We start from the raw sequence: 144,179 nt of genomic DNA, 5'->3' as shown, positions 1-144,179 counted from the left end.
AATTCCTTCAGGTCGAAGCTGGGATAATTAAAAACCTGTGCTGCAAATAACATATATTGTAGCTGCTTGGTTTTCTTATTTCCGGCATACGCTGGTACGAACCTATTTTTCTATTTCACTCCAATCTAAGCAAGGCAGTAACTTTAGTATCAAAATCAGTGTTCATTTCTTTTCGGCTCAATCCACTCCTACATCAAAAATGCTTTCTTTCTACGCCTACTTTATGATCAAAATTTTGCATTGGTGGACAAACATGCCAGCATTGCAGCCTACCAGAGATAGGGAGATGAACGAAATAAAACGAAAATGATGACAATGAGTCAGAAACTCGTAGGTTTGCCTTCACGCCAGAGGTGAACGCACGCACAGGAACCGTGCCCTTATAAAAGGAATAGGAAAACCACTGCCTAATTAAAGCGTCATATAAAACTTGAACACGATTCCCTACTTAAGTAATAAACATTCAAGCAGGGACAGCTGTCTGTAGATCCCAGGCTCCGTTTAATGACACACAATGCGAATAGAAGACGACGCAAATAACGTTATGAGCAAAATTTATCTCCTCCTGAGTAGCAGAGTTTAATGCCTCTATTACAGCGCACGTCGTGCGCATATTTTTTATGGATTACGGGGTTTAACGTCCTAAAGTGATTCAAGCCATGAGGGTCGCCGTAGTCTAGGGGTCCGGATAATTTCGACCACTTGGTGTTCTATAACGTGCACAGATGTCTCACAGAACACGGCTCCATTCATTTCGCTTCCATCAAAGCGCGACCGTGCCGACCGGGATGGAACTCGCGTCTTTCGGGACCGCTGCCGAGCACAATAACCTCTCAGCCACCGCGGAGGCGGTCGTGCACATATCATTAATAGCCGATGTAAAACTAAAGAAGAATGCTTAAGATTTAAAAAAAAGCTGTTTTTGCTTCATCATCATTATAAGCCTGGCTACACCCACTGCAGGGCTAAGGCCTCTTCCATGTCTCTCCAATTAACCATGTCCGTTGCCATTAAGGATCAGCGGTTATCTTGCCTTTACATTACATGTCCTACCCAAGCCCCATTTCTTCGTCTTGATTTTGACTACGATGTCATTAACCCGCTTTTGTTCCCGAACTCACTCTGCCCGCTTTTGTTCTCTTAACGTTACACCTATCAAGTTTCTTTCCGTTGCTCGTTGCGTTGTCCCTAACTTACGCGGAACCCTTTTAGTTAGCCTCCACGTTTCTGCCCCGTAGGTGAGTACCGGTAACATTATGCTGTTGTACACTTTTCTCTTGAGGGATATTAGCAAACTGTCATTCATGATCTGAGAGAATCTACCTGATGCGCTCCACCGGATTTATATCATTCTATTTGTTTCCATCTCATTATCCGGATCAGCTATCACTACCCCTCCTGAGTAGACGCATTCCTTTAGCACTTCCACCACCTCGCTACCAGTTGTGAACTGCTGTTTCCTTGCTAGACTCTTGAACATTACTTTGATTTTCTACATGTTTCCAGCCACTGTATTGCCGCCTATGTGAAGGCCGGGTGCCCGTGGCGCAATAAAGCTGTCATAGGATAGCTTTTACTCTCGGTTCTCTGTCATCATTCACTCCATGGTGGCGAAATAAAGATTATTATTATTATTATTATTATTATTATTATTATTATTATTATTATTATTATTATTATTATTATTATTATTATTATTATTATTATTATTATTATTATTATTATTAGACCCATAGTTATCCTCTGCATGTCTGTCTCATTCATCATGATATGCAGTTCCACCTCCTGAGTGACTCAGCAAGGCAATGTCATCAGCAAATCGCAGAATATTTAGGTATCCTGGATTAACTCTTATTCCCACTTGTTCACATTTCATGCCTCGGAATACCTCCGGTGAACAGGCAGTGAATAGCTTTGGTGAGATCGTGTCTCCTTGCCAGACGCCCTTCCTTATTGGAATTTTCTTGCTGACTTCATGGAGGACTATGGTAGCTGTGCAGTTGCCATATATATCTTCCATTATTTTGAGAAAAGACACTTGTACACCCTGATTACGCAATGCCTCTATGACTGCTGAGGTTTCCACTTAGTCGAATGCTTTCTCGTAATCAATAAAGTCTATATATAGAGGTTGGTTATAATCTGCGCATTTCTCTATGACCTGATTGATAGTGTGAATATGATCTATTGTGGAATATCCTTTACGAAAGCCTGCCTGATCATTTGGCTGATTAAAGTCTAAGGTTGCCTGTACTCTATTAGCAACAACCTTAGTAAATACCTTGGAGGCAACGGATAGTAAGCTGATCGGTCTGTAATTTTCAAGTCCTTGGCGTCTGCTTTCTTATGAATTAATATAATGTTTGCATTCTTCCAAGCTTCTGGTACGGTCGAGTTCATAAGGCATTGCGTATACAGGGCGGCTAGTTTTTCTAGCATGATCTGCCCTCCGTCCTTCAACAGATCTCCTGTTACCTGATCCTCACAAGCATCTTTTCCCCTTTCCATTGCTCCTAAGGCTTTCCTCACTTCCTTTTTCGATACTGGCGGGATCAAGCATTTCTGTGCGGTAGTGACTCTCTCATTTACGTTCAGATTAATTTGGCTACTGTACAGATTTGTGTAGACCTCTTCGGCTACTTGAACTCTATTATCCATATTGGTAATAACATTGGGCTCCTTGTCTCTTAAAGGGACTATGCAACGAATAAAAAGTCACTTGTAAATGTTTTCAATGCTTATAAATGATGCTAAGAAGCATTCACATCAAGTATGGGTCTTCAGAACTGAGCCGGCAATTTATTATGAACTTTTAAAAACTGTGTTTTTCAAAATTCGCGGGCCGATTTGTGTACTCGTAGTGACCGATTTTGGAACTAAAATTATAGAGGCTAGAAGTTTTGACTAGTGTCGTGAGCAGGCGCCCTCTCCAGCCGCCGCGCCGAAGCCTGTTTCGATGCTAGCGTAGGTGGCGCTGTTCGCGGCAGGCGAGTTAGGCGAGCAGAGAAGCCGATGCCGCCGCCGCAGCTCCTCGTGTCGCTCGTCGAGTGAAAGCGCATCTTTCTGGTGCGCTTCCGCTTCGCTAATCTGTGTCTGCATTGTGACCACGATATTGTTTATTGTGTTAATCGAAGCGCATTTCCATCTTTCCAGCATTAGCCCAGGAAATCAAGTGCGAGGTTCAACATCCCGTGGACAAAACAAGGAACCTTCATTTCATTTCTGATTTTCCTAACATCGTAAAATATATAAGGAATGCATTTACTTCTAAGGGAGTCCAGATCCTAGGTGGTAATGCATACGTCGGCGTTATCAAAGAAGCGTGGAACTTGACAAAGACGCGCTTACATTGAAAGTCATGCCACATTTAACTTTATCCCATTTGCAGCCGAATGCATTTGACAAAATGCGTGTCTACCTTGCCTTCCAGCTGTTAAGTGATGAGGTTATGAAAGGACTTTTTTTTTTTACAAGGATAAGCTAGACAAAATTTTTCGTACAACTGAGCCAACAAAACGATTTCTGAAGCTCATGGAACGCTTGATATTTGTCATGACATCAAGGGTGCTCTCCAAAGGGCTTCGCCCAGAGGCAGCAAGTGCGAGAATTCTAGAATTTCTAACCTTCTTGAACGAATGGGAACGGTATGCCGCTCAGCACGGCGGTGGATTTCTCAGTGCAGGGACTGCCTTCGGACTTAGTGACGCTGAAAAGCATACTGTCACTTGTGAATTATGTGACGTCATCACTAAAATACAATTATTTCCTGACAGCCAATTTGAGCCAAGACAAACTGGAGAATTTATTTGGAATTGTAAGACAATCATTCGGCTGCAATGACCACCCCTCTCCAGAGCAGTTTTTGCTTATAGTAATAACCTTGCCTTCTACAATAATTGGCAAAGCCGCCAAAGAACGGAAATTCACCAGCTGAGGTTGTAATTTCTCTTCTGCAGCCATGTGATGCAAGGAAAGAAAAGGCGGCACAGATAGCAAGCCTAATTGATGACCTGTTGGACGAGGGAAACCTGGCACATGCTTCAGCAGTGCTGCAAGAGCAGGACAGCATGTTTGACCATAAAGGCTGCGTAGAAAAGAAAAGCAACAGCCGACTCATTTTCTATGCCATGGCTACGTTGTCAGGAAATCACTGAAAAGATTCCCATGCCCCGCATGTGCATCTGCCTTGGCTATTTAATTTGCCCCTACAGGCTGATAAAAATGAGATCTAGAATGCCTCACTGACGAGGCAGGCTGACCATGGAGGTTTGGTGTACGCTCCAAAGCGCATTGAAGTGCTAGTAACTAAACTAGAAAATGCATTCACTGCCTTTTTCAGCAGAAACGAGCTGCATGCTGGGAGCATGATGTCGTTTTTACATTTTCTACAAGGGCATGAACTCCAAGAAGTCCGCGGCAACGAGCACTCCCGCGCTCTTACAAGGGATGTGATTAAGTGTTATGTTTGACGAGGTTATATTTTTTTTACTAAGGCAATGAGCAAAGATAAGGCGTCCAATCGCGAGAAGCAAAATTAAAACTGCTCAAACTGAGGCGATGCCGATGGAACTGCATCAGTGAAATGTTCCTGTAAATAAACATTGCGTTAATATGTTCTGTTCTCTTATTTATGTGATTACATTAATGTACTCGGGCCTGTAACGACCATCCGTGAATGGTGCGTTCCACACGTGAGGCCGTAATTTCGCTCATTCGTTATATACAAGACGCGCTCAATTTCTTGGATGACGAGCCTTTCTTGTTTCTACGCATGTCGTGTTGTGCTCGTTCATTTCCCTTCGTCAGTGTCTTGTTGCGCACCTTTTCCTTGTTCCTTTTCCCGCGAAATTGTGTTAACCAAAGCATAAACAATTAAAAATATAAGCGCTCGCGGCTTCAACAGTCTATGCCCACCTGAAGCAGTAGCTTCGAAAGTGGTTTGCTGAGAATATCGCTGCTGACCGACGCCGCATGCACCGCAGAACATATGGACACTCGTATTATATTTTGTGCTTTGGCCAGACGAATATCGCAGCCGTTATAGCGAGATGCTCGCAGCGAAATGCGTTTCCCGGCATTGCTGCCGAGCGCGCGCACAACACGATGGATGGATGGATGGATACGGCTGAACCCTTTACATCGGGCGGTGGCTCAAGCCACCTAGCCATGTCTTGTGAAATTTTACTCCTGTCTTGCTTTTAGCCACCAATCAGATAACCTTCGCTTGGTTACTTCTAACCTCTTAAAATCCACTTTCCCTTCACTATCCCTAAACCCCAATGCCTTGGGTAAGTCAGCCCCGCTGCCTTCCACTGTAGGGTGAAGCCCTTTACAGAAAAGTATCAAGTGTTCAGCCGTTTCCTCCTCCTCTCCGCACGCAATGCACAAAGTGTCTGTCTCCTGGTACCTGACTCTATACTTCTTAGTCCGCAAAACTCCAGTCCTGGCCTCAAACAACAAAGAACTTCCCCTACAATTATCATAGATATTTTCTTTGACAATTTCCTGTTTAAAGGTCCGGTATGTTTCTAGTGCCGATTTCGTCAGCATCCCTGTTTTCCACAAAGCTCTCTCTGTTCCTTTAACCTTTTTCTTAACCGATAATTGCTGATTTGCCCCCTTACTGCTGTCCAGATATTTGCTTGTCAATTTTCTAGTTCGCTTTCTCCATTTCGTGTCAACATTCTTTATATACAGGTATCTGAAAACTTTCCTAGCCCACCGCTTTTCCTCCATCCTTCTCATTCGTTCCTCAAATGCTATCTTACTGCTAGCTGCAGCGCCATCTGTGAGCCGTCATTGCAAATTATTTCCTCTCCGCTGGCGCGTTCACGACACTAGTCAAACCTTCTTGCCTCTATACTAAAATCGTGGAACAAAGACGTCACTGTACCATGACGTCGCCAGGCCACCACACGCTCTCATTCGCTAGAGCCACGGCAACCACGACGTCACGGGCACACATCCGGTAGCCGTGAAAATCGTCTGCTCGTGCCGCCGCGCGACCCTCTCGCGCAAGCGCGAGCCAGGGCATTGCCTTCGCGCATATGGTTTCAATTTTCCTCTGCCGCCTCCTTCTGTCGGGAGTTCCGGAGCCACTCGCACGGCTCTTCGTGGGCACGCATAGGGCTTGATGCCCATCGCGGCCGTAAAAGCGAGCAGTCGCACCTCGAGGTCCAGGTTTATTACTGCAAATTACCACAGATGACAAGCAAAGAAACCCGACGCGCGCCGTAATCCAGGAAGGCGAAGAGACCGGAGAGATGCCGCCACGCCGCCAACGCTGCTGCTGGCGGGCTAGGAGCGACAACCGGAAGATGGAAAATAAACGTCAGTGGATGACGTATTCATGGGCGGTGCCTAGTCCCAGAGCTGTTCTCTTTATTTTTTCTGGTGCTCCTCGTGTACGAGTTGAGGTGGGGGAGGGGGGGGGGGGGGTGAGGAGGGACGTAATTTTTAATCGTCTATATCTTCGCTGTTGTTGATGCTAGCTCAAAAATTCTTGCACTGGGGTGACGAGTGATCGAATGCCTATCTCTCTTCTGTTTTACGTAATCTCAATTAATTTATTGCACATTCCCTTTAACGCACACATCTGGTTTGTACCTGTTCCTAGTTTCCTCTTCACCGCTTTAAGGCTACCTCCGTTTTTCTGAGCATGCTCGACTCTCTCCATATTAAACTTATGTCGGCAACCTTGCCCTTATATATTAACTTCTATAGCTCTGCTAGTTCTATGTTGTCTCTTAGGTTAGACGCCGTCATGCTTTGGCGCTTCTTAATAACATCTTTCGTCTTCTAAGATAGCTTGCCGGTATCCTGTCGAACCGAAATGTGAATTGGCATCTGTGTGTAGGGCGGGTGGCATATTATAGACAGGAGATAAATTGAAGCATAGGGTGAGTTTTGGGGGCTTATAATATAATATCGACTGCACACAATTTCTCCTCTGTCATCCAGTAACAGCAGGTCCTGAAATATTAGTTCTCGTTCGAGAGTTTCATTACATTGTTTTAGACGCAAATTAATGCTTATTTATTGGCGCGGCCCTCTTTCTTTATTATATGGAAATATGGAACTGTTGGGGGTGGCGCCTTGTGGACACGAGCAATATTTATTAGCATATACATATGTTGTCTGCAATGCTACTTGGATACCCCAAATATTAGCGATGAGTAACTAATAGGATTTGATTGTTAGCTTAGGCAAACCAAAGAACTGTACTTTGCTAATTATGCCTATTAAATTATTTCGGCTGTTTCGGTGTGCGACTAGAGTAGACCTAATTTACTGATATTTTCTCGTTTTCTGGCAGGTCAAAAAGAAAAGCTCTTCATCGAATTCAATGCCGTCGGAGTGTTGCCGTTCACACTCCATAAAATATTCCGCCGCCGGGCACTACCTGCTGATATGCCCTAAGCTGGGATAGTTGGAGCCGGCAGTAATTTTTGGCCAATACTCGGAGTTTCGTGATTTACAAATCAAAAGCAAGCCTGCGGGACGGCTTCCCTATGCAGCAGCATTTTGTTTGCCCAAGAAGACGCGTGTCTACAATAGTTGCTGTTAAGCATCTCAGATGGTCCTTTGTGGTCTCAGTGGTGTGACCTGGGCGCACCTTCATAACGACACTCGGTTCAAACTATGTCTGGGCATGAAATTCTTTTGGGTGCGCAATCATTCTACTGAAATGGTCTTTAGCAGAAACAACAGACTCACAATGACGGTCCATCATGCATGTTTTCCACAGGTTGTGTAATCAAATTAAAAAGAATATATCTATGTGTTCTTAAACCGATAGCAGCGCAGTAAAATATTGTGCATAATGCGGCCCGAAAGGAACTTTCTTTTGTCGGTTAGCGTTGCATGATGTCTCAGAAAAGTATTGTATCTTTACAACTGATGAAACAACGCTCATTCGTTTCAGGAGCATCTCAAAGGAAACAGTTAGCCTAAGACTTAAAAACACCCTTTTTGTCTAGCCATGTTTTTCGGTCATATCGCAGTATGTAAATTAAAAAGAAATGCTTTTGTACATGGCAAGAGGAGCAGTTTGCGTACTGTCTTGAGTAGGTCATATACCGGTAAGCCAAAATACAGAGATATATATTGGCGGCGGGAACAGTATACAGATTAAGTCCTTGCACAACCGTTTCCTTGACACCGAAAAAAAATGAACTCCTGAGAAAAACTAACAACTAGGAAACGAACAGCGAAATACAACTTACGCATAATTCCTCAGAAACGCGAAAAATCAGAATCTTTAGAGGACATAATGAGGCTCGGCAAAGCACGCAGTAACTTTGCTTGCAAGAATCCACGAACTGTTTAATGTTTGAAACTATCTGTGAGATATACAGGTGGACAAAACTAAGGCTGCCACTGCTGACAGGCCAAAAGATGTTACCGTGTCTCATTTATTCAAAAGACGAATCGCACACAGAATTTGCGAAGGCTCTATGAACGCAGAATATAGTCGTGCATTGAAAAATGTGCAGTACACAATTAATCGTTAGTGGCGTGAACGAGGATAAATGCGGCCGACCTGCTAAATGTTTTGTCGATGTCGCAAAATATTCATAGCATAGCTCTGAATAATTAGTACGCAGTCGTCCCAGAGATGAACCCGGTGGTTCAGTGCAATGACAAAGTATTTTGGTTGTGCACGTGCGCATTGTGTACCAGCATAATTGGCAGGTGTCCTAGGACGCAAAAACCATTGGCCCAACATTGGGAGTAAGTTGGCTAAGTCCGCTTCTAGTGCTAGTGCTAGGCCAGTGCTGACTTCATTCTCCTCAAATTGGCATTGTCACTATTTGTCCTATCCAACAGTGGGGCTAGTAGCCCACTGTTTGTCACATATTGGCAACGACCGTTTAGAAAATTTCTAAAAATAGCACTAAATTGCCGCTGTTATTCTTATATTGGCAAGAACACTTCAGTACACCTCCAACGATGGACTTATTGGTGCAATGTAGTCCTATATTGGCAAAGCCAATATATTACTCCTCTAATGATAACCCTACGTGTCCGCTATTGCCCCCATATCTCCAATGCCACCTCTTTACACCTTCAATGGTAGCGCTTCTGAAGCCTTTATTGGCAAACCACTCAGTATAAATACCCCTCTGGTAGCCAGAATTGGAACCGAGAAGATACACTTAATGCATACGAAACAGTGCGTTTAGCACAACTAGCCGCCGCGGTGGCTGAGTGGCTACGGCGCTCGGCTCCCGGCCCGAAAGACGCGGGTTCGATCCCGGCCACGGCGGTCGAATTTCGATGGAGGCGAAGTTCTAGAGGCCCGTGTACTGTGCGATGTCAGTGCACGTTAAAGAACCCCAGGTGGTCGAAATCTCCGGAGCCCTTCAATACGGCGTCTCTCATAGCCTGAGTTGCTTTGGGACGTTAAACCCCTATAAACCATACCAAACCTACCGTTAAGCACAACTGGCACGTGTCAACGTTCACATTCAAGATAGGCTCTTTCTTTCCCTGACAAAACTATCGAGGGCCCCTTTATACATCCGTCGTGAAGCCGTGTAATCATCAGTGCTTCGATTTCTCCCGCCAAAGCATCACGGTTTCTTTCTGTCACAGAGTAGTCCATATAGAGTAGCTCACATTGATTATCTTCAACGTCACTAATTGTTCTTGAAGTCTCTGCAGTGTTTCGCCACTTGCCCTAGGGTTTCAACACGTGAGAGGTTGTATTTGTGTTATTTTAATCTTTCATTAAGCCACCGGCCAGTCTGTCCGCTGTTCTTCCCGCAGGACACTGCCCAGGAATAAATCGCTCCTTCCTGGGAAGAGACGAAACGTTTAACCCGCCTCTTCGAGCAGTCATGAGGTTCACTGTTCGAGGAATTCACTTTCCAGACTAGACTATAAAGTCGCTTAGGCGCCGAAAAAACAACTTCCACTCCCGCACGCTTTCCAGTTCTTCTTAGGTTGTGTGAAACCTTGTGTAGATATGGCACGACAGCAACTTTTGTGTTCTTTTTCTCACTATTAGCTTTTCCATTCATTTTCTTCTACCGAAGAACACTTCACCACCGGGACAACAGATCCACACAACTACGAACGTTTTTTTGCCTGGCAACATTAGGCATGTCCTGAGCCAGAAGCCCCAGTTTTCTGTTCAGTCAAAGAGGTCTAGACCGGAACTCTAAGCCATGGTGAGGCATGTTTCTAAAGAGGCAAAAAAAACTGAGGCGGAACAGTGTATATCTGTTGGTATGATGTGCAAGAGAGGTACAGATTCTCGGGGAGGAAGCTTTCCCTTCTTAAGACTGTTAATTGGCAGGACGATAACTCGTTATCTTTGCTTCCTGTTGATAGAGATAGAGGTTTCCTTGTTTTGGAAAAGGATGCATATGTATCGAAAGGTTCAGATGCTGTTCTCGCTGTGTTTCACGAACGCAGTGACGTGTAAATGTCAAAATTCAAGAGCAAGCAGAAAAGATGGCTGATAAGCTGAATTTAAACAGTCTCTCAGGTTTGATTCACAACTGAAAGAAATGCTGTTTAGAATTTTTTTTCGCTTCACAAACCCACCAACCTGTGCGGCTGCTTCGTGTAATAGCGTCCGAAATTGGAACATGGCAAAAGCAAGTCGCCAAATTTCTCTAAAACAAAATAAATGTGTTGGCTTTTGATAACCATTTCACCGAAAAGTTCACGAGAAGTAACTGCGTTCATAAAATGCAGTTACACAGAGAAGTTTCGCGGTTTTCAATAGATGTAAAATACCTGTATCTGATAAGTCCTCAAGCAGAAATCACATCGTCCGGGAGTGATCTCATTGACAAGCATGGTGCGGTTGCATTTCAGATTGAGGGAAGAATAATCACAAGTAGCTTCCTCAAATTGCCGTCATTTTATCTAGACTCAACTTTTCCTGACTATAACGGTGATGCTTACCTTCAGATGCATGGTATCCGCATTGTACCATGATTAGCCCCAATACTTAGTGATATGTCCCTTGCCTTACGTGACAGGCATTTGAAAGAGTGTCTTAGAGGGTCCGGTGTTTGCGCAGTTTTAGCTGATTGGACCACTACTTTGTGTTTTTAGAATGTCACTTTCTTTGATTTCAAGCAGCATGTTCACCATGTCATCTCTAAGTTCTCCGAGTGCCTCAATCCGATGTTTTTTCGCACGAAGTTCATATAGGCGATTTTGTCATCTTTTTAGATCTCTCGATTGATCATTTCACTTTATCCCGTGTGTGCCTGGCTTTTGAGCCCCATGGACAAAAACCCATTCTCCCATATTCATCAGTAGATTGAAACATCGTGGAAAGAGGAATGGTTTATTATTTTTTTAACAGCGCAGTGCAAAAGACATGTGAGCACATGCTGGAGCAAAGCTTCCAAAATCTAGGCAGGCCGGTTATCCTTCGAAAGTTATGGTATCCGTTGGTGAAAAACTGAAGGAAATGTTGAGGGCAGGAATGGATTGAAAAGCTAATAATGCCAAAAGAGAAGAAAGGTTGCTGCCGTGCCATATCTGCGCCAGATTTGGCACAACCTAAGGAGAATCGGAAAGTGTGCAGGAGTGGACGTTGGTTGTTCGGCGCCTAAGCGACTGTCCAATCTAGTCCCAAAAGTGAATTCCTCGAACAGTGAACCTCAAGGCTGCTCGAAGAGGCAGGCTAACGTTTCTTCTCTTGCAGGAATGAGTGATTTATTCCTTGCCGGTGTCCCGAGGGAAAAAGTACATCGGCCAAACTGGCCGGTGTCTTAATGAAGGATTAAAAGCACACGAATCCAGCGCCTCGCGTGTTGCCACCATAGGGCACGTGGCAAATCACTGCAGAGACTGCAAGAAAAATTAGTGACGATGAAGATAATCACTTTGAGCCACTATATCAGGACTGCACTGTGATAGAAACAAACCGTGGTGCTTTGGCGACAGAAATCATCGAAGCACTGATGACGACACGACTTCACAAGGAATGCATTAGCGTGCCCTCGATAGGTGTGTCCCAAAAAGAAAGAGCCTATCTTGAATGTGAATCTTTAGCCGCGCCAGTTGTTTTTCTGCCATTTTTCGTATGCGTGAACTGTATCTTCTCGGCTCCAACTCTGGGCACCAGTGGGGTTTTTATACTGACTTATTTGCCGATAAAGGCTTCAGTTGAGACTCAGGGCTGTGTTCTGTCCTCCTTTCTTGTCAAGTATTTCGCGCTGTAACTGTGGAATATCGTCACCAACTCGCCCAACAACTTGCTTTGTCGCTTCGATACAATTCCGACGATGGCCCTTCTTGTTCGCTGGGTCAGCGGTTCTCCTTTCATTGGCAATGCCTCTCTACGACACATCCAACGATGTCCCTGCTGTTTTCAGTGGCGATTTCCGTCAAACAAGCCCTTCTTCGGATATTCCCGCTTGTTTCGTTACCCGAAATTAGTTTGCTTGTTTCATGAACAACAACGGCGTCAAACAATGGCGTGGACAGTGATCGAAAAAAATGCCTGTGGTTTAGCTCTGGTTAAACTTGGTTGAATTGCGAAAGCTTGCCTAGCTTTCGCCTTGGAATTTAACTGTTCCGAAGCAGTAGAGCAACTAGATTCAGATATAGACTCTTCGCTGGTAACTTCCATGGCGAGACAGATCAACCAACGCGTAGCGCACCGCTATATATGCCAGTGAAGCCGCCACGGAGCGAGCGCAAGGCGAGGAGGTCGTCATATCAACAGGAGACCACCTGCTAGGCGCGGCGCCGGATCGGGGGCGACGGCACACGCGACGAGCGGCTCCCTTCTAGCTGCGGCGGGGAGCAAGCTGACGTCCCGCGTCTTCACAGCAACGGAGAGAGTTGATCACCCCACCTGCCAAGCATAGCGCCGGCTCTGGCGTACGGAATAAGCGACGGGCGGTTACGCCTGGCGTAGTATTGCTTTCGCAATAAAAAGAGGAAGGTCAAGTACGTTCCCTAAAGGCGCGTTTATACTCCGACGTAACGCGCGCGCTTCACTGCGACGTCACGTCGACCAAAGCGAGACCCTCTATACTGCAACTGCGCTTGACCACCGACGCGTTCGGCGGCTTCGGCGCACTCTGACCGCACTGGCGGAGACTTGGAGCATGTCTCTATTTCGCGCCGATTGCGCCAGCCGCCGCCGGCCCGGCCAGAACGGTTCCGCCTCTCGCAAGAGCGTCGCTGCTTCGCAAGTCTTCGAGAGATGGCGCGTCAAACGCTCTGCGCATGCGCTACTCCTGACGCACCCGCTGCGCCGCGTCGGAGTAGTTGGACTGTAGGAGGGCCGAATTCGCGCCTGGCGTGGCGTCGACAGCCTGATGTGACTGACCAACGCCGGCACTCGCCCGCGCGCCGAGGTAGTCGGAGTATAAACGCGCCTTAAGGCAAAAATTCGAAAAGCACTTTGCTTTGTCAATAAAGTATGTGATGTAGAGGCAAAGAAACTTGTTGCTTTCAATCCTCATCCGATCAGGATCAGGCAACAAAAACAGAGAAAAGATCTTTTTCTTCGCCTGGAAACTACAGCACTATGTTTCGTTCTTTGTTCTTAATTTTGCAAGCTCAGTGCTTGTCATTCCTTCAGACACTGATATCAAATCACAATTAAACTTGGCAAGTATGTACAGAATGCAGCCGTAATGTTTTGTTGCAATTTATCGCTTCAAATGGGATTTAAATTTGTTACAACTTTCACCGTTCGATCCAAAACAGGCATTTTAAAAAGCAATATTTTTATTTCATGACTGTATAAAGTATACATTTCTTTCTTGCTGCATAAAGGGCATTACAATGAACAAAACCACGCGCTTTTTACCTTTTTCGTGCTGCTATTCTAATTGTAAATATAAATGTGCACAGCCCTTTTATTCAGATAAGTACCGCTAGACAAAGAGAAAAGTGAAGAACAGATTAAAAGAGCTCGAAGAGATTCCCTCATGAGTGACGCCACAGCATGCTAGACAACCATGACGCTATCACTGCACAACTGCATGCAGACTATGTGTATTAATTATTTCTGTATGCAATTTTGTCGAACATGTTTTGTTCTGGCAACATTGTGATTCAACCCCAGAACACTTCCGGTTTGAAAAGGGCGCGTTTTATGAGCAAGCAAGTATGCCAAGGAAAAAGAGCAGAATCCTAGGCTGGCGCATCACTTACAGCGGTGCCTTATCGAACACTGTACCGAATGCTTCGCTTGCCGCGCTTCCTTATCTAAACCACTTTGAACTGACACCACAACAAACCAGATCAACACCCTTGCCGGACGCCTAAGACAACACACACACACACATCGCCAAAATGGCAAAGAAAAGTTAATGTAGCCGCTATTTTACAAAGGATACGGCGTGATTGATGCGGGTATATAGTTTTACCACAAGCAAGCGGAGGCAACCAAATTCAGCACTTGATGCACATTTGTGCACGCAAGGGCGAGTGACGCTGCCTATGACACTGAGAACAGTTTAGGCGCAGAAAAGAGGACGGGTTAGATAAACAAAAACAAAAATCCTTGATCGCCGTTCTGAAGCCGCTACTCTAAGTTGGCCAGCTTTTTCTGAAAATTAGAGACTAAGGGGATTTAGCACTACTGCAGCGTAAAGAAGAGAATTAAGTTGGTGAAAACCAAAGTATGCTAACATGCGCTACATCTATATGTATAGCGGTGTTTACATGAATACCACAGTTCTCATCATATTTCTTAGTGTATCTCGCGAAGGTGACACACCACGCTTACACGTGCCACATCAATTCAAGTAGAACAGTGACCTATTGTCCAGTGCATGCTGTGGGAGGCGGCGGGGGTGGGGGGGGGGGGGGGGGGGTGCGGCACCGCTCCCATTTTGAGTGTGGTCTGGTTTGTTATCTGTCTGAGGGGGTTTTGTCAGGCGCCCAAGGAGGAGGGCCCCAGAGCTAGAGAGCCCCTATGCGACGCGGGGGTGCGGGGGGGGGGGGGGGGGGGGATGGGGGGGGGGGGAGCGCGCACATCTTTGTGCCCTACCGACACACCTGTTTCTATTTACATCAGCAGTCGGCTTTCACTTGTTGATGTGCACCCTGCCCTGCCTGAGGGATTAGTGCATTTTCCTGGCGCATTTTCTCTGTCTACGTGAGTGCGAGTCGCTAGAAAGTTGACACGATGCCCTGCTGTCTCATTCATGTAAACTCCGCTTCTCAGCCCCCCCCCCCCCTATTGCTATGGGCTTTTCTTTCAATTTTTTATTGGTTTTCTCTTACTACAGTCTAACTAGGTCACAAATATATCCTTTGCGCATTTGGATACAAGAAACAATCTGATTAATGCGAGATTTGGGCTTTTCGCTAATAAACAACAGCAGACATAAACAACTTGCAGCACATTTACTGCGTTAAGACGCAGAAGACGAGAAAGAAATTGGAGATATAGCTTAGATTAAAAAATTTGCAAAATACTCATCTTGCTCCTGAAGCTGCGAAACAAAGGTGGCTAGCTTTTTCATGTAGTAAATTTTTGTTATTTTACTGCGCTTTTGGGTATTTTCTATGAATGGTACTCGTATACGTTACTCCTTATAAACAGCGCCTTTATTTAATGAAAGATCGGAAGTTTTTACCATTCGCAATTGAACTAGTTTTGTTAGTTTTTTTCTTTGCGCGACCATTTAATACCAATGTGTCGGAATTCTCGCATTGCTGACTAGCTACCTGACACGCACGGGCGGGCCCCCATAAGTATATCTCAAGCCGACCGTTCTGCATTGTAGTGTATAAAAAGTAGAGTATTCTTCGCTCTGCCAGCTGATCATTGTAATTTATTGACGATTGCTGTAGCTTCGACGTCTGTTATGCTACTTTGTTCGCCGCATGTATCACAAATGAAGAACTCGAAGAGCACACATTGTGCATGCTAATTTAAGTTATTGTTGTCGTTTTCACTATTTTCACAGTAACACTTTTTGAATCAAAGACGCACGTGACAGAAGATAATGTTTGGAGTTGTTTTGGCGAAATCGACGATCAAGCTGCACGTTCTGGGCGCCGAACATGAGGCTCACCAGCGTTTCCTCTTGCGAGCACACAATTCTTTGACATCTTCGCGCGGTCGTTTCCTTGTCTCTTTTAGCCTTAAGTGCATATGATGGATCCTCTAAGAATTCCCGTATCCTTTCATTCGTTTCGCCCCTCCCCCTCTCCTTCACTTTTGTCCCGGACAAGCCTGTTTCTTTTAACACTGCCATTTTTCGACTCGTGTGAAATGGGTTTACCCAACGCTAACTATATTTGGATCAGCGAGGTGGATTGTCGTGTAGCGCGACTCGTTTTTCGTTGATGAAGACATTGGTTGTCTATTGTTGGTGCGTGTAATATTTGTATATCGTGTCTCTTTGTCTTGCCCACTTGCATGGACTATCAGGAGAGGGCTTTCGTGTGGTTGTCAAGTGAGAGTTCCGTCTCCCATGCTGCATGCATGCGACCGCGACATCACCAAACCGCTTACTTTTTTAAAAGAAAAGTGGTATTCAGTCTCCTACGTTAAGCGCATTTCGCAAAACTGTTCAAGCCGTGTTTGCATGGAAGATATCATTATACTCAGAAAAACTTTTTTCAAAGGTGTATTGACGTCCATAGGAAGGATATCCTACCACCTGTGCGATACCTTTTCTTGAATAAAAACGCAAGAAACAGCTCGTAATTTAGAGACGTGTTTAAAAGTAAATCTAAAAATGAATTCATTTCTATTAAACACTATATTTATCGCCATTATACTTTTAACATGTATTTCAGGACGTGACACTAGAAGTTATGATTACTAGTTAGCCGTTCTGTGGAAGGCAAATTTGACAAATTCGATTCCACATTTTGCTATTAATGGGATATTAGTTATTAAGCATCATTTAGAAATCATTCTATAAAAGTGTGTTGTATCTTCTCGCACACTGCGCGGTAAAAAGTCACTGTGTCATTTTATTTTTGTCTTTTTCCTGCGATGGTCGTACTTACACTGATGATCACATCGTGCATCTCTTTGCAGCGGTTATGTACGGTGAGGTCATCATGCAAAAACTTGGCGACGAATTAGTTTCAAGGCAGTGCAAAAGTTCTATTATGTTAGGAGTGGAACAATTCCTACCGATGTGACTCATCAATTCAGTGGCTCCAGACACACGCGATGTACTGGCACCATACATGGAATAAATTTTGTTCCTTGAATCCTTTATTCCCTTGTTTTTTTTATGTCCTCTCTATGGTTATCTGTAAAAGGTTGCATGTGCAGGCTTCAGCCGGTGGAAAACAAGCAGAATAAGTCTGCATTTTTTTTAGCCAGTTCACATGTATCAAAAGGCTTCTTGCAGCCTTGCATGAAAGCTTCGCTGTTGTGGCCAAAAACAAACAAGAATGCACAGCAAAGATGAGGAACAAAACTTGCCTCCCCCCCCCCCCCATCGCTAGACTTTCCAACTACCCTTGCAACTTGTAAGTTTCTGACTCCGTGAGACATGACATACTACTTCGTAAACTCCATAGCTGTGGCTTGCGAGGGCCCTTCTTAACATTCCTTGAGAAATCCTTGCATGGTCAAACCCAAATATTAGTGATCGGAAACAGTAAAAGCAAGGCGAGACAGTTCGCTGCTCAAGATCCTCGGGGATCAAATTTAGCCCACCTTTTATTCAAATCGTATACTAACGACCTCAGTCAGGCCTTTCTTCAAAGGCAGGTCTTTCAGTTCGCAGATTACACGTTTTAAGTATTCCATCATACTTAATATGATGAGGCCGTGGCTGAATTACAATTTGACACTGTAAATATCATGAGCTCATAATGAAATCACTTATTTTTATTAACCAAGACAAATATAATCAGTTTGTTTTCACAGTCCCCTGAAAGTTGTTCTTGTCACCATTCCGGTGTTTCTTCATTATCGTCAGTGTTGCAATTGTGCCTGCTCTCTTCTATATCTTTCAAGTGTCAATTATCCTGGTGTTCATCTTGATTCCACCAAATCCTGGAACAGTCATTTGGTTCATGTTTGTGGGAGGGTGCTCTCTCTGTCTTCTTTCACTGCCACCTTCCTTCGTTCCCTTACGGTGCGGTTCTCGTGTCCACAGAGATATGCAAGACAATTACTGCGCCGTTTTCTTTCCTCAAAATCCCTTTTTTTTTCTCAATCTCTCGTTTCCCAGCTCTAGCTTCGGGACGTTAAGCCGCACATCCCACGTACCTATTTATGTTCACACTAGAAGGGCTTCGTATTGCATGCCCACTAGGCGTCAGGTGTTCTCTGCCGAAGTTCGAGCCATTACGCGGTTTATAATCTTCGCCATACCTGGCTCTCGAAGGATTCGAATGTCGTGCCCAGAAGTGGGCAATAATAATATTAATAATTGGTTTTTGCGAAAAGAAAATGGCGCAGTGTCTGTCTCATATATCGCTGGACACCTGAACCGCGCCGTAAGGGAAGGGATAAAGGAGGGAGTGAAAGAAGAAAGGAATAAAGAGGTGCCCGTAGTGGGAGGCTCTGGAATAATTTCGACCACCTGGGGATCTTTAACGTGCACTTACATCGCACAGCACACGGGCGCCTTATCATTTTGCCTCCATAAAAACGCAGTCGCCATGGTGGGGAAGGCATATGCCCTCATTTTTACCTTTCCTCCCTCACCCTCACTTTCGAATGCATGGCACTCCCTCACCCTAGCCCTCATTTTGAAAAGTTCTCCGGCCCTTCCTCGCCCTCAGCCTCACATCGTCGGTCCTCCCTCACCATCACTAACAGTCATTTTAAAATTTGAGATATATTTTCTAGGCTGCAACTTCTGCGATATTACCTAGTAAAAGACATACAAGACAAGCCCGCAAGCATCTTATGAACAATAGCCTAGATGCTTACACTGTTATGTGTGCGCGCGTACGTGTGTGTGAGCTGTTTGAGCTAATACGTGAGGAAAAAACCGAGACAGTAATGAGTTCGGCCCTAAAATATCACTCTGCCTTTACTTCTGGCACGCACTGCATGCATACATGTGCCCTGCATTTCATTCTTATCTATATTTGTTTTGCTTTTATTGCAATCCCCACGAGGGTTTTAGCAGGATGGGATACAAGTAAGTAAACACAAAAAAAATAACAGAGGCAATGAATACAAGAACAATGTAGAATAACATAGCTTGGAAATCTTGGAAGATAAGCATACACATCTGATTTCTAAATAATACGGTACAGGAAAAACATGTCGACATAGATGATTTCGAAACGTGGTCATTGGTTAAGAGATTCCCTTCAATTACTGTTCGTGGGAAGATTACTTAAAACAGTTATTACACGTGGCAATTGGCGTTACTGTGAGGCTATGTCTTTGCATAGTGGCGTAACCAGATGAAAAAGAAATTTTTCTCGTAAGATCTCTCTTATATTGGTCGTTAATAAATAGCAAAAAGAATTTTAGTCGTTACACACGGTTTCTTTGCGTTAATGAAGGAAAGCGAGCTTTGGTTAACAGTTCTGTCTCTTCCGTACATCCGAATCTATTTTAATGGCACCAGTTTCTGTCTTATTAGTGTAAGTTTTAGCGAAATTGTCCCAAACAACGCACGCATATTCTAGAAGCGGCACAATTATGTTTCTGTATGCGAGCAGTCGGACAGAAGGAGTAGGAAGTCTCAAAGCTCTGCTCAGAAAGAACTTGCGCTTAACATTAGCCAGTATGTAGTCAATGTGCCTAGTCCAAGTGAAGTCATTAGTGATGAAGAGTCCAAGATACTTATAACGCATCGCGAGAAAAGCTCGAGAAAAGTTTCGATAGAATGAATATTTAGGTTTCTTATCTAAAGCGGCGTCGGCAGTAGTGAGTAGTACAGCTTTGTGGTCCGATATTCTTTCTACTATCTGGGTATTCGTTTTGGAAGTAATTGACTCGCTAACAAAAAAGCGGCCGAGCATTGTTGGAGAATTACCCTGAAGTATGGTATTTTCTTCTGTAATCTGCAATAAGTCTAAGTCTAAGTCAAAAGAAATGCCAAACATGTCGTCACCTTGGGGTTCGTGCTTTTCAGCTGGAAATATTGACTAGTCTTCTTCAGGCAAATTAAAATATTAAGACAGTATAACACGATTATCGGGTTTAACATGCGTCCGCAAATATTGTTTCAGGTCCTATCATACAGCAACGGTAGAGTTTGAGGGCCTCTAAATTGCTCCAATAATATATCTAACGTTTTCATACAACGCTGTACAAAAATGCACCCAACATTGGGTGCATCAGGAAATGGTAAAATTCACAGCGATGACTTAAACCGAATGCTGACATCTCCACCTCTACCATCACGATCATTTCGGTACGAGCTGTAGCCAGTGGTAACGAACTCACTGTCAAACATTGTATTGTTATGTCAAGATTCTGTCAAAACAGCAATTTCAAGGTCGGGCAAAAACAGTAGGGCCTCCAACTCAGTTGTCTTGTCGGTGACACTTCTGCAATTAACATTAAGCATTTTCAGGGTCTGAAGTCTCTTAGCCCGGATTCAGTTTGATTTCTTTCTAAGCCTAAAGCGAGCAGCTCTTGCTTCATCCCAACCACACAGTGCGCGATTAACGCTTAGCTTATCATAAATTAGCTTCAAAGCTTGGCGCCCTCTTTTCTCTTTTCTTCAGAGCTTTTACACTGTTGTTTCCGTATTTCCCCAGCTAATTTAGAGAAGTCCTCAGGTAATGATTTTGAGCTGATTTTATTGTTTTTGAGTTAATAGCGTCATCATAATATTGAAATTTTTTAATATAAGTCGATATGTATCAAAACGACTAGTCGCGCCTTATTTATCTCTTTTTTACCCAATCTTTGGCATCTTTCGACACCACCCACTGTTAAACCGTGTTCCAGAAAAAAAAACGCCATCAATTACTTCCTTTCCCAGTTTCTCGTTTGTCTCCTCGCTAAGTTCTTTTATTCCGTAAATCATCAGGTTATTTCTCCTGCTCCTGTTTCCTAAATCGTCCATTTGGTTTCTAAATGTACTTAGCTGCTCCTGAAGTTCCGGTATTGCCGATTCCATGTCTTTTACCTTCGTGGCTAAGACATTTAGGCCCGCCAACTGTTTCTCAGTGCTATCAATTCGCTGAGTTAAACCGGAAAGTTTATTCTCAGTCATGTTTTGAGACACCTGCAGGCTGCCCATTGCTGAATTAATCTAGCTCTGGCCTTCTAGCAATTAGGACAGGATTTGTTTTTTAATCGGGACAGAATTCGTTTCAACACCGCCACAAGAAAACAGACATTTTGATAATGCAATCACGCAAGAAAGGAAACGCTTAACACACAGTGGGCAGAGCCGCAGCACTAGAAAGTGATCATCACTCCTGCAGCAATGTGCAGATTTGGTATCACTAACTTGGATAGCAAAGCAAAAAGGATTGCTTAGCCTGCTGTCTCGTTTGCTGCTGCCATGTCCAATGTGCTAAAATGGACTGCTAAAATCAGTCAGCGCGTTGTTGTGTATGTGTACAAAAACAAACGTACGCAATGAGTAGTTAGAAAGCATTTCAGTAGCGTTTACCACGATAACTAAAATAAGTGCTAAGCACAGAATAGACTCCGAACGAGGAAATTTTGTAGGTCGCTTAACTGCCATTACCCGGTGACATTGTGATTGCACTGGGTCTTTTCACTTTCACTGTTTCTAATCTTCCGCCATTTCGTGCGGTTTCCTACATGCTCTCTGATGACGCTTCCATGCGCACGGATGGAAGATTATGAAGACCACGCTTTCAAACCACACCGCGAGAGACTGGCACTTTCAAAAACAACTCTCGTGAACGCCGCTACATGACGAAGACGATGAGATTGCAAGCACAGCACGAGCGCTCGGCAGTTCTTACAGGCAGGATGTTAGGATTTCTCCCAACTGATTTCTCAGATTAAGGAAATTTATGAACCGACCGACTTAAAACCGGAGTGACAATCCTTCTTCGTGATGCGCTCAGCCTATCCATCGCGTCTGCTGATCTGTTTGGTGTCTTTTTGAGATGTTTTCGTGGCGTATTCTGAAAGCTTTGTAAATAATTTTGTTAATTTAAATAGAATATATTTCCAATCTTGTAAATGTCAAACTTAAAGAGAAGTTGTGGCGACGGCGTAGTGGTCTGAAGTATCGGCAATCGAAACTGATTTTTTAGCGCCGCTGCGAGTTCGAATCCAGCTCCTCCAGCGTTAATTTTTTTGTTTTTAGTGTCTTCCCCCGGTGCGGGGCCGGCCTTCCGCTGCACTGAGGCTCTTATGCTGTCGCTTGAAATAAAACATTATTGCGGCCACTGGAAAATCAAACAAATAAAATGCAGCTTTTGTGCTGAATAATGGTAATCAATAACTCCCCGGTTCTGGATTGAACGATTACTGTAGCTGCCAATTCAATGCCCTAGCGCTCCCACTCCGCCGAAAATCTGTTGTCTGTCTGTCCGAAGCCTGCTTCTAGCACGTGGACCACGTTGTTCACTTGACGTTGTGACGTCATCACAAGCTGCCCATCGGATTGTGAGGGAACTGCCCACCGTGGCAGTTCAACTTAATGATTAGTCGCGAGAGATTACTCGAGAACTGCATATGTCTCCCAAGCCCCACCGATGGCAGCACCTGCCGTCGCAGGAGAGTTGTCGTAGCTTAATCGCTGCACCTCTGTACCTGGAGCGGAATCAAGACTCCCAGGTATCTGTGAATGTAAAAAACAACCGATTTTGCCGCGGTACAAGTCTAAGAGAATGCAACAACACACAAACTTACATCATATTACATATCAACCAAAGTAAGCATGTTGAGGCCAAGCAAGACCATAAAAAGTCAAGATAAACCACGCGAAACAGGACTAACGGTGCTAGCGCACGATAATTCATGATCAACCTCAAGCGAAACCGCCCGTGATTTTTTTTTTTGCTTGCCCGTCTACGTCTTACTCAAACACTGGGTCTCGATTGCAACGAAGTCTGCTAGAAATTTGGTTGATAAATTCAGGCGCGCGATTACGCGGCCACAGGGACACAAATAGACCAACAGATGTTGTTGTGGTTGTTAGCCTATCAAAAGATGGCACATACCCACACTGGGGGGTCGGCCAAGAATCGGGTGGCTATTCACCTGAACGCAGTTAATAAAAAGAAAAAGCACGTGGGGGCGCTACACCGGTGAATTCTTCTTCATGAACAAGAAAGGGATGAGCTAGAGTTTTGATTTCAAAATTATAAAAATAATAATAAAGAGAGGGGTTAAATAATAATGATTAAGTCAAAATGTAATAATTGATAGAAAAAAAAATTTTGGAACACTTAGTTAATGCAGTCGTTGAGATTCTATCAGGAAATTCCAACATACCAACAGATGTTGACGGTATTTGGAGAGCAGTAAACTTTTTCTTCTTTAGCACATCGTACAATGTAAGGCGGAGCCCGCTATGATTCAGACCAAGGTGGTTAAAGTGCTGCTTTATTTTCATGGTAAGACTACTGTGGTCGCCCTTGCCCACAACACTGCAGCACCGCTTTCCTATACCGCAGTTCCAGAGAAAATAGAAAAAAGATTGAGATATGACTGTACTGAACTACTCACAGCGTGAATAAAAAAAATTCCACAGCAAAGCCGCCAGCAGGTTTTTATTTGACAGCGGAATTCCGCAAAAGCCTTTTTTTGCGCGGCAGCCAATCCTGTGAAACCTCACTGAGCTGGAATTTGACTTCATTCCGGCAAAGAAGGACTAGAACTTTAGAATTCAACAGCCTTACTTGGTATAATTTCTACGTGTTTTAACTACACTATGATCTTCCGACAAACTCGGGGCTGATATAGAAAATGTTGACTGTGGTACCATGGTTCCCGTTAGACTGGTAGCCACCTGCACGGCCCGACTGGTGGCCCCTTGTTATCGCATTATACAGTGTGTTTCGCAGAATACTTTACACAATTTAGAAATATAGGTTTTTCGGTTAGATGAGGGTTGTTTTCGGCGGCGTAGTACATCACGGAGACGGAGAAGGTGTGCTGCACCCGTGTTTCGTGTTCACCTCGTGTGCCTCCAGAGTGCAGAAGCTCGTCTTCACCGGGACCTTCACCCTAAGAAGTAGCGCTTTAAAACGGGAATTCATAACGGGCGGCACAGGCAAAAGCGTTAGCCCGGAGGAGGGTTTGGGCCACCGTCCTCGCCCTCGAATAGTGAATTCTTCCCTCCCTCACCCTCACCTCACCATGTCTTTCCTCCCTCACCCTCTTCCTCACGTATTTTCATCCGCCCGTCCTCCCTCGCCCTCACCTAATTACCGAGTGAAATCCTCATAAGGTGAGAGTGAGGACGCCCTTATGAGGGTTCGCCCTCGTTGTACGCGAAGCAGTGCTTTGCAAGACGTTCCTTATTACAAATGGTGGAGATGCCAACGATCCGTTAGCCCTGGAGCTTCGCACCCGTGCATTACCTACCGCTTTTGTAATGCCTGAGACAGTCACCCAAACCGCTTCACCGCTTCCGTCGGCTGTCTTATGTTCCGGCGCCGCGCGGCAGCGTAACCGCGCCATCTTCAGCGGCACAGATGATATGCATGTAGAGGATTGGTTGGTCTCCTATGAACGCGTAAGCGCATGCAATAAGTGGGACAATACCGTCAAGCTCACCAATGTTATCTTTTATTTGAGCAACGCAGCCAACCTCTGGTTTCGAAACCACGAGGCTGACATGTCAAACTGGGCAGCTCTCTAAAACCAGTCTGACAGAAGTCTTTGGCGGTCCCGCAGTGCGTAAGCTTCGCGCCGAGCAACGCTTGCGAAGTCGGGCCCAGCCAACCGGTGAAAACTTCACCAGTTATATAGAAGATGTCGTTGACCTCTGCAAGCGTGTCAACCCTTCTATGAGCGAGGCCGAGTAGATCAGACATATTATGAAAGGCATTGAGGATAATGCCTTCCAGATGCTCGTCGCCAAGGATCCCCTGACTGTCTCCGGTGTCATCGGCTACCGCCAAATGCTTTGAGGAGTTGCACAGAGCGCCTTTCTACCCGGCGTGCTATCAGGAGGGCACACTTTCCAGCTTGGCTCTCCCATTGGACAGTCCTCTGGACCAACAGTCGCTCCTGATTGCTTCATTTTTAGAGAAATAATCAAAACTAGCGAAATAAATTACTTCAGTGAGACCGCAACGCAGTAGCGAACTGGTGCAAAGAGTATTTAATGCAGCTAAATATTAACAAATGCAAAGTCATGTATGTATCAAGAAAAACTTTCGCCCCACCTCACTACTGCATCGATAACATTTCGTTGGAATCTGTCTTGTCATGTAAATACCTCGTCGTTCACATACTTATAATCTTAACTGCTACCTTCATACCGAGAACATAATTAAAAATACTAATCGCATGCTGGGCTTCTTACGTCGCAACATTTTTAATGTTCCTTCTAAATTGAAACTATTGCTTTGTAAAACACCAATACAATCAAAACTCAAGTATGCACCATCTACATGAGAGCCTACTCATGAAAATTTAATTAATGGTCATGTGGTGGCGCAAAATACCTCTGTACATTTTGTCCCTGCTAACGACCACCGCACAGCGAGTATAATTGCTACGAAGTCTAGTCGCTGCTTCCAATCGCTGACATTGCGTAGAAAAATGTTGCGTATCACCCTGTTCCACGAGCTGTATCATCATCCCATTCAACATGGTCTCCTTATCCCCCAGCGAATTAATGTATCCTGCCGTATTGATCATAACCACAAAGCCACAATTGTGTCACGCAACATGAAAAGCTTCTCATAGTCATTCCTGTCGCGAAACTCACGTGACTAGAACCACCTTGTTGCAAAAGCTTCTGGCATTGAAAATTATGATCTGTTCTGCGTAGCACTAGCAAACTTTGTATTTTGACGATCTCTTGAATGCTATTCATCTCCTGTGTACTAGTGGCGTTCAGAGGCCTGGATTTGTAACTTTTGGGGATAGGAGTTTATGAAGAATGCAATAAATACATTGCTTGATAAGTTACTCAAGAGATGAACTGCAAAGCATGATAAATTAGTTAGACAGGCAATGCAGAAGGGTGGGTGTAAAAGTTAATGTGCAGAAAACAGAATCAATGCTTTGTTGTTGGAATCGGAAATGGGATACGTCTCTTACCAGAGTTACCGTAGAGATACGTAGTTACCAGAGATCCGATTCACGAGAGCGAAATAACTGGAAGAATAAGAGTAGGGTGGAGCAGAATTTTCAGGTTCTCTCATATTACAAATGAGAGTTTACCAGTATCCCTCATAAGGCTGACGAAAAAAGGTCAGCTTCAATTGGGGACGACGCAATCAGAAATTGAAATTATAACGGTGGGTTTAAAGTTAAGAGTAAAATAGCAGGTTGAGTCACTGAACAAACACGAATTAATGACATCTTAGTCGAAGTCAGGATGAAAGAGTGGGCTTGGGCATGACACGCAATGCAAAGGCACACAACCAATGGTCCTTATGGATAAGGGAATGGATTCCGAGAGAAGGCAAGCCTAGTAGAGGACGGAAGAACGTCAGGCGGGTGGCTGAAATTAAGAAGCGTGGAGAGATAGGGTGACCACAGCTGGTACAGGACAGGCTTAATTGGAGAGATATTAGAGTCATTTACCCAACAACGGGCATAGTTAGATTGATAATGAAATACAGCATGTGGCAATAATGGTAAAGCATAACTAGGCTATGCTGGCGAAACGGTGTCCCCAAAATGTGGAGGCAAATTGTAAAAGGTGCCGAGGTCTCAGGGCTGCCACGCCCTTTCCTTTAGTCAAAAACGTTTCCTTTTTCAAAACACATGGTCTTACTACCCTTATTTGCTGGTTTCGCGTCCGCTCTCAGATGTCAAGATGGCGGCTAAATCACGTGACCATAGCCATAGCACCTCAGGTAGAGCTCAGGTCAGCAAAATGCGACACCCTACCACGTCACCCTACCACGTCACCGCACGCTCCGTCGCTGGGCCGGCATGGCGGCCGGATTAGACCGCATACTGGCGTTCCGCTATATATGTATTTTCTAAGCGGGTTCAGGGACTCGTCCTACTTGGGATCGTCATTGGTGACAAAATCATGGCCCTCCTGTTTGGCGCAGAGAGATCGAAGTATTGGCAAACAAATCGGCGCAAATCGGCGCACACTGTTGTTAGTCGAGTTGAAACCTGGTAGGTGCTAGGGAATCATACCGATGACCTACTGTCCTCGAAACCGCAATGGAGGCTACCTTCGGAGGGCCGTGGCGGGCTAACCAGTGGTTACAGAGGTATGCGGGTAGTACCAAACGAATCTTCGTTTTCTGATGTGCATTTTCGTATCTGAATTTATCAAAAACCTAGGTGAGATCAACTTAACTAGCGCTCTTCATTTGATTTCGCATTCGCGAATCATCATTTTTTCATTCAAGCCATGATACGTTCGCACGCATATATTAAGTTCGAAGGGCATACGTATGACATAATACAAGCATTTTTATTATATTACATCGCTAAATTTGTTTACATTGTATTGGCGGGTAAACGTCTTGCGCATTGGTTCTTAGAACACCTTTCTGAAGGCATGAAGGTGCAAACGATCCGTGGGTTGTTATTTTACTTGCAGGTATCAGCATTGTAGAGCAGCACGGCACCACCACATTTCTCGTTGAATGCAGCGTTGCAGTCTTAGGCAACAGTTTTTTCGGTTCCTGGTGTTACCCACTGCAAGCATACTCAAAGAAGGGAAAGAGCAATTTTTGCTTCGCGCCTTTTTAGTTAGTGTTTGTAGTGTGAATTTTTGACGTAGAAGTCTTCAAATACTTCAATGACTGAGAATACGCCTACGTTTCACTCCTACTATTTGCCACTTTCCATTTGAGGGTACCTGGCATAACACCAGTATTGCCGGCTAATGAACTTAATTCTCACATCCAATTGGTAAAGAGGCATGGTTGACTCGATCGCACAGTACGGCGCTTTGTAGTGATTTCTACGCGTGATTTGGGTTCCGATGTGGTGTGATTTGTAAGTGCACACAACAAGGAAAGGGAACGTTACCTAGATTAGGAGGATCCTTGCGACAAATCCTCAAATTTGTGGCATTTCCCAAGGCAAGCTATTTCAGCCTTGGCACGTTATTTCAGCCACACCCACGACTCGCAAAATTTCATATGAAGACTTTGGGTTAAGGTAACGGTTCTTGGTTCGCTATTTCAGTATTGGTTCATTATAAAAGTTTCCCGACTAACATCGTTTCTAAATGCGCCACAAGAGAAGCAGCTTCTTTTTTTTTTAAATTGAGAGTCGTTACGGTGTACTGTGTTATAGTACATCACTTCTCTTGCATAGTGATTAAAGTGGTGGAACTACCACTAATTGGTCGTCCCGTGTACTGCTTTTGGTGCGCAACTACGTTTTTTTCATTACCGTTACTGTAATTTCCGAGGTGAAGGTAGTGACCCCTTATATGAAAAGTTCGAAGGCAACTTTCCATAGCGCAGTCGGTACGCCAGCGAAGACCATCGTAACGAACAGCTTCATCTGGTCTAAAGACAGACCAATTAGAGCAATGAATGCAGGAATGCACAGCGCCTTCAATTTGTACAAGACTAACGTTTTCGCTGGTTAAAGCGTCGCTCGAGGCGAGGTTGTTTATATAGCTACCCTTGTATTTATATGCTGGCCTTCCTTTTCTATGCGGCATCGTTAATTTTTTGCTTCGCAAACTCAAAATGACATTGCTAAACGTGTCCAAAAGAGGCTTCTTGTTGCCAGATACTGCGCAGGTACAGCCGCGCTGCTAAGCAGTTGAGAACACACGCCTGAGGTCAAGCTGCAAACAACTGCCACGAAGTGACAACGATGTTTTTTTGTTGTTATAAAGTTCGGCTAGCACGCTCAATCCTTTTCACACACCGTACCAATTTCAGATACGTATTGGGTAAACCTTTCATGAAATGAGTGTCTGCTTGTGACGTAATTATTTTGTTGCCCTCTACTTGGTTTTGTCTCCAAAAAGTTATATTTTAAGCCACGAGCATGGCGTCGAAAGTTTACCGTAGATATTGAGATCTTTCAGCGTGCTTACTCCTATTGTCTTCTCCTTCTATACCTACTCCGCGGTGGTTCGTCAGAATGATGTAAGGCTTATCCCGAATGTAACGCAAAAATACTAGATTCAAGTAATGCCGTCTGACGGGGGCAGCGAAAATCTAGCAGATATCACATCCAACGTGCAAGCTTGATTGGTGTGGTGAGCGATTATGGTTTAAATTATTTACAGCTGTGAATGATCCGTTATCCATATTCTTCTCAAGGCGGACAGATGTGAGCCAATGACTGTGCATAAACCTCACGACTGAAGTATTTCCAGTGTGTTCATTGTAAACGCCGCGTTGATTGCAGGTTGTCATCCAGGAATGATTCCGTGAGTCGCGTACATATCTAGATCAAGGACATTTCCGGCATTTTTCTAGATAAAGTTAAGACAAACTATACGTGATGGGATGCTTGTAGCGCGACATAAAAACAGACAAGGAACAGAAGTACAGTGGGCCCTTCTTCCTTCGTGTTTTCCTCTCCATTCAAGGATCTGTGTTATCACCCACATCGCTTGGACGACGTGCAAGGCAAGACACCTGGCGTATTGCATAGAAAAAGGGCTAGAAAAAAAGATACGATCGATCTTTCAATGAAAATAGTTGGGAGTAGCGCTTGTCCCGTTCATCTTCTGTCCCTTGCCTGTTTTTTGTCGCGCTACAAACGTCCGCTCAATTAAAATGAACCAACTCGCCCAGCAAAAAGTTTTATTCAGACAAACTATGTTTCCGAATAAAAGGTGGTTCACTCACTTTCTTGCGATCCCAGAAGCATCGTGCTAATAATGCAACTCTTGTAGTCGCTGTAAAGTGCGTGTGCAGGTATTGGGTTTGAGGTATCTCAAATATTTAACAAGCACTACAGTCAAAGCTGAAAGCCCTGATGAGCGAAAGTAAAAAATGGGCCAAGTTCCTCGGAAATTTCTCGGCAGTGCCCCGACCGATATTCTACACGTATAGACTATACCTGTCTATTGGTGGCCCGGGAACTAGATGAGGAATCTGGGAGATCTTTTTCATTCAATTTCGAATAGAAGACGGCATGGACGTTATGCCCAAATACCATAATGCCAAATACCAAAATGCCCCTGTGCTGTGCAGATTTAGTGCATGGTAATGAACGCCAGGTGGTTGAAATTTTTCCCGATGTCATTCTTAAAGCTATTCTGATAGCCCAAAAGCAAATATTTGGCGCCTAGGCCGATCTAAGCTATACCTCATTTTACTGCATTCTTCGGATGTGTACTGCCAACTTGTGTATGCCAACTAGGCAGTTGTAGGTCTCTACCGAAAGGGTGCAGTGATGCTGCATTGTTCCTGGAGTTTTAGGCGCGGCGGAGGGCTTAGATCTTGCAGGCAGCGAGATTATTTATAAATGGCGCATATCGCCAGGTCCGGTCAGTCTTGACTTGACTACAGCTGTGTTGGCCACCATTGCCCCTGTCGAGACATTGCTACACCTTTAGCATACTCCTGAATGAATGAATGAATGAATGAATGAATGAATGAATGAATGAATGAATGAATGAATGAATGAATGAATGAATGAATGAATGAATGAATGAATGAATGAATGAATGAAGTGTTTATTTAGAAAAGCAGGCTCAAGGCCATTCTTCGGGAATTTGGTTGTTAAGGAAGGGAAGAGTAGAGATCTATTGATACATGAGGGGGCACCATGGGTGGTCTAGCCACGCTGTGTGCCGTGCTGACCTGTGCCACCTACTCTGGCATTGTTCAAAGATCCGCAAAGGACGCGATGACCTCGCCGCCAAACATGGCTTTCCCACTGATTGCGAGGAATTTCATGCATTTACCAGAGTCGGAGCGAGCGGCATCTGGGAAGATATTGGCAGATATGCAGAGATAGGTGGCCTCTAAAAAACACTTATCAGTAAATTTCACTGCTTTATTGCTGTATTCATCGGTACAAACAACACCGGACGCGCAAAAAAACAGATACAGAAAGGGCACAAACTATCGAATGACTTTAATTGCCGGGAAATTCATTTCGTAAGACCTCTTAAAAAGATAAACAAAATGAAATAACACTTCGAAAACGGTGCCATCTGGATGCTTGAGTTAGCTTCTTTTCGCCTCTGCTTGATGGGATTGCGTAAGGTCTAGGTTTTTCATTTCTTTAAGAAGTCGACTTCTCGCTTCGCCTGCGGGTCTGATGGTTCTCTTTTCGTACGCCATGGGAAAGGCTTCAACAACACCCTTAATCTTATCCTGTGACCTCCAGGTGCGACAATTGGAATCCATTGTTCGATAACGCCACTGTCATCCTTCGGTGGGAGGATAAGATGAAGACTAACTCGAAGCCTTTTTCATGCAGTCATAAATTGAACGCACATGCATAAGTATCCCCGCCACTCAGGCTAAAAAAGCGGGAAGTCGAATTTAAAACCACGTGAAGAAATTGGACCCTCCGCGCATACCCGTTAACCACAAACGAAACGAAGCAAAATCAAGCGCCCTCACAGCACAGATTTCAGATGCGCCTGTTTGCCTTTGTCTGCGTGCATTTGTTCTCTGTGTTCGTGTTCCTACAGCGCTTTATTGACCAGCATATGTTTTGAGCTCGTTAATTTTTCTCATCTTTTTAAGATATCACACAAAATGAATGCCTGGAGAAATTAATTCTTGTGATAGATTATAACGCGACCAGCTTATAGTATGTACTTTGCTTCCGGTGTTCTTCGTATCCATAAGCAGAGCACTACTGAAGTCAGGCATGCAGAACAAACTAGGCCCATTTGCACGTTCATTTACGGTACATATTTCCAATTTCTACACGGTATGATCTCCCTTCTTCTATGCTTCCGTCATTGGCAGCTACACAACTTCCTGACTTATTCGTATAAGAAAATAATGTGTAGAAACCTGTTCACAGCTTCTTACTATTATTAAAGCCCTTTATAGAACAATATGATATAGCTTACGCTAATTCATATAAGCGGTAGCCCTGTCTGGGATTCCTTTGGTAAAGATGTTGTCAACCTGGATGGCCTGTCTGTAAAAGAAATATTCATTTAGCTTTGTGCTCAAGCTTTGTATGATAGATGTTTCCTTTTTTTGTGCTCTACGCTATTAATTTTTGTAAACACTGAGACGTGCGAAGGTGCGGCTTGTGCAGGTGATTTATGTTGCATGGTGCAATTTAGTACTACATAGTTGAGCAATGAATCACCATTGTTGCCATACTGTTTCTTCTTTTTTTTTTTTAGTTGGGGGGAGGGGCAGCTTTATATAGAAGAATCTAAGGCATTCGACACCGTATGCGAACCCGTTTTTTTATTGTAAATTCGCTTTAAGGGACGAGATATCGTACGCCGAATTAAGCGCTGAAAACTAGTCAATGCCAAAGAAGGGGCGTTAGATGCGCCGGAAGCAGTTTGGCCAGACTTCGCGCTGAGGATAGGCATTGAAAAGCCACAAAACCGAGTAAAGCTCCTTGGGCGTCAAACTGCAGGGCCCATTTCTTTTTCGTAGCTCTCGGGAAAAAAGTTACCGAAAGACGGAGGCGACGCTCCTTGCGCCGAGCCATGACGAGAAAGAAACGCTGCCTGTTTCAGCGTAAATTACGCCTTCAGTAATGCACAGCAGCGGAGGAAAATGAATTGACGCGTGACCAGGTGATTTGGCGAGCAAGACTGGAAGTTGTTGCTGCCTTCCGTCGTTTAATATCACCACAAACGCAGCAGAACATTCAAACAAACCCGGCCGCGCCGACTCAATAGAGCCGAAACGCAAAAACTGCCCTTATGATATGCCGTGCCGTTGCACGTTCAAGATGGCCCGCTGGTCGAACTTATTCCGGACCGCTTCACAATGGTACTTCTTTATGTATGTCTTTTTTCACTGCCACCTTCCTGCCTTCCTTCACGGTGCGGTTGAAGTGTACACTGAGTAGCGAGGCAGTTACTGCACCATATCCTTTCGACAAAAAAAAAACAATGTCCCAGTACAGTATTCGCCTGGATTACTGCGCCGTATCAGGTGCCTGAATCGGGAGATTTTAACGAAGAGCGCTACAAGTAAGGCACCCGTAATCTCAAAATTTATATTATGCGCGCGCTTTTACCGTGGCTGAGAGTCCCTTGCTCTGAGTAGGTTGATGGTACTTACAGCGCATTTCGCGAATCCGGCCGCGGCAGTCACGTTTCGATGGATTGGAAATACAAAAGGAACCCGTGTTCTGTGCGAAGTTAGTGCGCTTTACAAATCGCCAATTGGCCGAAATTATTCCGCCACCCTCCCCTACGGCATCTCTTTCGCTCTTAAATTGTTCACTCCCTCCATCCTCCAACCCGTCAATGTGCGGTCGAGGTGTCCATCGAAATATGAGGCTCTCGGACACTTAGCCCGAGTTCCTGGGATGGAACCCCGCCGGGAGAGCCGCTTTTAAGACATCTACAGCGTCATTTCATTTACTTAAGCCAATTCTCTTCAACACCTTCAACCGCAATATAGTGATTTAGAAATTTTAAGAAATGCGCTTACCTAAGACTGTGAGGGCCTCAATTTACGCTAGTAATATATTGCACCCTTAAGCCAAAGTAAAAAAGTTGGTTACTGTAAATTAACTGCAAATTTCTTACCTTGCTGTAGCTGACTTAATGTCTGCCATGCCGTAGAACCCGCCTGCCTAAAGCAGTCTGTCTTAACTCTCGCATATTTTCAAAAAAAGTTATGTAGAGAATAAAGATAAACAGCAGGTAGACAAGAGTCAGTAAAATAATCTACGCGACTTGTGCGCTACATGAGACGGCTTCAAAAATTAAAAACCCCTAACGTAGCTAATGCGTGAGCCACAGGAATTGTTTCGGGCGATGCTACTATCTTTTCCTCATGAGAATGCAACTGGCCGCATGTGTAGGCTTCCCTTTTAACACCGCAATTGCGGTCACTAACCTTGATGCGCTTCGAATTGGATGCAAAGAACGCAGTTTATAAGCGGACTCAGCACTTTCAAGGCTGCAACCAGAAATAAGGAGGGAACTTTAAACTGCTTTCCTGCTTTGGAAGCGAATGCATGGTCCCATCGTGAGCTCTGTTGCCACGTTCATTAGAGAATTCCTCCTTCCTATCCAGATGCCTGCTATGTTAGCATACACTCCTAAGAAGACGCATACAGTACGTTATCCTTTATTCGCCTACAAATAACGTGGTTTTATGGCCTAAGGCTTGCATGCTGTCCTCCGAAACTGAAGCACCTTCGTTGAATGCCCTGCCCATTCAGGGCAAATTTTTTTCTTTCTTTGCGGCAGACGTCACTGTTTCACGATCAGCTGCTCATATCATGCGAGAGCTTGGAGAAATCACTGAGGAATTTCATGCCATGGACGCAAGTGGACGGCGGCATTTGTGCTCATGAGGCATATAACGCTTTCGCCTTAATAGTACAGCTCCGACTTGCAGGCTTCGTTGTATATGTGAGAACTTAAAGTGTGCTAAATACTTACGGTGGCGCAGTTCGTGTCATTACTCTCTAAAGTAATATATTCTTCACTCTTCACATTACGTTTAACACATTACCATAAAGATAAACAAAGATCTTCCGAACAAGTGTCTGGATTGACCCGCGTTTTCATCCCAGCTTTAACTTCATCCCTTGGTCAGGTCAAATCGGCTGTTGGCTCCTATAAAATCAAAAGAGCAACGTTTAAATAACTGAATTTTTTAAGTTTTGATTCAATACTGTAGTACGTTCATAAATATATCTACAAGCTGTTAATATGTCTATGTTTGGATTAACAATATTTGTTAATTCTGCGTTCAGTATCAAGACGTTAATACTAGGTGGGCTCATTTGCATATTTCAGTGTTACGCAATGACTAGACTGAGGCGATAGTATTTTATGTTTACATAAACGACCTCCCAAAATCTCTTATAAGTGCAGCATTGTACAGTGCTGGCATTCCAATTTATTTGGAATGCTGACTAAACTATAATTTTATGCTAACATTAGTGTTCAGTTTCAATAATTAGCATTTTGAACATTTAGCTCAAGATTCGTTGCGTTAATACGGGCCACCGAGATGCGCAACAGTACTTCGTAAAGTAAGCTGGCTTTGTGTACGTGTCTCCAAAGAAACTTCCCGAGTCACCTGTCCATCAACGTTAATTCCATTGTCCTCATACCTGTCGGCGAAGCACTCTTTTATGATGCAGAAACTGACAAGCACCTAAACCTCCCTCAGCACATTTCTTCTCTAAAGATAACTGCAGTTCACAAAATAACAATACTGACCAATGTCTCACTTTATTTCAAAATATGAGTAGAAATTTCATTCATAGCTAGCAGTCATTTACATTACAGCCATATCACTTGCTGGGCTACATCGCCGGGCAATAGTTGGCGCGTTCATAAAGCTTATCACGCATTTACAGCTAAGTCTTAAACATAATCACTTTTGCTTTTGTCCTATAAATTGTTTTTACTTGGTGATTACTAAATACAGCGCATTTCAGATATATTGCCATTTATTGCCATAGCCATTTCATTCAAACCCTAGAAAAAAATATCAAAAGAATTGCAGTATTATTATTTTTAAATACAAGTTGCTGATCGCTTCACCTGACATCTGCTGGCCGCGCTGGTTACCTTAGCTCGTGAGCAGCTACAGTGGGCAGGCAGTGGTCCCGAGTTGCATCCTTGGGCGGGACGACTTTTTACTCAATTAGTAGCAAATGGGGCATTCCTAGAAGGACTCAAGCATGCACATTATAGGGAGATTACGTCCGAAATTTGCACGACACTAACGAACCTCCATGTCATTTTCTGTTGGAAATATGTGAAACATATTGTTACTTGAGGTTGAGGCGACGAAAACAGGACTACATGATAGATGGCGTTGCACGGCGCTCCACAGCAATAGCTGATGAACCGTGGCCTCTACTTTTTGTCCCGAGTAGTTAACGACATCCTCCGGTCTTGTGCCACGCAGCATAAGCTCACTACAGCCTACCATCCTCATACGAACGAAATTACCGAGTGGCTCAAAAGGACCCTGGCAAACCTGCTATGTCTCACATGACTAGCGTGATTGGGACGTTACGTTTCCCAACATAACTTTCGCTTATAATTCGTCGCGGCATGAAACTAGCAGTTGTTCGCCTTTCTTTCTTCTGTACATTACCAAGTTCTACTCATTTTACCACATTTTATGTACGTGACGCCATCACCCCACCAACCTATGACCCCCCAAATCTCCCGCGACTGGCTCGCAGCCGTCCAGATCTACGTACAAGGAACCCGTATACGACCGCTGGTTTCGCCCAGTACACTATTCACCGGTCTTGTCCTCGTACCGAGCCACTCTCGCCGTGTCGGTCTCCGAAAAACTTCATCACTACATTGGCCATTATACAGTGCTTCGTCAGATGACTGACGTCCCGTTCGAGATTACTCCCTTCGATTCATCGACGTAGTACACCTGTCCTGCGACGGACATCGTTCACGTAGTTCGCCTAAAATTTTACTACGCACCTCTACCAAATGTTACGTGACCGCAAGGCGATGAAAACAGACTACATGACAGATGGCGATGCATCGATGCATGAATTTATGAGGGCGGCCGGAGCGCGAGCGCTCTGTGCCACGCCACTGGCCACTTTGTTGTCTTCTAGTCCGTGAGAGCATGCTGCATGGCACGACGCGCTAGCAGCAACAAAGTGGAGCAGTATTGTGCGATACTGATAACACAGCCATACGTCTCCAAACCTTACAAGCACCCGCCGCGGTGGCTCAGTGGTTATGGTGCTCGGCTACTGACCCAAAAGACGCGGGTTGGATCCCGGCTGCTGTGGTTGAATTTTGAGAGAGGCGAAATTCTAGAGGCCGGCGTACTATGCGAAGTCAGTGCACGTTGAAGAACCCCAGGTGGTCAAAATTAACCGGAGCTCTCCACTACGGCGACTCATAGCCTGAGTCGCTTCGGGACGCTAAACACTAAACCAAACCAAACCGCACTTTAGAAGCGCCGAGTACATATGATGCCTGGTAATAAGCAAAAACCGTCAGTAGCAGTATCGTGAGCAGCGTTAATGTGGGAAAATTGGCGTCGCCACATTTTCAGTACTTCCTGTTTGCTAAGGCACAAATCTACAATATTCGAAAAAATTGGCGGTGGTTTACCTCGGGTTAAACCTGGAGTGACGCGATAGCTACAGCTGGCCGAGTGGGACTTTTATCAGTTGAATTGCAAAGTCAGTCTTTCGCCGCTCCGTTTCTTTGGGCGTTCCTTCATCTTCGTCCCACTTGACACGACGCATGCGCACAGCTGTTGCAGCTCGGTTTCGCCGGCGCGCCACGCCGCCGGCAGCAGCAGCTGCTCCGCATTACGTGACTAGCCAAGGCGCCGCGCCGCCGGCAGCTGCTCCGCACCACGTGACCACCACGTGACAGCGTGGTGGCGCAGCCACAGGGTGGCGGCGCCACTACCGCCCCGGCGCCGCCACGCTTAAGGCTCGAAATGCTACCGCAAAGTAGCTATCGCTGCAAAAGGAAATCACCGACGAATTACGTGCCATAGTTGTGCATAATCGCTATCGTTTCTTGTCATGCACTGTGGTTTCTCCTCGAGAAATACGGTTCTGAAATCGACACTCACTGCGTTTTACCATCTTGTCATTTGACATGCCATAAATAAGTTGCCGTGCCAGCAGTGCCGTTGAAAGCTGTACGATCACATGTCAAACACTCCAACATTGGTTCACTTATCGTCCCGGCTAGTAGCACTAGTTGTGGCAATGCGGCAATTGTATGGAAGAGAAAACGAAGTCAAAAATACAAGTGCTTTTCTTGGTTGTGAGCAGTTAAAAAAAAGATGGTGAAACACTACTAAAATATGCAGGCTACAGCTTGTTTCTCGAAAAAAACTGCTCCACAATTCGGTTGTCAAAATCTATGCGAATAAAATGACAGCGCACGCTTGCTTAGGATGACGTTTTCTATCAGCAAAAAAGGAGGTTCCAGATCTGTAACGAATTCGGCGTGCAAGGACTAGCTCCTAAATCAGGGAATATGAACACGGCTTTGCGTTTGTCTGACTCTTCTGTTCGTGTTTGTCTGAGCGCTGGTTTCCGCCATGAAGCAGCACGATATTGTTCACCCCGCCATTCTTGCCAAAAAAATATGTTCTGACGTGCGCCTCCAGCTCTAGCAACCGAGTACTTGGTTTTCTACGGTAGCCTGTTTTCACCTCAGCAAAAGAATACCCATGTCACTAACACTACATGCGCTTATCGACAGCATTTTTTAATTCAAGCCACAATAACTACCTCGGTTGACAATTCCTAGACAGAGTTTACTCTCTTGATGTGGCCACTTTGCAGTGGTTGCATAAATGCAATGACACAGAAAGTAAGTGTACTCGCGGACCACTGTCGTTTTTACTGGACTCATAACATGAGAAAATGTTGGTGCATGAACAGTGCGCCAGCAGCTTGCGCAGAAATAACCAATTCAGACATTTGGGCAGCTTTTGTATTGGCGGCCACAGAAGCAGGATATTGAGAGGGATGATTTGTATCGATGAACTAAACCTTGACTGTTGAATGTGCTCTCTAATTACTTCCTTAAAATAAATAAAGCACGAAACTTGTGGCTGAAGGCCTCACTACCATGACTAACCACTTAACTCACTCGTGAAAGCATAAACAATGCACTCACTCATTCAATGTAGTCATTGATTTACCCAATTAATTGATTTATCACTGGGTGAAAAGTCTGCTGAACCAACCGTAGGTCGTTTAATTAGGTAAGCGAAGTCCAATACGAAGGAGTTCACTCACTGAATTACAAAAAACTCAAAGCACGGTTAAGACTGTATAACGCGAATTTTAAAGCGTTAGCTGTGATGTGAGGGCAAGGAATTTTTACAGTATTCTAGTCTAAACTACTTCGCTTCTCTCCTATGATCGAGTGCAAGCACTCCACCATGCTCCTCCTTGTGCATTATGCCCCTTTCGGACAGTTTCGCCCGGCTTTCCTATCGCACATACTCTTCCGCCGCCGGCGGTAGCAGCGTCATCGTCCCCAGACAAGTTCGCGGAGCTATCCACCGGTGTCGGGCTCCCGTCAAAGCATGCAGTTACTGTGAGGCTTGAAAAATTTCTGTTTGTTTTCGCTGCACCTCTCGCTACTCTGCCGGCCAAAAGCTATCCCAGGGCTAAAAGCATCCATGCATTGCGGAGAAGCTAACTCATCCGCATTGTTTAACACAGACTGCTGCTGACGGTACATCGGTACAGTTACTCTTCTGCTTTCCAGCGTTTCATTTCGTTTCAATCCACATATTCATTGAGAACTGTGTTTCTTTATCAAAATCAGGCATTTTTTAAGACGTGTTAACTGGTAAACAAAAAAAAAACGGTGCTGGAGGACACTTAAACTTTGAATTTAAGTGTAGAGTTCGATATAGTTATCGGGCCACCACCGCCTGTCAGCAACTGCCATCGGCCGCAGCAAGCCGGAAGGAGAAGGTGGGGAGGTCCTGCTTTGCGCGTTGACGCAGCAGCTGCTCAAGGCCTCCAACGCGGCTGCTGCTAGGATTTATCAGCATGAAGAGCGACGTGATACAGCCGCGGCAGCCGCCACAGCATTAAACTCTGATGACGACGAAGACGACACCAGCTTTTCCGCCTCACGAGCTCCTTAACGCGAAAGCGTTGACACCTGACGTTTACAACAGATGGCTTAACCAATCCACGCAGGGAGCATTTTGCTCGTACCTTATTGACATCAGTATTGGTGCATCCTGCGCATTAGCAAAATTTGTCAATAACTACAACCGTATTTCGCTTAGAATAAGGCATGTCCGGCTGCCAAAAACAATCGGATCGAGGCTGCACTCGCGCTAATCGCAGCATCAGATCTTCCTACTACATTCAGAAGTTGCGGCCTTTCATTATAACTTGTATGCTTGGGTAAAAAATACGGCAGACCTACGCACGACTCCGGGAACACATAATGTAACTGTAAGCATAAACACTCCGTGCGCGTACTGACGCGTATCACCTTGCAGCGATGCGAATGCAAGACACCGACTGCACGAAACTGAGGCAAGTGCTAAAAAAGCTGAGGCTCAAGAAATATTGCTCCATTTAAATAGGAACCTGCGACTGGCAAAACCACGACATGAACACGGAGCAGCTGAGGAAGATCAGGAAGGCTCCAAGAACGCATGCGGACCGCTCAACAATGAGAATCGTGCGCGGGCAATCACCTATAGTGCTTGGTTTCCACCATATTCTTTACATTGCGCTGCAGACGGCGCCGACGAAGATTTCTCGTAAAATAGAGGCTTAGTGTCAGCAGGGGTGGAATTAAGCTGCGCCTTAAGTATCCTAGCATGCGGTTAGCTTTGCGGACGATAAAGTCTATGTACTTTTTCCAGCTGAGGTTAGAAGTGATATCAACCGGGTACTTTCATGTCGTGACAGACTCAAAAGCGATAGTGTTGAGGTAATACGCACGTAAGTTGCTCTTCGTACGGGATATCCGCATGAGTTTACATTTCTTTGTTTTAAGCCTAATTTTTCAGGTCTGGCACCAGGACGAGATATTGTTAGTACAAATATGACTCCAGAGTGCGTCATCGTCGGTTATTATTTCGCGGAAAGGACACAGTCTCTCCAAATATTCAAACTGTGAGGCAGCGCAGTGAGGTCAGGTACGTGATTAAAGAAGATTAAGCAACGTAAAGGCCCGAGGACGGTTCGTTGCATAACGCCGGAAAGAACGTAGTGTATGCGCGAATTATTGCTATTCGCTTTTGCAGGTTGTAGACGTCGTGTTATAAAGCACTCAAACTATCTTAGTGCGTTTATATCGATTCCAGTACTGCGCAGTTTTAGCGACAAAAGCTGATCACAAACCTTATCGACTGTCTTGCCGAAGTCTAAAAGGATAACAGTATAAGGATAAGAATTGCATGTAACCTATCAGTGAATAAAAGATGTTGTATCTCACATAAGTATGATTTCCGAAAACCATGTGGTTCGAGATGGAAAAATGAATTCGGTTCCAAGAAATTTATTATATGCGAGAATAGAATGTGCTCGATAATACAGAACGGAATGTCGGTGAGGTAAATAGGCCGATAGTAATAATGTGAGTGCCCATTTCCAGATTTGTGCGCTGGAATTACCTCCCGTATATCCCACTCCTCTGGCACCGCATAGCCAGACTTTACGGCACATTTGCAGCTCTACTGTAATTCACAAAATCAAAGTATATCAGTCCTAACAATAATTCTACCAACGAACCACGCCAGATGAGCGTTCATCACTTACAATTTCGAATGCACTGTCCACAACATGTCTTTTGTTAGGTGTATGTAAATCCTGATGGTACATTTGTTGAAAGGGCTGCAGTCAACATGTGCTTCCTGTTCTTTCTTTCTACCAGTGTTCTTTCACTTATTATTGTTTGCTTACACACTACAGGGCGTGAGGTTCATGACAGAGCAAAAACGGCAAATTTCAGCCTCATGATGCTTTACAAAACAATTAAAAAGAAACGGTGCCAATGCAAAATAATAACCCTAAAACGGCAATGTATGAGGCCATACAATTTTTCACCACCTACTCAAATTTTTGGAACAATTCTAGAGTATGGTAGTGCACAAAACTAAAGCATATTAGTTCTAACAAAAGGCTGGGTGGGTGAAAAATGGTTCGTGTCACGTGTGCAAATTCCAAATGAACTTGTGTATGGTGAATAACATTTTTTTTTCTTTTTAGCGCGTAAGCAACAAACCCGAAAAGATTAGCAGCAGAGGATTGCGCTGACACTACAGGGCCGGCAATATATTGTATAGAAATAACACTGAGGCTGCCACTCTTCGTCATTTTGTCGAACATGCTCAAGGATAGAATATATTTTTCTTGCCATGCCAGCAACAGTTATTTTCATGATAGAGTTCCAGTTCAAGGAACTGCGCGTGACATAACATTGGCCTCATCATATTTTCGTACATTAACGCTTTAACCTTGAGTGGCGGATGCTAAAGAAACATTTTTTCACAAGGCAGTCAAGTATAATTCTGAAATATGCGTATCCGAACACTAGTATGCTGCTTTTCTCGCACTATTTCCCTTACTCACGCAGGCATTATTAAAGTGTGAGAAAAAAGAATATTCGAAAAGGATAACTTTACATGAAGCACCAGACGGGGCTTTCTTTTTGATGTGTAATTTCGTTCTCCAGTGCGCATTCAAACGAGGACTATTGTTAGGACAGTTTTAAGGGTCACATTATGATCAGCTCAAAGTCTTCAATGAAAAGTACTCATTCATCACGATACATATGAATCAATAAAAATAAATGGCAGTGGCTCGAGCAAATATATGAAATGTATTCTTTTTACGCCAACAATTCCCGGAGTTTTATACAGAACTCGAATCGCACAGCTTTTTTTTTAATTTCGAAAACTTCTCATGCATGCCAACTTTCTTCTACTGTTTTTGAATCCTTCGTTGCAGCGTTCTGTATTGCTTCATCCATATCAAGTCAGCATTTCACGTATAGAACTAGTTCATCCGCCTAGTAATATAATTGGAGTAAACTAAGAACATGAAAGCAAATTTCATTTCATGTTCACATTACGTTTCCCGTGGTAGCTTACTGTGCAACTCAGAATGTGAGGTTCACCTACTTGAAAAAGCAAAACCACTTAATTGTGTCCGTATCAAAAAAAAAGAACACGAATTTTCTCATTCATGTTTATGTTGCATACAGAGTTGTTGCAGTTGTTGCTTGTTGCATTCAGACTTTTGTTGCATACAGAAAACGCAAAATGTGTAGAAATATTTGCTTGCTCCTCAACAGACGTGCCTCCTAAGCCGCCATAGAAATAGCGACAGCGCTTTAACTTAAAACGGAGGAACCTTTCTGGTAGGAAATTGGGATCAAGGAATTTCTAATTTAGCGTAGTTCAATTTTAACAACTACGCAATGCATTAGGTTTTGCTGAATACCCCTCTCCTTCCACTCTGAGCAATAAGACCGACTGTATTAGGGAAGCAGTTCTTACTCTAATGGCATCCATTCGTTCGTCCGTCTTCCCTTCATTTGCGGTGGATGACGGCAGCGCAAATGCTCCCAGGAGCCACATAATAGCGATCAGTGTCATCTCTTCTTGTCTGTGTTTGTCCGAGCTTTGTCCTAGCCTCCTTTAATACACCCTGGAGAAAGACGAATATGCCCTGTAGAACCGTGCAACTAAAAAAAAATATTAAAGACAATTTTTTTGCCTGGACACGCCCTATCGGTCATGGAAAAATAGCGAAGGGGCTAAGCCGAGGTCCTACAGCCGGCACGTTTAACCCTCAGAGAAAAAAAATCTTCCCACTATATTTAACTGTAGAGAGTTTTGGTGTGTTAATGAGAAGGCACGTGTTAGAACAGTCAACTGTAAAAAATATGCTCGGCCAGACAGTGGAGGTCACCGATCAAAAATCCTTCTGATGTTCTGACTCGCCCTGCTCCACTGAATCTATTATCATCCCTGGCCGTGGTGTAAAGGTACCTCGGTCAGGATGAATTCCAGACGTCAAAGCACTCGCAAAGTTAGAATAGAACGGTGAACAGAAGTGAGACTTTTTGGTAGCTAGCATGGTTGGTAATGAACTTCTGATTTAAATTCGGACTTAGTTCTTTCTCACAGCATGGTTTTCATTATGGCAAATCTGCAGATACAGCATTACTAATTCAAAATAAATTTATGTTGGATACAATTCAAACATGAATAAATCTGTATTGGAATCCTTTTATTCTATTCAAGGATTTTTCATAGCCTCAGTCACTTTTTTATTACGAAAGCTAGAGCTATATGGTATATGTGGCACGCCACTAACCTTAGTAAAGTCTTATCTTCAATACCGGTTCCAAACAGACAAAATAGGGCGCCTCCTGTCGTCACTTCAGCCTGTTGCTGTTGGCGTACCACAAGGCAGCATGTTAGGGTATCTGCTGTTTATATTGTATGTAAATTACATTGTAAAAATTCGTGAAAAACAAAATAACTTATGTGCGCAGATGATACGAGCCTGTTTTTCAGGGATCCTCCTTGGAAGTCCATCTCCCAATTATCAATGAAGCACTAAATTGTTGAAACATGTTTAAACATATTTAAACGAGCCGCTATCCCGTATGTACCGGGGATCAGCGAAGCGCTGGCGCGGATGTTCCGAAAGCACGGCGTCCATGTTGCACATGTCCCAACAAGCAAGATAAGAAATGAGCTTGTAAACGTGAAAGACCAGCTCCCTCGTGCCAGTTTTCCCGGCGTGGTTTACAAGATTGCCTGCGCCGACTGTTCATCAGTTTACATAGGGGAAACGAAAGACTTCAAGAGACGCCTGAAAGAACATCAGTACGATGTACGAAAAGGAAAAGTGACAACGAACGCAATCGCCGAGCATGCACAAGAGACTGGTCACGAAATGAACTGGGATGAAGCAGATATAGTGACAACGGAAAAGAATGTATCAGCCCGCCGAAATCTCGAGTCATTAATAATCATCCAGAATACGCCCAACACAATAAATAAGAATGACGGCACGTTGCACCCTATCTACGCGAAATGCCTCAGAACGATAGTAACCGCTACAAAAAGCCCGCACGTCCAGCTGGTTGCTCATTGTGAACAAGGGAGCCGTAGCGCTCCCGAAACGTCATTTTTTGTTGACCTTGGTCAGTGACCAATGAACCTCATCAAGCCATGATTCCTGACCAGACGGTATGCCGTCGAACCCTCGACTACATCACTTTACGCCATCAATATGCACAACCGGCCGTCACCGGAATACGCCGTTTTGTAAGCACCTCAGCAAGACTTGCTGCTTACTCCACGCACCTGCGTTTCAACCTCGATTGTAAGTCTAACCACGTTATTCCAAGATCCTTGCGTCTAAAGAAACCGGTAAAGACACGTTTTGGTCTGCATGCGGTTGCAAAAGCTGAACGTCATCTCCTTCAAGCAAGGATTGAAGAATGCAAGCTGACAAAGAAGCGCTTAGAAACTGAACTGTTCTTTGCAAAGCGACAATTGCAATTTATCGCTCCGGATGTCCACGCCAGTGTTCAGTTGGTTGCGAACCAAGAAATGTACAAAAGAGAGGAGAGACATCTAAAATCGCAGGATCAAAAGCTGCAGACTTTACTTGCTGAAAAGGGGATAGCGACCAGGGCCGCACCAATCTTCGAAACACGGAACCTGTCGTCCTACAAATTGAATCCATCCGAAGCCAAGGTGCTCAGCCTAGGTTTGAATTTCAACCAAGGGAAGGCACCAGACCCACGAAAGGTTGCATGTGCCGTAGAAGGGGCCGTACGACTTCTGGAACAAGACGTTCAGGACGAAGTTCGAACGAAGGCGATAGGTGTGTTGTCACGCATGAAGAAAACGTCATCAAACCGCCCTTTTGGTCAAGATGAACGCTCAGCAATCCGAAGCCTCCAGCCTAACAAGGATATAGCCGTCCTACCGGCAGATAAAGGGAATGTCACTGTTATCCTTGACCGGTCTTCTTACAAGGAAAAAATGGAGGCCATGCTTTAGGAAGAGACCACTTACTGCCGGATCCCGAAAGACCCTACTCCCAAAGTGCAGACGTCTCTTCAAAAAATGCTAGCAGAGATCTTCAAGGGCATCCCTCCGTCAATGAAACGGCTTTATTATCAGTTGCTATGTACAAACGGCTCAGCGCCCGCCATATACGGACTACCAAAGGTGCATAAAACAGGGATTCCCCTGCGCCCAATAGTGGATTTTAGAAAGTCTCCTTTATACTCGTTGTCACAGTACTTTCATGGCGTTCTCTCACCGCTGGTGGGCAAGACAGGCACAGACATCAAGAATTCATCCGACTTCATCAACAAGGTCAAAGAGGTCGCCCTAGAAGACACAGATGAGATCGTTTCTTCCGACGTCTGCTCGCTTTTTACAAGCGTGCCTGTTGATCGCGCAGTTGAGACATGTAAGCAACGTCTCGAGAACGACACCTCGTGGCAGGATCGGACACCGTTCGAAGCAGCGGAACTTTGCCAACTCTTGCAGTTCTGTCTCACCAACACATATTTTACGTATAGCGGCAACTTCTACCAACAGACCTTTGGCACAGCAATGGGGGCAGCCATCTCGGTCACAGCGGCTAACATCGCTATGGAAGCCATCGAGAGCAAAGCTTTGGCCACCTTCCAACCGCGACCAAAAGTATTTTTTAGGTATGTGGACGACTGCTTCTGCGTCATAGACCGGAAGCACACCCGCACTTTCCTCGATCACCTTAATGCCATTGAGCCCCCAATCAACTTCACTGTTGAGGAAGAGACTGACGGCTGCCTTCCGTTCCTCGACACCGTGGTAACCCGTACTCCAACAGGTCTTAGTTTTCGCGTCTACCGGAAACCGACGCATTCAGGAAGGTACCTAAATTTCAATTCAGCACACCCTGTCAGTCATAAGCGGTCAGTGGTGGCATCTCTAATCAACCGTGCCAGGGAAGTATGCAGTGAAGACGCCGCCCTAAACCACGAAATGAAGACCGTGGAAAAAGATTTAAAAAGAAACGGCTACCCGCTTTCCTTCATTCGGAACACGCAAAGAGTGGCTGTATCAAGTAAGCCTGCTGCCCGGGAAGACGAAAGTGCTAACGCACCGAAACGAGCCGCTATCACGTATGTACCGGGGATCAGCGAGGCGCTGGCGCGGATGTTCCGAAAGCACGGCGTCCATGTTGCACATGTCCCAACAAGCAAGATAAGAAATGAGCTTGTAAACGTGAAAGACCAGCTCCCTCGTGCCAGTTTTCCCGGCGTGGTTTACAAGATTGCCTGCGCCGACTGTTCATCAGTTTACATAGGGGAAACGAAAGACTTCAAGAGACGCCTGAAAGAACATCAGTACGATGTACGAAAAGGAAAAGTGACAGCGAACGCAATCGCAGAGCATGCACAAGAGACTGGTCACGAAATTAACTGGGATGAAGCAGATATAGTGACAACGAAAAAGAATGTATCAGCCCGCCGAAATCGCGAGTCATTAATCATCCAGACTACGCCCAACACAATAAATAAGAATGACGGCACGTTACACCCTATCTACGCGAAATGCCTCAGAACGATAGTAACCGCTACAAAAAGCCCGGGACGTCCAGCTGGTTGCTCATTGTGAACAAGGGAGCCGTAGCGCTCCCGAAACGTCATTTTTTGTTGACCTTGGTCAGTGACCAGTGAACCTCATCAAGCCATGATTCCTGACCAGACGGTATGCCGTCGAACCCTCGACTACATGGACTGCAAATAATGCAATAATATAAATACAGACAAACGAAAGGCAGTTGTATTTAGTGCAAAAAATTCAACTAGCCAGGACTCTGACATAAAGATTGGCAACTGCTGAATAAAAGTCTTGAACACAATAAAAACACTTGGCTGCGAGCAGTCCGCTGGGCCCATCCAACGCCCGCAATGCGTAGGCCTTGTTGTGTGGGTACTACGCTGCACCCACGTATACCACTACCGAGTGCTGTCCGTACTTTTCGTGCAGAGCGCGTGCTCTGGCTTGACTACGGCCCTCTGGTGCACGGGATGTATGTTATTGGGGAGTGGTTCTGTGAGTAGGTCCTTCCGAATATGTTTCGGTAGCTGTGTTATCGCGTATTCTCTCGGAGGTGCACTGCCCATTCCTAGTCGGGATACAATGGCTCTGCCCGCACTGCTACGAGTGAGTCTCTCCACTTTTGTCATGAGGTGTGCTTCGTAGAGTTCATCTAGCGTATTGTGTATGTCAAGCCCTAAGAGCCTCTCTGTTAACGTGTGACGCGGTAGACAGAGGTCAGTCTTTTACGCTTGCTTGTTTGATGATGCTATCGATTTTATTCTCCGCTGCATAGAGGCATAGGTAGGGGACTGAGTATGCGACTATGTTTAGAACGAAGGACTGAACCAGACGAGAAGGATCCTTTTCCTTGACGCCCCGTCTGCGGTTGGCTATTCGCCTGATGTGTATCGTCGTCATAGTCACAGTAGATTTGAGTTTGTCAATACTTTTGGTGTTTTTGCGGTGTGCTTGCATTTATAGCCCTAGGATGCGTATGCTCGATACCTCCTTCACGAGCAGACCTCCTACGCATACGTTTAAGGGAGGCGTGGAGCTTAGGTTTTGAGGTGCATGCCTCTGGGCTTTTTCTGAGTACCAAGAGTTCAGATTTTCGATGCGAGCACGAGAGTCCCGCCGCTTGAGGGTCAGATCTGACCGCACCTACTGCAGGCTCCGCGGTCCTCTCTGAGAGGAAGGAGCGGATATATGTGAATACCCGCAACCCGGGATTGCTGTCAGATAGGTTCGTGAGGGTAGACTCATGCGAGACGAGTCCGGAAACTTGTTCAATTGGCTTTCTCGCACTGATATTTATGAAATGGCGTCTCGCATAATTCTTATTTATCAAATACTGGCAAAACTGGTGCATTCTACGAAGTAAAGGAGGTTACTCTGATGTCAGCGACGATACTGCGGGCTGTGATGCCAGTTTATATTCAGGTTTTGCGGGAAAGCCAAATAAGCTCTGAAATGAGCAATTCTGACTTTCGATAATTCGTACCACGTTGCCAATTAAGAAAATTCAAAAACAAGGCTCACCCCTTCGAGGTTGACGGCCATCAATTTCGCACTATAACATTGTCCCTAAATTAAATAGTAAAAAGTTATTGATTAATTTAACTGATTAAAATTTATTGATATTTTCGGCGGCAGCAGCGGTGGTGACGCGGATATACGTGCCCGGCTCTAATCCTATTTCCAAACTGATGCACGTTGGTGAAAGTTCAATACCTTAATACGATTACATTTTCTGTCGTCCTACCACTGCTTCTGTTCTTCTAAGATCAACTGCCTTTTCACGGTTTGTCATGAGCTCCGCTGACAATAAACAGTGTTCGTCCTTCCAAGAAGTTATTGGCTATGATGAGCTAACTTTACCACTCGCAGAGTGCTGTTTGGCTTTTCATCTTGGAAAATGCTGTGGCATTTCGGAGCGTTCGTTCGAAGCAACGAACAAGTCTACACGAAAAACGCAAAAATGTGCAACGCGAACAAGCACGACAAGCCACAGAGAAACGCCGGCGATACCCTCATATCTCCAAGCAGAATTATTTGAGATATACAAGAAACTATCACAAATGCTCGAGCTCGAAGCAAAACTTGACAAGCTTGTAAACCTACAGGAAACAGTGTTGGGCATTGAAAAATTGGTCCAACACTTATCTGACACAAGTAACGAGCTTAAAAGCACCCCGGAGCTTCAGGACAAGGACATAACAGACCTGCGCCACTGATTCGAAGCAGTCGAGCAACTTCTTGAACAAGCAGACATTTCCAAACTAAGCCATGAAATTAATGAGCTAGGACAATACAGCCGCCACCTGAATCTTGAGATTCACAGCCTTGAGCCAATGGACCATGAAGGCCTGTTACAAGAAGTTAACAAATTAGCTGAGACATTAAGCCTTGAGCCGCTTTCTGAAGACAGCATTGAAGCACTGCACAGACTTCCAACTCGCAAAATCAGAGACCCAGTATTTATTGTAAGATTTTTTTTCTAAAAACTTGAAGTTACAGTGGTTGAAGGAAAGGAACGAACGGTGAACAAAAGAATCAGATGTCAAATTTTTCGACTATTGACGGCCACAAACAAGCGTCGTCTCTGACTGGCAAAGGGAAAGGCTTAAAAGGTGAATTACCAGTTTGAATAGGCCACCGAGGGAAGGGTCTTTGTTCGCCAACAGGCTGGTCTATGAAGATTGTTTGAAGAAAATTGTTTGAGTTGGGACTGTGGTTGAATATCGTGCCGCAGTGATAACGTGGAGCCCTATCACACGACTGATTCCTTCAATGATTTGGTTAAGAACATATGCTGCTCTCGGAACGAGCCCCTTTACTTATTTCACATGAACACGAGAAGCTTGAGAAACAAGCACGTTGCGATCGATGCATACCTATCTCAGCTGTTATGCGCTTTGAAACTTTAGCATTCATAGAAACACGGTATACGTGTAGTCTGGCTGCACTGTTGCAAATGGGTTGCAAGCCCCAAGGGTAGCGTTGGCCTGGCGGCCTGGGGCAAAGCTGGAAACATCCGAAGGTCCCAGCAAAGGATGAGTCGACTGGCACCAGAACAACTTGTTTATTCTGGCATCGCAAAAGAGCAGCCGGTCAGGGCGACCACGTTACTCGCAGGAAGAAATCGAAGTTCCCCGTTGGCGTCCGGGGCAGCTCCCTTTATACCCACGGAGTCGAGGGCAAGAAGGAACGGCTTGGGAAGAGGCGTCCGATACGGCGACGCTTGAACATGTTCAGACGTGACGTGCGCGTCCGCCGGGCCGGCGCCGGTCAGACCTCCTCGCCTCCCAGTTGGGGAGCTCCTCTCCCCGGCTGCCGCGCTTTGACAAGCGTGGGCACCAACATGCACACACACACACACACGCACACGACGACACGTGGCATTGAAACCTGCCTGGACGCGCTTGGCGGGAGGCGTTACGGCAGCACTGAACGGGTCCAAATGACCGCCGCTTTGAACGAAGCCCCGGCGTCCGTTGCATCCGCGCCGGCTATACCGCGCGTCGTAGCCGAAACGTAACAGACCGCCCCGCCGGGAGAAGGAGATCCCGATGGTCAGGGGACTGCATCCGCTGTCCGGAGGGATGTCGCTCGATGATGCTCGTAATCGAAACCGATCGTCCCTCGACGTTGCTTGAGCGCAGCGCACAGAGAAGGCCTCGTTCACATGTTCAGGATCACACAGGACACTGCAAAGTGACTTCGGGAGAGTTGCCATTTTTGTGCTCGTTCCCAGCAAGCGTAAGAACTACGCCGAAACGCAACCGCTCAGTCAGCAAGCACGAGACAACCCTCACTAAGCTCTGCCAGGCTCTTTCCCCTTTTATACTACTGCCTAGTTCCTTACAGTAGTCAAGCAGCACTCAGAACGCGTCCACAAATTGTAAAATTGCACTAGAAAGCACATAATCACTTTGAAACACTAAACAAAAGCAATATGTTAAAAATCCTGCCTCAGGAAGAAAACATCACTAACAAAGAACTTTGAGGCGGATTCCTACGTTAGGGGCTTCGACTTAAGCCATCGGCGTTACCGTTGAGACTCCCCTTTTTGTAACGCACCTCAAAGGAATATTGTTGCAAAGCGAGGCTCCAGCGCAGGAGGCGGCCATTTTTGGGAGAGATGGTCTGCAGCCATTGGAGAGGGCAGTGATCCGTCTCAATGATAAACCTCGAGCCGGCTAGGTAGCATGACAATTTCTGAACGGCCCACACGAGACACGCACACTCTTTCTCGGTGGCGCTGTACGCCTGCTCACGACAGGTCAGCTTACGACTAGCATACAGGACGGGGTGTTCCACTTCTCCGTTGTCCCTTTGGCACAGTACAACGCCCATGCCTCGCTCACTAGCATCGCACTGAACAACGAACCCTTTTGTGTAGTCTGGCGATCGTAGCACAGGCTGGCTTGTTAGGGCGCTCTTTAGGGCGCTAAAAGTTCTTTCCTTTGTCTCGCTCCAGACGATTGTTTGGGGCTCTGTTTTTCTTAGAGCATCCGTCAGGGGAGCCGCGATATCGGAGTACCTGGGGATGTACCTCTGATAGTAGCCGGCGACACCTAAGAACGACCGAATATCGGTCTTCGTGCGCGGTTGCGGGAAGTCTCGCACAGCGGCCACCTTTATTTCAGAGGGGCGGCGACGACCCTGTCCAATCACGTGACCGAGGTAGACAACCTCGGCCTGTGCTAATTGGCACTTGGGAGCCTTGACTGTCAAGTCCGCTTCGCGCAGGCGGGTTAGCACTGCCCGAAAATGTGCCATATGCTCAGACCAGGATGCGGAGAATATCGCTACGTCGTCTAAATACGGTAAAGCGAATTCTTCCTGTCCCCGCAACACTTTGTCCATGAGGCTTGAAAAGCAGTATGGCGCGTTCTTCAAACCAAAACTCAAAACTTTAGGACGGAATGTTCCCATTGATGAAATGAACGCCGCATACCTACTAGCCTCTTCTGTAAGTGGAACCTGCCAATAACCCCTGACAAGATCTAGGGTGGAAATAAACTGAGCGCTACTAACTTTCTCAAGGCGCTCCTCGATGTTAGGGATCGGATAAATTTGATCCTTAGTGATGGCATTAAGCCTGCGGTAGTCGACGCAAGGACGAGGTTCCTTGCCCGGTACCTCAACTAAAATCAAAGGGGAGGTATAATCACTCTCACCCGCCTCAATAACACCGAGCTGTAGCATTTTCTTTACCTCAGCCTCCATAATATCGCGCTGGCGGGGTGACACCCGGTACGCCTTGGATCGTACTGGCTCTGGCGAGGTAAGTTCTATATCATGAGTAAGGACAGAAGTCCTACCAGGCCTCTCAGAGAACTGACCTTGAAATTCTTGTAAGAGTTGGTGTAGTTCGGTTTTCTGCTCAGGCGACAGCGGTGCTTTACTGAGTAAGTCACTAATGACTTGATCAGTGTCTTCCCTGTTCGTCACTGAGCTTAGTCCCGGAAGCTCGACCGGAAGCTCTTCTAACTTGCCCGTGTCGGGCATTTCCTCTCCAGTACCTGGTGCCTTCAACGCTACAGGCTCAATTTTATCCAGTTCTGACGTGCTCGGAATATCAGCTTGCTGCGCCTCCGACCCTTTTTCATTGTTCGACAACGTCGGCCCCGCAACTACCGCCTTTGCAGCGAGCTCCCGAACTCTCGATCTGGTTAAGGCCTGAACGCTAGCCTCACCAAACAAAAGCCCCTTCTCGCGCAGGAGGTGATCGGACCTGTTCGAAAATAGGTACGGATACTGGAGGGGCAGCATAGATGACACTACGGCCTCCGTCTCAAGTGCTCCGAAAGGTCCTTCAATAAGCACTTTTGCTACGGGCAGACACACGCTATGAGCTTCCACGGCTTGCTTGATCCATGCGCACTCGCCCGTGAACATATCGGGTTCTACGTAAGAGGAGTGAACTACATCCATTGTAGCTGCGGAATCACGAAGCACTCGGCACTCTTTCCCGTTCACGAGGAAGTCTCGCATGTAAGGCTCGAGAAGCTTCATGTTCTCGTCAGAGCTACATAATGACAAACACACGACTTCTCTTTTTGTTTCTGGACACTGCGCCGAAAAGTGACCCGGCTTCTGGCACGTATAACACACGCGCGCTTGCCTCCTCTCGAACCGCTTTCTGCGTTCGGCTTCGGCTGCCGCCGTCTCCTTACGTTCGGTCGGACTGCTTTCACTCGCATCCGCACTACGCGTGTCCCCCCTTGCTCTCATGGGTGTGAACTTCGACCTCTCAGACTTGGAGCCAAATTCACCCTTTTGACCGTCCTTAGCTCCGCGAGCCCGACGCGTCACAAACTCCTCGGCTAGCTCGGCGGCTTTAGCCACTGTACTAACGTCTGGCCTATCCAAGACCCAGTACCGCACGTTCTCAGGTAACCGACTGTAAAACTGTTCCAGCCCGAAACACTGCAGAATTTTCTCGTGGTCACCAAACGCTTTCTCTTCTTTGAGCCACTCCTGCATGTTTGACATAAGCCTGTAGGCAAACTCTGTATATGACTCACTTCTGCCTTTTTCATTTTCCCGAAACTTCCGACGGAACGCCTCCGCTGACAGCCTGTACTTTTTTAGCAGACTCGATTTCACTTGGTCGAAATCCTCTGCCTCCTCTCTCTTCAAGCGAGCGACTACGTCGGCCGCCTCGCCGGGTAACAAAGTGAGCAAGCGCTGTGGCCACGTTTCCCGAGAGAACCCCTGCTTCTCGCACGTTCGCTCAAAGTTAACCAGGAACAAACCAATGTCCTCTCCAAGCTTAAACGGCCGCATCAGGTCAGTCATTTTGAACGATACTCGTTCTCCTGCACCGTGTGCCTGACTTCCATTACGAGCGCGTTCCATCTCTACCTCGAGACGCTTCATTTCCAAAGCGCGCTCTTCTTTCTCTTTATCTTTTTGTTCTTTACATTCGCGCTCGTCTTTCTCTTTTTGCTCTTTACGCTCGCGCTCCTCTTTTTGCTCTTTACGTTCGCGCTCGTCTTTCTCTTTTTGCTCCCTCTCCTCAATGGTCTCAAGGCATTCCGACAGCTCGTCATCCTCAGCCTCCAACTCAAGAATAGTCCTTAGCAGTTCTGGTTTTCTGAGTTTGTCTGAGACATCCAGACCCAACTCTCTTGCAAGCTCCAGCAATTTCGGTTTGCGCAACGACTTCAAATCCATGGCTGCTCCGAATGCTGCTTTCTCTACTGCCTACTATTGTCTTGCCGCAAACTAACCCGGCAGCAACGACAACACAATTACCAGCTCTGTTTCTGACACTAACAAAAGCCTGGCAAAACTCAGAAGAAGAAAGTCCCGCACTCACCAAACCTTGCAGCCAAGAATTCAGCGCAGTCGTTCCGCTGCAGGCAACCAGTCATCACACAGGGCTCGTTGCACTGCTCCCGGATGGTCGTTGTGCTGCTCTGCATACAGTTGACCGCATATCTTCGCTGCTGGCCTCCGTTGTCGGGATCCCACCGCTGCCACCAGTTGTTGCAAATGAGTTGCAAGCCCCAAGGGTAGCGTTGGCCTGGCGGCCTGGGGCAAAGCTGGAAACATCCGAAGGTCCCGGCAAAGGATGAGTCGACTGGCAACAGAACAACTTGTTTATTCTGGCATCGCAAAAGAGCAGCCGGTCAGGGCGACCACGTTACTCGCAGGAAGAAATCGAAGTTCCCCGTTGGCGTCCGGGGCAGCTCCCTTTATACCCACGGAGTCGAGGGCAAGAAGGAACGGCTTGGGAAGAGGCGTCCGATACGGCGACGCTTGAACATGTTCAGACGTGACGTGCGCGTCCGCCGGGCCGGCGCCGGTCAGACCTCCTCGCCTCCCAGTTGGGGAGCTCCTCTCCCCGGCTGCCGCGCTTTGACAAGCGTGGGCACCAACATGCACACACACACACACACACGCACACGACGACACGTGGCATTGAAACCTGCCTGTACGCGCTTGGCGGGAGGCGTTACGGCAGCACTGAACGGGTCCAAATGACCGCCGCTTTGAACGAAGCCCCGGCGTCCGTTGCATCCGCGCCGGCTATACCGCGCGTCGTAGCCGAAACGTAACAGCACACACATTTAAAGAAAACAATCACATTCGATTTACCAAGAATATAAGAGAGATGGTGGTGTAAATTTATATATCTGAGATAACAACGTCTACGAACTGTTATTAGAACTGACTGGTATATTTGACGACTTCGAATCTGTGGCTATTCTGCATAAGAATTTTTTTATTGTTGCTGTCTACCGGCCGCTTCTTGGTGCACTCTTGTGCATTTATCAAATATATTATTACACGAATCGAGTTAGCGAATTCTCGCAAATGGATTGCAGTGATAATGGGCGATTTTAATGTGGACCTTTTTTCAGCCACACAGGTAAAACTGAACCTGATGAAAACTATGTTAAAAATTGGTTTTGACAACCTTACCGAAGAACCCACTCGAATAGCAGCAAGTACATAAACTTTCATCGATGTGTGCTTTACAATCTTCCCACTCGCATCTACCAACTCGGGAGTCCTCGGCTCACGAATTATTGACCACCTTGCAAATTTGCGATTTCACCAAGAAATGTCCGCTCGCAATCCTTAACTTATACTTCAAGACAAGTAAATTATGAAGCAATTTCATTACTGGGGTCGAATATTGCACATTCAAATTGGGCCGATGTTTATGCAGATACAAATCCTTGCAAACCATACGACTCCTTCTTGAGAACCTTGCAAATTTGCTACGAAGCTGCTTCTCCTCGTACTCTAGCTGTTAAATACAAGAAAGCGTACAAAGAATGGGTAACCCGTGAGCGCTATCAAAGTACAAAGAAGAATGATGCGTTGTTCAACCTTTTTCTAAACACACGTGACCCACGTAGTTTTGCAAACAGTTTAAGCGTTGTAGGTAGGAGTAAAATTCAGATTTTAGGAAAGCGAAATCAGCCTTTTATGAACTGAAGTTTGAAACCTCAGTCGACAACAGGCGCGAAGTCTGAATTTTTTTTTAATGAATTAAACACTCCTAGCGTAAATGGTGTGCCTCCTCAGTTAGAAATCGATGGCCGACGTTACTACAGTTTAGCACTGGCAAATTTGTTCAATGACTAGTTCATAAATTTTGATGCGGCCAAATCAATACCTTGTCCATCGTTTCAGAATTACTATTAAAGTTGTATTAAAAATAATATTACATACTGTTTCTTAGACCTGCGTGTGAGGATGAGATTTTAGCATTGCTACTATCGCTTGACGATATATCAGCTGCTGTCTATGATGACATCAAGCCTTATCCAATTAAAAGAGGTCGCAAACGAAATCGCAGGTCTCCTAACGCAAACATTCAACAAAATGTTGGACTCCTGTATTTTTTCGAAAGCACTAAAAATTGCCCGTGTTTCTGTCGTACACAAAGGTGGCCAGTCTAAAGACCTAAATAATTACCGAGCAATATCGGTGCTGCCACTTTTCTCGAAAATAACCGCACATGTATTGTACTGAAGGTTTATTTGTTTTTTTTTCAGCCAGATACATAATTAACAAAAATAAGGTTTTCCAAAAGGGAAATGCACTGAGACAGCCCTTCTGCAGGTGAAGCATATTATTCTACAAAACATGGAATACCATTTTTTTAGACTTGGTATATTTCTTGTCTTCAAGAAAGCTTTTGACTGCATACAACACAACAGACTGTTGGGGAAACAAGCCTTATCCTGCACCAAGGGTCATCCAAATCAACTCATTCGTTGTTATCTTGAGTCTCGCTCTCAGTATACGTTTTAAAATGAGTTTCGTTCTTGCAAAAATGCTATAAAGTACGGTGTCCAACAGGCATCAATTCTAGGCCTGTTACTATTTCTCATTTACAAAAATGATGTTGATGATGGACATTTATGGCGCAAGGGCATCGGTGGCCAAAGAGCGCCATGGCATAAGGTATTTTCTTCTACTCAAGGTGTGGTCAAAGACCCACTTCAGAAGCGTTTCACCTTAAACAAGCCGAGCACCAGCCCAGGGCAAAGCTTGTACCCATTGTATCACCGGTGGGTACCCGGCGGCGCTGGGGAATCGAACCGCGCACCTCCCGCATGCGAGGCGGATGCTCGAACGACTAGGCCACCGCTGCGGTCTTCATTTACATAAATTACATTGTAAACATTCCCAACGCAGGCAAAATTATATTATACGTGGAATATTCAAACGTCTTTTTTCGGGTAACAGCCTACAAGAACTAGAAGCTGCTGCTAACGCCTGGTTGCATGAACTAAATTTATGTGTCTTTCTAAACCATCTAGAACTTTATGCTAAGAAAACTAAGTGCATGCTTTTTCACGCAGAAAATAAGACAATAGATTACAACATAAATCTTCTTTATGGTGGCTTTCCTTGGCAAATCGCAGACAATCACTCCCTCCTTGTCGTCACCTTTCAGTCTAGTTTCAGCTGGTCACGTCATATAAGGACCGTAAATGTAAAAATAGCTAAATCCACTTGTCTGCTGCACCGAGTACAACCTTTTCCACCCTTATGGCTAAAAAAACAAATGTACTTTTCAATGTTTCACTTTCACCTAAGCTATTGTGCATTAGTATGAGGAACCAGTAACTGCACTGACGCAGACAGTCTTTCTAAATTGAAAAGGAGGGCCGTTCGCACACTTTAGTCACCACGGGAATGCATCACTCCACAGAATTCATGCATACACATAACATTCCAAAATACAGCAACGTTTATTGCCTAAAATGGTTATGTAGACATTCCATAAAATAACAACCGAATACAACACATTTATGGCCCAGCAATACAGCAGAGGTACAGGTGGTTACTTTCGTACAACTTCTAATGTTACCAATATTCCACGGACTAATTACGATAAGCAAAGGTGCTTCTATACAACGAATATCCAGGCATATTTTAAACAGCGCAAAGTGTTTTCAAAGCTCAAAGGTTAAAATTTAAAATGCGGCCTTTCGCTCACTACATGGTAACATTACACCTGATTAATTAGGCATCTATGTCATTTTTATATAATTATGTTTTGTATCGTCCAAGTATTTGAGCAGATAAGTTCCTCGGAGACCCTTCTGTTTGAAGAAGCCAAATTTTCTTTGTATTCCATTTGTATTCTCTCTTGTATTTTTCTGCGAACAATATATATTTTTGTACAACGGAGCCGCATTTCTATTTTTGGTCTGCCTTTTTTCTTGCATTGTATAACTCCAATTCAGTCTTTCGTTCTTAGTAGAAACACGTCCCCATTTTATGAGCCGAAACTCAAACTCATTTTGTCTTCCATTTATTCAATTTTACGAGTGTTTCTGAATGTTTTTAATGTTTCTTCTTTCTAGTATGTGCACGCAATAGATTGTTTAATACATCACTGCTTCTATGCCCTGCGTGGCCAGGACCTAGTCAGGAGACCATTTCTCTCCTCTTTTCTCTCTTACATATGTATTGCCTGTTCATTGCCAAATAAACAAGAAAGAAAAAAAAAATAATTGATGACCTGACCATTGAACCTCACAAGGTATATAATGCGCACATCCAAGAAAGATCGAGCTCTACAAACGGCATGGACACATCTTGCTTACCTGTTAAAAAAAAAATCTGTAAAGCTCAAAATATCACCTCATACTATTTTCTGTACCTGAGAGAAATAGTCAAGTTCGCATTATCGTCGTTCTTCCACGCTTTCTGGGAAATATTTCTGATAACGGGTGCTTTGAGCCTCTTCAATTCCACTTTCAAGCTTCAGTTTACTGCGCTTGATATCGCGTACTTGATCATGCTGATATTCCTGTGACCCAATTACTTGTCGTGCACCATTTCACCTGCTAGTTTAAACATAACATTACAATGCATGTTGTACCAAATGCCATTTTTCTTCATGAACCAGAAAATATTGTGCTTAAACATGCTAGCACAAACTAAACGGTGAAAAAGGCCTGTTGGGGTATGTCTCAGGCCTATGAAAATCGTTAAACGGAGCGTGGCGTTAAAAATCGTGCAACCATAAGATTAAGAAGTGCCTGTTTGAGCAAGTGGATACACTAAAGAAAAGTGGAGGCGCTGCTTTGCAAAGGAGATACTTTCAAACTAAAAAGGATTTGTGTTACGAGGCAAAGCCATAACAGTTTCGACAAACGAGTAAGGTATGAAGGAACACAGTCAATGCAATTATTAGGCTCGCCAAGCGGATACACTGTCGAAAAAATTTTTAACGCACGTTATGGTAGCAGAATCAGGAGGCTGGTCAATGACTTATGAGGCGAGAACACTATTACAAGCAAGGAGATACATTCTGGGACATTTTTAGAGCAATAGAGCGACCATTGTGCAAGACTTTTACAGGTATTCTCGTGTTGTCGGCATAGCTGTGCCGCACGCGAACAAATGTTCCTTAGAACATTCTTTGGCCGCCTCTGCATACATACCTTATATGACCGAATATGACCTTAAATCTCTGCTTGCCGGCATAAAGCCTATTAAATCTCCTAGAATAGTTGTAATCTTTATTGCTGACTTATGCCAAACGCTTGTTGATCATATTATCGCTATTGCCAAATTACCGGGTCAAATGAAAGCCGTAATTAATATTGCATGTTCTAAAAGCGGGGCAAGTAATGAGATAGAAAATTACACATCAATTTCAATTTTGCCAGTGGTATCTAAAATAGTGGAAAAACATTTACTTCTGAATATTCCGGGTTTGTTGGATAAGCGTGATGTCATTTGTGTTGCCAAGTATGGATTCGTACAGGGCAGAAGAACCCAGGTTATTCTTGAACATTTCGATGGAATTTTGCTTTTTAATCGAACCATGTCGCATGTGCGCTATCTGCGACGTGAGCAAACAATTTGACAGTGTTTGCCGCAGCTTATTGTTAACTAAACTGGTGTTAACTAAACTAATTCTGGTGTTCTTCAAACTCTACTATTGCCCCTTTGATATTTAATATATTTCTCAATAATCTAGTAAACCCTGACCTAGTCGTTTTTTTTTCAATATCGTTTCCTGATGCTGTTAAATATTGCCAAAGCACTTCAATATAAGTTATACACTAGTTTGCACACAATCTTGTCAACATTACAGATCCAAAACTCATCTGATATGTTTCTGTAACCCATTAAAGATGCTGATGCTTGACCGTTCTAAACATTTAGATACATTCTACTGCTCCCGGCTCTTGTGTATCACTGGCTTAATCCTGCCGTAAACAATAGCGTGGTTTGCTGTTTGATGGTGATTTATCTTAAAATTCTCACCTTAACAATGTCTGTCAAAAAACATGGTGTTTCCTGTTTGCTTTTCAGGGTTAGATGCTGCTAGCACATTCCATTTTCTGTTCGAACAACAATTATACACGGCTTGCATTACAGTGTTTTAAGATATCACAATTTACGGAAAATGTGCACTTCGTTGGCAAAAAAGACAACTCCATTTCGCGCCCAATATTAAAAACTGTGCTTATGATTAGCAACTTCTGAAGGGATATGATATCTTTCTGTTGTCTAATGCTTCCAAACTTTAATTCTCTCCTACTGGAAACACTTTTGCTAAACATCGTGCGTGCGCTAACCATGTTGTCGAAGAATGCGGCGTATTCTGCATCTACAGGGCAGTGGTAAATACTTTATTTGGAAAACGAGGCTAGAGCACACTTTCCACGTATTTTTACTCTTTTTTCTTAAGGTGTGGGAAAGCTCACAGCTGTAGCTTTGTTTAAAATTACAGCATACTCATTTCAAAGGCAACTTCCCTTGAAAGGAGTGCGATGGCCGAATGCGATGTGAAGGCAATATTTTTTCACACAAATGTTTCTTTAAGTCCTGTCACTTCCAGACGCTCCCATGGCATCACCAAGCAGCGCGAGAAAACGAAGACGTAAATAAACAAGAAGAATCCGCGAGCGCTGAAGTTCATCCGTCGCTTTACTACGGACGCCGAGAACGACTATTTCCGGCCGAAATTCATGGCAAATGCGTTGCTGTGAACCGCCAATAATTGTATTTAAAAGTCGTGCTTTGATATGAACAATACCAAATACAGAAAAAAATTATGCGATGCTCCTTTTTACTTTCTTTCGAATCGCCACAGATTAGTTTGGTTTACGGTTGAGTTTATGGATTGTAATGTGCCAAAGTGACTCAGGCTATTAGGGACGTCGTAGTGGAGGGCTTCGGATAATTTCGGCCGCCTGAGGTTGTTTACGCTGCACTGACAATACACAGCACACGAGCCTCTAGCATTTGGCCTCCATCGAAATGCGCCCACCTCTGCCGGGATCGAACCCACGTCTTTCGGACCACCAGCCGAGCATCACAACCGCAGAGCCAGTCTAAATACATGTACCCACAAAAAAACGCCGATATGAACTTCGACTTTCGATTGTGCTGACTACTTGCGTTTTTTTGTTTTCTTGCTTTCTTTACCACTGGCTCACAATGGCACATTCAGAACGATAAAAATCCCTGCACACAAATTTTCCCACCAAACAAAACCACTTGTCACCATTTGTCACCGAGAAAAGAGACGACTCATGAGGAAGAAAAGGCACCCACAGGAGAATTACAAATGAACCAACTCGCCCAACTCTTTTCCTCATCAGTGCATATCTCACTTCGATACTTTGACTGCAGTCCTGGCACAATTTCCACCCATTTCTCCTCCAGGTTGTGTTCTCAAATTTTCCCTCGAAATTGCACGGAAGTTCTGTCTCGGAAGACAAATTTAGAAAAGCTCCACTATCACGCCATTAGTTCCCGCCACCATTGTTTCCGCCCCCTCTCGAGCGGAGCTGCGAAACTGACTTTGTCTGAGAAAATTGGTTGCAAAACATTGAGACATTTATACATTTATTTGATACATTTATTTGAGACATTCATACATTTATTTCGGCATTTCAGCCAGATCTTTTTTTAACTTTCCGAAGGGGATACATGGCTGCTTGCATCATTAACTAGAGTTCCAAAGCAAGCCTTTTTTATAAACATAGATCAATTTTAGGTAGAACAGTGTGTGTGCGCCTTTGGAGATAATTAAACTATTGGTTATAACAAAAACTTCATAGACAGCGGCATTCTTGGTTTCCGTTCTATATTTTGGGGATAAAGTTTAGCAAAGGGATTGAAAAGGAAATTTTCAAAACAAGTTATTTTCATTCCTGTGAAAAGCGCACAAGACCATCCACTGTAGCGAGAAACGTCTGCGTTGAGTTGTAACGGCTGCAGTGCTAATAGTCTCCTTCTCCATCCACACACAGGTCCCTGCTGTGCTGCGGAACGGTGACTCCGCAGGTGTCCACGAACTGGTCGATGCACTCCTGGGGCACGTTGTCCTTCACTGCTCTTTGCGCCCATAAGGTGCATTCTAGATATTGCAACGTCAAAACAAAAAAAATCACCGTTGAGATTGAGTAAAGCCATGAACAGTTTATTCGACTTCGCGTCACACTGCAACAATTAGTGACATGGTCCGAACAGCAATGTGATCAAAGTTGATTGCGTGTTAGAGAGCAATTAGTGCCAGTTGACTGAGAAGACTTCGCTACTTGAAGGGGTGAAAAATAAGCTCAGCTTCCAGCACTATTGAAAGCTTCTTTAGGAAAATGTAGCGGGGTTCATTCACAGAAATATTATCGCATCTAATACTGCGCAAGTAAAAAAAATTATAGCCGAATCCAGATGGAAACAAAAGCCTGATTCAGTTGGCCTTGCGAATAACATGGCAAAATAAAAATGACGCCAGAGTGCTTTACAATATCACGGCCCGGCCAAGAATCCCAGAAGGTTTAAAAAGTTGCATTTTTTTTTTTACGGTGGTCGCAAATTAAAAAAAAAGCTTTGTTACTCTAATCCTAGGTTTCCAAACCATACCGCTTTCTCATAAGCACATACAATTTATTGTTGAATCTCTTTCTTTCACCTACTGACGGCTTGTGCAGCCACTGCAAACAAAGTATCCAGACAGAATCGAGCAGATGATTTCTTACTGAATAAAAGGCAAAACTCCGTTTCCATTAGGGGTTTAAGTGTAGCCATAACAAGGTTAACGCACAGGCCAGTGCGGGGTGCACGCAAAGCTTTGATATCTACGCTTCGCTCCGAGGATATTTTTGCCCTTACATTCAATAAGTTTTAAGTATAGGTACGCAGCGATTAACCGGCCGCGGTGTCTTAGTGGCAGCCGAGGCCAAGGTTGTGGGATCGAATATCGGCGCCGGTGGCGGTATTCCAGTGGAAGCGAAATGCAATTCCGATGAAGCCGAAATGCAAACTACCCGTGTACTAAAATTTCTCTGCACATTATAAAATCTCTGTTGCTTGATAGTCATGCGGCGTCCTTACCTACGGCATGCTTCATAGTCTAGGCTTGCTTCGATGCGTGATGCTCTAATTTTTCATCGATTAGGAAGTACCATTTACCGGACTGCGCAATAGGCTTTGCTTTCGCTTAAAGTCGCGCACAACTCAGAAATCAAGCTTCTTAAAGTACAGCTAAATTTTTGTGCTGCTTGTTGCACATTGCTTTGAAGTAGATAGCGATATATGCAAAAAGTCATTTTTGTCCGCTTTGAATTGAGGCGAATCTTTGAACAGAATTACTAGCAAACAAGCGCCTGCAGCACAGATGAGAATAAAATTGCAGCGTCAAAGTAGCTTCGAAACAGAAGATTGGAGATGTATGGTAAGTTTAGGCGGAGTAAAAACTCTTTCTTAGCTCTGCCACGAAAGTTACAGCTGGGTTCTGACCTCTGAGAGATGCGGATGCCAAGCCGGGATAGTCTTGGTCAAAGCCCTCAGGCCGCTGTGAATGGGCCATAAGCCGCTATCGCGGAGCTGCCAGCACCGGCGGCGCAAATAAAGAGGGCGAGGGAAACGCCCTTCGCTCTCGGGCGTCCTTTTTATAACAGCGCCCGTGGAAACCTAGCGCGGCGTTCGCTCTGCCTGCTGCGTGCTTGCCAACGGCCGCAGCGCTACGGCGCCTTCTACACGCAAATGCGCTGGCCAGGCTGAAGCTGCCCGGCACTGGGGCGATTTTTGAGCAGCCATAAAGGCTCATGCAACGCACTACAGCACAAAAAACCCTCCAATTTTTAATTACTTTGTTTTTTTTATTCTGCGCTCATTCACAGCAGGTCGTCTACTTGGTACACTTGCTTTCTAAAGATCAGGAATAAAGAAGGAAAGGATGCTTTCTACTCACCGGGCCGTGGTGATCACGTGATCATCAAGATGATCATATAGTGGCTACGGTCTACTTACGCGATTCCTACATTAAGGGCTATAACTCACGTTACTGTATTATCCAGTGAGCACGTAACCCACTTGCGCCTGAATCATGGGCTCATGGAATGGGGCAGGAACGGGAATGAGTATTCCACACGTCATCAAAAGAGGCGAGACAGTGGGCACTTTCCGAAGTGGGCAGGGAGTGGCTACAAATCTGACGGCTAGATGCCCAGGTCAAACGTCCTTTAATTTCCAAACGTTTCTACAATCCTACTGTGAATTTATTTATTTTTTAAAGTCGCAGCGCAGAGCATCGTTTGTGTGGCCGTTTCTTAGAGGGGAAGTGGGGCCTACGACATACTTGACTCATTGGGTTATGGTGGTTACGGGCTGTTCCCGAAGGAAGCTCTTTCTTTCGAAATTTCTACTGCTGGTTGTGTTTTCAAAGAGTGGTGAGTAATTAGCCGACATACTACAAGTCAACTTGGTACCACACATGGGTGCACTGAGACAGTAGCACATTGAAGTTATGGAACATTATCGATAAACACGATACGCAAACTATCTACCAGGATAATGTAAAGATTTGGGCCTCTAAAAGGACAAAAATATAATAATGAAGAACCTTAGCGAATAGGTAACTTCAATGCCACAGTGCCTTTCAAGAACACCGGGCAGCTTTTCCCTGGCCACCGCATTTACTCGCATAAAGAGCCGTAGCGCGCCGGCAGCAAGACAAACAGGCAGCAGGAAGAAGAAACGTTGCACTAGGTTTTCTCCGGCGCTCATATCAAGGGACGCCCGAGGCTGAGAGGTACGTTGCCCTCGCCCTCTCTATTCTAGGTGCAGGCAAGCAGCGGCGCGCACCGGCGGTGGCAACGCCAAAGGTACGCATATATCCTGAAGGTACACAGCCGTTATAACAGGAGTTGCAGTGAACATTTCAAAGAAATAGTCTTAATATAATAGAGGTTTAATAAAAATAAAATATTACCGTGAACAAGATCTCAGCCACTCCGCACCTAGACTGCATAAAAATAACACTAACACTCTGCATAATTACCGAAAAATCACTTTTTTTATTTCGCGGCTATTCAAGTTTAGAGCCAAGCTAAGTTCGAAGACACCGACAGAAGGTCGCCATACCAGCTTTCGTAACAAACAAAAATCGATATACGGGAGAAAATGCGGTACATTGTTCCGCACAAAACCGCAAGTCTGGTCATAACGCGTTCAGGAAACTAAGTGCAGACCCGGAGGCCGCTAAAGAAGTATTGCAGTTACTACGGTATTAAAGTAGAACTGCCTGCTCTATTGTGCCATGGCACGTGCTTTAATTTTCTTCTCCGCTTGGTGCAAGGGGAAGGATAGTTGTCGCCGACTAGGGCAGAGCGGTTTTAGGAGAGGGGAAACAAAAGAAAGACCCCGCCGTGGCACAAGTGAACAGGCAGCTCGAATTCGCCCTCGTCTCTGCAACCCGTCACCAGCGGAAGTTGCGTTCCTCTAAAGTTCCTTGGCTCCTTACGCGCTCAGTTCCGGGTTTGTGGGGGAAACAGGATATTAGAGAATGATGTATCTGCCGTTTCGAAAACTGCTACGGCGTTTTCTTCCTCCTAGCTACAAACTCGCTATTAGCACTAGTCTTAGATATACTCGTATTACAGGTACGTAGCTACGCCATTTGTAAAATATTTTTAACTGATCGGCTCCACTTCTTAAAGTATGATCCTTAAAAGATTTTGTCAGTGTTTCAAGCACCCTATTTTTAAGCGACCAGTGTAATGCCTTGCAACCGTATTTTACGAAGGCGTATTGCCGCGCCACAGTGATTGGACAGCAGGCAGTAGCCTCATGCATTACGTCACCGCAACGCGCCGCACTGACTTGTCTACATGCAGCGATTTAAAGCTTGGCCATGAAGTACTTTGGTTTGGACTAGTTGGTGCATAGCTTCTAGATGATATCAGGACGGCGCGAAAAGAACAAGGACAAAGGAGGCACAAGAACACAAGATCCTTGTCATCCTTAGCACCTGTCCTGTTGTGTTCTTGTGTCTCTTTGGTCCTTGTTCTTTTCGCGCCGTGCTGACATTATCTGGAAGCTAAAGCATGGCATCTCTGAAGCACTCAACTCTCAGGTTTGCCAATGCAATGTCATCCTTGGTAGCCTACTGAGGTGAAGCGCGTTCTGGCAGATAAAAAAAAATCATACTTAGTAAACGATATTTTGTGCACTCCACAAGCTCCCAGTTAATCAGGCATTATGCACAGGTAACCGACCTGCGAGTTTTTTTTTTTCGCTAATTTTTAAAGCGGTCTTTCCAGCAGCTCGCACAGTTTTGGAAAGCACAGTGCTCAGAGTTGAGCTCGACCGCCATACCTCGCCTTTATTGAAAACTGGGACGTCGGCGCTAAAATTCAATTCATGAAATTTAGCTATTGATCCACCATGTACGGCTTTAGAGATTGCAAACTGAGGATAAATGCTTGTGTTAGAAATAGGCTTCTTCTATGAATAATTTGGCGGTGATACGCGGTAGTCCCAAAACATTGCTTTCCCGCTGCAAAGCCAGTTTGGGCCAATGAAGAAACAGCACCGGAAGGGTACAGCTTAATCTGGGGTGCGTAGACGAGCAGAGGCAAAAAACTTTATTTTTGTGACTCGGGTCGCGGCTCCTTTTCCACGTTGCTAGCTTGAAAATAGCGTTTCTAGCACGCAACTCAAGACCAGTACACCAACTCATTTGTACCTCGCGCTACATCATGTTTCCACCCAGCACAGATCGAGCTCGCGGACTTTTTTTCACCAAGGTAACACAATAGCTCGTTTTTTCACACAGTTAACAAAGGGACGCGATTACTGCGGAATATAATTGCCAGCTCTTACGATGTCCGTGGAACTCCATATCGACAATAACGCAGTTGGCGTAGTCTGTGTAGTAGATCACACCTTCGTGCTCGGTTGGATCTGAAAAAAAGAAGTACGGGTGCATTGGGTTCTTTCGTTCTTTCAGATCCCGTTCAGACCAGCTTTCAGCGAGTTGATCTAGGACTGCCCTATCCTAATGATTAGTCAGGCTACCTGGTTGGCGGAAAAAAACGCCTCCCATAATTATCTCTAATTAGCACGCTGCTTTGTCAGCCTAATTCACGCTGCCTCAGCAAACTACCTTTAATCTCCTAACCTGGTAGCTATGTAGCAGCACCACGGCACGCCTAGACATTGAAAGGCAGCTGCGAGGAACAACATGATTCAGGAAGTCCATCTCAAGAAACAGGTACTTTGCGAAAGAATGAAGCAGCAAAGAAAACACAAATTTAAGCACATCCGACAATCCGGCGACCACGCTAACTACGCTCGGGGTTAGACTACTTAGTCCAACTTGTTACAGTGCTGATTAAGTACACATTATACCTTGTAGTATGGTTTGCAACGTTTCACATTTAACCCCGATATAGGTCTCCAGCTGTTCTTATGGCATATTCCAATCTGATATATGAAGTAGCTTCCTGAAATCGCGAAAAAGCAAACTATCCATCGTCGTCCAATCGCAGCTCAGGATATGAATGCAAATTTTTCATTCGGACACACTTTTCGGTTTCGCTGAGCGTCCAAACTTGCTCCGTATCGGCAAGTAGAATACGGCAGTTTGCTTCTTCCTTAGTGCCGTCCGCAGCTCATTCCGCTTGCGGCAACGGGAGACGTCGGCAGAGCCAAACACTGTTCCGCCAGTAGCCGCGCAGAGTGTTTCTCTTTTGAGCCAGAGAGGCAGCGGGGATGACTCGCCCCGCGACCTTGGCAGCGCCAGAAGACGTCGCGGAACCAGCAACCGGACGGCGTCTTTCAGAAAAATTATTTTCTTCCACGTCACCGCTCTTTACTGCTCAAGGTGAGCTGTCTTATTTACAAATTAGCGTTGCACACTGAAACTTTGATCTTCTCGTGTCCCACGTTAGCTTCTGTGAAACTGGATCCTAATGCGGCGCTACATGTGATAGCAACACTTTAATCTGTAACTTATAAAGCTACTGCTACAAAATTTGCAAATGGAATGAACATTAACATCAACGTGATAGGGAGACGTATTTACGATTTTTAATTATTATTGGCCCTGGCAATTTTAAAGGCCTCTACGGAAAGGCTTTATGGGTCACAACCGATTCATGGAGTGGATAACTTATGCGAAAAAACATTACGCATTCCTGTAACTTGTAACCTGAGGCACATAGTATACGCTAACTTGTACGCGCCGCGGCTATTCCGCGATCTTCACACTAGAATATCTGCCTGTTCAACAGCGTAACGAGAGAGAAAGTCAGCATCCTTGCGTAGCCGTCCAGACTTGTAGACCACAGCGCAGTAGTATTCATGGAGGCTTAACACTCAACAACCCAGGCGTCCCGTAGGACACCTCAAAAAAGAGAACCAACAAAGTGCATGATGGTCTTCGACTACCGTGAACGGCCTGCCGTATAGGTAAGGGTATAGGTGTAGGTAAAAGGTATATCGTAATAGTCCACGCTAGGGTCAAGCACTCTCGCTCTACCGGGTGCTTCAGTGAACACTTTCAAAAATTTTCAAAAATAGGCTTTCTGTGGCAAAAATATACCTTTTCCGGCACAGTATTACAAGTGTTGGCGGGCACCAGAAACACCTGTGAATTGTCTCAAATAGGAAGCTGGTTAACTGATTTTTAAGGGTTAACTTTTTAACTAGTAGAGTTAGGAGCTGAGTTGCAATTAGATTCAAATTCAAATTCACTTTATTTCTGGTAGAAAGCAAGTATACATCATGAGCAAGAGAGTTTAAAAGAGGATTATTCTACCAAGGAAGACGAGGCAAAAGGCGTTTCATCTACGCCTGACAAGGCCTCGCCTCCTGGCGAGATACATTGCACTCTCTATGCTACAAAAGCCGTTGTAAAAAATATATTGCACCATTCATTACGTGTAGAAAACAGAAGCATTGTGAACAAGCATTATTTGAAATTAAAACCGTAAGTACTACAGAAAACAAGAGAAATTTTCTTCACAAAAAAAAGCTTACATCACAACCTGTTAGTTATTATTGTGTCAGAAGGTAAGAACCGCAGTTGCATAAATATTTATCTCAACAAAAGATTAGCTCCTAACCAGAAAATTATTACAGAGTCAAAAGCCTGAAGAAGCAACATTTGTATCGACATATTTCAAGAATCTAACAAGGAACACAGCAATACAAACGAAACACAAACCTAAATGAGATGACAAGGAGACAGGTCATTTTTTTTCTACCAGGAGTACTTTTTTTATCCGTGCTTTATAAGTATACGGTGACTGTACATTCACTGCGATGTCAATAAGCTCTGGAAACAAATTTAAAAGGACAGGAATCTGGTAGTCTAACGATTGTGTACCATAGGAAGTTCTGACTTTTTTCTTAACAAATGAATTTGCCCTAAAGTTATAGCCGCATTCTTGACGTCGGTACTTCCCAAGAAATGAATTTAGGTTACTTTTTATGTGAGTGAATATGTTCAGTGCCAAGCGCTGTCGAAATATACTTGTAATTGCAAGTATTTTATTTTTTACGAACAGTGGAGCTGTGTGTTCTCGCAACGCTGCATTTTCTATGAATCGGATGCATTTCTTTTGAAGAATATGAAGACGTTCCAAATTACCAGTGGTAGTGGTGCCCCAAACTAGTATGCAGTATTGCAGTCTTGAATTAATCATGGTATAATAAAGCTGGCGTTTGAACCACGCTGGGAGCATAAACTTAAATCTATTTAGCATTCCAATAGTTTTCGCGAGGTCCATAGTCAAATAGTTTATGTGGTGTGTCCAGTTCAAGCTTTCGTGGAAATGTACACCCAGAAATTTCTGAGCGCTAACACGGTTTAATGTTTGCCCCTCGAAGACTAGTTTAAGTGTAGTGTCAATCGCCTTATTTTTAGCCCGAAAGATAATGTAGTTGGTTTTGTCTGTATTGAGTCGTAACTGGCTATGCTGCAACCACGTCGATAATTCTTCGAGCCATGTATTGGCATTCTTCATTACGGTGATTAGACAATTGCCATGGAAAAACACATTAGTATCATCAGCATACAACACTATTTCGGGGGTTTGGGGTATTGATACAATGTCATTAATATATAAGAGAAATAGGAGAGGACCTAAGATGGAACCTTGGGGTACGCCATATTTAATTACCTGTGCTGTTGATCTGCTGTTATGAATACTAACGAATTGGAGGCGGTTGTACAAATAACTTTTTATCAAATCAAGAGCTTTGCCGCGGATTCCATAGTCGTAAAGTTTACTAAACAATATATCGTGTTTAATGGAGTCAAATGCCTTCCTGAAATCTAGGAATATACCAAGAGTATATAGCTGTCTCTCTATGTTTGTTATTATTTTTTCCTTAATATTCAGTAGTGCTGATTCAACGGATTTCCCTTTTTGGAAACCATACTGTTGGTTTGAAATTATACCCTTAGAGGACAAAAAACTGCTGATTCTAGTGTTGATTATTTTTTCCGCCACCTTCGCGAAAACTGGAAGCACGGATATCGGGCGATAGTTACCAATATTGTTCTTTGCCCCGCTCTTATGTATTGCGCACACTCGGGCGATCTTCATTTCATCAGGGAATGACGCATGACGCATTATGCAGTTGCAGATATGACAAAGGGGTACGCTCAAAATGTCGCATGATCCTTTTACCGCACGGACTGCAATATCGTCATGACCACATGCGCAAGTATCTTTGAGGCTTTTGATGACTGTTTCGATTTCACTTGGTGTGGTTGGAGACAAGAATATGGAACTAGTTTCTATCTTAGTTATGTAACTCCTAGATGAACTGCTCTGCGTGCTCTGTGACGCACCAGATGCTAGAAAATGACCGTTAAATTTATCTGCCAGTGAAGGACCTGAATAGGTTTTGCCATCAATGATTATTTGCTGGGGGACAGAATCTTGATTTTTACAGACAAGAGAGCGCATAAGTGCCCATGTTTCTTTCGGACAGGTGTAAGCTGCTGTAAACTTGCTCATGTAGTACGATGTACGGGCTTTTTTTAAGTCAGCGTTTAACTTATTCCTAACCTTTTTGAATTCTAGGAATTTCGAGCTATCTTTAGTCGCAATAAATGAGTGGAACAGATTATTTCTATAGTTCAGTCTATTGATGTATTCATCTGTAATCCATGGTTTTCTTCCTTTCTTATTTCTTTTTATTTGTTTGAGAGGGAAAGCAATATTATATAATTCTTTTACTGTACGAATGAAGGAGTTATACGCATCGTTCGGGTCGTCGGTGCTCAAGACGTCATACCATGTTGTTTCTGATAGAAGATTACGGAATTGCGCAATGCCATTATCGCTGATAAATCTGCGCAATGTTTCAGTTTGGGGTCCGCTATGTCTTTGGATGATAGGTAAAAAACAAAAAAATGGCATGTGGTCACTAATGTTCACTGAAAACACTCCACAGCACACGGTGTCCTCTAAACAGTTTGTAGGGCATAGATCAATTAACGTCTCGCTGTCTGGTGTTACGCGTGTTCGGATACCAATCACATTAACAAGTCCTATCGAATGCATCGTCGCGAGGAAAGCATTGCAAGAATTGTCGAAAGAAAGCATGTTTATGTTGAAATCGCCTGGCATGACGAATGGAATATGTAATGAGAGCAGGTATTCGCCGAGTTCTTCAAAGAAGCTTAAGAATGCGGAAACAGACCCTGAAGGTGGACGGTAAATAACGGCTACTGCAAAAGCATGACTTACAACTGTTAGACATTCGTAGTTTTCTGTGATAAGTGTATATTCTGGAATAACAGTGTACATAATATCTCTGCTGATATAAAGTGCCACACCGCCACCCCTTTGCCGCTGACGACACAGTGTTTCGCAGTTATAATTGTCGAAGTGCACAGCATCTTGCGCGTTTTCGAACCAAGTTTCCGTGAAGGCTAGTATGGAAAAATTGTGATTCAGTGCGTCCAAATATGTACCAACATCGATATGCTTATTTTGCAAACTTCGGGTGTTAAGATGGAATAGAGATATAGATTTCCTCCGTGGTTGCTCTTTTATCAATTTGTTGAAAGAGTTTGTGTCGTGATAACAGCAGTTACAAGACTGTTCAGCCATGATGATAGGCGCTCCTCTAGACACGTGACTTGTTCAAGCGATCAAGCGATTTGCATGATGTCATCTTCTGACTTTATGTGGATGGCCGCTTCACCTTGCTTTTTCCTGACAAGGATCCTGCCGTTTTTTTGCCAAGCAAACTGGTACGAACGTTCCTTGGCCCTCATCTTAGCCAGCCACAGCAGTTTCCGGTTTTGTGAGGTCATGTTGTCAAAAAACCTAAGGTCGGGAAGTTTCGTTCGGAGAAGTGCTTTTCGTTCGGACCACTGTTCTTTTACGGCGCGCGAAGCAAACCGTACAAGGACAATGGGTGTCTTCGGGGGTTTGGACGGCAGCCTGTGTACGGCTTCTATGTCCCTGTGTGTGACTTCTTCAATGTTCAACTCTCGTGCAATGTCGTTCAGCTTGCTCAACAAATTTTCATCATCAGTCTGCTTGAGGCCGTGAATTTCAAGGTTCTGTCGGCGGTTATATTGGTCCAGGTCGTTTAGTTGCTGTTTAAGTTCTTTGATTTCTTCAGTCGCTGTTTGTGTTTCGATTTTTTCCACTCTCTCTTTGAGGTCGTCAATGTCCTTTTTTTGTGAGTCAACCATTAGATTTGTATCTGGAAATTCGTAATAGCCATATCAGTTTTCAGAATTTCGAAAACACGACTACCCTCGCCGCTATGGTTCGACAAAATTTGACCACATCGTGCGAAAATACATGCGCTTTCGAAAGCATGCAGACAAAGCAACCCCTTAAGTGCATGTAGCTAAATGAAAAAGCCAAATTTTGTCGAGCCACACCGCTAAGGCTGATCACGTTTTCGAAATTCTAAAAAACTAAATGGCTATTACTAACTGCCGGCAGCAAATCTCTAATTGCAACTAGGCGCCTAACTATTATGAAAAATTAGTTATCCAACTAACTCTTTAAGACGATTGCCCAGATTTCTGGTGTCTGCCAACACTAGTAATAGTATACCGCAAAAGCCGTATTTTACCCCAAAAAGCCTATGTCTATATTTTTTAACTGTACACTGAAGCAACCGGTATAGTAGAGTCAATTATCCCAGACTGGGACAGGAGGCGGTTGGCAAAGGCGATCACACAATCCGTCCCTGATTGACGCTGGCAAAGGACAGCATCATTGTCATTACCACTGGTAACACTACGAGATTAAAATAGGGCGGTTACATTAAAATGTGCCAAGACAGGCGGGGTGATAAGCCTTTCGACAAGGTTAGTGAAATTTGCTCTTGAAAAGGTCCCCAGAAGAAAATGGCATTATTTTTTAAGAAGTTCAGTGAGGGGTCCTGCTAATTTTGAGCACATGTTGTTGATACGTATTTTCGAGTTAAGGCTATTATCCGACACAACTCCAAGATATTTATTCGAGTCAGCTTCTTCCAATGGGCAGTTGGTGAAATTATTTTGAAAAAGCCGCTAATGAATTCTTCTACGGGCAGAACGAAACACTATGTACTTTGTTTTTCCGCTGTTCAATGTTAAGCTATTTTTCCTCTGCAAACCTAACCCGTTTTTATATCGAAACCTTTACTGGCCACGAACTTGCGATTTCACTGTGGCGGTGCTCCAAGGAGGCACAGAGATAGACCTTGAGCCGTTGCCTAGCAACCGCCGTAGCTGGGCGGACGCAGCGCGGTCGCCGCGCCATCTGGCATGACGTCACACCACGTGCCTCGCTGCGGAGCCGCCCTTTCCCGTCCTTAACCGCTAACCAACGTATTCGGTGGCGGCATCTATAGGAGCTACTGAATCCCCCGCACACTCATTGAATAAAAAAAACCTGTGTCGAGGCTGCGAATTGAACCAGGGCCTCTGTCGTTTGAGGCGGAGACGCTACCACTCTGCCACGATGGGTTAATGTCGATCATGAATAAAGGCGCATTTAGTGAATGCACGGGTTTCATGTACTAACTCTTCCGATCCAGAAGTCGCCGCATTTCCGATACGTATATGCTGGCCGCAAAGAGATAGATAATGAGCGTTTTTTTTTTAGTTAAATGTTAGCGATGGCTGCTAAGTTCTCACCTGTTTTACCAGAAAAAAATGAGGGCAGTATCATCAACATTCATTATGGTTTTAGATGCACTGGCACTTTGTGGCAGATCATTAACGTAAAGAGAAAACAAGATGAGTCCTAACACCAGTCCTTGAAAGACTCCTGTTAAGATTGTGTGGTATAAAGATGAAAACTTATAAATACTAACATATTGTTCACGCTTCTTCAAGTAGCTAGCAAATATGTCTAACGTTCTTCCCCTAAAGCCATACTGCTCTAATTTCTGCAACAAAACTGAACGCGCGACGGCATCAAATAGTTTTTTAAGGTCTAAAAACAAAACTACTGATATGTTACCGTTATATAAAAACGAGTAGATCATTTTCGTCAATTCCATTACCATGGTGAACGTTGACCTCCGGGACCTAAAGCCATGTTGTGAAGGTTTAATTACATTGTTTTCATTAAGATATTTTTAGCCGTAAAGATATTACTGTTACGAAAACAGTATTTACAATACTTAAAACCTATATATGGTCGACAGCTACCAGGATTATTTATTTATTTATTTGTTTATTTATTTATTTGTTTATTTATTTACTTACATTCGCCCGCAGGGGCATTACAGTAGGAGGTGTACCACAGTATTCTTCATACATTATCGCCGAGGAAACAAATATATATAGAAGTAAAACAATAATAGAGGATAATGCAAGCACTCCGAAAGGACATAGCAAGAGCATGCGACAAAATATCAGCGTAAATGAACATTGTGAATTGAATGGAAATACATAGTAATGTCACCACGCACACTGAAATTTTGCTAAGTTTAAAACGTGGTAAAGAGAACGAATGTTCCCCCCACTAAGTCGACATACATACCCCTACATACATACAGACAGAAATTCGACATGCAGATCACGGAAGTCAGTGTTAAAACAGAGGAGCCTTGAGCGCAACAAAAAATTCTGAATCGGATGTAGCCATAGCTATGTCACAGGGGAGATTATTCCATGCACTGATTGTGCGGGGAAAAAATGAATGTGCAGAAACTGAGGTACACGGTGTTATTTCTTTGATCGTATGCGGGTGATCTCGACGCTGGGAAATGTACGTAGGTGGTAAAAGATAAGCTTCTTTGTTCAGTACTATGCGACAATGAAATATGTCTCGCATCAACAGGAGTCGAAAAAATTCCCGACGTGAGGATAGAAGAGGCCATTCTAAGGTACTTTTGATGTCAATGATACTGATACGATGCGAATAGTTGTGGAATACAAAACGGGCGGCTCGGTTCTGAATTTTTTCCAATCTGTTGTTAAGAAATTGCATGTACGGGTCCCATATGACACAAGCATATTCTACGATTGGGCGGACATCTGTTACGTAGAGCAGTTTTTTAACATCTTGTAGAGCATATTTCAAGTTTCGTTTGATAAAATTTAAAGGGCGGGCAGCCTTCAGAGTTAAAGGGTCTACATGGCGGTTCGATGCCAAGTCGGAGCTAAATGTTACTCCTAGGTATTTTGCCTCGCTTACTTGCGAGATCTTTTCAGTGTTTAAATAGTATTGTTTATTGATCGGTTTATGCTTTCGGGTAAAACAAACATGTTTGCATTTAGACACATTTAGATTCATAAGCCAAGAGCGACACCAGGATGAGATACTGCTGAGGTCATTTTGAAGTTCTATCCTGTCGGAATCATGTTTCGTGTTTTATTTCTCGGTGCAAGACGCAATCATCAGCGTACAATCTAATTTTGTAGGTTATACTGTAGCCAATGTCATTTACGTAGACCAGAAACAGTAGTGGGCCGAGAACTGACCCCTGGGGCATACCTGAAAGTACGGAAAGGTCTGTCGATGGGGAACCATTAATCAAGACCTTTTGACTGCGTCTCGCCAAATAATTTTGTATCCAGCAAAGTATATTGTGCGGCAAAAAGGAAAAGGTTAACCTGTGCAGAAGAAGAATGTGGGAGACGGCATCGAACGCCTTTTGGAAATCAAGTAATAAGCAATCCAGCTGTAGGCCCAGATCATACGAAGCGTAAATGCCATGCGAAAATTCGATTAACTGCGTAACACAAGATCGGCCGGAAGGGAACCCATGCTGGTATTCAACAAGAAAGTTATTAATTATAAGGTGTTTGATTAAGTTTGAGTAGATAACATGTTCCAAAGTCTAGCAGCCAATGCTAGTTAAGGGTATCGGCCTACAGTTTACAAATGGGTTCCGAAGTCCACCCTTGTGAACACGCACAACGTTACCCATCTTCCAGTCTGCTGGTAAATCACAATTATTAAAAGATAGGCTAAAAATTATGGCTAGATGTTCGGAAATAATTGTTGCGCATGGTTTGAGAACGAAGTATGGAAAACCATAAGGGCCTGAAGCTGAATTCGGGTGTATTTTTTCATGCAATTTGTATATTCCGAACTTGTCAATGAAGATGTCAGGCGTAGGTTCAAAAATACAGCGTGAGTAAACCGGCAGTTGGTAGGCAGGGTTCTTGCAAAAACTGATTCGAAATATTCATTAAAGCACTTTGCCTTATCGGTATCGCTATTTATTGTGGTATTATTAAGGGTAATTGTAGGAATGCCTAAGTCGTCCTTGCGGCTTGACTTAACCCACTTCCAAAGTTCTTTAGGGTTTTTCTTCACCTTAGAGCAGAGTTTGCAAAAGTAATTTTTCTTGGATGCTTAGATCTTTCACATCCCCTCCTTTATAGGCCAGGGTGACTTTTTCTATTTTATAAGATATCGGGATATTCAACCTGTTCCATAGCTTAATTGAATAACGTGCCAATATTGATGCCAGAACCTCAATATTTTCTTTTAGAATCTTTACTGTTATGCCGTCACAACCAGGAGCTTTAGTGTTCGCCTGACTGGAGACTATTGTGGTAACGTCTAAAGCATTGGTGGCATCAAGCACAAAACTGTTTTGTGCTGTGTCATTATCAGTAACAGTCACACGTAAGGCGTCCGGACTACATAATTGTACTCCGATGTTCAGGAAGTACCTATTAAATTCTTCAGCTGTGTAAGCACCAACAAAACCCGGAAATGTAAAATGTCGAGGTATATTTCCCATATTACAGTATTAACAACTTTGCTCATATTTCTTTCTCGTTTTTCCTTGCGCCTGCTGTAAAAGTAAGGTATTAAATTTCTTTTTCGCCTTTACATACCATACCGACTACTCCGTTTCTAAAAAACACGAAACTGTTATAGGCAGAAGCTATTCGTCTAGTGCGCTCTCCACTTTTGATACCGAGAGGCTAGCTCGCGACAGGTATTCGAACTGAGTGTCCCAGTGTTTCACTCGGACATTGTGGATTTGAATTTTGTGCAACCAGCGCGCCGAGGCGCGTCTCACGATAAAACCCTAAGTCTTTCAACTACAGCATGTCAGCAGTCTTAAGTACCCTTTGAATCTGTGTGTCTTGACTGTCCTCGACGCACGCGCTATCAAAACCGAAATAGAAGACGAGATTAGCACAACAAAACCACGGCACAAATGCCCTTCGATTTTTTTCCTGCCTCCATATTGTACTTATCCAGCTCGGTCTGCTTGCTATGCCTTGTGCGCTGGTAACACTTTTCTGTTGCTTTTGGTGCTTAGGATGCTTATGCCACAAAACAGCAGGCTGCGTAATACGAGCTTACCATACCCCCGCACTTCCCCACGTTCCCAAACATCATAAGCCTGGAAGACACACACATGCATCTAGATAGAGGAGCCAGCTAGGCGGCTCTTCCAAGGCAGCGTATATTTCTCACACGGAAGCGCACTGCTCATTTAATCTGCTGCAAAAACGCTCTTCCTTACACTGCACACATGGATGCTGCCACTCGAGGCATGGCTTCATGATATGGAAATATTTGTGCCACAGACGGTGAATTTCCGCCTCTGCAATGTGCCAGACACCAGTTTTCTTGTGTGTAATGACGCTATAATATTTCTGGAACATATTACAGCGAAAACTTAAAACGTAAATCGAAATCTCACCCTACAGTATCCGTTTTTTGTCTGTTGAGAAAAACTATTTTGTGCCATGGCAACTTTTTATGTGGATGAGACAATTTAGGCTCTGGAAGAGCAGTATAATGGTTGCCGAACCGCAACGATCCTTGGAAATGTTTCCTCCGAATAGGCTATCACCGCAGCCGAACACGCCTCGTTTTAAACGCTGTGCAGTGCAGAGCATCGTCTTAACACGAAAGCTTTACTGACCGCGAACTTGCGATTTCGCTGTGGCGGTACTCCAAGGAGGCACATGATGTCACAACGCGCCTCGCGCGGATATTTCTCTTTGTCTCTCTCTCTCGCTCCCTAGTCACTACTGCGCATGTGCCACTAGTAGCACCGACACACAGGTGTTCCGCCGCTGCGCTGCGCAGCGCCGCGCCTTTCCTGAAAATGTAACTTTAAATTTTTAGTTTTCTCTTTCTTCCCCTCCCTCCTTTATACCTTCATTTACAGCGCAGTTCGGGTGTCCACCGAGAAGTGTGAGACGGTTGCTGTGCCATTTCCTTTCCTCAAAAATCAAACAAAACAAGGGAGGCGACGGCGTTCATAGAGTTCATTGGCGTTGACTATTTTGCAAAGGCCGTTCATTTTTACGAAAGGAAGGCGCACAACCTGCTCCGTGGGTCAGCGGAAACCTCAATCTTGCTTTCATGTACGTGGCGTTGGTGTCCAACTGCTAAAGCCTGCTTTGATTGCGTTCCGCACACTGGATAGGCAGCGCGTCCTCCCTGCCAGCCTGGGAGTTGGCATGCAGTTAATGGTTGATCGCGAGAGATTGATCACCAAATGAACGTTGCGGCCTAGCTATTGCTCCAGTGCCACATGTCAGCCACAACGCCGTCAGGGCTAATGCATTCAGGCAACATCTCTTTCTCAACACTGCCACATGTATCAAAGCACGTATATGGCGTCCGCATATCCAGGGATCCAGTTATGCGCCCTCCCTTTCCTCAAAGCCATCTTCGTCTAGAAGATTGTCAACGTTAACGTCGAATTGTCAACGCTAACAGTGAACGCCGACACCTTTCGCTTTGTATATCCAGGATTAGCGGAGCTAATACACATAATTTTTTTATCAACTTTGTTTTGTTCTGCCTCGCGGCACAGCCTGCTCGTGGTCGTCTTCTACGTAGCAGAAACCCGTGCTTTAATCAGCATCATCATCATCAGCCTGACTACACCCACTGCAGGACAAACGCCTCTCCCATGTCTCTCCAATTAACCCTGTCCTCTGCCAGCTGCGCCCACCCTATACCTGCTAACTTCCTAATCTCATCCACCCACCTAATCTTTGCCGCCCCCTGCTACGCTTGCCTTCTCTTGTAATCCACTCTGTTATCCTTAAGGACCAGCAGTTATCTTGCCTTCGCATTACGTGCCTGCCCAAGCCCATTCCTTCCTTTTGATTTCGACTACGATGTCATTAGCCCGAGTTTGTTCGTTCACCCACTCTGCCCGCTTCCGGTCTCTTAACGTTACACCTATCAATTTTATTTCCATGGCTCGCTACGTTGTGCTTAACTTAAGCTGAACCCTTTTCGTTAGGCTCCTAGTTTCTGCCCCATAGGTGAGTACTGGCAAGATACAGCTGTTGTGCACTTCTCTGTTGAGGGATATTGCTAACCTGCTATTCATGATCTGAGAGAACCTGACATATGCGCTCCACCCCATTCTTATCCTTCTAGTTATTTCCCTCTCATGATCTGGATCAGCTTTCCCTACCTGCCCTAAGTAGGGGTATTCCTTTACCACTTCCAGCGTCTCGCTGCCAATTGTGAACTTCTGTTCCCTTGCTAGACTGTTGGACAACATCACTTTCGATTTCTGCATGTTAACTTCAAGACCCACCGTACTGCTCTGTCTGCTAACTGATGGATCACTGATTTCGCACTGATTAAAATGTAGTAAACCTTATCTATTTTTTGACAACGCACATCCCTCGCAACGAATGCGCCATGTGACGCAAGCCCACGACATAAAAAAAAAAAAACGCTTCACCGTCTTGTGGCAGCCGCGGCGCCACTTTACTGAATGCTAAACTGCCCACCTGCGAACATGCCCGCACGCTGCAGACCTCGGGCATCTGCTCGCTCCCGCCGCACCCACAAAATTCGGGCGGAGCGGGCGCGATCACTCAGTGGACAGAGAAGGCTCGATGCAGAGCAGAGCGCTGGCGTCGTGCCCGCCCAATGCAGCAGAATTCCGTCGCTAGAGGAGAAGCGCGACGTTGTCGTAGCGCAACAAAGCGTCAGCCTGCGCTGTTAACCACTTTGCGCCCTTAAGGGCAGAATGCGATCTATTCACCCTTGCAGCACCCACGATTTTTTCTTTGGTTTATGGTTTTGTTTAGGCGGGTTTAACGTCCCAAGGCGACTCAGGCTATGAGAGACGCCGTAGTGAAGGGCTCCGGGAATTTCAGCCACCTGGGGTTTTTTAATGTGCACTGACATCGCACAGTACACGGGCCTCTAGAATTTCGCCTCCATCGAAATTCGACCGCCGCGGCGGGGATCGAACCCGCGTCTTTGGAGACAGCAGCCGAGCGCCATAACCACTCAGCCACCGCGGCGGCCACGATTTTTGTGAAAAGGGTGTGTGTCATAAAATAACACCTTTTTTGCACCCCGCTTTAAGATCCAGGATGATAAGCGGGTAGTATTTCTTAGTTGCACCCCTAGAGATCATTGGGGTGTAAGGGTGTAAAACGAGAATTACATTAGTCGATTAACCTCAAGGTACGATCAGTCTTCACTCCCCGTAGAGTTTGATACAGTGATGACGACCAGCACTACTGTCACTGTCAGTGACCTCTGCCGCTTCCCTTAACTGCCTCTGAACAAACACAAGTATAGGAGAAGTGTATACTCTGCGCCGTGATCGGTCTGGTTTACGGCCTTCGGTTTTAATTCGGCTGCCCAAGTTGGCTTTTGCCCGAGAGCGCAGACGAGGTCATAGAGTCCATGCTCCGATTCGAAACTTTGTAGATTACATTATAGTTGCCTTCAACAATGTGTTCCTCAATTTGTGCCCCCCTGTGTGGCACGACGTTTTTCCTTCTCTTGGTCACTGAGTGCCTACAACAGGCACTACAAACTTTTCACGACCAGTGGTGGTCGAATGTCAACGCATCAATCCGTGTGCCACCCCCAATAAAGAAACCACTGCACTGGGTAGAATGACCGTAGACTCTGTGTTCAAGCTGAGCATGACGCAGGACCATGGCCTAAGCATCAGACACCAAAACACATTTAGGTATGCGTTCCATCACGTGAAATGAGTCATTGACAAGGTCAGCATGATGCCCGCCTACATGCTCGACTCCGTCAGCAAACGTTTGCGGGCAATAACCAACCTGGCGGTTTTTGGAGGCATGGACGCGATCATGCATACAGGGACCTCCTTTGGCTACCTCGATCCTGTCAGGACTCAGCGGTGCGAGCGGCAGAAGAGTAAGCGATGCAGACAAGATTCGAAGATACACCTATGCGAGCAGCAGAACTGAAAGCAAGGCGTATAAAATGCGAAGTGCAAGCGGTTGCGAGGCGGCTGATAATTGGTCCGGTCGCAAATTTGTTTCAATTGTGGTGAACGCCTGTCAATCTTAGCACCATGTCCCCGTCTCACGAACTAGCCAAATAACACAATGTTAAGCGACATAGATGTTCGCACTGCTGTAACAGCCCCTACCTAAGATGTCCCCAAGTAGCGATTATTTATTTTCCAAAGTTCCTGCTATACATTGCGCTGGTGGTACGCCTCCCAATACAACGCGAGGGGGAAAGCGGGTCCGCTGGAAATAAAATGAGAAATGAAAGCAAAACAGAGTGCGCTGTGTAGCACGGCTCATAGAGATAGGCATTCGGCATGACTGTTGCGTACGAGAGGAATGTATACTCTTCCTTTCTTGCTTTTGCGATTTTATTTCGGTTCGCATTCACAGTGGCCTTGTGCCTGGTTCGTCAGTGGACCCGTTTCAAGCAGCGCGCCCCTCTGATAGCCGCCAGCGGGTACTACAGATCTTTTCCTGCGGAAAAGAAATGCCAAGGGGAGTGGCCATTATAAATTCGTTACAATTTCCCTTCGGGATATTTATTTAGTAAAGAAAATTGTTGGCTCCGTCTAGCAGAGCAGATGAGCGTGACCACCCCATAAACACGCCTGTCGCAAAGTGCATTGTCAGCGCTGCACTTTAGGAAATTAGTGGACAAAGGACCACTGCTTCCCGACGCGTGGCTTGCAATGGTAGAGGCAAACGACTTCACAGCTTTCTCTCTCTCCGCTCTGACCTTGCCTCGTAACGCGCCAAACTAACACCCTCACCGTCAGGAGACGGTTTCGCCAAAGCCTCCAAGATTACCCAAGCGAGGGCGTGAGGATAATCTCGGGGGTCATGGTTTGGCCAAACCGCGCCTGCGCATGCTCATAAGGGATGAGCTGGAAGCGCCGCAGTTTCTGCTTATTTTTTGCCCGCCTTGCCGGTTCCCACTCACAGTGAAATTATACATCAAAAAGAATGTTTAAAAACAGAGATTCAAAATATAATTTGTTATTAGGCAAGAAATAATGTAAAAAATGTTTTGTAACCAATGTGGCGCCTAGGAATGGCTTGTCTCGTTTTAAACAAAATAGACTAATCCGTATCCATATCCGGTTGTGCGAAGTTCGCGCGCACTGAAAGCTGCACGTGTAGCCGGTGCGACAGATTGCTTGTTCCCGTGTCCTGCCAGCTGGAATAGTGCCCTGTCTCAACAAACAATGCCGGCAAATGATGGATGTGAACCAGCCCTAACTGTGAAGCTTGAGAGCCGCCGCCAGTGCTTGCAATCTGGCATGTGCTGAAATGCACTTTGAGAGCGACACGTTTTAGGTGAGTTGTGATGTAGAGATGCATTATGGCCTCTATTTCACAGTGCCACGAAAAAAAGTGCACAGTTTTTGCTTTCGTTACTCATTCGGCGCTGCAGAGCTTAAAATGCATGTGCGCGAATCTTATTCCGTAATGGCGGCGTCGCGCCGCCGCTACCGGCGCCGCTTTCTCCTTTCTCATAAACATCGTCCCGGCTATGTCCCCGTGCTGCTGACTCGTACACCGGCACCGCTTGCCGGTCCCGGTGCGACGACACGGTCTTGCCATGCCGGTAGCCGTCGGCCGTTTGCGCCGCTCGGTCTGTTTGGCGTTGTATGTGCTACGCGAAGTCTGCCATTCACATGGTACGAGGTAGTGGAAGTAGTCTACGCCAGAGTGCTTTGCAGTGTTATGTGGGCGAGCTGTGTGGCATTTTCAGTCATCTACGACTGCTTTCTGGCTGTTACATGGAAATTTCCACATTTTTTTTTATTAAGGCTTTGCCAACGTACTCGTATGTCTCTAAAAACCTCCTGTTACAGTGTAATTTTCATAACATTGTAATTTTCTGTGCAGCTGCCCGGACAGTTATTTTGATGAATATGTCAAATTTCAAGATCATCCAATTCATGACTTGGTGTATCCACCGTTTGTTTTGAGGTCGTATCCGCCGATTATTCCATGTGATGATGTCTCCCCGGTGCTCAGTAATTTTAGTTTGTTTTCCTTAGCAGCTTCCCATTGCTTTTACAGGTATGAAAGTCGCTTACTAAAAGTCACCACTGAGAACTGTATGCAGCAGACTACGTTAAAATTGATTACTGCTGAATGCAAGCACCATAACACAAATGCATGAGTAAGGGATCAGAATTTTGAGCGTTTAGAGAAGGCGCACAAGGCATTCTACAAAAACAAAATAAAATAACACATCATTTCAGGTTACGACCGATCACACATCACGTGCTTTCCAGAAATGCAGTTTAAATTTACACTGACAGAGGTGTTCCAGGCTGCTACAAATAATTTTTTTTATTTTAAATATAGACCTACAGGGCTGATTTTTCCTGTTTTATTACATTTTTGTTAATTGCCTTTATGTGCCTGGTGCACACTTGAAAATTCTGATTTCTTTCCCACATTGAAATAGTTAGTTTGGGCCCTCATTTAGGGTGCAATGTCACTGTTGCTAAAAGAATATAAATCTACAGCTGACAATTTTCCTCTCTCCTCTTTTTTTTGACGCCGAAGTAGTATTGTTCAACTTCCGTGAATTCATTTCGAAAGCAAGAAGCACCTTTCATATACCTTGTCGACTGCGCAAATCTGCATCAGTGCCAGTTGCTAATGTTGCAGTATTAAAAGAATATCCTTGCATTTCACTGCTTTTATTTAACGTATAATTTTTTTTCAGTGCAGATGATGGCAAAGATTTCCCTCTGCCCGAACGTGGATGGCTTGCATGAGGGTATGGTGAAGAACAACCCCAATTAATTCGACACAGGAGGAGTCGTGAACATTCTCATCCACAATTATAAAACATTCCAGGTAGGCGTGCATTCAAAAGTACAGCTTGTCAGGTGGTTGTTACTGCATTGTGATGAAAATACAGCATAAAAAGAAGCTGAGATCATGGAATTCTGAAAAAGTTTTAAGTGTATGACTGGCACCGCCAAATTATAGAGCTCTGCAGAATGTTACTGCGATAAACTAATTTTTACACTCCTTTTTGTATCTCATACACTTCATTTTTTTTGCAATCTGCAATAAACTCCTCGTTCGCTTACCTACCACACTAATTCCATCACAGCAGTCAAGTAGCACTGGCTGCCATGACTACGTGGCTATGCCATTTGCTCTAGTACCAATCAATTTCATCGAATTAGAGCTGTGCCTTTCAGAGCAGTTCGAACAAAATCTGAAAGTAGCTGCATTCCAAAGCATGTGCTTGAAAGGCCAATATGCATGCAGTACATTGGCATTGTTACAACCCTGCTGGGAGCACGTCGTTTGACCGCTCGTATACCCCACGAAAAAAAGGATGTCTCTGGGAACCTTTCTGCGGAATCTTTCCCCGCGCTCTTATGGAGGGGGGAACGGCCTTTCCTTTGTGTGCTTCGCCGCGAGACGCGATTGACGATATACAAGACAACAGAGGGAAGAGGCGACGAGGCCTTTCAGTGATTAGCTGTGACTGACAGGAACCGACCCATGGCCCACCGCAGCAGTGACCGCGGCACCCGCACGAATCACCCGTTTTCTATAGAGACGTGCCGCTCTTCTGTGCGAGATAGCAGCGGACCACCGAATCCTCCTCGCCCATTCCCACGAGTGCCTCTGCGTGCTCTGTGCTGAGTCATTCTTCCAATCTCTACGACGTGTTGAATTGGCCGCCGACTGGTGGAGGGGCTGAGCGGAGCCTTGGGATATTTAACAGGCGACCTGAGTTAGAACGATCTCTCTGGGCCCGGACGACAAGGCTCATCCAGTCGCTGACGCTATAGACTTTTAACATTTGACTGTTTGCTCTTTTCTAAATTATGTAAATAAGTTTCTTCAAACTGCCAGTAAACCCGCTTCTTTTTCGTGTTCCCAAACTTCAAGTTCCATATTTCCTCAGCCCGAAGGCTCGGACACGCTATCCGAAGGCAACCGTGTTCGAGTGAGCCCCTGCACCACGACAACTGGTGATCAACGGTGAGATCGGAACCTACAAGCGGCAACAACGCTCAGCCAGCGAGAGAGCAGCTGTCTCAGGACATCATCGCATGTGTGCGTGAGTGCTTGGCTTTCCTCTGATGTGAAACAGATTCTAAAAGAGGGTTAAAATTTAGAACTGGTAGAGATCTGTGCTTAAATCCTTGAGGTTTGGTATTTTTGCATATTTGTTTTAAAAATAGCTTAGCCTCAACTATCATGAACCTACAGAAGCTGCAGAAGCCGGACCTGTTGCTGTTGTATGAGGAATTGGGGATTGATACAAAGGGTTTGCACGAAAATCCGTGATTGTTCAGGCAATCGCTGATTTCGGGCAGATGTTGAGGAACTCAGTGAGGCGTGGAACCTTATAGAACAAAAAAAGGAAGAGGAGCTCAGACAGCAGAAAAGGCGTGAGCGTGAAAGTGAGAATGAAGAAAAAAAAAACAGGAGCGGGTGATAAAGCTCCGTAAGTTAAAAGTGGAGTTGAGCAAAAGGTCGGGAAATGGTCCCCAGCAAGTGGTACCTTTTCTCAACAAGGAGGCAGAGTTCAAGATGTTTAGGAACATGCAGCCATATGTAGTAACAGGGAATATCGGTCTCTATCTAGCAAATTTTGGACGAATGTGCGAGAAACTGTCCTTCAATCGATACACTTGGTCTCAAAGGCTACTGACTGTTTTGCCCTGTGAGGCATCGGAGATTGTCGTGCGGCTCAGCAAGGAGGACGCGGACAGCTACGAGAAGGTCAAGTCTTGTCTTCTATGAAAGTAGACTAAGCACCGAGGCGTTCAGGCAGCGATTTTGTGAGCTAAGAAGTCGAGGGACAAGAGCCATCTCGATTTTTTTGTACAAGCTGCAAGTGAACTTGGCCGAATGGTAGAAGAGCGCCAAGTGCTATAGTGAACGGGCTGAACTCATTGAGTTACCGAACTCAAGCTGCCGAACTCATTGAGGAGTACGCTTCGCGGAGGCAGCTTAACAACACTAGAGTTGATGGGCCCCATAATTTCGGGAAAAGTGCGAATTACAGTCACGAGAGGCACTTTGCGAACTCTACAGTCGAGAAAGACGGAAGAAAGGTTTCTTTCGATAAACCTCAAAGAAAGGAAGACGATGAGAAGGGTTGAAAAGTGGCCAAAGCGCCGAAAGAAAAAGTCGCGTTTGAGGCCAGGAGGCCGCTCACTTGCTACAGATGCAGTGAGCTGGGTCACATAGCAATGAACCGTCAAATAGAAAAGGTTGCGTTCTCGTATGTCAGTAACGGCGATGAGAAAATGAAGCTGTTGCAACCTTATATGCATGGCCTGGTAGAGAACGGGAGGCAATGCAAGGTGCTGGGCAACTCAACCGAAACTATGGATGTTCTCCATCCGTCGTATGTGTCACCATCCGATTAGACAGGCCAATTTGTATGGATCTGACAGGTAGTGGAAGAAAAAAGCGTGTGCTTACCAAAAGCGACCGGGGTAATTGAGGGCCCTTTCGGTACGATTACAACCGAAGCTGCAGTTTCAGGAAAACTACCTGAATGCTATCCGTATTTGTTGTCAAACAAATCGGATGTGTTATTACGAGGGAAGGAGATCCATTTTGAAGACCGAGTTGTGCAGGCCTTAATACGTTCAAAGGCGCGAGAACTACAACACCGCTTACTCCTCAGAATGCCACTGCGGAGGAAACAGCCGCTAAACTTGGGACAGAAATGGATGAACAAGGTTCCGAAAATCGCGCTAACGAGGCACCCGAGACCGGTCAGCCTGGCAGTAAGCGTGACGAACCGCGGAACGAGGAAATCCTAGATAGTCGTTTTTTTGCCGCCAGTGTCAAGCGGTTTCACGACGCTGCTGAGTTCGAACCAAAAAGAGCTAGGTATGGAACAAGCAAATGACCTGACGGTATAGGAGATCAGAATGCTCCTGAGAACGAGTAAGAGAAAAAAAAAAGAATATTGCTTTCCAGATGAGAGGCGGTGTGTTTTATCGCTTATACACGGATAAGCGTGGATTGGAGCGAGACCAATTAGTCGTTCCCCAGAAGTACCGACAAGACTTACTGCGACTTTCCAATGGCAATTCGTGGCCATGCCACCTGAGAATCAGGAAAAAAAAGCAGAGGTTTTTACAGGAACACTATTGGCCTGGATGTTTTAAGGTCATGGAGCGTTTTGTAAGGTCGTGCGACACATATCAGCGGGTCGGAAAGGCGCGAGATAAGTGGAAAGCGCCGATGGTCTTAGTAACGATCATTATGAGTCATTTCATCGTTTGGTGATAGATATAGTTGGGCCACTTCCCTTGACAGTGTCAAGGTGTCGTTATATCCTCACCATGCCTGCCACGAAGTTTCCAGAGGCTATAGTGCTGCACTAGGTGACTTCACAGAGGGTTGTGAATTCACTGTTATCAGTCTTTGCCCGAGTTGGATTCTCTTCCGAGATCCAAAGTGATCAGGGTAGTGTATTCACTAGTGTCATCACCACCTCATTTGTTGAGCGGTGCGGCATTAAGATAGTGCACAGCTCAATCCATCATCGGCGGAGCAGCAGCGTAGAAAGGTGACATTCTGTTCTAAAGCGCGTGCTTGCGCGATGAAAACAAGCGCGACTGGGGCGCATGCCTACCTGTGGCACTTTTCGCTTTGCGGTAAGTGCCGCATTAATCCACTGGATTTAGCCCCGCCGAGTTTGTGTACGGAAGGTCACTGCGATCACCTCTGCGAATGGTACGCGAAGCCTCGGAAGGACGCAGAGAGGACCCGACAGTATTATTGTTCGTGTTGAGTCTACTAGACCGTCTACATAACACTAAAGAACTCATGGAGGCAAGCATGAAGTCAGTCCAGGCTCGTTCTAAGGTCTACTGTGATCGGACGGCCCGCCAACGGACATGTTGTATCGGTGACAAGGTAATGTTGCTGAGAGCTTTAGGGCAGAATAGGCTCGACGTACAGTGGGAAGGGCCTGCTGAAGTAACTGTCAAGCTCTCTAACACCAACTACGTGATGAAAACCCCGGGAAGCCGTAAAGAAGCGCGCATTTACAATTGCAACCTAATGAAGCCTTACGTGCAGAGAGAGGTCGCGATAAATCTAACGCTAAACCTTCCTGGCGAGATCGGAGACAACCTTATCTGTCTAAGCGGAGATGAAAGCAGCACGCAGAAACTCCTCACAAGGACTGAGCGGAGAGGAAAATTAAAGAATCTAAGTTGTCTCATCTCGGCGAACTGATAGCAGAATTTGATGACTGCTTCGTAGACAAACCACGCAGAACTAATATGATTGAGCATGATATTGAGCTAACTTTCGAGGAGCCAGTGCGGTCAAGGTGCAATTTCTCCAAGGCAGAAAGACATCCTTGATAGGGAGGTAAAACGCATGCTGCAATTAGGAGTAATCAGGCACTCCGAAAGCGAATACGCTTCACCTACGATCTTGGTGGAAGCTCCGGGTAAAGACCCAAGCCCTGTAGTAGATTGCCGGAAGATAAATGCTGTCACCAAGGATCAAGTGTACCCTATCCCCAATAACGAGGAGAGAGCGAAACACGTCCGTCGAGCAGCCTATGTAACTACAAGGGTGGTCAAACGGGCTAGTTGGTAGTTCATGTTTAGAAAAAAACAGCGCACCTTAAGACACGGACAGAGGTTGATATAACGACACAGCGCTGACTTCAACTAGTTTTTTATTGCAGAGTGACGCAATATATACAGGAAAAGTGGGCACGAATACAGGGGAAGCAGCTGCTTGGTTTGCACGCGACAGAAAGATAACTGAGGTGAAAAGACGCGAGATAACAATGCGCACCTGGGAGTGAATAAAATGTAAAGGCTAGTAAAGGATGGCGCCGAGAGGCAGTAACAAAGTTACAAAGGACAATGTGCGATAACAACATGTAAAAATTGAGTAAAAACCAAAAAAGCGTTACAAACACAGTGAAGATAAAATGCATTAAAATGCCCAAAAAGGGCTGTTAAATGCAGAATGACAAATAAAATTCATTAAAAGAGCCAAAAAGGCCATTAATACAGGAGGAAAAACTGATGCCAAAAGGGCAATAAGAGCTAAAGGTTGCATTCAGAACCCATCGAATAAAACATCGAGGTTAGGATACGAATACCTAATTACTCGAACGTAACCTAGCTCTAATATTCTATTTCCCGTTTTGTTGGAGCTATCTATGGTGTGCTCACACAATATTTTCCTAGCTTTAGAATGTAGGCGGCTTCTATAATTTCACGTGTGAGTTAATGTGCATTCTTCGGGTTGGCAGGGCATTCGTGGAAAAAGGGCTCACAGGAACCGGAGGGGCATTTTAGGCAGTGGACTCCTAGGCTTCTCTCTAAAGTGTTGTCAACATGATTGGAATGTTCCATGAGACGCTCACTGAGGCAACGCCCGGTTTGACCCACGTAAACCTTGCCACGGCTAAAAGCAGTTTTATAAACCACATCAACTTCGCAAGGAACGAATAGTGCTTGGTGTGTTTGACTGGGAAGGTTGGCTCTCGCAACGCTGGGGCACTCATTCTACGACAAAGCTTGGATAGCTTGTCGGGCACCGAGAACACAACACGGATACCGGCTGTTTGCCCGATCTCTTTGAGCCTGTGAGAAAGGTTTGCAGGTAAGGCACCACAGCAACCTTGAGTTGGTGGTCTGGCCGGGCACTTCCTTCTCTTCCTTTAAGTTTCTTTAAAAGGAAGCCAGCGGGTGATATCAGCAGGTGCTTGGGGTAGCCAGCTTTTAGCAGCCAACGAGTTTGCTCTTTGAAGCTTTAGCCCACAGAGTGTGGACAGGACTTCATAAGGGCATTTGTGAAGCATAGGCTCAGAGTGGTTCGTACCGCCAACAAACGTGGTTTTCTGCTCTCGATAGCCTTAAGTGAAGAAAGCGTAAAGATCCACTGTCAGGTAACTCATAGGTCAGAACAAGTTGCGCGAGGCACTGTTCAAAGAAAGAAAGCACATCTGAAACGGCATTAGGAAAAGTACTTTCTTTACTGGCCAAAAAGATTAGGTAGTCGTCAACGAATCTGAAGACATTAACAGCAGCTGACGAAGAAAGTTGCACTTCTAGCAGTCGGTCATGATTGGAGAGGAAAATATCGCTTAGGATTGGAGCAATGCAGGAGCCGATGAACACTCCGCTTTTTAGAATAAAAGTACTATCACCCCATGAAACGAAAGTAGAGTTAAGGTAAACTGTCAAAAGTTTTAGGAAGGTGGCCACCGAGATGCCATTATAATTCTGAAAGGAGACGGATCTGAACGAGTCAATACAACTTTCAACGCCCAAAAGAAGCTTGTTATGTGAAAGCGAGTAATAAAGGGCTCTAATTTCGACCAAAAAAGCCCTGAGAGCACCACTTTTAGCTGCTATATATTCAAGAACTTTTCTTTAATCTTTCAAAAGGAAAGGATCATCTATTGTGAAATCATTGAGTATGGTTTGAAGGAATACCCCGAGGGATTTCTGCTAAGTGTTTTTCTCAGTGACGATTACCCGCAACGTGCAGTCAACTTTATGCGTCTTTGCTGCGAAAAATACATCCAGGCTTTCCTTATCTGCTGCATATGTGCTTGCAACAAGTTTGTCAAGAGATAGTCGCTGGCAAACTTGCTAGCCTTAGATTTTATCCTGAGAAGGGACACCTTTTCATACCAAACGAAAACAGACGCTAATGCTTCAGCTGCTTTTTTACCAAACAAATCTTTGGATATGACATGAAATCCATCCTCTTTGTCCGCAACTAAAAGCAGCAAATTATGTCTTCTTGGAAATGAAGCGACATAATTAATGGGCCAGTTTGGTCCTCCAGCATGTAGCGCAAAAAAACCTGGGCGCCTTCAGACAAGCAGCTAGAAAACGCAGAGTCCGAAACACGATTTGCCACTAGCCTCACCATGCCTAGAAGTTCTGTGGGCGACTTCTTGTGTTAAACGGCATATTTCGGGCCCAGGCTGAGAACGCGGGTCACTTTGTCTGGCAGCACCACGTTTCCGAGCGTGTGCACCTTGTTGTTGAAGCTGAAGCGCTGCTTCTCTGTGTTGGCTCGTAGATATCAGAGCTCGTACTGCCATAAGGCTTCTGCGGTTCTCTCGGCAAGTGCTGAAAGCTCACGCCACTTCATCATCTTTCTTGGGGAACTGTCGAGGCGGTGAAGCTGCAGGTACAGAGCTTCGCGGTAGAAGCGGACTTGTTGCCACTCAGACCGAAGGATCTTCATGATTCTTGTTCCATGTTGAAGGGATGGTTGAAAGCCTCCCAGGAGGGCCTTGATCCAATCAGGAAGTAACTTGACACGAATACAGTAAACTAAAGTACGAGCACGGCAAACAGCAGCAGCCAAGAGGGCGACGAGGCGTGAAGGGTCAGCAGAAAAACACATAAAAGGGCCCGAGGAACTATAAATGTAACTTCCATCTCTTGACAAACTTGTTGCAAGCATAGATGGGGCAGATAAGAAGAGCTTGGACGTATTTTACTCAGCAAAGACGCACAAAGTTGACTGCCCATTGCGGTTAATCGTCACTGAGAAAAGCACTTGGCAGAAATCCCTTGGGCTATTCCTTCAAACCAAACTCAAAGTTTTGACAATAGATGATCCTTTTCTTTTGAAAGATTCCAGAGAAGTTGTTGAATTTCTAGCATCTTAAAGTGGTGCTCTTATGCCTTTTTCGGTCAATATTAAGAACTTTTATCGCTCTCTTCAACATGACAAGCTTCTTTCGTGCGTTGAAAGTTGTATTGACCCGTTCGGATCCGTCTCCTTTCAGAATTAGGTTGGTATCTCTGTGGCCGGCTTCCTGGAAATTTTTACAGTTTACCTTGACTCTACTTTCCTTTCATGGGGTGATGGTACTTTCATTCAAAAAAGCGGAGTGTGCATCGGCTCCTGCATTGCACCAATCCTAAGCGATATTTTCCTCACCCATCATGACCGACTGCTAGAAGTGCAGTTTTCTTCGTCAGCAGCTGTTAAGGTCTTATTCGTCGACGACTACCTTATCCTTTTTTCCAGTAACGAAAGTACTGTTCCTAATGCCGTTTCAGATGTGCTTTCTTGCATTTAACAGTGCCTCGCGCCCCTTGTTCTGACCCATCAGTTACCTGAGAGTGGATCTTTACGATTTCTTGACTTAGGGCTATCGAGGGCAGAAAACCAGATTTGTTGGCAGTACGAATCGAGAGGGCGCAAGTCCCTGTTGCCTTACAGTTCGGCCTCTATGGGTCAAAGCTTCAAAGAGCAAAATCATCGGCTGGTAAAAGCTGGCTACCCCGAGCACCTGCTGATCTCAGCAGCTGGCTCCCAATTAAAGAAACTGAAAGGAATAGAAGGGAGTGCTGGCCCGGACTACCAGCAGAAGGTTGCTGTTGTGCCTTACCTGCACAACATTTCTCAAAGGCTCAGAAAGATCGGGCGAACAGCAGATGTCCGCGTTGTGTTCTCGGTGCCCGACAAGCTATCCAAGCTTTGTCGCAGAATGAGTGCCCCAGCGTTGCGAGAGCCATCATTCCCAGTCAAACACCAAGCATATTTCGTTCCTTGCGAAGTTGGTGTGGTTTATAAAATTGCTTTTAGCTGTGGCAAGGTTTACATGGGTCAAGCCGGGCGTTGCCTCAGTGAGCGTCTTATGGAGCATTCCAATAATTTTTACAACACTGTAAAAAGAAACCTGGGAGTCCACTGCCTAAAATGCCCCTCCCGTTCCTGTGAGCCCTTTTTCCATTAATGCACTGCCAGCGCTGAGAATTCACATCAACTCTCACGTGAAATTATAGAGGCCGCCCACATGCTAAAGCTAGGAGATGATTGTCTGAGCACACCATAGATAGCTCTAACAAAACGGGAATTAGAATATCTGAGCCAGATTTCGTTGGAGTAATTAGGTAGTCGTATCTTAACCTCAATGTTTTATTGGATGGGTTCTGAATTCAACCTTTAGCTCTTATTGGCCCTTTTGGCTTCGGTTTTTCCTTCTGTTTTAATGGTCTTTTTGGCTCTTTTAATGAATTTTAATTGTCATTCTGCTTTTAACAGCTCTTTTGGACATTTTAATGCATTTTATCTTCACTCTGCTTGTAACGCCGTTTTGGCTTTTACTCTATTTGTTCATGTTGTTGTCGTATATTGTAATTTTTCACTCTGTCACTGCCTTTCGGCGCCATCCTTTAGTAGCCCTTACCTTTTATTCACTCCCCGGTGCGCATTGTTATCTCGCGTCTTTTCACCTAAGTTATCTTTCTGTCACGCGGAAACCAAGCAGCTGCTTTCCATGTATTCCCGCCTAGTTTTCCTGTATATATTGTGTCACTCTGAAATAAAAAACTAGTTGAAGTCAGCGCTGTGTCGTTATATCAGCCTCTGTCCGTGTCTTAAGGTGCGCTGTTTTTTCCAACTATGTAACTAACTTACTCGAGGGTACTGGCAAGTATTTCTCATTGAGCACGCCATTAAAGACAGCAATCATTACTCCAACGGGAAGCTATCAAGCAGCAGTGATGAGTTTCGGGCTCAAAAATGCTTTGTTTTTGTTTTCTCGTCTACTGGACAGGGTTCTAAACGGCTGTGAAGCATTTGCGGTACTCTACTTCCCCCCCCCCCCCCCTCACCGTCTACAAAGATGGACGTTCAGGCATTATTAGGGCTTACAGGATATTACAATCGCTATATCCGTGATTATTCCGCTTTGACAAGTCTCTTGAAAGATGCTCTCCGCAGGACACAGTCGATAAATTCAGTTTGGGACTAAAAGAAGGAAGCGTTCTTCTTAAACCTTAATGCAGTACTTATTAGCCGTCCGGTTCTGCGAGCTCCTGACTACGACCGAGAATTCGTGGTCCAGTGTGATGCGAGTTATCGAGGACTAGGTGCCGTTCTCTGCCAGAGGGATGACGGCGACAACGAACATCCCGTTCTCTACCTGAGCCGAAAGCTGATCTCTCGAGAGATGGCGTACTGCGTGTCGGAAAAAGAATGCGCTTGCATTGTTTGGGCTATCCGGAAACTGCAATGCTATCTCGGAGGCGCCAAATTCACTGCGGAAACGGACCATTGTCCCCTTTCCTGGCTGCAAACCGTGACATCAAAGAACAATCGCCTTCTGAGGTGGAGCTTGATTATGCAGCAGTATCATTTCGACATAAAGTACATGAAGGGTAAATTGAATGGAAACTCGAACGCACTTAGCCGTTCCTTCTAAGCTGTCCGGGGTGCACTTCAGGTATCAAGAATTGCTACTTAAATTTTTATTTTGTGCGTTTAGTGTGTGAATGTGTGTAGTTGGTTTGGTTTATGGGGGTTTAACGTCCCAAAGCGACTAAGGCTATGAGAGACGCCGTAGTGAAGGGCTCCGGAAATTTCGACCACCTGGTCGAATTTAACGTGCACTGACATCGCACAGTACACGAACCTCTAGAATCTCGCCCCCATCGAAATTCGACCGCCACTGCCGGGATCGAACCATCGTCTTTCGGGCCGGCAGCCGAGTGCCGTAACCACTCAGCCACCGCGGCGGCTGAATGTTTGTAGTAGCATGTTTGGTTTTCTCAGCATACGTGGATCCTGAGAGTTCTTACTGTGGGCTTTTCCATAACAGCTATAGTAACCAGATTGTAGTAATTCCTCTTTGAATTGGCTTTCTTGGAGGGGAGCTGAGTGCTGGCTTGAACTTGTGATTAAAGTTTCAGCGAAGCCTCAAAGAATCTATTCAACGTCAAAGAAGACAATGTTACGAGCGGCTGAGAAATGTTGACTATTCTGCAAGCAATTAATTCGTCCCTTCGGGCAGCAGCGGTGAGTGCTACCCTCCGATCCTCGTCTGGCGGGGAGAACGCTGTTACAACCCTGCTGGGGACACGACGTCGTTTGACCGCTAGTTGACCCCGTGAAAAAAAGGATGTCTCTGGGATCCTATCTGCGTAATATTTCCCACGCTCTTAAGGCTTAAGCCAGGGGGGGGGGGGGGGGTAAATAGCCCTCCCGTTGTCTGGTTCACCGCGAGACGCAACCGACGGTGGACCAGAGGACGGAGGGAAGAAGGCACGGTGCCTTCCAGTTATTAGCCGTGACTGACAGGAGCCGACCCAAGGAAAGAGGACCCGCCGCAGGAATGACTGCCGCACCCGCACGAATCCCATGTTTTCGATGGAGACTTGCCGCTCTACTGTGCGAGGTAGCAGTGGACCCGCGAATCCTCCTCGCCCATTTCCACGAGTGCCTCTGCGTTGTTGCAAATGGGTCGCAAGCCCCAAGGGTAGCGTTGGCCTGGCGGCCTGGGGCACAGCTGGAAACATACGAAGGTCCTGGCAAAGGATGAGTCGACTGCCAACAGAACAACTTGTTTATTCTAGCATCGCAAAAGAGCGGCCGGTCAGGGCGACCACGTTACTCGACGGAAGAAATCGAAGTCTCTCTTTGGCGTCCGGGGCAGCTGCCTTTATACCCTCGGAGTCGAGGGCAAGAAGGAACGGCTCGGGAAGAGGCGCACGAGACGGGGACGCACGGACACGTTGAGACGTGACGTGAAGCGTCCGCCGGGCCGGCGCCGGTCAGACCTCCTCGCCTCCCAGTTGGGGAGCTCCTCTCCCCGGCTGCCGCGCTTTGACAAGCGTGGGCACCAACATGCACACACACACACGCACACACAAAGACACGTGGCATTGAAACCTGCCTGGACGCGCTTGGCGGGAGGCGTTGCGGCAGCACTGAACGGGCCCAAAATGACCGCCACTTTGAACGAAGCCCCGGCGTCCGTTGCATCCGCGCCGGCTATACCGCGCGTCGTAGGCGAAACGTAACAGACCGCCCCGCCGGGAGAAGGAGATCCCGATGGTCAGGGGACTGCATCCGCTGTCCGGAGCGATGTCGCTCGATGATGCTCGTAATCGAAATCGGTCGTCCCTCGGCGTTGCTTGAGCGCAGCGCACAGAGAAGGCCTCGCTCTCAGGTTCAGGTTCACACAGTACACTGCAAAGTGACTTCGGGAGAGTTGCCATTTTTGTTCTCATTCCCAGCAAGCGTTAGAACTACGCCGAAACGCAACCGCTCAGTCAGCAAGCACGAGACAACCCTCACTAAGCTCTGCCAGGCTCTTTCCCCTTTTATACTACTGCCTAGTTCCTTACAGTAGTCAAGCAGCACTCAGAACGCGTCCACAAATGGGAAAATTGCACTAGAAAGCACGTCATCACTTTGAAACACTAAACAAAAGCAATATGTTAAAAATCCTGCCTCAGGAAGAAAACATCAGTAACAAACAACATTGAGGCGGATTCCTACGTTAGGGGCCTCGACTTAAGCCATCGGCGTTACCGTTGAGACTCCCCTTTTTGTAACGCACCTCAAAGGAACATTGTTGCAAAGCGAGGCTCCAGCGCAGGAGGCGGCCATTTTTGGGAGAGATGGTCTGCAGCCATTGGAGAGGGCAGTGATCCGTCTCAATGATAAACCTCGAGCCGGCTAGGTAGCATGACAATTTCTGAACGGCCCACACGAGACACGCACACTCTTTCTCGGTGGCGCTGTACGCCTGCTCACGACAGGTCAGCTTACGACTAGCATACAGGACGGGGTGTTCCACTTGTCCATTTTCCCTTTGGCACAGTACAACGCCCATGCCTCGCTCACTAGCATCAGACTGAACAACGAACCCTTTTGTGTAGTCTGGCGATCGTAGCACAGGCTGGCTTGTTAGGGCGCTCTTTAGGGCGCTGAAAGCTCTTTCCTTTGTCTCGCCCCAGACGACTGTTTGGGGCTCTGTTTTTCTTAGAGCATCCGTCAGGGGAGCCGCGATATCGGAGTACCTGGGGATGTACCTCCGATAGTAGCCGGCGACACCTAAGAACGACCGAATATCGGTCTTCGTGCGCGGTTGCGGGAAGTCTCGCACAGCGGCCACCTTTATTTCAGAGGGGCGGCGACGACCCTGTCCAATCACGTGACCGAGGTAGACAACCTCGGCCTGTGCTAATTGGCACTTGGGAGCCTTGACTGTCAAGCCCGCTTCGCGCACTCGGGTTAGCACTGCCCGCAAGTGTGCCATATGCTCAGACCAGGATGCGGAGAATATCGCTACGTCGTCTAAATACGGTAAAGCGAATTCTTCCTGTCCCCGCAACACTTTGTCCATGAGGCTTGAAAAGCAGTATGGCGCATTCTTCAAATCAAAACTCAAACCTTTAGGACGGAATGTTCCCATTGGTGAAATGAACGCCGCATACCTACTAGCCTCTTCTGTAAGTGGAACCTGCCAATAACACTCTTGCAAGAGACTGTCCTTAGTCTTCTCAACTCCTAGGTGTCCGGACCACAAACCGCCATGCGACAAGCGCAACAGATCCTGGCGGTAGCACTGAGGCACGATCAGCTGATCGAACTCCACTCCCCTGCGGTCTAGATACTTCCGGTACAGGACCCCACCTCTTTCCACAAAACGAGCATTTTTCTTGGCGATACCTTCCTTGACATTGCAGCGCATGTTTTCTAGGCTGCCATCCTTTTTTTGCTCGGCTATCAAATCCAACCGGCTGACTTTTAGCAACCTATTAAGTCCATCTGACGTAGGCGCGATGAGCAAATCTGCAGATAGCTCTTCTAACTTTCCCGTGTCGGGCATTTCCTCTCCAGTACCTGGTGCCTTCAACGCTACAGGCTCAATTTTATTCAGTTCGGACGTGCTCTGAATATCAGCTTGCTGCGCCTCCGACCCTTTCTCATTGTTCGACAACGTCGGCCCCGCAACTACCGCCTTTGCAGCGAGCTCCCGAACTCTCGACCTGGTTAAGGCCTGAACGCTAGCCTCACCAAACAAAAGCCCCTTCTCGCGCAGGAGGTGATCTGACCTGTTCGAAAATAGGTACGGGTACTGGGGGGCAGCGTAGATGACACTGCGGCCTCCGTCTCAATTGCTCCGAAAGGTCCTTCAATAAGCACTTTTGCTACGGGCAGACACACGCTATGAGCTTCCACGGCTTGCTTGATCCATGCGCACTCGCCCATCAACATATCGGGTTCTACGTAAGAGGGGTGAACTACATCCATTGTAGCTGCGGAATCACGAAGCACTCGGCACTCTTTCCCGTTCACGAGGAAGTCTCGCATGTAAGGCTCGAGAAGCCTCATGTTCTCGTCAGTGCTGCATGATGACAAAAACACGACTTTTGTTTTTGTTTCTGGACACTGCGCCGAAAAGTGACCCGGCTTCTGGCACGTATAACACACACGCGCTTGCCTCGTCTCGAACCGCTTTCCGCGTTCGGCTTCGGCTGCCGCCGTCTCCTTACGTTCGGTCGGACTGCTTTCACTCGCATCCGCACTACGTGTGTCCCCCCTTTCTCTCATGGGTGTGAACTTCGGCCTCTCAGACTTGGAGCCAAATTCACCCTTTTGACCGTCCTTAGCTCCGCGAGCCCGACGCGTCACAAACTCCTCGGCTAGCTCGGCGGCTTTAGCCACTGTACTAACGTCTGGCCTATCCAAGACCCAGTACCGCACGTTCTCAGGTAACCGACTATAAAACTGTTCCAGCCCGAAACACTGCAGAATTTTCTCGTGGTCACCAAGCGCTTTCTCTTCTTTGAGCCACTCCTGCATGTTTGACATAAGCCTGTAGGCAAACTCTGTATATGACTCACTTCTGCCTTTTTCATTTTCCCGAAACTTCCGACGGAACGCCTCCGCTGACAGCTTGTACTTTTTTAGCAGACTCGATTTCACTTGGTCGAAATCCTCTGCCTCCTCTCTCTTCAAGTGAGCGACTACGTCGGCCGCCTCGCCGGGTAACAAAGTGAGCAAGCGCTTTGGCCACGTTTCCCGAGAGAACCCCTGCTTCTCGCACGTTCGCTCAAAGTTAACCAGGAACAAACCAATGTCCTCTCCAAGCTTAAACGGCCGCATCAGGTCAGTCATTTTGAACGATACTCGTTCTCCTGCACCGTGTGCCTGACTTCCATTACGAGCGCGTTCCATCTCTACCTCGAGACGCTTCATTTCCAAAGCGTGTTGACGGTCGCGCTCTTCTTTCTCTTTTTGTTCTTTACGTTCGCGCTCGTCTTTCTCTTTTTGCTCTTTACGTTCGCGCTCGTCTTTCTCTTTTTGCTCCCTCTCCTCAATGGTCTCAAGGCATTCCGACAGCTCGTCATCCTCAGCCTCCAAATCAAGAATAGCCCTTAGCAGTTCTGGTTTTCTGAGTTTGTCTGAGACATCCAGACCCAACTCTCTTGCAAGCTCCAGCAATTTCGGTTTGCGCAACGACTTCAAATCCATGGCTGCTCCGAATGTTGCTTTCTCTACTGCCTACTATTGTCTTGCCGCAAACTAACCCGGCAGCAACGACAACCACAATTACCAGCTCTGTTTCTGACACTAACAAAAGCCTGGCAAAACTCAGAAGAAGAAAGTCCCGCAGTTACCAAGCCTCGCAGCCAAGCATTCAGCGCAGTCGTTCCGCTGCAGGCAACCAGTCATCACACAGTGCTCGTTGCACTGCTCCTGGATGGTCGTTGTGCTGCTCAGCATACAGTTGACCGCATATCTTCGCTGCTGGCCTCCGTTGTCGCGATCTCACCGCTGGCAACCAGTTGTTGCAAATGGGTCGCAAGCCCCAAGGGTAGCGTTGGCCTGGCGGCCTGGGGCACAGCTGGAAACATCCGAAGGTCCTGGCAAAGGATGAGTCGACTGCCAACAGAACAACTTGTTTATTCTAGCATCGCAAAAGAGCAGCCGGTCAGGGCGACCACGTTACTCGACGGAAGAAATCGAAGTCTCTTTGGCGTCCAGGGCAGCTGCCTTTATACCCTCGGAGTCGAGGGCAAGAAGGAACGGCTCGGGAAGAGGCGCACGAGACGGCGACGCACGGACACGTTGAGACGTGACGTGAAGCGTCCGCCGGGCCGGCGCCGGTCAGACCTCCTCGCCTCCCAGTTGGGGAGCTCCTCTCCCCGGCTGTCGCGCTTTGACAAGCGTGGGCACCAACATGCACACACACACACGCACACACGAAGACACGTGGCATTGAAACCTGCCTGGACGCGCTTGGCGGGAGGCGTTGCGGCAGCACTGAACGGGCCCAAAATGACCGCCACTTTGAGCGAAGCCCCGGCGTCCGTTGCATCCGCGCCGGCTATACCGCGCGTCGTAGGCGAAACGTAACAGCGTGCTCTGTGCTCAGTCATTCTTCCAATCTGTACCACGTGTTGAATCGGCCGCCGACTGGTGGAGGGTCGGAGCCTTGGAATATATAGCAGGCGACCTGAGTGAGCACGATTGTTCTGGGCCCTGACAACAAGGCTCATCGAGTCGCTCAACGCTATCAACTTTTAATATTTGAGTGTTTGCTCTTTTCTAAATTATGTAAATAAGTTTCTTCAAAGTACCAGTAACCCCGCTTGTTTTCCCAAAATTCAAGTTCCTTATTTCCTCAGCCCGAAGGCAGGCTCGGACACGCTACCTGAAGGAGCCCGGGTTCGAGTGAGTCCCTGCACCATGACAGCATGTATATATGCAAAAGTATTCCTTCCCACTTTGTAGAGTAAGAGCCCACTACTGATGCACATATATTTCGTGTAGAAAGCACTGTCGATTTATTTCAACGTATATTAGACTATGGCCCCATACAACTCAAGGAAAAGGCCGCAAATCCTCTCAAAGGGGTCCACCCCCCCCCGCCAGTGGCCTCAACAGATTCTCATGACCTTTACGATTCTAACATGACATGATTAAAATTCTAACATGACATTGTAGGGTACGGCAGATGGAAGAGGATTCACCACTGCTGGAATTTTGACTTCATGGAAACCATTATGAAAGCCAGTCTATGCCATTGGCGGCTGGGCTTCCTCTGATGGGCATCTGCCCCTTCATTCTTGAGTAATATCCTTGTTTAATCTGTCCACCCAAGGAGATGTGGCTGCCTCCTTTCCCTCTCAGCCCCTTTTTCTCGTTATCTAGGTAAAAAATCAGTAGAGTACAGGCAAAAGAAATAAGGCAATAGAATTCACAGAGAAACTGAACAATAGACATGTAAAGCAGAAATAACTGCATACAAAAACAAACTTGAGGCACCATTTTGACATCTGTTTGCCATGTTCTTTTTCTTCTTTTTTGTCTGTCACATCATCAGGCGAAGAATATTTTTTATTTTGTAGGTGGTGTTTTCTAGTATAATGGCATTCTGCTTTACAAATATGGCATGGGCAAATGACTTTAATTTGGCTAGGAGAACTCCAGTAATCATTTAGTGCTTTTTAAGTGTCTAAAAAAATTTTCAAGCTCGTGGTGACAGCTTTCACTGCCCTTAATTTGAAAACTAGTACATGTCACCAGCGCTATCATTTGTTGAAAGTCCAAGTTTTAATTTCTGTTCTTTTTTGTTTTCTACAGGAGAAGACATGTCACTGATGCTTTAAGGAGTGCAAATGCATTTACGGGTGCGTACCGCCAGTCCAACAGGAGCTGCGAACCAGGAGCCTGCTACTTTTGTTCCATATTCGAACTCCAATGATTGGATGTTTATGTGACTGAGTAAAATGCATTGTCTGATGGTTTGTAAGAAAGCACCAAGTTCCATTTGCTGGTTCACATCAATAAATGCTTGCCGGAGCATGCAGTGTAATGTGACTGATGTTTTTCAATCCTTTTCGCATGTTCTGGGCATTCAGAATGGAAAGGAGAAGCCGAGCTTTTGTTTCTAGCACATATTGCTTGTGTGGGTGGCGACAATGTCAACTGATACAATGCAATATAGCAAAGAGCTTCACATTGCTACAAAAAATATAGTGAAAAGTTTAAAATGAATGACACGGCATAAAAGTGAAAAAATCAAAAGGATGGTAAAGGTTAAGTGTGACTGTTACACCCATTGTAAAAGGGTGTAAGTTAAGTAAAACACCTTGCACGGCTTCGCATAAAGAAGGGCGCAATTGTGAGAAAAGTGCCCTTTATAAGGAGGCTTTGCTACTTATAGTTACTTTTCGAGGGGTGTAAGGATGTTAGTTATAGACACTGTAATACACCCTTAAAGGTGTAACTTGGTTTACAGTATGGGTTCCCTAAGGCATATTAAACGACCTTGAATAGATTATAAGAGCATCCAACCAGAAGCTACATGCCTCCAGTACTTCATGCTGCACGTTCTTTCTCATCTGAAGAGCATTCGCGAGCTCGGGATTGAGTATCTCCACTAGCAGAATATAATTGTGCTCCCGCAGTCAGAGTGATCGCAGTGTGATCACACTGCATCAATGTTGTCTCCTTAACACCTGTTCCGATTTCCTAGAAGTATGGTTGATAAATTTCCACTTTTCCCTGCGTTGATCATAACGATTCATTTCTATACAGTGTGGTGAGTCGCTCGTTCGCGACTTCAGCTAGTGCGAATTTGGCCTCTGAGTATTCATCGTGCCCTTCTCTAAAATGTAATACATATGCCCAACCGAATGAAGTACATGGCTTCATCCGCTTGCCATCACCTGCACACTCCTTCTCGGCGGGCTCCTTTTTTTGTTGGAAGTGAGAGAATAATTAAAAATCAATAAGCAACCGTTTATAGAGAGCGGTATAGGAACCCACTTGATTTAAGTGAGAATAGCACTAGTTCATTCTTTGACCTCTGTACATTGTGTGACAGGTTTAAATTAGAGGGCACTCATAGCAGTGAATTCAACCATGCATACGAAGACAGCAAAACAGTTTTTGGGGAAATGCATTAAATCTTGATTGTAAATACCGCAGGTTCCAGTTTTGCCTTTTACAAGTCTCTGCAAGCGTAGGCTTGTTTATTTTTTCACAACTGTTTTTCTTACAAAAGTTATCCGAACTTCAGTGCGTGGCTCGTAAATGTATTCAAGTGCCTTCTGTGCAGTGCCGCCAGAAAACACGATTAACTGAAGCCGTGGTTATGTAAACCTTACGATCAGGAAACTAAACCGCTTATTCTCGAGGTTTATTAATAGATCATCGCGCCGAATCGTCTCCTTCTGTACTAGAAAAAAGACGAACACAAAGAAAATGTTTCAAGTTCCTCGAAACAAACAGATTATCCATGCCCTCAGGTGAAAACCATTCAAACAGCAAAGACTGACCAAAACATAAAAGGCAGATAGAATAGTTTTATGTAGCCTTACACAGGGCGCACACTATCAGTGTGTGCCCTGTGTACATTGCAAGTAATGGCCAACGGACATGTCGAAAAGTGATCATCTCCCTTTGCTCTCTCTCCCTTTTCTATCTCTCCCTCTGTTCCCCATCCCACCTGTAGGGTAGCATACCAGGCGCTGCCTAGTTAACCTCCCTGCCTTTCCGTTCGTCTCTCTCTCTCTCTATCTGTGACTGTTTGTTCTTGTTCATTTGCGCATGAAGCATCTGCGAGCTTTTTTTTCCTGAGAGCTATAATGTTCCTGAGTACTGTTAAGGGTAACGGAGTGCATTCCAAGAAAAGGCAAACGTAGCAGGGGGCGGCAGCAGATTAGGTGGGTGGATGAGATTAGGAGGCTTGCAGGCATAGTGTGGGCGCAGTTGGCAAAGAAGAGGGTTAATTGGAGACACATGGAAGAGGTATTTGTCCCGCAGTGGGTGTAGTCAGGCTGATGATGATGATGACTGTTAATCGCAAATTTTGCAAGCATGCTTCTCGTTTTCATAAAACATCTACAGTTAAATTAAGATCACAGCCTCGGAAAGGCTTTCTAGAGCCCCCAAAAGCCTTCCATTCAGCAGACAGCGAGCTTCGACAAAATATCTGATGGTATCCTGACAAATATGCACGGAACAAGGGAGGCTGTAACTATCTTTCTCGTTTTTCTATTTAAATATTCGCTTCAATTTGTTCACTTCACCGTTAACTGAAACTCCTATAATTAAATATAGGCTTCACTTTCTCGTCTCCATTACATCTACGAAAAGCGGCGATAAACTTGAAAAGCTACGTTACGAGAAGACAACCGCGGATCTCTGATCTCGGTATAGCAGCACTGTGAATAGGACCACTCGTGAAAGAAATGAGATCATATATTTTGCCTTAAATTGCATCAAACAGGATAACTCTTAAAACGCGCACTCACCATCTTCTACAGTAAATATCACCGTTCCAGGTTGGTCTCCAGGCCTATCATGGAAAAGCACTGCTGTCCTGCGCATATACATAAAAAGAATTCGAATTGTGGCATTTCTTGGTTTAGATATTATTCACCGAGAATGTCATTCAAGTTCACCACGGTTTCCTCCACAAGAAAACCTGATATGTGATTTTGTTAGCTGCTAATATTATCTGTCTAGCACAAATTTCATATTAATCAAAATTGTTTTGGTATTAGGTGGCATTACATCAAGGTGTCATAGGATATTCCTACCTTCAATGCATTACAAAGGTAGAAAAACGCTATTATTTTTTCTGCCAGATTCTATGTCAGTGCTATTGGCGATTTTCACGAACTACATTCGGCACCGCAGTGAAACCACGACGGGAATGATAAAAACAAAACTTGGTTTATGATCAACCTGTGCTCAAGCTGGCGATCAAGTTTCCTTGATTCCTTGATTGCATAATTGAGTCACGATTTTCCATTGAAGGTAAGCGCCTAGTTTCAGTTGACGTAAGCCAGAGAACGGACGGCAAACTGGAGATCGTCGACCTCTGTCAACAAACGTCCGTTGTGCGAGCGGATCCACGAACTGTCACCGCCGCCCGCCTCCAGAACGTTTTTAGCGGCGTTAAGACGACCAGCGATGAGTTCTATTACGGCGGGAATGCCAGAAAAGTGGAAGAACGTCTCGGGTTTACTCCTTCTTTGTTAGCAGGCGCACAAGGCTTGGCGCATTATTTACGTAAGGCTGAAATCTAAAACGGTTCGCGACGGTTTCGCTTTCGACCGTCGTGTCCTTGGATTTTAATCCATCAAGAAACCCACAGTAGCATTTATGTCTTGTCATCGTTTCCTCGTAGAAAGCAACGCCCTTCTATATACATTCGTGAGCAGACTTGCTTATAGAGCGCTGCAGTGGTGTGCTGCGGAACGAGTCATAGCACGCGAGTCACTGTCTTAAAGGCAATAGGGTCGTTTCTTGCTGTTATTTCTATGCTACTTCAATTTGGCACAAGCATTTGCCGTGAATCCCAGTTCCTGCTGTGGTATTTCGCTCCGTTTGCTGTGAGGAGACCGCTCGAGCACTCCGATACACGCCTGCTCAAGTCTGTACGGTGTACGGTTACATCGAGTTAGGGCCCGCACTCGGCTGCGCAAAGGAGCGCATAGTAGACTGGGGCTCTTGCTCCTGCATTCACTTACCCGTAATTGAATAACCGGTTTTTCAAAGCCCAGTGCGCATGCGCGTCTTCACCGGAAGCAGTCAAGCGGTATCTTTGTCAGCATTCCGCAATTTCATTTATTGCGTTCACGTAAAGGAAATCGAGGTGCCGCTACAGCTTGGAGGGGTGCAGGGTAATCGGAGCTCGAGCAGCGCTTAGAGGGTATGTAGTTGCTGCATGCAGAGGTGTGACCACAGCGGCGACGGTTCGCTTGTCACTGAAACCTTGGTGTTTAATTGTTGCAGGTGGCAATGAAAACGTGCTTTACTGTCACTTTGCTAATGCTGCCAGCAGATAACTTCTATGCGCAGTGATGCATGCGTTTGAGAGGCTTCAAATAATGCTTACATTTCTGGCCATTTAATTTGGCACCTTTACTTTCGCGGCATCCAGCTCGGCAAGCACTAGCCATGTCACAGATTGTTTTCTGTCTTCACTTCGTCGTCATGCTTCTATCCTAAAATGACGGTGCAGTTGGTTCCTTTCTCAAATAAACACACAAATATATTTACAAAGTGCTTGGTGCCGTGCCAGCTTGAACGCTGAGCAGTACGACCGATCTGTGCCATTTTTATTAATTGTGACAAATACGTGTGTTCAGTCGAAACTGAGAAAACGAGGGGCAAATTGTGGAGGTTTTCAGGGTCTCAGTTAAGGGTAGAAGGCCATTAAGGTTTTCTTTAAGCAACAACTTGCAACACTGACTTCTTTTTTTATTTAGGCTTGTATCATTGCTACCAGGACGCCTCACGTGGGATTCGCTTTCGCCATTTGCTCACTGCAGGTCTAAATAGGGTAACTGATGGACAAACACGAGATTTTTTTTTAATATTGAAGATACTGAATAAGCAGGTGCTGAGGCTCCGGATTAAACGGCAAGTTGCTAAAATTACTGGCGAAAGACCGATCTACAAGAAAAAATCACAAATTATTCAACAGTTATACGGTTTATGGCAATGCTTTCTCATTGCACGCAGCAACAAAAGTAGGCATCTACGCTCCCTCCGCTTCAGTTGGCAGCGTCGACGATACAGTTCCATGACGTTGAGCGCTTTCCCTCTCCTTCCTCAAAATAATGTGCGTGGCGTATTTTTGATTAATATTATGTCGACGCTCCTCCCAATTTCAGTTTCTTAATGTTGAGTGTACTGTACTTTTTTGCTATTGAGCATAGCGGAAAATCCTGTAAAACCGGAAAAAAAATTCATGTACCTCACTGGAACGCTCTGCAGGAGTGGCAATACAGAGGAAGTGCGAGCATGACTAGAAATTGGTTTTGCTGTACAATGGGCAAATGTTTGCGAGGAAGAATGATGGTGCGCCTGTCATCAAGGTTCTCCACAACGGCGATGTTTCCACATTATTCTAGTAATTTGCTACCGCATGTTAGTGATCACTATGAAGTATACTGAATTTGGTTTTGCAGACCATACTAAACTTTGAAACCACTCACTTACATCTGTTCTACATTTTAACGCCCAATCAGCAACAAACAAACATGACCATATAGTATCTTTCCAGAGTCAACTAGAATTTCGCTTTAATATCTTAATATCGGAAGCATGGTATCTTAGGAACTCTAATCGACTCCCCCTTTCTGGTTACAATCATTATTTGATAGAGTAAATAAAAACACTGCTGTGGCTATTTATGCTCAAGAAAATGCTCAATGCACTGTGATATCATAATTTGCCCTCGTCATGAATGAGTCATGATGAAAACGCACAAACTAGACGTTGCAAACAAAATAAAGAAGGCTTCCCAAGCTCAGACTTTCAACTGAAAGTTTAAAGAAAAGGCGAAGGAAGAAAAGCAGGCAACCACCGGAAACCGCGCACATCATGACTGCATGGAGGCAACGTGAAACATATGAAAACAAAAAGCACAGAAGTAAATTTACTAGTAGAGAGCAGATTGCAGCCAGTCATCGAAGTAGCGGAATTGTCAGGCAGGGCCACTGAAAGCTGACACCGGTTTGCGCTTTTCCTAATGAAAAAGCCTTCCAACACCTGACGATGCGCCTCGTCCTGATGAAGGAACAGGGTACTGGAGGAAGAGGCCGTACTCACTAGGAAAAACGATAACCGGTGTGTTAGTCTGCCGTCAGTGGCGGTGTCTGACGAACAGTTACGCTTCTTAAATGGTAGCGGCCCTCTTCTCTGTACTGGTAGCCCTCTGTGTTTACCTGCTTTTTTCTTGCGTTTCACCTTGTTTCCACGTGGTCGTAATGTGCGCAGTTTCCGGTTATTGCCGGCACTTATTCCTTCGTCTTTTCAATAAACAACCTTCAGTTGCGAATCAACGGTTGGGGGGCCTTCATTCTATTCAGTGTCCCGTCTAGTTAGCGTGTTTTTTCATGATAATTTTCCACCAGCTTTCCCGTCTGCTTTACTCACGGATGATTCTAAGATGGTGACTTGAGTGTGAAGCAACGAACTGTTACATAGTTTGTATCGCTCCTAAAATAGAAATAGTATAAAGTTCCGGATAGTTCTCGAAGTTTTCATGGATTATGTTCCACTGAAAAGCTCCCGTCTCATTTGTGCTGCCGGCTTCGGAGCCAATATTCATGAAGGCAATAACAAAATATACAACCTTCTAACTATGCTGCAGTCATGTTTTTTTTTCAACATCATTATAACTCCGAAAAGATTGGCTACCATTTGCTGATTTGCCCTTGAACTTGTCATTAACAATCAAAAACCAATATTTTTGACGCCGGCACCATCAATCCTGAGATTAGCGATCATTGCCCTATCTTTAATTCACAGTACAGTAAAGTTAGCAAAAATGCATTCTGTCATGAGGCCTATAGTTTCCAAACTTTGTCTTATATAGCACTAGAGGTCCTCAAACATGCGACAAGCACACATGACTGGCCTAGCGGTCTTGGCGAGTGTGATATTGACAAAATGTATTGTAAATTTCTTGAAACGTTCGCACGTATTGACGCCAACCATTTCCCACTAAAAAGGGGCACGAGCTAGATAAAAAGTAGAAAACCATGATTTACACACGAGCATATCTGCATGATCAGAAACAAAAGCAGTCTATACCGCAGACTTTTTCACGCGAGGTCATTAGTGGCCCTGAAAAAATTTAACGCTACTAGGAGTAGGCTAAATTCAACATTTCCTCAAGCGAAAATGGCCTAGTGCCAGCACTTTTCGCAAATGTTGCTAAATGCACCCTACCCTTTCGTGGAAAATATTGAATGACGTCATGGTTTGTGGGACCACTGATCAGTCTCAATAGTGGATATTACACGTCAATCATAATTTACATGGAAAGGTGCTCATCGACCACTTTAATTCTCCCTTTGTAAATATAGCAACGCCGAGCAGTAATGCGACACACGTACACCAAAAAAAGAACAGTTAATTTTAGCAACGTTTCTCTAGGCAGTGTCTTGTTCGAACTGGCAAATCAATCTGAAGATTTCAGTTCATTTATGAACCTTACATAAAGTACGGTCCTTGACTTTGATAACTTTCAAATAAATCCTATTGAATATGTCCTTGAATATGTTGCACACGTCCTCATTCGTAATTAAACTTGGCCTTTGCAACACCATATAGGTTTTTAGCTCATATGAAATTAGCTGGGGTATCAGTAATTCATTAAAGCGGCGGCGAAGATCAGATGACAAACTATCCGTCAACTTCAGTGCTACGCTACCCGTCTTTTCAAAACCACTTTAAAAACTTATTTTTTCCCGCAAAAGAAAATTGACTTCGAAAATCCAGGTTCTGATAGATGCGAAGTCTGGAATTTGTAGGGGTAGTTCGCTAAGTACGTCACTTTTCACTCTAGGCACAAGACAATCAACAATTAAATTAAATTCACTCAGGCGAGCTCGTTACTACAGCCAGTTTCTTCATTTAAATTATAGGGTTCATTTTTGATTGCCATTTACATTGGAAAGAAAATATTAACAACGTATGCACAAAATTTGCTTTAGGCTGCCACATTCTCATTAAGGGGAGATATTACTTGGACAACAAAGAACGAGGCTTTCTCTAAATCTAGTTCTTTTATTCACATATCAGTTACTATAGTAATTCTTGGGGTAAGCATAAAAAACGTAATTATCGTCTTTACTCCAACTTCAGAAATGGGCCTTCACCGCGATAGCCTCTAATCTGGATCGTTCTAGGAGCAATTTTTTTTTGCTAATCATGTGCCATCGTTCCTACCCTTGCGCAACTATAAAATTTCTCTTCTAATAAAAAACATTATGAATACAATTTCTCCACTTCCATTAATCCTCTTCGTCCTACCTTCCCGCAGTACAAGACAAGGATTTCCCTGTAAGGTTAACCTTCCCAAATGCAGCAGTGTATATGGCAAACGCCTGATGAAGTTCAATGTAGCCGCAAAAATATAGAACAAATTGCTGACCAAAGTAAAATAGTAAGAAATTTTCAATTCACCTGCAAATTGCATGACATGTGTCACAAATTTCTACCTGAATTTGTCGCTTTCTGAATTCGGCTTTGGTACCGTGTTCTCATTTGAAGTTATATTTTTGTGTGGAAACTAATTAGACAGTGATATGTGCGTACAGAATTTTTTTTTCCTTCATATTGTTTGCATTTTGGAAGCGTGCACTTGTACAATAGTACTGCTGCATGTATATTTTTTATTTCTTCAGCCCTTGATCCACCTGCAGCGGCTGAAGCTGTCAGTAATTTTTGCATTGTACCGGACACTAGTCTTTGAAGCTATCAGCCCAACTTGTGTTGCACATATTTCTTGTTTTATCGCAGTAAAGTTTCTCATAAAGAGCAGAATCAGCGTAATCGGCAATTAAACAAGAAATTATTCAAAACATTGACACAAATCAATTTACACTCTGCGTTTTCACTGGCTTTAGCAAGGCTCTTGATTGTGCCTGAACCATAAAATTGATTGCGTAAACCATCGTTGAGAACCCCTAAGGGGAAAGGCAGAAAAAGGTGTTGGATGCCGAAGTCGTGAGGTTCTAAAGCTGATCAGTCACATTACTCGAGGAACTTCAGGAAGGTAAACTGATCAATTACATATAAAATAGTTAAGACAGATCGGAAGGCACAACAAGGAAAAAAACTATGTATATACGGATTGATCCCCAGAGTGACCAAACGAAATCAACCCAGGTCCCACCGAAACATCTTCTTTCATTTATTAATTATCAATACTGCCAATCCCTGTTTCAGCGATGTTTACAGGAGTCGGTTCTGGCAGCAGGCAAACAGTCGACCAAGCATAAACACTATTTCAAGTATGCAAAAAGTACAGTGAAGATTATGGGGACAATACGAATAGGCATTGGAAAAGGCAATACAAAGATAACCCATAAGTAATGGTCACCTTTTCCCTTTAAAAATGATCGCGAGAAATACAATAAAGATTCATGGAATATACAAATACATGGAAATACAAATACATGAAAAACCCCCAAAAATAGTACAAAATAAATAAAACTCACAGTTTCTTTCCCGACAATACACTTTTGCCAGCTAGCGCCAAAAATTTCTCAGTAGTTGCCTGTACAATCATTGAATCATAAAAAGAGCCACTCGCGTACAGCTCGCGGAAAAAAAGAGAACATAAAGGTGTTATATGCGCAGAAATATTCTTGTAGGGTGAGTTCATTTTTGTGACGCGTTTCCCTGGTAGTGTTCAAGGTAATATATTGATACGGGAATAAAAGAAGAGGCGAAGAGCGAGCGCGAGCGGCGAGCGCGCGGCTCTAGCACGAGGGAGATAGAACGAGAAAGCTTGGCCGCCGCCGGTCGTGCTTCGCCGGCTCTCCTCCGTACTGCTGCTATATTTCTCTGGGCGGGCCCGTGGCCACCCCGTGGCATCCCACACCGTAACATTTTGGTGGCAGCGGTGGGATCATGCCGCTCACCCGCTCCCAGAATCAAGCACCCGACGTGCCAGACGACAGGAGTCCACCACCAGCCGATAGCGCCGACGACGCGGCGGCCGGCGCCGCTAGACCTAGGCGCTCGGAGAGGCTCGGCTCTTCGCAGCAGCCGGACGCCGGTGTTGAGCGCCTCCTGGATACAGTCACCCAACGGATGGACGCGTGGGAGGCCCGTCTGACTGCCCAAGCTGGGGAGATGGAAGCTCTCCGGCACGAACTCCGTCGCCTGGTGCCAGCCGAGCCGAGCACAGGTCAGGTGCCTTTGGGCGTCCCCGCCGCCGCTGTTTACGGCTCTGCCGTCGCTGCGCCTGCGGTCGTGGCCGCCAATGGCGTGCTCGGCGCGGCTGCGTCCTCGCCGCAGTGTTCGTTGGACGTTGTGGAATTGCCCACATTTGACGGCACCATCTCGTGGGATGCTTACCGCATCCAGCTGGACGGTATTGCGGCGGCGAGAGGCTGGGACGAGCAAATGAAGGCATGGATGCTCGTTGCAAAACTGAGGGGCCGCGCCACCGAGCTGCTGCAGAACGTGCCGCCCGACCAGCTGGGCTCTTACACTGTTCTGGCGGGCCTCCTCGCCGACCACTATGGTGCCTCAGGTCAACCCCGTGTGCAGTACCACCGCCTGCGAGCCCGCCGTCAAGAGCCCGGGGAGACGTACCAGGACCTCGCCGCCGCCATTGAGCGCCTGGCTCTGCAGTGGCTGCCGGGAGCGCCTCAGAACGCCGTGGCCCTGGTCGGCACCGAGGCGTTTGTCGACGCCATCCGACTCCCCGAGGTGCAGCGCTTGGTCCGCTCTGGCCGTCCTGATTCCGTCCGCGCCGCCATGGCGCTCGCCATCGAGACGGAATTGACTTTGCTGGCCACGCGGGGGTCGCCACCGTCTGCCGAGCGCAGCGTCCGGGTGCAGGCTCCTCGGTCTGCAGCCCCAACTGCGGCCTCTATCCGACGCCTGCGTAACGACGTCCGCATGACCTGCTTCCGCTGCGGCCTGCGGGGACACTACGTGAGGGACTGTGCCGGCCCTCCAACGTCGGGAAACGATTTGGCGGAACTCCGGGGGTCCGTCCCCACACTCCTTCGTTCTCGGCGTCCCCTCCTTTCGTCGGCTCCGATTACCACTGATGCTCCTTACGTGCTCGTCGACGTCGCCCTGCTTGACCGGCACGTAAAGGCCTTGGTTGACACTGGAGCGGCTGTCAATGTACTGCACAAATCGTTTGTTGCTAACGCGCCCCACCTGCTTCTGCCAGCCGCCAAAACCCGGCTCTTAGCTTTTAACGGCACCCCTGTGGAGCAAGTCGGACGTGTCGTCGTCAACCTGACAGCACTCGGAAATACCATCTCCACCGAGTTTGTTGTCGCAGACAGCCCTATTTGGCCAGTGGTCCTCGGGTGCGGGTGGTGCCAGCAAGCCGGAGTCGTCCTTAATTTTACTAGAACCAAACCACAGGCGAGCCGAACTCTCTGTGGGCCGGGCTGGCTTAGCCGGGTTTCCAGCCTCGGTGTCGCCCTGTGGCAGTCCCTGGTGTCGGCGACCAAGCGTGCCTCAGCATCTCTGCGTGACCTCGCGACGAAGTGGCCGTGTCGAGTCAAGCCGTTCGACGTCACTACCGTGACTGTGGCGTCCGCCGTGACCCTGCCACCGGGTGCGGCAACGTGGGTGTATGCCAAGCTTGACAGTCCGGTCACAGCAGACGTGCTGTTCGAACCCATCCGGTGTTCAGCTCCAGCCCGTCAGATGACCTCCCCTCGAAGCCTTCTGCCTGTGCTCAAAGGAGAGGCCCACGTATTTATACTCAACATCAGAAGCGTACCTCTCGCGCTGACTCCCGGCACGCAGTTGGGTACAGCCTCAGTTTTGGACCCCGGGTCACCAGTGGCGTCTCTGCAACCTGAAGCCCCGCCTCGCCACCCTCCAGCGCCGGCGATCCTATCATGGGAAGAATTTAACTTTGGACCCAGCCTGACCTGCGCGGAGCTCGCCTCTCTGAAGACCTTGCTGCTCGAGCATCACAGTTGCCTTGCTCTCAGCGCCGGTGAACTCGGGTGCACTTCCTGGGCTCAACACCGGATCAACACCGAAAACCGCGGGCCCGTTCATCACCAACCTCGCCGTGTAGCGCCAGCCGAACGGAGAGTCATCCAGCAGCACGTGTGCGACATGCTTGACCAGGGAATCATTGCCCCTTCTTGTAGCCCTTGGTCCTCCCCTGTCGTCCTTGTGCGCAAGAAGGATGGAACACTCCGCTTCTGCGTTGACTATCGGAAGCTAAATGCTATTACTAATTGCGACGTGTACCCGCTGCCTCGCCTCGACGATGCGCTTGACCGCCTGAAGGGGGCCCGTTATTTTTCCACGCTAGATCTGCTCTCGGGCTACTGGCAGGTGCCTGTTCACCCCGATGATGCGGAAAAGACGGCTTTCGTCACTCCCGACGGCCTTTACCAGTTCAACCGTATGCCCTTCGGTCTCTCGAACGCTCCAGCCACCTTCCAGCGTCTCATGGACCGAGTCTTAGGCCATCTGAAGTGGACTATGGCGTTGGTCTACCTGGATGACGTAATTGTCTACGCGGCTACATTTGAAGAACACCAGAGACGCCTCAAACTCGTCCTCGAAGCCCTTACCTCTGCTGGGCTTCGCTTAAAACCAAAAAAAAATGTTTCTTCGGTTTCGCGGAGGTGACGTACTTGGGTCACGTTGTGAGCCGGCATGGCATCCGTCCCGACCCTGAAAAGCTAAAAGCGCTTACAGCTTACAAAGCTCCCACCACCGCCAAGGAGCTCAAAAGTTTCCTTGGATTTGCTTCGTATTTCCGTCGTTTCATTCCGGACTTTGCCAAGCGCAGCGCTCCATTGACCGCCCTGCTGAAGAAGAATGCACCGTGGAGTTGGACGCAGGCCCAACAGCTCGCATTTCTTGACGTCAAGCACGCCCTCCTCGAGCCTCCTACATTGGCCCATTACGACGAATCGGCCCCCATCGTCCTCCACACGGATGCCAGCCAAGATGGGCTCGGCGCTGTCCTCCTGCAAGAAGACGAGTCTGGTGACCACAAAGTCCTAGCTTATGCCAGCCGCCAGCTTTCCGACGTTGAGCGCCGCCGCCACTCTTCAGAACTCGAGTGCCTCGCCGTTGTCTGGGCCGTCGAGAAGTTCCGTCCCTACCTGTACGGCCGTCACTTCACCATAGTCACGGACAATAGCGCTCTCACTTGGCTGCAGTCCGCCAAACATTTGAATGCCAAGATTGCACGCTGGTCCCTGCAACTTCAAGAGTACAATTTCACAATAGTGCATCGGCGCGGCTCTGCCCATCAAGATGCCGATTTCCTTTCTCGCCACTCTTGTTCCGTGACGGCTTTGACGGACCTGAGGACTGCACAAACGCAAGATCCCGCCATTGCTGCCATAATCCACTCCCTTGGCACCGCCGCCGGCGCAGGCCTCCGCCAACTACGCCGGGTCTATCGAATGAAGGACGACCTCTTGTGTCATGTGAAGCGGCTCCGTGGTCGACCACCCGTCTGGTTGCCAGTTGTGCCGGCAACACTGCGGTCGCAAATCTTGCGCGGCTTACACGACGCTCCCACGGCTGGTCACCTTGGTCGCGGCAAGACCTACGCACGAGTGTCGGAGCGGTTTTGGTGGCCTAATATGTCCAGAGATGTCAAGGAACACGTGGCGTCCTGCCAGACATGCCAGTACAGAAAACCGTCCACAGGTGTAACCAAGCCACCCCCGCAGGCTTTTTCGCCACCAAGTTCACCTTTCGAGCTGGTTGGACTGGATCATTTGGGCCCGTTTCCGAAGACGCGTGCCGGCAACCGGTATGTTCTGGTTGCCATCGACTACTTCTCCAAGTGGGTCGAAGCACTGCCCGTTCCAGACACGTCGTCCGCTCATGCCGTCGCGTTTGTGGAACAGCATCTCGTTCTTCGGCACGGTGTTCCCCGGCGCCTCATCACGGACCGTGGGAGCTGCTTTATGTCCCATGAATTCGAGCGAGCCCTCCGCTCCTTCGGCATTGCGCATTCCACTACATCCGTCAATCATCCGCAGTGCAATGGCCTCGTGGAGCGTGTTAACCGTACCCTCACGGATATACTCGCATCCTACGTCGCTCCGTCCCACACAAACTGGGATCGTTTTGTTTCTGCTGCAGCTTTTGCATTCAACACTGCAGTGCAAGAAACAACGCATGTGACGCCGTTCTCAGTCGTCTATGGCAGAACGCCCTCCATCCCTCTCGACGCGCAGTTGGGCCTTCCCCATCCTACTGCGTCACCAACTGAATCTGCTCAACGACTTCATTCCGCCCGCCTCGACGCCCAGCGCAACCTCCTCACGGCTCACGCGCGTGTGCAAGCGGCCAACGCGGCAGCACCACCACATCCCCCCTTCCGGCCCGGTGACTTGGTCCTCATTCGCCGCACCATCCGTGCGACTGGCCGTGCCGCAAAGCTCTTGCCCCGATATCGCGGCCCTTACCGTGTCGTTGCCCGACTCGGCCCCGTGACATACCGCCTCGAAGACCTGCCAGAGCATCGACCATGCGGTGTGCACCACATTTTCCCAGAGCATGTTTCAAACATGAAGCGATATGTCTACGGCGCCTGCGGTGACTCCGTCTTAGCTACCGGGTCCTCATCAGTGCCGTCGTCGCCTGCTGGCTCCATGCCTTTCCCACGCAATGCAGTCCCATAAACGGATCGCCGCTCAATATGCATAAAACTCCCTGAAGTTAGCCTAACCGGTGTGGGACCTTCTTCGGCGACTGCAGACACCTTCGCCCAGCTCACACAGTTCGAATTCAACGAAGAGTGTGACCGTTTCCTATCTGCGAGCCCACATTGCATCGCCCCCGGAAACCCTGCATCAAAGCACGGCCTGACTTCTCCGCTCCCCCCCCCCCCCCCCCCCCCCCCCCGGTGGAAAGGTGATACGGGAATAAAAGAAGAGGCGAAGAGCGAGCGCGAGCGGCGAGCGCGCGGCTCTAGCACGAGGGAGATAGAACGAGAAAGCTTGGCCGCCGCCGGTCGTGCTTCGCCGGCTCTCCTCCGTACTGCTGCTATATTTCTCTGGGCGGGCCCGTGGCCACCCCGTGGCATCCCACACCGTAACAATATATAGCAGAATCAGCTTTAAGTTTGTTATGTAAAATCCTGTAGAGAAACTTCAGACGGTGAAGCGTCGCAAGACTAGCTAGCGTGTCAAGCCCAGTCTCAGATAGCATCAGCGTCGGAGAATCGGTGGGCCCATATCTGTTGCAGATCAAGCGCACACTTTTTCGCTGGACAGCCTCAATCGTAGCTATGTTATCTTGCGTGTACGGGAACCAGGCGACGTTTGCGTATTCTAGTATTCGGCGAATGATAGTAGCATACGCCAAAAGCTTGGCTTCTTTCATGGAATACAGCAGCGCTCGTTTCAGAAACATGAGCTTACGCATCGCTTTGTTCGTTACGTGATTTACGTGAGCTGTCCACCTCAGATTGGCTGATATAATGATGCCTATATATTTGCGCTCGGCGACCGTCTTGAGTGCAGAGCTGCTATAGCCGTAAGGAAAGCTAAGTTTGAATTGCTTTTTCGTTATAATTATTGAAACTCTTTTGTCTAAGTTAAGATCCATTCGCCACTTTGAACACCATTCTGCTATCTTGCCAAAATCATTGTTTAAGCTTAATTGATCTTCTCGGTTTTTTATTTCTCTATATAGTACGCAATCATTTGCGAACAACCTCACTTTAGCTTCTAAATGATCACCAATGTCATTTATAAAGAGAAGGGAGAGAATTGAGGCTAAAACAGAGCCATGTGGTACACCGGAAAGTACCGGGACAGTATCATAAATGTGGCCGCCGAGTTGCACGAACTACCGACGGAAATAATTGGCCACCCATTGGACTACTGACCCACCCCCTAATATATGAATTAGCTTCTCTAGCACTTTGGCGTGGCAGACCCGGTCGAAGGCCTTTGAGAAGTCTAAAAAGATTAGATCTGTTTGCATTTCGTCGTTAATTGCTTTTGCGAAGTCATGTTCCTTACTCCACGTCCTCAGTGGCGACAACAACCAATTAGGTCCTCTGCGCACCCCACACTCCCCTCTGCCGCTGTGCGCTTGACTCATTAGTTCCGTGTGGAGTAAAAAAACAAAATGAATACACAACACACACAGTCTTCTCCCCACACAACCGGCGTTCCGTACGTCTTTACTTGTTGTTCGAGGTGAGTGAAAGCCAGCCGCGCACGACAGTGCACAGTGTTCATCCCTAGATAGTAACACTCGTCCCTGCCGCCCGTTCTCTGTGGCCTGCCACAGGGAAGTATATTGGGTTTCGGTCCTTTTTATTATGTATATCAACGAAATAGTTGAAATTTACAATACCGTTAATTTTTTTTTCATTTACGCTTAAGACAGGACCTGCCTATTTAGCGGCAATTACCGAAACTTTCTAGTCTTGAAATTTAACGGCATACTTGCTAAGCAGTGTGCGTGGTCGCAAACTAAACTCCTTAAATAAAATTCCAACACAAGCAAAACTATAATATTTCGGGACAGAAATAAATTTACAATAAACCACACACTACTTTTCTTGGGCCGACATTGAGAACTTGTCGACTATTGTCAAATTCCACATGCAAAGTTTTGCAGCGATATGAGCTGGAACGCTCATGTTCGTCACAGCTGCAAAAGTTTTCGGTCATTGCTGGCGCGGTAACTGTTTGTCGAATAATACTGGTTTTAAAAGCTAAGCTCCAAGTATATTATGGATTATTTTTCACTGACATAAGCGGCTGCAACCTACTGTGGGCTACCACAACACAAACATCAATAACATAGGCGTCCTTGAAAAAAATTACGTTCTACATAGCAAAAAGCCTCCCGGCTCGGCTACCACCGGCAGGTTTTGTGACTACAATGTTATCTGATATCACTGATTGTCTGAGCATCGTGTTTTGCAGTCATTTCTGTTTTCCTCAAAAGGGTTTCAACTTTTTTTTCGAAGTATAACTTCAGTGTACCCCCAAGAAAGTAGTGTTGCTACCTGCAATACCGACCCTTGGTTCATTCCTCGTGTTCGCACCAGTTACAAGTTGCTGTCTTTAATGCATGATCTTTCTGTTAAAGTAAGGGGGCAGAAAATTATGGATCATTTTTCGCTCAAAAAGTCATGGAATTACTTAAGCCAACTGCAATCCCCTTTAATCTAGTATTTAATCTTGTGTTTTGCACCTGTTTTCATTCTTAATTTATTTATTCCAGGTATATCTCAAATGTGTCCTCCTTCGTATGCTTCAAATTTATGTATGTATTTGTCATATACCTTTCATTGACTTGTAATGCTTTTCACCCATGAATGTATGCCATATACGAATAAGTGCATGCTTTTGAATATTTTGCATTTCTGTGTATATCCTGGCGGTCGCTGGAAGAATTCTCCTTTGTCTGCGAAGTTTCTTTCCTTGCAGCCATTGGCTGCTCTGTGATGAATGCCAATGGGTAATTACTCCCTTCTTACAAAATTATTCTACCTTAGACACTATTCCACCTTGGACAAAACATTATAAAAACATTGTTCCCACTTCGAGTTTTGACAACTTCGCTGTCGCCCTATCATAAGCTTGCCGTCCTTGACAGATCAGTTATTAGAGCGACTGCTCCGGTGAAGCGGTGGTCCCGGATTCGAACGCCCGGGACGAATTTCCCTTTATATGCGAAGTTTCTGAGAAAATTGCACACCTTTCCTTGTAGCCATTGGATACGCTTGAGTGGTTTCCATCGAGTAATTACTCTCTTATTATAGAATGCTCCACTGTGTAACTGAGGAAATAAACTGAATTCAATTGAAAAAATTGAACTGGAATAGAGAAAGGACTATTCCCACTAAGCGAGCTTGATGTATCAGGAGTGACTAAGCGCATTAAGCACCAGAGGTGGACATCCTCATGACCATGAGACCTCGTGAGGATGTCCTCACTCACCTCATGAGGATTTCACTCGGTAAGGTGAGGGGGAAGGAGAACTGGCGCACAAAAATTCGTGAGTACGAGGGCGAGGGAGGAAAGCATTGGGAGGTGAGGGTGAGGGATAGAAGCTATGATGCGGTGAGGGTGAGGGAGGGAAAGATGCACTGCTTGAGGGCGAGTGTGGTGGCCCGAACCCTACTCCGGGCTAACCTTTTTTTTCTGTGCAACACGATATGAGTTCCTGTTCTAAAGCGCTAGTATTTAGGGTGAAGGTTACCGGAGAAAACGCAATTTCTGCAGTGAGAAGGCACGCGAGGCGAACACGTGTTCCTTCTCCGTCGCCGTGATGTACTACAGCGCTGCCAATGCTGCGGAAAAAAGTGCTCTAATAACTCAAAAAGCCTATTTTTAAAAGTTATCTACAATCTTAGGTGATACACCTTGTATAGTTCGCAAACAAGGGGGCACTGGTCGGGTCGTGCGGGTGGCCGCCGGTTCAACGCGAACCGTGGTACAACAATCAACATTTTCATTATCAGCCCCAAGTGTGTCAGATGAGAGTGTAGAATAGACATGTAGGAATAATACTTAATCAGGCTGTTCAATTCTCATGTTCTAAGCCCTGTTTTCCGGAATGAAGTCCGATTTGAGCTCAGTGAGGTTCAAAAGGACTGACTGCAGCGCAAAAAATCCTTAGACGAAATTCCATTGTCAAATCAGAGCCTGTTGGCGACGTTTGTTGGAAATTTGAATTTTTTCATTCACACTGTTGAGTAGCTCAGTACAATTGTATCTTCTTCCTGCTGTCGCTAGAATTGCGCTATAGGAAAGCACAACCGCAAGGTGTTGTGGCGAAGCCAAGCACAGTGGTCTTACAATGGAAATAAAGCAGCAGTTTAACCACCTGGGTCTGAATCATCGCTCGCTCCGCCTTGAATTGTACGAGGTGCTACATATAAACAAAAATCTGTATTGCTCTCCAAATAACTGAACTGTTCTTAGCTTATTTCGGACCTTGGTGAGACGTGTGACCACGTAATCACGCGCCTGATTTTATGAGCCAAACTTTTTGCAGGCATCGTAGGCACTAGCCACTCATCATTTGAGTAATGCGTAGACGTGCAAGCAAAAAAAAAAAAACGTGGGCACTTCACCTTCGGGTTAACTACGAATCACCGTGCGCTAGCTGCATTAGCCTGGGTTTTGCATGGTTTATCTTGATTTTGTGTGCTTTTGCTTGACCTGAACTGGCTTAGTTTGTTCGATATATCATATGATGTAAGTTTGCGTGATATTGCATCATTTTAGACTTGTACTGCTGTAGAACTAGTCCTTTGCTGCACTGGGAGTCCTCATTCCACTCCTGGTGCAAAGGCACAGCGGTTAAGCTAGGCGCCACTGCGCTGCAATGGCAGGTGCTGCCATCGGTGGGGCTTGTGAGACCCATGTTGTTCCTGAGGAATCTGTCGCGACTAACCATTAAATAATTAAACTGCTACGGTAGCCAGTTCGCTCACACTGTGGTGGGCAGCTTCTGATGACATCACATCACGTGACCAAGGTGGCCCACGAGCTAGAAGCAGGCTTCGGACAGACGGACAACCGATTTTCGGCGGATTGGAAGCGCTAGGGCACTAAATTGGTATCTACAGGAAACGTTGACTCCAGACCCGGGTAGTTAGTGATTACCATTAACCAGCCCAAAAGCTGCATTTTGTTTGATTTTCAAGTGACCTCAATATTTTTTTTATTTTAGGCGACAGCATAAGAGCCTCTATGTAGCGGAAAGCCGGCATCGCACAGTAAGGAAATAAAAACTTCCTAGCTGGAGGAGCAGGATCCGAAGCCGTGGCGGCTCAAAAAATTCAGTTCCACTGGCCACTGCTTCAGACCACTGCGGCATCGCCGCAGCTTTTTTTAAGCGTGGTATTTATTACATGGTAAATACATAATCGTTACATGAACAAAATTATTAACAAAGCTTTTAGGAAACACTACGAAATACATCGCAAAAAGACAGAGCAATTGAGCACTATACGCGAGGTACGGCTGAGCACATCATCAAGATAGAGAGCCACTACGGTTTAAAGTCGGTCGGTGCGTACACTTCTCTCAGATTAACTATCAGTTAGGAGAAATTTTAACATCCTGCCTTTTCTCGAGCTGTGCTTGTAATAACGTCGTCTTCGTCACGTACCCGCGTTCAAGAGTGATAAAGTGCCAGTCTCTCATAGTGCAGTTTGAAAACGTGTTCTTCATCTTCCACGGTTGCATGTGGAAGCGTCACCCAGAAAGAGAGAAAGAAACCTTTTATTTAGAACATATTAATTCTCAGAAGCCATGTGGTCGGGTCCTCTAGTCCAGGACTCCAATGGTGGCAGCTGACTTGCGGACTTTCTGGATGATCCAGGCTTGCCGGTCCAGGTTGTCGCTGCTCAGGGCCTCCTCCCACTGCTCGTGTGTCGGGTATGGCACTATTAAAATTTTGTCCGGTGTGTCCTGGCATTCCCAAGATGTATGGTAGAGCGTGTGTCTTGCTACGCACCAAGGACAGTAACTTGGGTATTGTGTTGGTCAGAACTTGTGCAAAATGTAAAGACTAGGGTACATGTTTGTATTCTCATCCAGTGAACGGCATCCTAGCAGGACAGTTGTTTGTGTGGCAGTGAGAAATGTCTTCTTTCTAGCCTAAGGTGTTCTAGCCTGACACCATACGGTCCTAGGAGGGGAGTGGTGTAAGGATGGGGATCCGCCTTCTTTGTGAGAGCTTGGGCTTGATCATTCGCTACCTCGTTTCCAGCTAGGCCTGTCTGATTAGGTGTACATGCTATTCTGTGTGAGCGTGAGAGTGCACTTAATAATGTGCTTGCCCTTCCGTGAGGTTTTCCAGCAAGGTAGTCCCTGCACGCTTTTCGGGAGTCCGTTCCTACGTGTGCTTACTTCCTCTCTTGGTCTTGATCGTGTCTTGATTTTCATGGCTATGGCCAGTGATTCTGCTTCCGCAGGATCCTTGGCACAGATTTAAGTCCTGATGATTGGCCTCTTCCGGCTGTCGACCGTAGCAATCGCGAACCTGCCGGCTCGGCAATGGCCCCATTGTAAAGTATACCGCTTCCAGTGCTTTGACTCTGGCTCTCCTTCTACCCTTCTGCCGCTCGTGGTTTCATGTGTTTCGGTATCGGGTTTAGGTGAATCTTCTTTCAGGCCGGGATAAGTTTACAAAATGAGGGCGAGCGTGAGGGAGGGCTATGGATTCAAAACTGAGGGTGATGAAGGAAATGTAAAAACGAGGACATTTGCACACTGTTGCAAGCACGCACGCATTGTGGACTCCTGAATATAAAAATAAAACTTCGCATTGTTTTTCACCCACAACCTTACGTATACGTCGGCTGTGAAGCCGAATCAAAGTACCGCGGAAGGGGCTGTAGTTCGTCCCTGGGGCTGAGATGCTTCAGGAATTGTAGACCGCGTAAGAATAGAGGGAATTGCTGTCGAGAGAGGGGCCAAAACGGCCTGCACGGCATGAGTAAGCTGAGTCGCTAGAACGTTAGTAAGGCAGTCCAATACACTTGCGACAATCTTTTCTATCATTTTAGACATTGAAGCCTCCACAGCAACCGCAGTTGCCTGGGACAGCGTCGAGTCTAACATGACTCCTTAACGAGCGGTCACACCTGCGTAACCGTCGGCACGTTCTTTCAACTCTGTACTAGCATCACGGCGCGAAAAGCGTTTTCTGTCAATTATCTCTAGAATTTGACTTTCCTGCGCTCGGGTGGGACATTTTAGTAGTTTGCAGAGTGGGCCCCATAGCAACGGCAACACTTCTCGTTCTGCTCAGTGCCGGTGATCGTTGCATGACCATCCCACAGTTGCAACACCGCAAGGTCGATTTGCAACCGCCGGCGCTATGGCCATAGCGCCAGCAGTTGTTGCACTGCAAAGGTCTAGATTACAAAGGGTCTACCCGAAAAATTAGAGGCCATGCCTTGATTTCAGAGGGGCAGGAAGTTCCGACAAAGATGGCAATCACAGATTCGGTAGGCACCCGCATGTTGCTTACATCCTGGCTACAGCGGTGCCCAGCAACAACACCTGCAGCAGACAAAAGCTAAAGAGTCTCTGCTGGAGACAGGGAAGAGTCCACTCCTCGAACGATACCTTTCGTGCAAGCCAGACGTGAAGGAATAAATGAACTTGCCCAAGCGAGGCAAAGGATGAGACCTTTAGTAAATCCCTGACACAGTCGAGGTCTGGCGATCTACACAGAATCCCGCCGCGTCCAAACTGCCATACCCCTGAGATTGACTCATAATGAGAAGTGGCTGACTGGAAAGCAGCCCGAAGAGCTCCATGGTTTGTCATCTTGATTGCACCGCCATCCTCAAGCGCCAGCGCAACAGGGATACTGCCGACGTCGCTGCGCAAAAAAGCTTCCAAAGGCAGGGGATCAGGGGATAGAGAAGCCGACCAGGGGGAGCTCCCCTGGCCGGGAGACTGGGTACACATAGCCCGGTATCACTGCCTTACCGCGTGCTTAAAGCCCACAAAACGAGAAGCCACCCAAAATTTAGCCGATCGTTCCGAGGATAGCAGAGCAGCCCGCGTTCCCTGGAACCACAGCTTTTTCTCCTGGTGGCGGTTCACCGGCTGGTGAACTCCATCTGCCTCACATAATTTTTCCTTCTTGCCGGCAGATCATCAGACGGACTCGTCTCTAGACATGTCGGACTCTTCCCTTAGAGGGTTTATAATGCATACTGTGAAACTGGAATGATTATAAATAACCGACAAGAATTCGGAAACAAAAAGAGTGAAGGAAATAAAAATATAAAGCCGGGGCTTTATTTCAGAAGAACTATATAAAACAGCGCTAGGGAAGACGAGACAAGACAAGGACACACACCAGCGCTGGTGTTTGACCGCCACCAGCGCTAGCGGTGGGCCGCCACGGTGGCTCAGTGGTTTTGGCGCTTGGCTGCTGACCCGAAAGACGCGGGTTCGATCCTCGCCGCGGCGGCTGAATTTCGATGGAGGCGAAATTCCAGAGGCCCCCCGTCAACTGTACGATGTCAGTGGACACTAAAGAATCCCAGGTGGTAGAAATTTCCGGAGCCCTTCACAGCGGCGTCCATCATAGCCTGAGTCGCTTTGGGACGTTAAAGCCACAACCAACCAAAAATGGGCCAACCAGCCCTTATATGTTCTCTTTTTAGATGCAACTTGGGGTACAGCGGGGTCCAATTTTGAGAGCATGCGGTTGGATCAAGGCCTGAGTTACAGCAGCCAACCACGAATATCACCCTAGTGGCTCAATTGAAACTAAAAAATTTCATGACACGGTCTTTAAGTGGCAAAAAGAAGTCGTCTCTCTGAAAATTCCGCGAGCACACCGCCATCAACGCTCTGACTGGGCTGCCACGCGAAGATTCTCCACCCTAAGCTGCTTTCTATTCTCGCTTCTAGCAGTGGTTTAGCAATGGAATAAGACCTCCTAGCTTTTCCATTTCGTTGACGTTCAAAATGACACGCAGCAGCGCTGCAGTACTAACTTTTGCAACGAATCTCAGGGAACACAGTCCGAAAGTGCTTGCTGCGCAGCACCAGCAGCACGCAGTGTGAATCTCTTGGCGGAGATCTCTGTAGACAAGATAGCAGTTGAGGCGGTGTGTGTGGCGTCTATGTCGTGAAAATAGCCTATATTTTTTTACAAGAAAATTATGACAACAATGTCTGAATGGGCTGACCAAGCGCTCAAAGACGAGAAAACAAATATTTCCACACTCAGCCGATCCTTATTAGACTAGTTCACGGCGCCGCCGCAGAGTGACGTCGAGTTTCTGGAAGCCGCCACATTCTTTTCAGACATGAACCAAATAATCACAGTCACAGTCAACAGCAACAGCATAAGCAACATTTATTAGGGTTTTTATCGAAATAAAATAATGCGTTTGGGACAAATTTCCAGGTCGCTCTGCCATTATCTCCTTTCTTACGCGAGTGTTGCGTAAAAGCCATAAATTAATAGAAATGTGGTCTTTTTGACAAGCATTTATCAATTTTTATGATGGTGTAGGCTTAACGCCTCAGGAGCGACGGAACAAAACTGCTGCTCCGAACCAACACCAGAACAGAACTGCACGAGCCACGGCCAGGAGCCGTCTTTATTGTCTTCGCCGAGTGGCGCACGCTATCAGGGTTCCCGGCGCCACTCAAGAGAGAGCGCTACAGCCCCCCCTCCCGCCTAGACTGGAAGTCGAAGCGGACGGAGGGCTGGCGATGGCATTGGAGCACTAGGTCAGGCGGCGATGCGATACTTTCCTGTGCGGTCTCCACGTAAGCCGGCTTAAGGCGGTCTGCGCTGACGGTCTCTTCACGGCCGTTCTGTAGGAGGGTGGTGGTTTCGGGGTGCGGCGGAGAACGCGGAAAGGTCCCTCGTAGGCCAGTGTTAGTGTTGCTCGGACAGCGTCGCGGCGCACGATAACCGGGGTCGAAGTGGCTAGGTCAGGGTGCACGAAAATGGTATGGTGGTGGGACGGACACGGTTGAGTAGGCCGGAGGCCTTAAACGCAGTCCAGCAGGCGTTGAAGGAATTCTTGGGGCTGGGCTGGGAGCTGATGGGATGAAAAAAAGTCTGCTGGAAAACGCAGAGCACACGGGTGATATGCAGTGGTAAGGCAATGCCTGGCGCCGAGAATATGGTTAAGGGCAGTAAACAGGGAGGACTCAAACTGGCGTCCACGGTCGGTTGTCACGATGCCAGGACAACCAAATCGAGATAGCCACGCAGAAATTAAGGCACGGGAAACAGTCTCTGCGGTGATGTCAAGAATGGGGACTGCCTCCGGCCAGCGAGTGAACCGGTCGACCATGGTCGGGATATAACGGTAGCCTCGAGACACGGGTAGAGGGCCCACGATGTTGAGATGTATATGGTCGAAACGACGGCCAGGTAGTGGAAGGCTTGGGAAGGCGTCTTGGTATGACGGCATACCTTCGTCGTCTGGTAGGGCAAACACAGGCGAGTCCAAGCGCGCACATCAGCATTCATTCTGGGCCAAATATAGCGTTGGGTGAGAAGGCGCTGAGTAGCCCGAATACCTGGGTGGCATATGTCATGGAGAGAATGAAAGATGGGGCACCGCAGGGGCTCAGGCGATACGGGATGGGGCAAAACCTGTAGGTGGAGAGAACGGGGGTTCTCTCGAAAATCGGCGAGCTCATGGTCATTCTTCTGTGCGGAAAAGAATAGGGCCCAGTCGACGGTTGGAGATGGGGTGGCCACTGTGGCTATGCGAGAGAGAGCCTCAGCGGCGTTGTTGGCGGCACCTTTCACATGACGAACGTCGGTAGTAAACTCCGAGATATAAGCGAGCTGTCGGAGTTCCCGTGACACGTACTTCGATGAGTTGGTGCGGAACAGATACACCAGTGGCTTTTGATCGGTCAGCACGGGAAACTGGCATTATTCTACAAAATGCCGAAAGTGCTGTATAGCGGTGTAGATGGCTAGTGACTCCCGGCTGAAGACGCTGTAGCGGGTCTCAGCAGGCAGTAGCTTCCGAGGGTAAAAATACAATGGTCTCAACTCGGAGTTAATGTACTGCTGTAGGCAGCTCCGACGGCCACGCTGGAAGCATCCACCATCAATCCCGTAGGGGCGTTGCTGCGCGGCTAGACAAGAATCACGGCGTTCGCGACTCCTTTCTTTGCGGCCGTAAATTTGCCCCGGGCTTCTGAAGACCAAGAAATGGCAGAGAACGGGCCAGTGGTTGACAGGAGGAGATCGGTGAGAGGGCGAAGCAGCTCTGCATAGTGGGGGATTAAGCGCCTGAAAAAATTCACCAGCCCCAGGAATTGTCGTAAGTGGCGCAGTGTTGTAGGATGGGGATAATTCTCGATGGTCTGGACGTGGGATGCGAGAGGGCGGATACCCTCTGAGGATATGTGATGACCTAAAAACTCGAGCTCAGATGCACCAAAAACACACTTGGAGGCGTTCACAACCAGGCCGTACTGCTGTAGACGCTTGAACAAAGCATGTAGGTGTTCCTCATGGTCATCAGGCTGGAGATGAGGACATCATCAAGGTACGCGAATACAGTCGGTACGCACCTCGTAACTTCAGCCATGAGCCGCTGGAAGGTTTGAGCCGAATCGCGTAGTCCGAAAGGCATCCGCACGTACTCAAACAAACCAAAGGGTGTCGTGATGGCTCTTTTAGGTATGTCTGTGGGTTCGATGGGAATTTGGAGATAGGCCTTAACCAGTTAAACTTTGCTAAATATGGTGCAGCCGGCGAAGCGGGACGTAATGTCCTGAATGTGGGGCAGCCGATAGCTGTCGTGGACAGTCTTGGCATTCAACACCCGATAATCGCCACAGGGACGCCAGTCACCGGGATCACGCTTGGGCAATAGATGCAGCGTAGACGCCCACGCGCCGGATGACGGGCGTAAAATGCCAAGTTACAACTGAAGCTGCAGCACGTCCGGGTCACAGTTGTAGGCTTAACGCCTCGGGAGCGAAAGAACAAAACTGCTGCTGCGAACCAACACCAGAACGGAACTGCGAGCCGTGGCTGCACGAACCGCGGCCAGGTGCCGTCTTTATTGTCATCGCCGGATGACGCGCGCTATCCGGGTTCCCGGCGCCACCCAAAAGACGGCGCTACAATGGAATGGTTTCGTCCATTTCATTAAAAAAATGTTCCATTCAGTCAACAACTTTGTAAGTTAGAGTCGGAAAGGTTACAAGCTTGGAAAAAACTTTTGTACTTTTATGGTACCAGCGTCAAAAATATCAAGTTGTAATAAATAAGGATGTTGATTACACAGTGTCCATATACAACTTTTGCAGAAAATTATGTAAATGTTTCGGCTGACGCTGTCCTGACGGCAGATAGAAACAGGCCCATTGAGCAAAACAATTCTACAACGTGCACTAAGGTAAAACCGTGGGCCTTTTGGTTCGTCATCACGAAAGCTGTGTGCTATTGGGACCAACTAAAAACGAAGAAAAAAATCTAAGGATGGCAGTAGTGCGAAGATGCAGCTGTCGCATATTATGGAAATAATTTTTTACACAGAAGTAATTACAATCTCACAGGGAATGTAACGCGTGCATGTATGCCGCACAACCCAACCCTTCTCCTCAGCGTTAAAGCACTGTCATCTAAATCTCCGTCTTTTTAGCAGAAGAAATGAGGCAGTCACATACATCGCTGCGTGTGCTACGGATATCAAATTTACTTCCAGGATTCCCCATAGCAGTCTATCTCTTGAAGGCGTAGGCGAGAGAACAGCCACCAAAGGAAAGGTCTTGACGATTCAGATCCCTCATTGAACCCTTGTACGCCGTCGTTTAAAACGTTAAGAATTTTCTGTAGCGGTCGCCTTGAGATTCATGTACTACATCGCTGACCAGAGGGTTTCCATCAAACCCTCGACTTAATCTCTCTTGCACGCCCAATTGTTGTTTTTCTAACAATGGGTTGCATGTGCCTATGTAAACAGATGGGGATGAATAGGCAATCTTGCAAATATTATATTTTAAGCCCCCAATTTAGACGCAAGGCAGACGTTCTGATATATTGCTTTCGTCAAGATATTTTTGTTTGACATAGTGCAAACAAGAAACTGTGTGTTATATTCTGATGTCGTCTAGAAAAGAAAATACGTAAAATCCGGCTGGTGTGCAAACAGAAGGCTAAAGAAACATCACAATTACTGCTAGAGTGCTATCTGCCCAGAACATCTAGCGCTGAATTTTTTCAGCGCGAAGATAAATGCGTCACTTAGCGAAAAACATAGGAAAGAGATTGAAACTGAAAATACTGTAATCATTTCTAATACAACTGCAGATGCGAAAATGTGGGGGATGGACCATCTGTTACCCTCACAAAATGAAAGTTTTAGATAGTAGCAATTGTGTTGTGATAACTGGATGATGATACAAAATGCATGCCCACGCGACTTTCGCGCTGCGAACATGGCTGAAGAAGTATATAAAAACCTCTTAAAACTGCGGCAATACTTTTGGCTACCATCGCGCGTCGCTCTTGCCTTTTCTCTAGTTCTGTAGTAGCGGTCCGCGTGTATATTTCGAAATCGCACAACGAGACGCCAGGCTTGTCTCGAGCTATGTGATATGCATCAGTCACTTTCACTTGTCCGTGTCACAAAACCAATTACCCTCCGCCTGTATTTTCCTCGTTGCTCCGCGCCATAGTACTAGATATAAGGGCCACGATTTCGCATGACTCAAATCAATAACACGATGCATACGCCCAGTGATCGGGGCTCAGCTTTTTCGTGCAGTGATGCAGTGAACCGGTGGTTTTAGCATGGCCACATGCTGCTCGAGTAAGGGCCTCGTGACGTTTTCTGCTGCACGCTTTATCGAGGCTTCGCAGGCACGGGATTCAGCACGCGTTGCAGGGCGCTTTTGCGGGCTTCCACCTGGTCCCACCCTTTGTCTATTCTACCAAGCGCATATTGCCGGTTTTTGTCATCCCATGTCAGTGCAACGCGCAGGACACGACGCAGACGTTTGCCTTTCGCTGGATGCATATCCCTTCTCCCAAAGCAACCAGTTTGCCAATTCGCTGCACGTAGTTTTATTATCGCTACGGCGGTGACTACTGCACGATCGTGTGCCCTGACCTATTATGCGGAAAGTATTGCGAGGCACAGGCTGTACGCGGGGCGGGGTCACGTGATCGAGAGTTGAGAGTGCCTATGCGTGGCACACGGACGACAACGATGCAAAAGGGGATAGAGACGAAAACATCCAGCGCTATTAAATGCGCAATGTTGGCCAACTAACACAGCCGAAAGCGTTGTCATCGTTCATTGTTTTTTTTAACGCATCAGCTACGAAACCTAGGAATAATTTAATACCGCACGACTCCCCAGAAAATCTTCCCACCGAGTTGTAGTGGTGCTCGATTAAATAGCTTCGTTGAACCCATTTTCATGCGTAAAATTACCGTTTTTCAGCTCGTATCAAGACCATGTAAGTATCAAAGATGGCACCTTTATTAAGCACATGCGATACTCGTTACCCTTCCCTGAGTATCAGTAATAAAGCTAAGTTCCTTCGTGGCCCATCATCATAAGCTGATAGTCTTCAATAAGCTAGCTAATTTGAAGGAGACAGGCAGAAACTAAAACAGATGTTCATGCATACCCATTCCCTGGAAAAAAACAGGCGTATGTGGCTGTTTTTGCGTCAAGGTCGACAGCTGTTCGGGTAGCGTAGAGGCATTCAAGAGACGTGTCGTTGTCCGAATTTGAGATCGCCACTGCGTACTCAAAGCTTGAAAATGCCTGCGAAAGAAAAACAACACAGCAGTCATGATCAACTCAAGATGATACCCGAATTGTGAATTCCAGCGCCGTCTCAAGTGTAGTGCAGCATTAGGCCTGATGATCCAGTCAATACACACGTATTTATTCCATTGATAAAGCGCCATATAACCACAAGCAGCGTCACACTTAAATCCCTTGAATGTGAATACGATACTGAAAACAAGCTACTGAGTACTTTGTATACAATATCAGTGTTCAGCACGCAGCAGGTTGGAAATGTCATAAAACTTAAAATTCAAAACATTGTTTTTTTTTTAAGATAACAATAACTGAACCATTTTTGGAAGCCAAACTTTCGGATTGTGCACGCTGCAGTCGCACCCACTGGAAATGTTCAGTTTTCAGTCACACGTATTGTTTCATTCAAATCAAGGTTATTTGTGAAAACTAAAAACTTTAAAATCTTAACAATGTTCCTTTCAAGTAATCTACCATGACCACCTTTTCTTTGGAGTACTGTGCCGAGTAATTAAAATGCATTGCTACATCAGGAGTTCACATTTTTGCTACTTACAACTTATACTTTATTTTAATTTTTCTTCCGATCTACTTTGAACCCCGACCGGGGTTTTTACAGGGGTTGGTGCACTTAAAAAAAATAGAAATACAACTTTCAGGTAAAACAGTTATAGAATGGTAAGCAGTTATACAATGAAAAGGATGGTTCTAGTCGAAGCAAATACAAGAAGAAAAAAATCGAGGTCACCAGTCGTACAATACGAAGTATATATCACCGACATTTTAACAAAACTTCGTCAGTTTTGAGGCAATATACTCAGCTCGGCAAGCTCGACAAATTTCACGACTGTCGGCTGCATTACAACTGAAGCGTCAAGTGCATTCCATTCGCGCGCTGCTCCCAGAAACCAAAAAAGGTAAAGTCAAAAGCTGTCTTGCACACATAAAAAGGCCTCAAAAGTGAGAAGGTATTTGGGGTGGTTGATTCTAGAGTGGCTTATATTGAAGAAGTCTTCGCACCTAACTGCAACTGGTGTGGGGCGTCCAGTTGTTATCAATAAAGTGCTGTGCGCGTGTGTTTTTCTTGTCCCATCATGAACTAATCACGCGCACAACCTGGACACATTTCTCATTGTGTAAATAGTTTGTGTAAATTACCTTTCCCCCTATCCTCTCTTACTATCCCCTCACCTCTTTCATTTATGTTCTCCATTTTGCCTGGTATCCTTTATTTCCGCTGCCTTTGCTCAGGTGCGTCAGTATCGATGGCAGATGCCGGGGCTAGCAAAAATCTTTTCCTTCATTTTTATTACTATTTTTATATACCCACTTAGTAATAAACTACGCTATGCGGCGAAGCCTAATTGCGGAATTTTGCGGGAGCCTCCCGAAGAGGCGCATCGAGTTGTCAAAATAGGGCAAGCAATCCTGTTAAAAAATTCCTCCTATTGCATGGTGCAGTTTAACCCGCGCCCCTCTTCAGTGGGCGCCACAGCAGGCGTGACAGCGATCGGAAGGCCCTTGTCGCTAGGTCAAAAAATAGCCTTGCCGCGTAGTTTCGCTTTCTGAGCTTCGCCACTGCCCCGCGGCAACTACAACTGTCGGCCCGAGCATTCGCCGGTCGTCCAATCCCAGCACCGCGCAGCTTTCGGACGCCGACTGGGGCGTCGCAGGTGATTTTTTTTTCTTTTTTAGAAACAGTCTCGCCGTTCGGACGGCAGTGTGTGTTCCCCGGCCCCTTGCCAGCAGTTTGCAAAACGGGACAACGGAGGTCAGGCTCGGAAAGTTATGAAGGCGACAGGCCGCATTCTTCGGATGTGGACATTAAATATGTAACGTATCACGAAAGGATTAAAAAAAAAGCGGGATTTCGCGTTGCGATTGTTCGAAGCGGGCCATCGGCCATCTTGTTCGCAGCACTTGTGATATGTTGGAAATCCCACTTGCGGAATTTCTCACGAGGTCAAACCTAGCGGCGTCGGAATGCGATCGGTCCGCGTGATAAATGACAGAGAAAGAAGGCAACAGGACCTCTGTATTGTTTTCTGAACTTTTTACCTCGATCATCAGCTAAGTTGCCCAGGTATTGTGGTTTTTCCACGGTCAAATTTATGAAAGTCTACGCAGTATACGATCGCTGGCGAGTATTAGGGAGTTTTCGAATATTCGGAAATTCTCGAATATCAATTTCTCGAAAACGAATACCAATCGAATATAAAATATATTCGATTCGTATTTAAAAGTTCGAATATTCGCACACCCCTAACATCGATTAGCCTTGTATTTGTCTTTAAATGAATGAATGATAATGAATTTTTATGGCGCAAGGGCAGCTTTGGCCAAAGAGCGCCATGACACAAGGTAATTTTCATTGCACAAGGTAGGGTCAAACACCGATTTCCCAAGCATTTCACACAAAGAATACTATTACTGCTAATATAACTACTAATATTGTTTATATGTATGTTTTGTATCCATGTGCTGCTAATATTGTATAATTTTATTCTTTTGGTCGATTCTTTTGGTATCCGTGTGCTGCTAACATTGCATAATTTTATTCTTTTGGTTGTGTAACAATATAAATTCATTCCTGCTTGGGCCGAGCAGTGGTCGGCAGTATTCTGAAATAAATAAAGAAAGAAAGAAATCGGGCACCAGACCAGGGGAAATCTTGTACCCAATGTATCACCGGTGGGTATCCGGCGGCGCTGGGGATCGAGCCCCGCACCTCCCGCATGCGAGGCAGATGCTCAAACCACTAAACCACCGCTGCGGTGTACTTGTCTTTGTTTACATTGCAATTGTTCTACCGCCTCCATTTTTTAAATATGCTTGAAGTAACACCTTCACATTCCCGTCACTAAATGTTTCATGCATTTGCTGCACAATATGGTGACAGTGCTCCCGTCAGGGCATGCCATGTTTCTTCTGTGCTTTCTCGTTTCATGGCGAAAATTGCGTACTTCTCCCGTTGAGATGCAACCCTGCGTCAGGTTCTTTGGCTTAAGCTACAATTTTAGAACGTGTCGCATACGTTTCCGCCCTGGCTAAGGATGCAGGCTACGTTCTCGACAAGGTTTCTGTAGCTATGCAACACTGTAGCCGTCTTGATCGACTGTCTTAGTGCGAATGAAGCTCATCTACACTGCTGGAAAATGCCGAGTACCTAGAAAACAAACTACTTGGCCAACATCCGCGACATGAAATATCTGCCACTTTCGTTGGTAGTCTTGCATCAAAACTACATTTCTTCTGCTACACACAGTCGCTAATTGATATTTAACTCAACACCATGTTACAAGGCAGAGCTGTTAGCCAGCAGCAAAAAAATGACTTCGTTCTTCTTGAACGAAAACAAAACGACTATCGTTGAGCAATTTAGACTAATGAGTGCGTACATTATGTCTTATTTGCAGCGGTTATTTTTTCGCTTTGAACTACCCCTGGATGAGATGCTTACTGGGTGGAATAAAACGCTTTATCAAAGTGTCCAAACTTCCGGCGCTAAACTGGTTATAACGCTGAATAGCTGGAATCAAGATGAAGAAAATACTTTTCAGGAACGCCGAGCCCGCTGATCCCAGCCAAAATAACCGCTCCTAAGGAAAGAAAATTAGCGCAACAATATGCTGGTGGCGGCCACCTGTGCACTCGCTCTCATACCGATCGCGGGAGCACGACACAAACAGCGAGGTTACTGATTGCCTTTTGTAAGCTGTTTTTATGAAAAACCTATGAACTACAGGAGGAATCAGGGTTCGTTTTCCTACATAACTGTGTTTGCAGGAATGCAAGAGTAATAGAATGCAAGCTATGAATGCCAAATCTCACATAGCTGTTTTATCTATAAAGGATCTGAGACCAAATTACGCAAGCGGCGAGTAAGAAAGTCCTGTGGTTGCCAGATACAAAAGCTGCAGTACACTGGCTTTTCTTAGAAGTCCTGGTATCTTTTTTTTTTTGTTTTTTGAGGTCAAAGTGTATGCTGTTTTTCATTGACAACACATGATAAAAAAACATATGTACGTTTATTCAATATAAGACGCACAAGACGTTACAGCAACAATGCGTTGAAACATTTCCTATCAAAAAATAACGACTTGCCGATGCTGTCTTGAAGTATATAAAAAATTACATTTAAATACGTTTCAAAAGTCGCCGTTGTAAATTATTTCAAAGAAAATTTTTGTTTGTTAATACAGCAGTTTCCTACTTGCGTTTAATGGAACTGACCCGTTCTGACGGATTAAAAAAAAATTTGTTCCCTTAAGTATGAAGTTAAGCAAGAACTTAAATATTTGGCGCGCATTATTTAAAACACGTTTGCCACCTCATATCGGAGCAAGTTGTGACCTCAAGTTCACAAGGCACACGTAAATGAGGGCTAAATAGAATATGAGCACTGATAATAATAATTGGTTTTTGGTTGAAAGGAAATGGCGCAGTATCTGTCTCATATATCGTTGGACACCTGAACCGCGCCGTAAGGGAAGGGATAAAGGAGGAAGTGAAAGAAGAGAGGAACAAATAGGTCCGTAGTGGTGGGCTCCGGAATAATTTCGACCACCTGGGGATCTTTAACGTGCACTGACATCGCACAGCACACGGGCGCCTTAACGTTTTTCCTCCATAAAAACGCAGCCGCCGCGGTCGGGTTCGAACCCGGGAACTCCGGATCAGTAGTCGAGCGCCCTAACCACTGAGCCACCGCGGCGGGGCATTGAAATTGAGAAATGGTGTGACCGGCACGAATCATGCTTTTTTTTCATCCTCGGAACGCTAAGCCCATACTATTACGGCAAAGGGGCGCAAATGCTGAAGGTACGGAAGCCGACATCAGTGCTTTGCGCCCATATCTAGTCTCTCGTCAACCTGGAATACGCAGGAGTAAACTTGTTTGAGGATTCGCTATCGTGATTATGAGCCACGTTTGGTTAAGCTAGCGCTGAAAGCAACGCAGAATGTGCAGTGTAGTACGTAATGGCGAACTAGATCTCGTGCGCGCAGCGTCAACACGGAAAGATGAGACGACAGCAAGAGTTCAGAAGGTATGTAGGATGGCATATACCTTCACAGTATCCGCCACATCGTGATGAAGCTTTTGTGGACCGCCGGGGGAGCCCAACTTTCCAAGTACTTCCATGGTGCAGCATATAGTGGCCAGAAAATAAAATACAAAGTTCGACATTCTAGTTTATAGAACAATTGTCGGAGGCCACAAGCAGCCACACTGTTTCCCTTGCCTTGTGTTTTAACAACTTGCGGCTTTCTGGCAAGAGCGCTCCAGCTTGCGTAGCTGCTGTTGTCCAAATGTGTGTTTGCGAATTATATACCACCCTGAAAGCTGATTCACTCTTATCTAGACTGTGATATGACACACAGTTCAGCGAAACTTCGAAAACACTTTTTGGGAATGAATAGCAGTTGCAATTTTCCTCTTAGTGCTCCTGCATTACTCCAGCAAATGACACTCGATCGGATACTTTTTTGCTTTTGAAATGTCAAACACGTCAGGACGAAAGCAGGATGCCACGAGTGTTTCCTCCCTCTGCGTATATGTATGATCACCGCTCGCAGCAGGAAACCTTAATTAATAGCAATTATTTAGTGGTTGAAGTATCTACAATATTGCAATTTTCCCGCCAAGAATATTTTGAATTTCTTTTATAAATCAGGGACAGCCATATCAAGCACACAGAATTAATGCCTTCGAAAGACCTTAGGTTTAGTGTTTTTCTTCCATCGTTTGACTCTATATGTAGTTGAGAGGGGAAATTCAATTGCTGTTTGGGTCATCCACTGATCCGACGAAGAAAATAATTGTAAATCTGTTTCCGTATAACGTTCATCCGAGGACCTGATCATAATAAGAGGTATACGCCTAAAGAGCGGGCCCATTGCCTTGCGTGAGGACCACTTGCTGAGCCTTGCCTATTAGGGCAAGTTACCTGCGACAGCCGCACACCACCAAGCGCTTTCGTGTCGGTCTCCCGCAGATAAATTAGATGCCACACAGCCCGCGAACCAGAGGAAGTGCATGAGTGCCCATTTATTTTCTAATTTCTCTCGACAGCGCCATTCCGCAACGCCACTTCAATCGTGGGGCATCATCTGTCCCTTTGGAGCACACGCAGTCGATTTCAATCGTCCCTCCTCTATTCTTCCCTCCATATCCTCGTCGAGACTTCAGTGACGGTCGCCACTCAGCCCACATACTTCAAACAGCAGCGCTGCAAAGGCAATGAAATTCAAGCAGTCTCGTGTGCAGTCGCCTTGTGTAGTGTGCGCATCCGAGAATGCTTTTATTCGAACTGACGTACCTTTGCAATATTCGCCATTTGCTTCTAATCTACTCCATGTACAGTTTACAACAGCTGTGAACACTTACCAATAACTGACATACACCTAAGAGCAAAGTCTAAGTTGGTCGTAGCGCTTCTTGTATAATTCAGGGTGGTGACGCCGTATAGTTGCGATCAAATTGAAGGGTTTGCATGCATCATCGCAGTCAACTGTTGTATGTGCCAGGCCCGATGCCATCTTATCCGGTACAAGAAATGTTGCACGTGACACGCGCAGTATAACTGGGCTCGCCGCACCTCAGCATTTTCCGATGGGTGCCTTTGTTACTGCGGTCACTTCGCAGCCAGTCATCGCCGCACTACTGCTCTCCCATTAACCACAGCTCGCTCCTACCTCCACTGTCTAGCCTTCTCCTTGGATTATTATCGCTACACCACCGCAACGCAAAGCGCACAACCCAGGATTGGACGACTAACAGCTACGCTCAAGAAATTAAAGGCGAAATAGAAAAGCACTAATTTCTTCCGAAAAGTGCTCTCGCTCGCCTTTTATCTCTTTTCTTTACCACTTTTCGTAGGCATTCTTATTTCTCCTTCCAAATACATAAATAATGTGGAAACTCTGCACATATCACCGCATCACCCAGAACAGATATTGTACCGATGAGCAAGTCTAAGATATCTTTTCCGTTCATATCAATAGATCAGTAATGTTCGTTATTAGTTTATTGATATAGGAGAGCTGCCAAATCCTGTTCTGGGGAGAGTGCGCATCAGGCCACACTCTCTGCCTGGTTATTCAGCTGCATCGATACCAAAGTACTTTTTAATCCGGTGGCGATTCCGGCTGCACCGGCACTCGAACTGCAGGCCTCCTGCTAGCAGACGCTCTACCTCGACACGATCGCAGGTTAGGGGTTCGCTACACACCGAAAGCGGCCAACTAGTTCAGGGTTGCTGTCCAGCTGCGAAAACTGGCTGATTGCAGGGGCTCCTCGAAACTCGGGTACGGCTAGCATAATATACGAGCCGCTCTGGAATGAGCGCGGCATAGCTACAATGCATTTCATCCTTGCGTCTACCAACGACGGCGAGACATACTACCAGTCTTTTGTTCCTAGCTGCAAGCAAGTGGTGTTTTATATCTGTTTGTTACAATACGCTCTACTAAATTGCTTTCATACTTTCTTTATTACGTGCAACAGCTACTACAATTTTCGTGCTTGTCGATACCGCAGGCTCACAATCTGTCATGTTTCCACTCAGCTTCAACCCACTCTTTACCGTGCATTCAAGGCGTTTTCGATACTTCTCTTAAACATCGGGAATGTATGATTTCATTGCAATGAAGTGTGTAGTTACAGACATATGTAAAATGACGATTCGTGAGAACCCTTTTACAGACTGTGCATGTAAAAGCAGGCTGGGCTGTCATGTTACTCTCTCGCTCAAAACATTAATTGATTAAACTTAGTCTTGACATGAAGACCAACAATGTATTCTTTTATTTCATAATATCTTGCCACATTGCCTCAAGGCCCTGAAAGTTATGCAGCTCTAACTTGAAAACACTGACCTCTGCATTATAATAAGCGTCTTAAACAAATGCTGTAGTCATGTTTTAAATTGATAAACGTCTTTTTCTGCAAAATGCTTACGGGTACAAACAGGATGCGATGTGGTTCCAAACAGTGTAAGTTGAAATAGAATTATGAACTTGCAGTACTAGCATGCAGAAAACTTCGGTCTCGCAGATGAGCTGTATTTGCCAACATGACTTGATGTTGTCACTTTACCATACGCATTAGTGGAAGACGCATTAGATAGCAAAACTGAAGGCGATTTTAAGAATCGGCTGAGTGCAGTGGAAACGAAGCAATGCAAAGGTACGGCTGTTTTAACGCCTGCCTATAGCATATTGCGCAATTATTCGATAAAGGCATCCTGCGCTGAAGTTTGCTGGGCCAACTGCACCGCCGTTTCGCACAGTCTAGCTAGTGATTTTCTTCGTCACGTTCCGGCGTTTGTATAGGCATGAGCTTCCTTTCTCTGTCGCAGCTGTACTTGGCCTGCATCAGCTAACTAGTCTACGTCAGAAGAAGGTACGTAACAAGTGTCATCAGCCAAATGCGGGCCTCTAAAAGTGTAGAACTGTAAGGGCCCAATCGGCCGACGACCGCTCTTTTTTGGTGCGCTGTGAAAAAAAATTATGAAGCCACCGTCTGGAAGCCGTTGAAATAAAGAGCGTTAGGGGTTTGGTAGCGCAATCTATCGTCCATGCGATGTATAACCACTTGTTTAGGCTGCTTTTCCGTACCTACCACCTTGTGAGCTGCCGAGTGCTGACGTCATGGCCGCATGATAAGCCTAACCATAACTGAATATTAACCTAATTACGCGATATTAGAGTCTAACATGTTCTTCTTATCGAGCCCGTTACGAATACGTTATTAGTTAGATCATGACGTCATCGGTTAACTAATTGTATGCAATGAAACTTAACCTAATGTAACCTAAATATAACTAAATATTAACTTCATTAGTTGGTTGGGCTGTCTAACATGTTGTACTCATCTTGAGGATTCCAAATATCTAATTCCTTTTATGATGACCTCATTACTTACTAAGTTATAAGTGATTAAACATTGTCACGTGACTAGTTAATTATGGCGTCCCAAAATCATTGACCTCACTAATCAATCACGAATTCGATACACTAATGGCGTAACCAGTCAGTGACACATTGGGTTGCTATATCGGCTTACTATGCCGCTGCCATCTTGAATTCCTCGGTCCTAGAAAATGTCACGCTAAAGGAACACGTTAGCAGACCCCAAGAAATCGAAGAACGTGATGAATAAGAGCATGGTCTAGACACTGCCGATTGCCAATAAGTGATTGTGTGTGCGGCGTTCGCAGGATTCAGGCTGCCAAGATACGGCCTTCTGAACACAGCTTGCTAATTTCTGTTTGGTCACTACTCCGCAGAGCATACTTTCCTTTCCGGCTGCGTCGTTTATTTACACTCCGCGCAAGGTCTTGTCCGACGCACATTTCGGGTGCCCACAGGCACCCCGGGCCAGCGACAGCAATGCGAGATATGGGCTTGCACAGCTGCAAGAGCCATGTCATATTAATTTTCTCCTTTAAAAAGCCACCACCTGGGGCCCTGTTCTCGATATTCACATTCGCCTGTCGGCGCCATGTTGCCTCTCTGATTGGCTCTCAGAAGTGTCAGTAACCGACAAGGCAGATCAAAGTGGATGTCAATCATCGTATGTTGCAGACGCACTTTTCACGCTGACGTCAAATTGATGTGGCATTGAAAAACATTTTCAGCAGCGCTATTCTTGGTGTCCGGCTGGTAAATATAAGTGATTGTGAAGGGCAAAAGAAGAAAAAGGTGGTACTTATGAGAACACATGCGCTGGACCTGCCAATTTAGAGAAAATAGATGCACACTGAGAATGGCCGCTTCCTGAAATCTGACTGGTGGAACAATGTCACGTTTAACACGTGATACACGCACATTTTGGAGTGATGTCAAATTGACGTTTCATCATTTTTCCCATGTGCCGCCATTGCTAAAAATGGCTGCAATTCGCCGCCATAATTTCTCCCGGCCAAAGGTACCCGAATTATGTAAATGAGTGAATGCAACGCTGATTTATACGACGTTAGGTCGCTGCAGTGAAACAGGTATTTATCTGAAGCCAAAACTATGCTTACAAAAGTCTTGTTTGGTTTGCACAATGCAATAAAACGGCGTCATAAGGGCACATGTTAAATAAGCAAAGGATCAGTGTGTTATTAGCCAAAGCTTAAATATGCGGCCGCATCGGGGCGCTAACTGTTCTCCCTTTGCAAACCCTTCGCTCGCAGTGAAAAATCGTAGGTTCGTGCGGTTAATGTAGCGTTGTAATGGTGGCGCCGGCAGTGCGTTTTGATGGTTTGTTGAGTTTTGCTGATCGTTACATTTATTGGTCGTTTGTTAAACCCTGGAGCTGCGAGAGGTGAGCGACTTTCTATAGCACCACGACGCTTTCGAGTTGTCTCTGACTAGACAGCACTTCTGTGCAATCAGCTGACGATTCGTATGATATGGTGGCTATGCAAGGATGCATTTCGGTGAGTGGCAGTGCCGTACTGTCAAGCTCTGAGGTGCGATCGCCAGCAGTGAACGTCGCTGAACGGATGGGCTTTGCGCGCATGATGAGGGGATGACACGATAGGTGTTCGCGTGGCGCAGCAACAAACTCCAGGAATGTGTCGGGCTTCTCGACGAGACATCCGTGTGCACTGGCGCACTATCTGATCACGGCGGTGTCAGCAAGACAGCGTAAACGTCTGTCGGGAAAGGTACAACGTGACGCCTCCAGCACCATTGAGGTAAGGAAAACGAAAGCTTAGCTGTGACAGCTTGTGCAGCATCATTCACATTCGTTTTGCATGCAGGCTGAAAATTACTTCAAAGCAGGCAAATGCGTCTGTGCAGCGCACAGTCATTCCCTTAGGTGTGGAGAAAAATGCGTGAAAGCTTAAAAGAATACTATAACCCGTCTAAAGCATTACTACTGAAGCACATAAAGGTTATTCCGCTACTCAAGCTAAAATTTTCATAGGAGTGTTACAGCATACGTTATACAGCAGTCATGTGGAAATGACCGCAGGAGGGCGAAAAAATTTTTTTCTGTAATTATTTCTGTAAGGGCACGCGGAAAAAAAATATATGAGCCTTGCACATTTTTTTATAGGTGTGCTGTTCCTGCCGGTGAAGGTGCAAGCACACAAGAAGTCTGTGTGGGATCCATCCATGACCCATTTGTGTGGAATATATCCATTATCCTGTACTTCCCGTATGGAAATCGTCAAACTGGTGAGCACGTGCATAGCGTCTTGTGGCAGGCATGAAGGGTTAACGTGTTTACCTTGAGTAAGATTCATACAGCTAGTGATATCTGAGTGCAGTTATACATAGTTTATTGAGCAAGGAAGGACAGTGTAAACAGAACCGCGTATCAAAATAATGTAAATTAATCATGACTATAGTTTTCAGATGACAGCAGAGATGGGTGTAGGTGACACGCAGTGCTCCTCTGCGGCTTTGGATTTCTCTTACTGACCACAATGCCACAATGCAGCCGCATTTATATCGGTGCAAAATGAAAAAGCATGCATATAATAAATAAATGAAGGTAGGCAAAAACAACTTAACTTATGCCCTTCCCTGCAGCTTATTTCGTAGTGGTTCCTTTTACTGAGCATAAAAAGATTCTAATATGAAATTATTTGTGCCCGTCAGTTTGAAAAATCTGGAATCAAGTACATGTAGCTAATATGGAAAATGTTCATTTTGGTACTAATGATTGGTTTTTCACTGAGCATATTTTACAATCATACGTGAAACTAGACTGCAGTTGGACTTGAAACTTCAACAGTTTCACATATTTGGAAACGCAATGTCTAGCTGTTTCCAAGATTTCAGTGTACAACATCAACTTGCAGGTGATGGTGAGATGGTGTGCGTCAAATGCAGATGTGCCGGACCGCTCTCACCATGGGATCTCGTGCTCGAAAGCCCCGATGCCAAATCCATCTTCGCTCAAGTCTCGGTTGGACTGGTTACCTAGCTGGATAGCCATACCAGGCTCCTGAATGATTACATGAGCTGTCTGCAAAGATGTGAAGTGCTGCACGGCATGGTCAAAAGTTCTCTTCGAAGATCAGCACAGCTTGCATTGAGTAACCGAACGCATTCATGCACACTCAGCTGCAGGATCATGAACCGCAGCGGTGGCCAAGTGGTTGAGCATCCGCCTCGCATGCGGGAGGTGCGGGGTTCGATCCCCAGTGCCGCCGGGTACCCACCGGTGATACAATGGGTACAAGCTTTCCCCTGGTCTGGTGCTCGGCTTATTCAGGGTGAAATGCTTGGGAAATGGGTCTTTGACCCCACCTTGAGAAAAAGAAAAATACCTTGTGACATGGCGCTCTTTGGCCATAGCTGCCCTTGCGCCATAAAAATCCATAATCATCATCATCAGCTGCAGGATCACGACTCCACCGGCGAGTGGTGATAATAGCATGAGCATCAGCATCTACAGAAAGGAGGAGGACACAGCACCATTTGCGTTCTACCCCAGGCAGGAAGTGTATGATCAGCTGTGTGTGGGAATCGCCCTCACCGCCATGGTTTTCACATGTAGCTATGCCACAAGCAATC

The 144,179-nt window shown here is 45.9% G+C and overlaps 1 protein-coding gene across 1 annotated transcript; it reads right to left on the bottom strand.

Moving 5' to 3' along the window:
• Positions 1-62,062: 62,062 nt before the first annotated feature.
• On the bottom strand, positions 62,063-136,940 carry LOC144099524 (uncharacterized). The gene is made up of 5 exons (XM_077632895.1): positions 136,723-136,940; positions 131,515-131,654; positions 105,184-105,251; positions 67,285-67,365; positions 62,063-62,536 (listed from the first exon to the last, which is right to left on the bottom strand). The coding sequence occupies exons 1-5, from the start codon at positions 136,840-136,842 to the stop codon at positions 62,400-62,402; spliced, it is 546 nt and encodes a 181-aa protein (XP_077489021.1). The 5' UTR covers positions 136,843-136,940; the 3' UTR covers positions 62,063-62,399.
• Between the last annotated feature and the right edge of the window lie 7,239 nt (positions 136,941-144,179).

The sequence above is a fragment of the Amblyomma americanum genome, chromosome 7, assembly GCF_052857255.1.
Source record: "Amblyomma americanum isolate KBUSLIRL-KWMA chromosome 7, ASM5285725v1, whole genome shotgun sequence".
Classification (NCBI taxonomy): domain Eukaryota; kingdom Metazoa; phylum Arthropoda; class Arachnida; order Ixodida; family Ixodidae; genus Amblyomma; species Amblyomma americanum.
Note: the sequence above shows the minus strand (reverse complement) of the source record. Positions and strands in the feature narration are given on the sequence as shown.

Excerpts from the sequence above, each read along its gene's own strand:
- LOC144099524 (XM_077632895.1), bottom strand. The coding sequence starts at position 136,842 with ATGTCGAACTTTGTATTTTATTTTCTGGCCACTATATGCTGCACCATG. Across the intron at positions 67,366-105,183 it reads GATATTTACTGTAGAAGATG|ATCCAACCGAGCACGAAGGT; the intron begins GTGAGTGCGCGT and ends TCTTTTTTTCAG. Across the intron at positions 62,537-67,284 it reads TATGGAGTTCCACGGACATC|AATGCACCTTATGGGCGCAA; the intron begins GTAAGAGCTGGC and ends TGCAATATCTAG.